Here is a 143,243-nt window from a genome sequence, read left to right on the forward strand (position 1 = left end):
GTGAGCTGAGATGGCGCCATTGCATTCCAGCCTGGGTGACACAGTGAGACTCCATCTAAAAAGAAAAAAATATTATGACTGTTGTACCACAGAACGCAACCATGAATCTGTAATAACACTAAAATTAATATTTAACACTGTTAGAGGTTCTAGATAATTTTAAAAAGTAGGGACAAGTTCAGATATTCAAAGAACTCCATGTATTAGCAAAAATAAAATAAGCAATAAAAACAGATGGGAACATTAATTTTGTTGTTATGAAGGAATCTTGGTCTTTTCTGTACTAATATTTATATTAACTTTGAGAACACAAGAACATTACAAATAGAATGCAGTAGCCAAGACATAAAGAAAAAGATTAAAACTAGAAATAGAATTATCAAAGAATATTTGCCTTGTTCACAATGGTGGATACTGTATTTAAAAAGTTTGTTAGGCTGGGTGTGGTGGCTCATGCCTGTAATCCCAGCACTTTGGGAGGCTGAGGTGGGAGGATCACCTAAAGTCAGGAGTTTGAGACCAGCCTGGCCAACATGGTGAAATCCCGTCTCTACTAAAAATACCAAAAATAAGCCGGGTGTAGTGGTGGGCACCTGTAATTGCAGCTATTCAGGAGGCTGAGACAGAAGAATCACTTGAACCCGGGAGGTAGAGGTTACAGTGTGCAGAGATCATGCCATTGCACTCCAGCGTGGGCAACAAGAGGGAAACACCATCTCAAAAAAAACAAAAAACAAAAAAACTTTGTTCAGAAGGTAAATTGCCCCCATGGTTTCCAGCTCTGACTGCACATTAGAATCAGCTGAGGGACTCTACAAAGACCGGGAAGCCTGTGCCCTACCTCTGACTAAGTCCTACTTCTGAGCGAGGCCAAACTTTGGGATTTTTTTGAAAAGCTTCCCACACGGTTCAAGTGTGCATGCAGACTGAGAAGCACTGCTTTGCTAGAGTGTCCTGGAGGGACGGGCTGATGAGTGATAGGATGCAACATTGATGTCCCTGCAGAGAGAGCCAACAGAGGAAATAGGGGAAGAGGAAGAATGCTCCTAATCAAGTTGTAGAGAATTTACCAGACACCAAAGTCTGACGTATATCAATTAAAGAATTTGGAAACTCAACGTGGAAAAAATGGCAGCCAGAAATAACATACAGATTTCCTCTGGGTGCAGTGGCTTACGCCTGTAATTCCAGCACTTTGGGAGGCCAAGGTGGGTGGATCACCTGAGGTCAGGAGTTTGAGACCAGCCTCTCTACTAAAAATAGCATCTCTACTAAAAATTAGCAAGTATGAAAATTAGACGGGTGTGGTGGCAGCTACTTGGGAGGCTGAGGCAGAATGGCGTGAACCCGGGAGGCGGAGCTTGCAGTGAGCTGAGATTGCGCCACTGCACTCCAGGCTGGGTGACAGAGTGAGACTCTGTCTCAAAAAAAAAAAAAAAAATTAGCAAATGTGGTGGCACACACCTGCAATCCCAGCTACTGGGGAGGCTGAGGCACGAGAATCGCTTGAACCTGGAAGGCAGAGGTTACAGTGAGCTGAGATTGCGCTACTGCACTCCAGCCTGGGCAATAAAGTGAGACTTTGTCTCAAAAAAAAAAAAAAAATACAGATTTCTTTTAAAATCTCATAACATTCTTCCATAATCTAAAGGCAAACAGATTTATTACAAAAAAAGGAGTTAAAGTCCATGAATTCATAAATATCTTTATTAAAGAAGAAAAGATAGTTTTATTTCTCTAAAAGAAAGGCAGGCTGTCTTAAATTAGCTTCCATCAGCATTTAAAAAAATATTTAAATATTAATAACTGCCCACTTGGAGGAGAGTGAAGGAACCTGGCTTGACATTGAATGACTCTGCAAGTAGTCATTTAATTATAGAGTAGCTCCATGTGTCTACCTTACAAAAAAGTAGAACACTTTCTAGTTTAAATATTGGCTTCCTGAACAATTATCGCATTTGCTCCTTAAAAAATTCTGGCAAGGTAGTAGGGTAGGAATTTCTTTTGGTGTTTAAGAGACAAGGACACTGAGGCTCAGAGTTGCATAAAATCATGCAAATAACAGGAAGCACATTTGAGACTTGGCTTCCAAGCTTGTGATTCCAAATCTAACTTCTCACTGCATCATCCTACTGCTCATTAAAAGTGGGAGCTTTACAAAGCCTTGATTTCAGAGCAGTACAGAACTTTACAGAAGTTCAAAGTCTGGTTTTCAAAATGAGATAATAGATTGAAGGACCACATTAGGTATATAGTAGTGGGTTGCTTAATTTTACGCATCAACTTGACTGGGCTAAAGGATGCTGAAATATCTGGTAAAACATTTCTGGGTATGTCTGTGAAAGTGTTTTGGGAAGAGATTAACATTTGAATCAGTAGACTTGGTAAAGAAAATTAAGTTCATCAATACAGTAATTTTATCATTTTATGGATAATTTTATCCCTTTAGGGCCCAAATAGGTCAAAAAAGTAGAGGAGGGTGAATTCACTCTGTTTGAGCTGGGACATCTGTCTTTCTCTGCTATCAGACATCAGTGCTGTTGGTTTTCAGGCCTTTGGGTCTGAACTGCAGCATACACCATTAGCTCTCCTGTTTCTCAGGCCTTCAGACTTGGACTTCAGACTTCCAGTGGAATTGCATCACCAGTTTTCTGGTTCTCCAGTTTACAAACAGCAAATTGTGGGACTTCTCAGCCTTCATAATCACATGAGCCAATCCTCACTACAAATCTCCTGTTATATACACATATGTTGCTGGCTCTAGTTCTCTGGAGAACCCTGAAGAGACCTGGCCATTCAAAGGCATGGGATTATTTGTAGATAACTCTAAGGCTTGCCTTTAAGAGATCAGTAAGTTCATTGGCCCTATTTTCTACACAGCTCATGATAGAAAAATCTTAAAACTTTACACAATAATTCCATTCCAGAGTCTACTTACCTTTACCAACAGGAAGTGCTTATCTAACGTGAAATTTTTCAGTACACTTTTTTTTAAACAGTCTAAATCTATTTATTTATTTGTAGATTACTCTAAGGCTTGCCTTTAAGAGATCAGTAAGTTTATTGGCCCTATTTTCTACATAGCTCATGATAGAAAAATCTTAAAACTTTACACAATAATTCCATTCCAGGGTCTACTCACCTTTACCAACAGGAAGTGCTTATCTAACCTGAAATTTTTCAGTCATATTTTTTAAAACAGTCTAAATTTATTTATTTATTTATTTATTTATTTGAGATGGAGTTTTGCTCTGGCCACCCAGGCTGGAGTGCAATGGCACAATCTTGGCTCACTGCAACCTCCGCCTCGCGGATTCAAGCAATTCTCCTGCCTCAGCCTTCCTAGTAGCTGGGACTACAGGCACCCACCACCACGCCCAGCTGATTTTTGTATTTTTGGTAGAGACAGGGTTTCACCATGTTGGCCAGGCTGGTCTTGAACTCCTGACCTCAGGTGATCCACCCGCCTCGGCCTCCCAAAGTTCTGGGATTACAGGCATGAGCCACCATGCCCGGCTTAAAACAGTCTAAATTTCAAGGAAGAAGAAACATGTTCTACTTCATAGAGCTGCATGTGATAGGGTGCTAACTGGGAAATCGGAGATGCTCTTCGTAGACTCCACTGTCAGTGTCTGTGTTCCTAGTGAATGAGGGAGCCAGTGACTAGTTTGCCCGTTTGTTAGCAGGAGTGTCTGCTACATGCTGTGGCATGAAACAAGTTATCAATTTTCTCTGGACTTTGTAGTGAGCATACTCAGGTGATGAGCACTTTTTTTTTTCTTTCTTCTTCTTCTTATTATTATACTTTAAGTTCTAGGGTACACGTGAACAACATGCAGGTTTGTTACATATGTATACATGTGCCATGTTGGTGGAGCACTTGTTTTGTTTTGATTTTTCTTCTTGGAATCCATTCTACCTTCAAGTACTCCTCTTTTCCTTAGAAAACAGACCTCATCTCAATAAAAATATAAATAAAATTAATTAATTAATTTCAATCAATCAAATTTGTTAATTAAAGAAATTTTTCCAGCTTATATTTTCAAAAGTAATGAAGTTTTGTGAACATTTTCAATAGCCCAACCTAAATTTATAATTGAAGATAAAGTAGACTGCTTCAAGAAGAAGTCTAAATGAACAGAAATCTCTCGTGCTAAAGATAAGTGTTCAATGCTTTGCATTTAATCCCCAAAATACTTTAGATCCAACTTTGCTTAGAGAACACCCAGTAAAAGATAAGCAACAGCTGTTGTGTTTGACCTACACGTGACCTCTTCCTCATTCTCATTCCATGTGGCTTAAGTCTCATTGACTCTGTCTCCCAACTCTAGGGTTTGCTTCAGCCATTTAGAGTATTCTAAGGCTGAAACAGTTGAGGACAACTGAATTAGTCAGGGTTCTTCAGAGAAACAGAGCCAATGGGATGGATGGATAGAGAGATAGATAGACAGATAGATGAAAGAGGATTTATTATGTGAATTGACTCCTGTGATTATGGAGGCTTAGGAGTCCCCTGACAGGCTACCTGCAAGGTAGAGAACCAGGGAAGCTGGTGGCATGGCTCAGTCCAAGTCCAAAGGTCTGAGAACCAAGAGAGCCATTGGTGTAACTCTGGGTCTGAGACCAAAGTCCAGAGAAACTGAGGGACTGCTGGTGCAAATCCTGGAGTCCAAAGGCCAGAGAACCTGGAGTTCTGATGTCCAAGGGCAGGAGAAGATGGTGTCGCAGTTGCAGAAGAGAGAGCAAATTCAGCTTTCCTCTGCCTTCTGGTTCTGTTTGGACCCTTAACTAATCAGATGGTGCCCACCCACATTGGGTGAGGATGGGTCTTCCTTACTCTACTGATTTAAAAGCCAATTTCTTCTGGAAATACCCTCACAGATATACCAGAAATAATGTTTTCCCAGCTATTTGGGTTTCTTAACCCAGACAAGTTGACACCTAAAATTAACTACCACAGCCACCATATGGAAAGAGCCTGCCTGAGAATAAAACCAACATAGAGGAAAGCAGAGTGGAGGAAAGAGAGGGCTACAGAGACCAGCTCCTGACGGTCTCACCTGAGCCCCTGCATCCAGCCGTGCCTGAAGGCTTTTGATTATGTGGAACAATACATCCTCTTTTTGTTTAAGCTTGTGTGAGTTAGTTTTAGTCACTTGCAACTGAAAGAGTCCTGCCCAGCACATTATAACAGTGATCTCAGTTCAGTTATTTCTATTCTGATCTCATATAAGCTAATCTTACTTTCCTATTTTGCTAGAAGACAGAAATGAAGGTCAAATGTATGTCAAACATAACAGCTGTTGCTCATCTGCTGGGTGCTCTCAAAGCAAGATTGGATCTAATTTATTTTGAGGATTAAATGTAAAGCTTTGAACCCTTATCTTTAGCAAGGGAGATTTCTGTTCACTTAGACTTCTTGAAACAGTCCACTTTATCTTTAATTATAAATTTAGGTTGGGCTATTGAAAATGTTAACAAAATTTCATTATTTTTGAAAATATAAGGCGGAAAATTTTAATTAACAAATTTAATTGATTTAAATTAATTAATTAATTAAAAATTATTTTTTAGAAGTGAGGTCTCACTTTGTTGACCAGGTTTGTCTCAAATACCCGGGCTCAATCAATCCTCCCACCTTGACCTCCCAATGTGCTGGGATTACAGGCGTGAGCCATCTAAGTTTCTAAGCCTGAAAAATTTCTAAGTTAAAAACTTGCAAGACTTGAAAAGAAGTGAGAGAAAGAATGAGGCTCATTAGAAAATGCAATTAGCAAATATTCTTGGGAGAAGACTCGCTGAATTTCCAGTCCATATTTTCTGGCTTGTTTTCCATAGGGAGGATAAGAATAATGACAGCTAAGTCCCTCCCTCCCTCCCTCCCTCCCTCCCTCCCTTCCTTCCTTCCTTCCTTCCTTCCTTTCACAGGGTCTGGCTCTGTCACCCAGACTGGAGTGCAGTGGTTTCATCATAGTTTACTGCAACCTCCACCCCCTGTGCTCAAGTGATCTTCCTGCCTCAGCCTCCTGAGTAGGTGGGATTACAGGCACTCAACACCATGCCCAGTTAACTTTTTTTTTTTTTTTTTTTGAGATGGAGTCTCGCTCTGTCGCCCAGGCTGGAGTGCAGTGGCGTGATCTCGGCTCACTGCAAGCTCCGCCTCCTGAATTCACGCCATTCTCCTGCCTCAGCCTCCCGAGTAGCTGGGACTACGGGCGCCCACCACCACACCTGGCTAATTTTTTGTATTTTTAGTAGAGACTGGGTTTCACCGTTTTAGCCAGGATGGTCTTGATCTGCTGACCTCCTGATCTGCCCACCTCCTGATCTGCCCACCTTGTCCTCCCAAAGTGCTGGGATTACAGGCGTGAGCCACCACGCCTGGCAGCCCAGTTAACTTTTTAAAGATTGTAGAGATAGAGTCTCAACATGTTGCCCAGGCTGGCCTTGAGCTCCTGCCCTCAAGCAATACTCCTGCTTCGGCATCCCAAAGTTCTAGGATTACAGGTGTGAGCCGCTCTACCCAGCCGGTTTTCTCTTGCTTTTCTTACAACTATGGGTATCAAAACCAGGGATATGAATTGTTGTTTTTAAGATTGCAGTGGTTATTTGTGGTGCTTTGAATCTAAATAAAAACTCAATTCTAACTGATGAAAAGGATAATAATATATTAACTAGACAATAATAAAATATGCAATGTAGAATACAATACAATAGATATAACAACAGCCACAGAAACTTACACATAGTGAGCACTTAAAAAATGTATATATTTATTTATTTTTGTAGAGGTGAGGTCTTGCTATGTTGCCCAGGTTGGTCTTGAACTCCCAGTCTCAAACAATACTCCTACCTTGCCTCCCAAAGTGCTCAGATTACAGGCATCAGCCAGTGCACCCAGTCTATTGAGTATTTATTATACGCTAGGTCCTGTTCTAAATACTTAACATGCATTTCTTATTTATCTTTCATAGCAACAATGTCAACCATCTTGTGTAAGAAGGCTCAGAGAGGCTGTCTCACTAGCCCCTGGCCTCCTGGTTGGTTAGTGAGAAAAAAAGAATTCAAACACAGGTTGGCCTGACTCTAGGAATCAATTACCAAACCTTATTGTCTAGATTTAATTTTTTAAAAATTTTATTTATTTATTATTTTTTGAGATGGAGTCTCGCTCTGTCACCCAGGCTGGATTCCAGTGGTGTGATCTCAGCTCACTGCAACCTCTGTCTCCTGGGTTCAAGCAATTCTCCTGCCTCAGCCTCCCAAGTAGCTGGGATTACAGGTGCCTGCCACTGAGCCTGGCTAATTTTTTTGTATTTTAGTAGAGATGGGGTTTCATCATGTTGGCCAGGCTGGTTTTGAACTCCTGACCTCAAGTGATCCACCCACCTCGGCCTCCCAAAGTGCTGGGATTACAAGCATGAGCCAGCGCGTCCGCCCCGTTTGGATTTTAAATCCCTCCTGTATTCCTAATTGTACAGAAATTTAACTGAGGATGTTTTGCTTGTCCTGTGTGGTGATTTAAAGATGTTTAAGCAACATTAAAAATCAGTGTTGGGGTAGGTAATTGCCATTGAATGCACAGTTTTAGGTTTTTGCAAAAAGTGAGAAGATCTGGCTACCCTAAGCTCTTATTTCTCCAAAATGGGAGGCACAGGCTATGTCCAGCTGACCCCTATCAAGGGGCAGATACACTTGGAGTTGGCCCAGCTCTCTGCAAACACTCTTGTGGCTTCCTGGATTTCTTGCTTCCATCCTTCCTCTCATTTGTCAGTTCTTTGTCTTTAAGGAAACAGGCCCGATTGCATCAAGCCTGCTGAAAGGCTTCAGTGGTCCTCGATTACCTGAAAGTACTTAAAACCCTGATCTACCCACTTTCTAGTCTTCGCTGCCCTTCACCTCTATCCGCCCCTTATGTCTTGTACTCTAGCCATGCTGGGCTCCACACTGTCTGCTATGCACCATGCCCCGCCATGCCTCCCTATGTTCATGTCTTTTTCATGCTGTTCTGGTGCCAACAATGTCCTCCTACTTTCTCAATTGTTAAATACCTAATCAGAATTTAAAATCCATTTCAAATGTCATCTCCTTGGGAGATAGAAAATCAGTCCCAAAATGCTGGGATTACAGGTGTGAGCCACTTCTCCCAGCCGACACAGAGCTCTTTTAAAAAGCACAGTGTAGATGCTGGATTGTCCATTCAAAAAGGCCACACCCACTGGGGCTAACTCAAAACCAATTGGCATGCCTCTCTTCACTATCTCTTAGGAAATGCTTAGGATGTGTCACAAAGATCTCAAACAATTTATATTTGCTTAATAACCACTGGCTGAATTATAAGATTAACCTGCATATATACTGCATAGCTGAGCATATTTTAAAAGTGCAGAATAATCTCTATTTGTGATTTTGGAAAAGGCTTTTAAATCATACTTGCCTTCCTTCTGGCCAGCACAGGGTGGAGCTCTTATCCAGACTAAATAAAAGCATTTTCTAAATGGAAGGGTTGGAAGCTACTTTAAACAGTTGGCACTTAGGAATTTTTATCCATTTAGTCTCTGTGTGGCACAGAAGGCTTCCAACTCTTTGCTTAAAAAAAGAAAAAGAAATAGTAGAGTCACAAATCAAAAATAAAGGAAGATGTGAGAAGCAGAGTACAAAGAAAAAGGAGATTCATGAATCATGAATGGAAACACTTGTTAATAATAAATTCCACTGATGGTGAATTTAAGCACAGCTGAGTTGTGTAGACCTCATAGTCTCATGATCTTGTTCCTAAGCAAGGTAAATGTCTCCCTGGTGTTTAGATGGTTCAGTGACCTAATCAACAGAAAGTTCAGTTTGGAATGGGTCATAGCCCCCTCGTTACCATCACTGGGTCTCTGTGGCTCTCTCTGCTGGGGCCATCTGTCCACGCCACGTTCACTGCCTGACTCTGTCACCAGGCCAGGTCCTGGCCCAGGAAAGAATATTTGCAATCCATAGTTGCTCTGCCTGTGGATGGTGGTTAGTTTGATTTGGAAAGAAGCAATAAGTCCCATCTTGGTCCTGGATCCAAATCTTGTTTTCCAATAAAGCTTTATCATTATTAAATATTAGGGATATTTGGATATCCAAAATAAATAAGTAAAATAGTATACCTAAGTAAAATGTAAATCAGAGGAGAGAAATTATTTGAAAATTGTGTAATTATTTTCAGAATTAATGTCTCGGCCAAGGTGGGCGGATAACGAGGTCAGGAGTTCGAGACCAGCAGCCTCGCCAACATAGTGAAACCTCGTCTCTACTAAAAATACAAAAAATTAGCCAGGCGTGCTGGCAGGCACCTGTAGTCCCAGCTTCTTGGGAGGCTGAGGCAGGAGAATCGCTTGAACCCAGGAGGCGGAGATTGCGGTGAGCCGAGGTCGCACCACTTTACTCCAGCCTGGGCAACAAGAGTGAAACTCCGTCTCAAAAAAAAAAAAAAAAGAAAAAAGAAAAAAAAGAATTAATGTCTCAGTGGGGCCCAGGCATCAGCATTTTTAGAAAGCTCCATGGGTGGCTGAGTGTGGTGGCTCATGCCCGTAATCCCAGCACTTTGGGAGGCCACGGCAGAGGGATCCCTTAGGCCAAAAGTTCAAGAACAGCCTGAGCAACATAGGGAGATGCCTATCTCCACAAAAAAAATTGTTTAAGTCAGGTGTGGTGATGCACTCCTGTAGACCCAGCTACTCAGGAGGCTGAAGCAGAAGGCTCGCTTGAGCCCAGGAGTTCGAGGCTGCAGTGAGCTGTGATTGTACCACTGCACTCCAGCCTGGGCAACAGAGTGAAAACCTGTCATAAAATAAAATAATAAAATAAAATACAATAAAAATCCGAGGCAGCAAGTCTGGAGTGAGGCCTGAGATTCTGCATTTCTGACAGGTTCCCAGCGCATGCCCTGTGCTGCTGGTTTTTGGACCACACTTTGAGAAGAAAGGCTTGTATTCAGTGGGTCCCAAATGTTCCACATCATAACCCTTCCCAGGAGAGCTGGTTAAGCCTCACAGATGCACAGGGCGCTCCTTGAAGGTTGCTGATTCAGGAGGTCTGGGAGTCTGCGTTAAAAGCTGCCCAGCTGATTCTCATGGCGTGCATGCCTGCTGGAGAAAGGCTGCCCTGACTTCCTCTAGGGAGTTGATTGTTTGCCTGGCTTTTGTTGTTTTACTTACTAAAGCTTCAAAATCTTATTCTCTTTCTTAATAATTCTAAATATGGGTGTATAGGCAGCATGATATTTTTTAGTATTCAATTCAGTTTTCAAAAATTTTTTGATTACCTGGTAGGTAGTACTTTCTAGTACAATGGGCAAAAAATAAAAAATGATCGAAAACAATACTTTGATTCCATTTAACTAATTGTGTTGGCATTGTTCTTGCTGATCTCTATGTTCTGGGTTCTAAAAAACTGGCTAAAAGTTATCATCAAGAAAAAACATGAGTTTTTAAAAATTAATTTATTGTTTTAAATGAAAGATATATTTTCATCATGTTAAGCTGCTGAATTTTTTTTTTTTTTTTTTTGAAATGGAGTTTCTCTCTTATTGCCCAGGCTGGAGTGCAATGGCGCGATCTCAGCTCACTGCAACCTCTAAGTTGCTGAACATTTGGCATCATTTGTTAGAGGAGTTAGCCCTTTCTGATGCATACATTCTTCTTTGCTTTGTGCCTTTAAAACTGGGGTGCCCCAGGGACTTCTCCATCTACACCTACACACAGTCCTTTGGTGATCCTATCCAAACTTAGGACTTTAAATACCACCTACTGTCTAATGATTTGGAAATACAGATCTCCAGCCCACGCCTCTTTCTTGAGCAGGCTAGTATAACCAGCTGCCTGGTTAATAACTCCACTTGGATATTCATGGATATTTTCAAACTCTTCTCATCTAAAACGAGATGTCTGATTTTTTCCTAAACCTACTCCGCCTGGTAGTTCTCCCTGTATCGGTTGGAGCAACTCCATTCTTATAGCCGCCAGCCCAAACCTCTCTCACACCCACATCTAATCCATCCAGAGTTTTTGTCGGCTCTCCCTTCCTAATATATTCAAGATCCGACCGCCTCTCACCTCTGTCAATGCTACAACCTGCCTGAAGCCACCATTCTCTCTTGCCTAAATGACTGCAGCAACTTGCTAGCTGTTGCCTGTCTTTTTTCTTCCTCTCCCCTTCCTTTTTCTTTTTATTGTAAAGTTTCTTCAAATAACCTTAGCCATTGGTAGTAACAGGAGCAACCTGTATTGCAAAACATTGTATTCAATATTCTAATTTTGCTTTTAGAGGAAAAAAATTGTTGTTTAAAGAAAGCTGGAAGGAACTAGGTGTGGTTAACTGACCTAAAATGTTATTGGAATAGTTCAGATGGATAGAAACGAGAGGAATGGCAATAAGAATGCGAGGGTTTTAAATAGCATGTGTTCTTTTTTTTTTTTTTTTTGAGATGGGGTCTCACTCTGTTGCCCAGGCTGGAGTGCAGTGGCATGATCTTGGCTCACTGCAAGCTCCACCTCCCGAGTTCACGCCATTCTCCTGCCTCAGCCTCCCGAGTAGCTGGGACTACAGGCGCCTGCCACCAAGCCTGGCTAATTTTTTGTATTTTTAGTAGAGACGGGGTTTCACCACATTAGCCAGGATGGTCTCGATCTCCTGACCTCGTGATCCGCCTGCTTCAGCCTCCCAAAGTGCTGGGATTACAGGAGTGAGCCACCACGCCTGGGCACGTGTTCTTTCTTATATAACAAGCTTTTCAAATTCACAGGTTCGAGAGTGTGGTTGCTTTGCTTGTGGAGAAAGCAGCTGTGTTCATGTTTTGTATGTACCAGTGTTTCTCCTGTATTGGTTTTTGCTGATATGGATGTGAAATGGTTTTGCTTGTTCCATCGTTTTCCTTCTGTTTGTGTGTGTGTGTGTTTTAAAAAATCGTTTTTGTTGGCCGGGCGCAGTGATTCACACCTGTAATCCCAGCACTTTGGGAGGCCGAGGCGGGCAGATCACGAGGTCAGGAGTTCGAGACCAGCCTGGCCAACATGGCGAAACTGCGTCTCTACTAAAAATACAAATTAGCAGGGCATGGTGGCGTGCGCCTGTAATCCCAGCTACCTAGGAGGCTGAGGGAGGAGAATTGCTAGAACCCAGGGGACAGAGGCTGCAGTGAGCCAAGATTGCGCCACTGCACTCCAGCCTGCCAGACAGAGCAAGACTCCATCTCAAAAAAAAAATCGTTTTTGCTTTGGAGCTCAGGTTCTAGATCCTTCTCTGAGCCTTCTAATGACATCTCTTCTGTCTCAGTTAAGATCTGATCAACAATGAATAATGTCATTTCCCTCTCAAATCTGGCTTTAACCATCTGACTACCACCTCCCTTGCTTCTCCCCTCTGGGCCCCTAAACTTCAGTTAGGGTGAATTATTCAGTGTTTCCCCTATATGCCATGCTTTCTTCCCTGTGGGACAAGATTAGTTCACGACATTTCCACCACCTTTATACCCATGTCCTCTAAATCCATAGAACCTAGTAGTAATAGTCGACGCTTGGTGAGCACTTACTCTGCGCCAGGCAGTGTGTTAAGTGTTTATGGTCATTTTATCATTTTAACCCCACACTATATAAGGTAGACCCTTTATGATCCCTATTATACTGCCAGGTATGCCCTGCCCAGATCCCCCTGGGTCCTCTTTTCCAGCTCTGCATGCTCAGACCCCTGTGGGCTTGGCTGCAAATGCTTTCTCTGGAAACTTCTGCACATTACCCCTCACTGGGGGGAGAGTGGAAAGGCTCTGGGAGTTTGTGTCCCTCTCCCCCCTTGCCAGTGACAGAAGGAACTGGTGTGGGAACACAAGCACCCAGATCGTTGGCCTCAAGGAGGGAGAGGTTGAAGTGTGAGCCATGCTCCAGGACTCTCCAAGGATCAGCCTGAGCTGGCTTCTTCCCCTTCCCTGGCTTGCTTCCCTACTCCTTCACTTTTCTTCTTGGAAGCACATTCCCCAGTAAATCACCTCCTTTCCAATCCTTGGCTCATGACCTGTGTCTGGAGGAACTCAACCTAAGACTCTTGCCTGGCTCATGCAAGGTACAGTTGCTATTCAAACCCGAGCAGTCTAAATCCTACCACAGTTTAGGGTTCAAATCCCTCTGTTATAACGCCTGTCATGTCAGTATGATGACTCTGTTTCAATTTCTTTTTCCTAGAAAATGTTAGAAATTTTACCCGGGGAATCTTGGAGCAGTATCTTTGATGTTTGCTCACAGTTCTGAGTGTGGTACTGGGAGTATTCAAAGTCCTTTCTAGCGATGGGTGAGGTTGCATTTGGAGCATCTCACAATACTCTGATAAACGTCTTGAGTGTCTTCCTCCATGCACCCACAGCCCTCTGGACATGCATCCATCTATTATGCTACTGGGATCATGATTTCAAAAATTATTTTGGATCTTCTGCTCACGGCCCTAGACTGTGGACTCCTGGGGGCCAGGATACTGGCCTATTCATGGTTGTTTCTCAGTGCAGAGCAGAGCGTCTAAATAGAGGTGTTCATCTTTTTGGATGCAATTCTGTACTACAAGAAAGTGGATTTAGAACTGTGGTTCTCAAGGCCGGGCGTGGTGGCTCACACCTGTAATCCTAGCACTTTGGGAGGTTGAGGTGGGCGAATTGCTTCAGTCCAGGAGTTCGAGACCAGCCTGGGCAACATGGCAAAAAACCCTGTCTCTACAAAAAATACAAAAATTAGCTGGGTGTAGTGGCATGTGCCCGTAGTCCCAGCTACTTGGGAGACTGAGGTGGGAGGATCACCTGAACCTGGGGTGGCTGAGGCTTCAGTGAGCCGTGATCACACCACTGCACTCCAACCTGGGTGACAGAGTGAAATCCTGTCTTAAAAAAAAAAAAAAAAAAAAAAGAACTGTGGTTCTCAAATTTCATTTGCATAAAAATTACTGTGGGGGAGGCAGTGGGCTCAAGGAATCCGCATTTTAAGAAGTATCCCAGGTGATGTTTAACCCATTATAGATACTTTGAGAAACAGTAATTTATAAGGTGCAAATACTGAATAATAATAAACAGTTATGTTACAAATACTTACATAGCGGTTACTTCATACTTGGCACTGTTGTTAGAGAACTATAAACTCATTTAATCCACATTTAATCCTCATGAGGTGAAAAGTACTATTAACCCCCATTTTTACATATTAGGAAACTGAGGGACAGAGATGCTAAGTAACTTGCTCCACAACTATAACTAGTAAGTAGAGTTGGGCCCCGGCATTCTGGCCCCAGAGGCTGTGCTCTTACCCAGCTGCCTCACACCCCCTTTCCACTGATACATGCAAGAAAATCCACATGATTCCCAGCATGATTTTTGCTGAGCCCTTCCAAGGAGGCTGAAAGGAACAGAGGATACATTACTGCATGGAACACACAGGAAATATTTTATTAGTTTCCAGATGAAGCAAGGGATAGAGTACAAATATTTCAGTAGAGCTCCACAGCTCTCCTTAGGGAGCCCACTCTCGCATCCGTGGCCCCCCAGTCCTGGCGCCGCCTGTAGTCCCCCGGCCTCAGCAGGTACTGCCGCCCCCGGTAGTTGGGCAGCTCGTAGAGGACCCAGGAGCCCTCCAGCACGTTGAAGGAGTGGATCTCACTGAGGTGGAAGCGGTCGTGAAGAGAGGAGCAGTCCTCAGTGATCTCCACCATCTGGCCCCTATAATCCTCTCGCTCATAGATCCTGAGCCTGTGGGAGCTGGCCTGGGGGTTCAGCAAACAGCAGATGAGGGAACGTCAGAAAACCTGACTTCCTGGGGGATGGACCTAAAAAATTTTTTTTCTAGGCCGGGAGCAGTGGCTCACGCCTGTAATCCCAGCACTTTGGGAGGCCGAGGCAGGTGGATCATGAGGTCAGGAGATCGAGACCATCCTGGCTAACACAGTGAAACCCTGTCTCTACTAAAAATACAAAAACAAAATTAGCCGGGGGTGGTGGTAGGCACCTGTAGTCCCAGCTACTTGGGAGGCTGAGGCAGGAGAATGGGATGAACCCAGGAGGCAGAGCTTGCAGTGAGCCAAGATCGTGCCACTGCACTCCAGCCTGGGGGACAGAGTGAGACTCCGTCTCCAAAAAAAAAAAAAAAAAAAAAAAAAAAAAAAAAAATTCCTATATCAAAAGTGACCAAGCTAAAACAAAGACACTGCCAACACCAGGGCTGCTGTGTATAGTTGGGTAGGTTGTACACTGTGAAACTCAAGAGGACACCACTCCCCATTCATTTGGTATGAATGGTGCTCCCTAGGGTTTTCTGTTACAATCTACATGAATAGACACACTTGTCCTGCTCAGGACCACTTCTAAATATTTTTTGTATTTGTTTTGTTTGTTTTGTTCTCTCCTTCATAAATTTGTGGTGGTTTGGGCTCTTGTTGGATGACACATAAAATAATGTTTTTATGTTTTTTTTTTTTTTTTTGAGATGGAGTCTCGCTCTGTCGCCCAGGCTGAAGTACAGTGGCGCGATCTCGGCTCACTGCAAGCTCCGCCTCCCGGGTTCACGCCATTCTTCTGCCTGAGCCCCCCGAGTAGCTGGGACTACAGACCCGCCACCACGCCCGGCTATTTTTTTGTATTTTTAGTAGAGACGGGGTTTCACCGTGTTAGCTAGAATGGTCTGAATCTCCTGACCTCGTGATCCACCCGCCTCGGCCTCCCAAAGTGCTGGGATTACAGGCGTGAGCCACCACGCCTGCCCTAAAAAAAGATCGTTAAGGAGGCCTGTACAGGTTCAAGAGTGTGAAACCTTTAGAAAAATGGAAACTTAGGCTGTTTGTCCTGAGCTATTCTTGTCTCTGTCGGTTTTTGTTTGTTTTGTTTTGTTTTGTTTTGAGACGGAGTCTCACTCTGTCACCCAGGCTAGAGTGCAGTGGCACAATCTTGGCTCACTGCAACCTCCACCTCCCAGGTTCAAGCAATTCTCCTGCCTCAGCCTCCCGAGTAGCTGGCACTACAGGCGCCTGCCACCACGCCTGGCTAATTATTTTTAGTAGAGACAAGGTTTCACCATGTTGGCCAGGCTGGTCTCGAACTCCTGACCTCAGGTAATCTGCCCGCCTCGGCCTTCCAAAGTGCTGGGATTACAGGTGTAAGCCACCACGCCTGGCCATGTCTCTTGTTTTGAGCACTTGTTCTTCCTTCATTTGTTTGTTCCTTCCCATTGTCTCAATGTTTTTCTTCCTCCACATTAAAATATTCTTTAGGGGCCAGGCACGATGGCTCATGTGCCATGCTGGTGTGCTGCACCCATTAACTCGTCATTTAGCATTAGGTATATCTCCTAAAGCTATCCCTCCCCCCTCCCCAGCCTGACCAATATTGTGAAACCTCGTCTCTACTAAAAATACAAAAATTAGCCAGGTGTGGTGGCGTGTGCCTGTAATCTCAGCTACTCTGGAGGCTGAGAAAGGAGAATTGCCTGAACTCGGGAGGTGGAGGTTGCAGTGAGCCGAGATCACGCCACTGTACTCCAACCTGGATGACAGAGCGAGACTCCATCTCAAAAAAAAAAAAAGAAAAGAAAAAAAATCTTTTTTGCTTGGAGCTCAGGTTCTAGATCCCCTTCTGAGCCTTCTAATGACATTTTTTCTGTCTCGGTTAAGAGCTGATCAGTAATGTCATTTCCTTCTCAAATCTGACTTTGAGACTTGCTCTCTCTCTCTCTCTCTCTCTATATATATATATACACACACACATATATACATATATATATGTATGTATCTTCTTTAGGGAAGAGTCTCATGAGCAATTCTTTTTGAGGTTTGAGTGACTGCTAGTGAAGTGGATCTTACAGTCTGTAATTAGAAGAGTTGGTACTTGAAATTAGAAATCTAAGTTTTTGGGCTCCAATGCCAGACTGGGTCCTTATCAAGCTATTAAACCCTGTGAGGGGATTTCAGACTTCACAAAAGTGGTTCATTTTCCCGGGACTCTGTCACAGTCAACTTAGGGAATCCCTAACTGTGAAATTCCAGGCTGCTGGGGCTTCATTTAGGTAACAGTGGGCCCTGCAGGAGCTATTGGAATCTCATTGTTGGTTACTGGTTTGCCCAATCAGAAGGCAGGACTTGAGAGGCCCTTGATGTTCATAATAATAGTTAATACTCGGGGTTGGGGATTGGCATGTGCCAGGCACCCTCCTTTTACCCTCATTGGAACCCTATAAAGGAACTACTCTCATCAGCCCTTTTTACAGATGACGTAAAAGAAATAGCCACCTAGCCTATGGCCACCTGACAGCAAGGAATTAATCTGTTGCTGTTTCATCACCTGTGGCATAGATGCTCTGAGCTAATGCCACGCACAACTTATTCCCAGTAGAGGTGAATTTGACTTTAGCAAAATAAAATAAAATGACCAGTTAAAAGCACTGCATCTCATACTTTTTCAGTGGAGGAAACCTTACGCATGTTAATAAAGGAAAAGAGAATATAGTTAGAGCCAGAAAAAAGAAGCCTGCCATCCCATCCCGTCGCCTGTCATGTGAATCATCCACGTGGATCACTGATGCGACTCGAGGGCACGGAAGGGACCCGGCGCGACTGCACTCACGTGGTGGATGAGGCGGCAGGAGCGGACCGAGTCGCTGAGGCCCATCCACTGCTGGTGGTCGGCATAGTCGCCGCGGCGCAGGAACTACTGGAGGCCCGAGCAGTTGGGCTGCTCATAGAGCACCCAGCAGCCGCTGTCCACGCGCACCGAGTTGCAGCGGCTCAAGTAGGGTTGCAGGTTGGGGTGGTCGCTGCTGCATTCGTAGTGGCGGCCCTGGAAGCCCCGGTCCTCGTAGAGGGTGATCTGCAAGGCAAGGCGAGGCAAGGCGAGGTCTCACAGGCCTGCCCCTGCCCCAGTCTCCGGCCCCCGCCATGCAGGGAGCTACCGGGGGGCGCGGGCTGGGCTCACCTTCCCCATGGCTGGCTGGGCGCACGGCGGGGCTGAGCGGGTGGGGCGGCGGCGCGGCTGGGCTATATAGCAGGAGGGCTGCTGTGTTGGCAAGAACCGCACAAAAGGGGCCCCCGGAGGGGAGCAAGGGCATTTTTTTTTCTCTCTCTCTCTGTTCCATATAATGACTGTAGGGGTGGGGGTGGGAGGTTTATTGTATGTTTTCTTTTAGACTCTCTAAAGCTTTCGAATTGATGATCTGGTTAAAACTGTCACTTAGTGCCATTTGGGCCTTTACATAAAGCCTATTTGGGAAATTGGAATTGAGCAAGTGCTTAAGAGTTAGTAATTGTAATTAAATGTTTTATTTACCTTTTAAAAGTTCAGTTTGAGCAACAAAGCAGAATAGCGACCAAGTCTAAGGTCGAAATAGACTACAGCATGAGGCTGTATTGTTTAGATTGGTGTGAAATGTGAAACGTGAGGATGAACTTGCCTTCTCCTCGGGGTGTTTACAGTAGGATGTGATTCTCCTTTAAGAGAACCTCTCTATGATCCTACCTGCTGATAACCAGGGTATCAGATAACTAATGCAGGAGGTTGGACGCCAGGGGTTGGGCCTGAGGAAGCCCTATTTAGGCACCTGGCCTCAGCTCTGATCCCTGGAGCCTGGGTGGAAGCAGGGAAGTCTTCAGCTTCAGCACCGTGCCTGCCTCAGCACAAGCAATGAAACTCTCAACTGTGGGAATCATGAAGTGACACTTTGGCGGTTATTACACTGGTAACTTTCTATTTAACAACTTTGCTAACTAAAGGCTAAGCTTAGTTGGTTCTAGCTGCTGACAAATGCAAGTTAACATGCAAATATAACACATTGAAGATCCTGCAATCTTGCAAAGATTCTGCCTTCTTCACCCTGGGGCAAAACCCTCGTGGCTCTCTAGTTAAGGCTCTGACTCCAGGGACTGGGGTCTTCCTTCCTTTTGCCGGGACCCGGTCCCTCCTGGTGTTCCACTCTCTTTAGAGCAGGGTTTCTCAACCGCAGCACTCTTTTGACATTTGGGGCCAAAAAAATTATCTGCTGGGTGGGGAGGCTGTCCTGTGCATTGCAGGACATTGAGCAGCATCCTGGCCTCTACCAGCTGGGTACCGGTAGCATTACTGTCCCGTCGTGACAAGCAGAACTGTCTGCAGACATTGCCAAAGGTTCCCTGGAAAGCAAATCCACTCCCCATCCCCACTAAGAACTACTGATATTAGAATAACTTTGGTGCACCCAGTCTCACTCCTTAGTTTGGATTCTTGCTACCTAAGTCTAATACTAAAAAATAGCTTTCTCTGGACAAATTTTATGTGATCCACATAAGTTTAATAAGCCTCATTTACATATTTCTCTTTTAAAAATTATAACTTTTGTGGAAAATTTAGAAACTATAAAGCAGTAGAAAGGAGAAAAGATTTTAAGCCATAGTTTTGTATAAAAAGTAGCACTGTTGATGTATATTTAAAAACTCCTAATTCTCACACCTGTGATCTAATATTTCCATCTCTAGGAATTTGTCCAATGGAAAAAATTAAAGACGCATACAAAGATTATGAACAGTGATATTTTATCAGAATGGTGTTTATGATATAGAAAATTAGATACAAATAAAATGTCCAGAATAGGGCATTGTTTAAATAAATCATGGAACACTTGTTTGATGAGATGCTATGCAGCTACCAAAAATCATGTTGTCAAAGAATTTATTTAAGGGTATGGAAAATGCTTACCATATGTCAAGTTAAAAAAAAAAAGTATATTATACTCTGAAAATTACAAAATATTGAAAGAAATTAAAGAAGACATAAATAAGTGGAAACACATCCTATGTTAATGGATTGGAAGACAATATTGTTAATACATCAGTACTACTCAAAGCAATCTGCAGATTTAGTGCAATCCCTATCAAATCTCAATGATTTCCTTATGCAGAAAGAGAAAAATCTATCCTAAAATTCATCTGGAATCTCAAGGGACCCCAAATCAACAAATTAGTCTTGCAAAAAACAAAGTTGGAAGTTCCTTAGTCCTTATTCCTAATAAGGAATGCTGACACATGGCACATATGGAAGAACCTTGAAAACATGTGAAGGGAAATAAATCAGACACAGAGGAACAAATATTGTATGATTCCGTTTATTTGAGGTACCTAGAATAGTCAGTTTCATAAAGACAGGAAGTGGAATGGCGGTTACCAGGGATTGGGGGAGGTAGGATTGGGGAGTTACTGTTTAATGAATACAGAGTTTCCCTCAAAACTAAAAGTCTTTTAGCACATGTACCACCCCCAGAATTTCTGGTAAACCAGCACCAGCCTGAAGATCACGTTCTCATCAAAGGGTGAAAAAAAAGGAAACTCGAACCAGCCTACGAAGGACCCTACCGTGAGCTGCTAACCACCGAGACTGCTGCTCGTACAGCGAAAAAAGGATGGACTCATCACAACCGAGTCAAGAAAGTGCCGCCCTCTCCAGAGTCGTGGGCCATAGTCCCAGGGGAAAACCCTACCAAACTAAGCTAAGAAAAATTTAACTTTTTCATCTATTCTATTACTCTTTCTTCTTTTCTTGCTCTATTACTGACCATCTAGTTATTAACATAACCAAGTCAATTTCACCTCAAACTATTGCATTTAATGCTTTCCTTGTTAAACCCTGTGGGGACTTGCCAAGTCAAAGACAGCTCTCTACTTCAGAAAAGTACCTCTGTCCCTCTTGACTCTCCTCAGACTGGGCATTAGTAAATTAGGACCATTTAATCTGGGGAAATTTTGATTAAAGACTCCAGTGTCAACCAGGAGTCTTGCCCCTCAATGTAGAGCTTTTATGCTGTAGTTGTCCAACATTCTGTGGACCACTAAAGAGCAAGGATGGACTACCCCAACCGGTTTTTGTAATTTCCTAAAATCATATGTTAATTTTACTAGAGGATCATAAAAGTTAAAGACTTAAAACAAACTTTGTCAATTAAGACAGGATACCAAGATGCAAATACCTGGTTGGAATGGATCAAATATTCCATCAGCACATTAAACAAAAGCAATTGTTATGCTTGTGCGCAGGGCAGGTCAGAGGCCCAGATTGTCCCCTTTCCACTAAGGTGGTCCTCCAGTCGCCCAGGCGTGGACTGCATGGTAGCTCTTTTCCAGGATTCTACAGCCTGGAGTAATAAGTCGTGCCAAGCTCTCTCTGCTATATCCCAAAGTCCGGCACCCTGCAGGTCAGCCCCCAAGGGGCATCCAGCTTCCGTCTCCCAACACTAAGTTCACTTCATGACTCTCACAACAGGGAGGAAACTTAGAGTTCCTTGGAGACCTGAAGGGATGCAGTGAGCTTAAGAATTTTCAAGAGCTTATCAATCAGTCAGCCCTCGTTCATCCCCAAGCGGATGTGTGGTGGTATTGTGGCCGAATAACTGGAGTGGCACTTGTACTTCAGTCCAATTGGCTATGCCTTTCGCCCTGGGATTTTGTCAACCAGAGGGAGGAAAAATAAGACATCGTAAAGCGAGAGAAGCCCCTTATGGGTCTTTCGACTCTCACGTCTATTTAGAAGCAATTGAAGTCCCACGGGGAATACCAGATCAATTTAAAGCTTAAAATCAAATAGCTGCAGGATTTGAGTCAATATTTTGGTGGGTGACAGTTAATAAAAATGTAGATTGGATAAACTACATCTATTACAACCAACAGCAATGAGCTTTTCATGAGTTAAAAGAAAAAACTCATGTTGGCCCCAGCCCTGGGGCTACCTGAACTGGCAAAACCCTTTACACTCTATGTGACAGAAAGAGAAAAAATGGCAGTTGGAGTTTTAACCCAGTCTGTGGGGCCCTGGCCAAGGTCAGTGGCCTATCTCTCAAAACAACTGGGCCCGGTTTCCAAAGGCTGGCCCCCATGTCTAAGGGCCCTGGCAGCAATGGCCCTGTTAGCACAAGAAGTAGATAAACTAACTCTTGGGCAAAACCTGAATATAAAGGCCCCTCCATGCTGTGGTAACTTTGATGAATACCAAAGGACATCATTGGCTAGCAAATGCTAGATTAACCAAGTACCAAAGCTTCCTATGTGAAAATCCCCACATAACCACTGAAGTTTGCAACACCCTAAACCCCGCCACCTTGCTCCTGGTATCAGAGAGCCCAGCTGAACATAACTGCTACTTGGGCACAAGACGGCTCGTGGGGATACCAGACCCCCATTTACATGCTCAATTGAATCATACGGTTACAAGCTGTCTTAGAAATAATCATTAATAAGACTGACAGAGCCTTGGCTATTGTGGCCTGGCAAGAAACTCGGATGAGAAATGCTGTCTATCAAAATAGATTGGCTCTCGACTATTTGCTAGCAGCTAAAAGAGGGGTCTGTGGGAAATTTACCTTACTAATTGCTGTCTACACACAGATGATCAAGGGAAGGTAGTTGAAGACATAGAGATATGACAAAACTGGCACATGTGCCTGTGCAAGTGTGGCATGGATTTGATCCTGGGGCCATGTTTGAAAAATGGTTCCCAGCACTAGGAGAATTTGAAACTCTTATAATAGGAGTTGTGATAGTAATAGGAACGTGCTTACTGCTCCCTTGTTTGTTACCTGTACTTCTTCAAATGATAAAAAGCTTCATCACTACCTTAGTTCACCAAAATGCTTCAGCACAAGTGTACTATATGAATCACTATTGATCTGTCTTGCAAGAAGACACGGGTAATGAAAATAAAAGTGACACTGCCACTAATGAGTGAGGTTCTCAAAGCGGGGGAATAAGGGACGAGACCACCCCTCATATTGTCCTATGCCCAATTTCTGCCCCCAAAGAAAGAATAAGTAAAAACTAAAAGGCAGAAATGAAATCCACAGGCAGACAGCCTGGCGCCACGCCCTGGGCCTGGTTAAAGATCGACCCCTGACCTAACCGGTTCTGTTATCTATAGATTCCAGACATTGTATGGAAAAACATTGTGAAAATCCCTGTCCTGTTCTGTTCCATTCTGATTACCGGTGCATGCAGCCCCCAGTCATGTACTGCCTGCTTGCTCAATCCATCACGACCCTCTCAAGCAGACCCCCTTAGAGTTTTAAGCCCTTAAATAGGACAGGAATTGCTCACTCGGGGAGCTCGGTTTTTGGAGACGTGAGTCTTGCTGAAGCTCCTGGCTGAATAAAGCCTTTCCTTCTTTAACTTGGTGTCTGAGGGGTTTTGTCTGTGGCTAGTCCTGCTCCAGTTTTATTATAATAAATATTGAGTGAGTAGTTTGTGCATAACACTTTTTTTCATGTTTAGGATTTGTTTCTTAGATAGATTCCTAGAAGTATGCTCAAAAGTTAGTTCATATTTCTCCCTCTGCTGTTCTTGTGACATTCAACTCCTCATTATCACAAAGGACTGAAGAAGTGTAAATGTTTGCCAATATTTGGTACCATCTGAATTGCCTCCCAAGACAGGATGAATTCCAGGGATTATAAAGGAGTTAAAGAGTGTCTAAAACAAAGTTTACTTTAAATTTCTTATAGTCAGCCGGGCACAGTGGCTCACATCTGTAATCCCAGCACTTTGGGAGGCCGAGGCAGGTGGGTCACTTGAGGTCAGGAGTTCGAGACCAGCCTGGTCAACATGGTGAAACCTCATCTTTAACTAAAAATACAAAAATTAGCTGGGCGTGGCAGCATATGCCTGTTATTCCAGCTACTGGGGAAGCTGAGGCAGGAGAATCTTGAACCCAGGAGACGGAGGTTGCGGTGAGCTGAGATTGCACCACTGCACTCCCTACCTGTTGTCCTCTCTATCTCATAAAAAAAAAAAAAAAAAAAAAAAATTCTGGCCAGGCGTGGTGGCTCACGCTTGTAATCCCAGCACTTTGGGGGGCCGAGGTGAGCGGATCACGAGGTCAAGAGATCAAGACAATCCTGGCTAACACAGTGAAACCCTGTCTCTACTAAAAATACAAAATAAAATTAGCCGGGCGTGGTGGTCGGTGCCTGTAGTCCCAGCTACTCGGGAGGCTGAGGCAGGAGAATGGCATGAACCCGGGAGGCGGAGCTTGCAGTGAGCAGAGATTGCGCCACTGCACTCCAGCTTGGGCGGCAGAGCAAGACTCCGTCTCAAAAACAAAAACAAAAACAAACCTTACAGTTCTCTTACTTTATAAAGAGAAATAAAAGAATATTGAATATAATTGACATCTTAAACAATTTTTTTCTCTATTTGTACCCTTTCCTCCTTGGACTTCATCCTTCTTTCTCCCTTTATTCAGTTCATTCTGATTTCCCTATAACACCAAAGCTCACACTCAAGAATCGGATAATATTTTAAGGTTCTCTTCAATCCTGGGAATTTGTGCTCTGGACACAATTGTGTTATAGGCTAAGACTGCTATTGTGTTTCTTCATTCACCCTTTCTTGTCTATTGCCCCAGTTGCAGCTAATAGATTCTATGGTTACCAGGGATACCAGCTTTAGGTTGACGCAGATGCTAAATGCCGCGGGAGTCAGAGAAAACCTGGGGTCCTGATGATGTTGTTGAGCTGCTGAATCAACCATCCCTAAACCCTATGCTCCCAAGACTTCCTGTCATGTGAGCTAGTAGATTTCCATCTTGCTTATCTATTTAATATGAAGTTGCTGCTACTTTCAGTCTAAAGCATTAAGTCAGATCCATTTCTGGCTGTGGGATTAGGATGAATTTTGATCTGGTTAAAGGCTGAGTAACTCACCAGGGAGAAGGTACACAAGAGAAATCCTGGTGAGGAAAAGATATAAGTAAGGGCAAAGAGATGTGAAAGTGTTTGGTGTGCTTGGAGGACTCAGGTGAGATGGGAAGGAAGGACAGCTGAGGTCAGGAAATAGGAGATGAGGTAGATAGGCTGGGGGTCAGGATCCCAGGAATTTGAATGTTTTCCTATGGGAGGTGAAGGAACATCAAAGGTTTTTAATCAGAGAAATGACATGATCGGATTAGCCTCTAAGCACTTACATAGTGACTCCTCCTTTCTAAAATTCTAGCAATGAGAGTACAAATAAGACAGAATAAGAGGTAGGAAAAGAACCAATGTAAGTGAATATATTGTAGGACAGCCTTATACATAGTATACTGACACACACAAACGTACATTGGATGAGGTTATATCAATATATATAACTGTGTGTGTGTGTGTGTGTGTGTGTGCCCATGTGTATTCAGAGAATGCAGCTTTGGATTATTCAATATTTTTAATTCAATTCCTGGTTGGTTGTGTGCAATGACCTCATGGTAAGAATCTATGATTTAGTGTTGTCATTACTTTCACAAAATTTCACAATAGATTTTATAAAATCTTCCTGATTTTTTTTTTTTTTTTTTGAGACGCTCGCTCTGTCGCCCAGACTGGAGTGCAGTGGTGTGATCTCAGCTCACTGCAACCTCCACCTCCTGAGCTCAAGCAGTTCTCCTGCCTCAGCCTCCTAAGTAGCTGGGATTACAGGCACCTGCCACCACGCCCAGCTAATTTTTGTATTTTTAGTAGAGACGGGGTTTTACCATGTTGCCCAGCCTGCTCTCAAACTCCTGATCTAAGGTGATCCGCCCACCTCGGCCTCCCAAAGTGCTGGGATTACAGGTGTGAGCCACCACACCTGGCCAAAATCTTCCTGATTTCATAATAGAAAACCAGCAGTTTCTGAGCTGTGATTCTGGCTTCTGATTCCACCTCTGTTTTGGTGTGACATTGGAGTTAGACCTCAGTTTACTGTACATAAAATGAGTTATCTAGGTTAGATGATCTATGGATTTAAAATATATTAACCATCTTATCTTATAACTACAATGTTCTGTAATGGCCCTTCTCTGTGCCTCTCTCTCCCCCTCCCTCCCTTTCTTTCTTTTTCTCTCCTCCCCCTTTTTTTTTTTTTTCAACTTTTATTTTAGGCTCGGGGTACATGTGCATGTTTGCTATGTAGGTAAACTTGTGTCACGGGGGTTTGTTGTACAGGTTATTTCATCACCCGGGTACTAGGCCTAGTATCCAATAGTTATTTCTTCTGATTCTCTCCCTCCTCCCACCCTCCACCCTCCAACAGGTCCAGTGTCTGTTGTTCCCTTCTTTGTGTCCACGTGTGTGTTCTCATCATTTAGCTCCCGTCTTTTCTTTTTCTTTTTTTTTTTTTAATTTTAAAATTAAGAATGTCTCTAAATAAAATTCTATACAGTTACCTAAGGAAAATTCACATATACTCTACATCAGCTAGAAATGTGTGTTGAACTGCAGATAACAGAATACCCAGCTATAGGGGCTTAAACAAAATGTGGTTTATTTGACTGCCATTACAAGAAGTCTGAAGGTAAAAGGTTGTTAGCATGGTCCAGGGGCTCAGCCACATCTAGGCCAACATTTCTGAAATTCTCCTGGCCTTTCTCTCACAGCTGTCATTTCTTGAGTATAAGAAATAAGAGGGAACTTTGGCATCAGGGTCATCTGCTCTCTTTCATTAGAAAGGCACAAGTTTTTCCAGAACCATCTCTTCTCCCTCCCTATCATCATTTCTCACTTCTGATTCGATGGCCAGAGGAAGGCCACATGGCCACCTCTGTAGTAAGGGAGACGGACAGAGATTTGTGAACTCAACTTTTGCATACAATTTTAGAGAATTCAAAAATGGACGCGTGTTATAGTACCCAGGTTCAGAATCCCTGATTGAAAAAGTGGGTCACACTATCTGAACCTACGTTTTCAGGTCCTCACTCCTCAAAGAAAAACTGAAATCTAAACAGATTTCTGATAATCTGGTTTGAAGCAGCAAGCTGTTTAAAGGCCAGAGAATCAAATGAGATAATGAATTATGAAACTTTTGCAAACTGTTAAGTTCTACTTAATATGAAGACGTCATTCTGTTGTGAGAACTTCCTTTGTTATCTATGTATTACACATCTTGGTTGCCATTTGCCTCGTGTGTGTAAATAAAATAAGATAGAAGTAGGGCAAAGTAAAGACACAAGCAAATCAGTGCCAGGAACACACAGAAAATATTTTATTAGTTTCCAAATTAAGAAACAACAAAGGAGGACATATTTCAGGAGAAATCTATGACTCTCCTCAGAGAGCCCACTCTGGCATTCGTGGCCCCCCAGTCCTGGTAGCGCCTATAGTCCCCTGGCATCAGCAGGTACTGCCGTCCTCGGTAGTTGGACAGCTCGTAGAGGACCCAGGAGCCCTCCAGCACATTGAGGGAGTGGATTTCATTGAAGCGGAAGCGGTCCTGAAGACAGGAGCAGTCCTCAGTGAACTCTATCATCTGGCCTCTGTAGTCCTCCCTCTCATAGAGTCTGATCCTGTGAGAGCCAGACTGGCGGACCCAGAAATAAAAAGAGAAGAAAAGCAAGTGTGAAATGATTCCAATGCATTGTTAGGCAGTCCAGCTTGGTGAGGACCCGCTCAAGCCATTTTGAAATACATGGTAAAATTTAATTAATTCTGAATATTTATAAACTCCTCACTACCGAGGGCAGAGATTCAGTACCTTTTCAAGATTATAAAGTGTGGTGAAGAAATTGAGAAGGAAATCTCACTCTTTAATATATTCAGCTATTTCTTAGGATGAGCTGCCTCCTAGGCTCAGTATCCTGTACCACATGCAAACCCAAACCTGTAACAGCTTATTACTATTTTATACCATTTTGAAGAAATGTTTTAATATTAAAATAAACATTAAATTATAAAGAAATATATTTAAATAATGTATAATTTTAATATACATATGATATCTAATACATAATTATATACTATATTTAAAATATATTATAAAATGTATAAAATTATATTTTATTTAAAGTTAATCATATTTTATTTTAATAATTATATTCAAATTATATTTTATAAGTATAAATTAAAATTATATTTATTTTACAAATTATATTTTATTTTAAAATAACTTTACTAAAATATAAATAAAATATATTTAAAATACATAAATATAAGGGGTGGGGCAGTGGCTCATGCCTGTAGTCCCAGCACCCTGGGAAGCCGAGGCAGGTGGATCACTTGAGGTCAGGAGTTCAAGACCAGCCTGACGAATATGGCGAAACCTTGTCTATACTAAAAATACAAAAATTAGCCAGGTGTGGTGGCGCGTGCCTGTAATCCCAGCTACTTGGGAAGAAAATTGCTAGGGCCCAGGAAGCAGAGGTTGCAGTGTACCGAGATCATGCCACTGCACTCCAGCCTGGGGGACAGAGCAAGACTTCGTCAAAAAATAAATAAATAATAAAAAATAAAATAAAGTAAAATAAAAATAAAAATACAAAAATTAGCTGGGTGTGGTGGCGTGCTCCTGTAACTCCAGCTACTCAGGAGACTGAGAGAGGAGAATCATTTGAATCCAGGAGGTGGAGGTTGCAGTGAGCCGAGATTGCACCACTGCACTCCAGCCTGGGCGTCAGAGTGAGACTCTGTCTCAAAAAACAAAAACAAAACAACAACAACAAAAATATATATATACACATATAATGTAAATGAAATATATTAAAAATATATTAAAATATATTTAAAATATGTTAAATATATTTAAAATATAATTTATATAGTTATATAAATATATTAAATACATATTTATTAAATAAATATATTATTAAATACATTATATTCATTAAATATATTTAATGTAAATATATTTAAAATATAAAAATATGTATTTTAAATATAAGTATTTAAAATATATTAAATATATCATTTAATATATTGAATTAAATGATAATTCATCATTTAAATCAATGATATAAATAAAATATGTTAAATATATAAGCCTTCTATTCAAAATATAAGTATTTTAAATATATTAAAATATAAATATTTAAAATATATTAAAATATAAAATATTAAATATTTTCATATATTAAAGAACAATTAATTCTAAGTCAATAACTTGTGAATGCAATGAAGAAAAATGGAGGAAAAAAAATCAGTAAGTCCAAGGACGAATTTTGCATAAACTTTAGTGTTCTAACACACATATGGGATAAAAGGGGCACATGTGTAAAATATGTGTGTTGCTCTCCTTTGAAGGAAAGTCTTACTTATATAGGTTGGGAAAACCCAAAATATGCAAGAGAGGAGCAAAAACGGGAAAAAGTCTCAAAAGAAATTGCCCTGTTTGCTCAGTAACTGCTGTACGCTCTAGCATTTATTCTTCTATTGGGTATTAGTGGTTTTTCTACAACTCCATTCTAAATGATTCCAGAATAGGACTTAAGTCTTATACAACCCCTAGGGCAGGAGACACATTCCTACTCAATACATATTTGTGGATTAATTGTGATTAACTGGTGTCTGGGTAATACTTTGCTTATGTGGGGAGCAAACTCTATTGACTTAATCCACTATAGTTCATCTTTTGTCCACTCTCAGTTATTGTGACTGATCACTACTTCTAATGTTTAACTTTTGCTTGAAACCATCCAGTGAGTGTCCTGAGGGCCTGGGTCCTGACTTGAGGATGTACTCACGTGGGGGATGAGGCGGCAGGAGCGGACCGAGTCGCTGAGGCCCATCCACTGCTGGTGGTCGGCATAGTCGCCGCGGCGCAGGAAGTACTGGAGGCCCGAGTAGTTGGGCTGCTCATAGAGCATCCAGCAGCCGCTGTCCACGCGCGCCGAGTTGCAGCGGCTCAAGTAGGGCTGCAGGTTGGGGTGGTCGCTGCTGCATTCGTAGTGGCGGCCCTGGAAGCCCCGGTCCTCGTAGAGGGTGATCTGCAAGGCAAGGCGAGACAAGACGAGGTCTCACAGGCCTGCTCCTGACCCAGTCTCTGGCCCCCGCGATGGAGGAAGCTCCGGGGTCCCGGGGCGCAGGCTGGGCTCACCTTCCCCATGGCTGGCTGCGCGCACGGCGGTGCTGAGCTGGTGGGGCGGCGGCGCTGAGCGGGTGGGGCGGCGGCGCGGCGGGCTATATAGCAGGAGGGCTGCTGCGTTGGCAAGAACCGCACAAAAGGGGCCCCCGGAGGGGAGCAAGGGCATTTTCGTGTTCTCTTTTTTTCTCTTTGCTGTGCTAGTCCACGGGGCTTGTTGTGGGTTTTGGTCGCATTCTCTCTGGAGTATTCGGATTGCTATCACTGGCTGATGCTATTGAGAATGTTTGTAAAAAGGCAATTTGGGACATTGTCTATTTATAATGGAAGTGGAGCTTCAGCTATTTCACATATAGTTCACGCTTTTATTCGTATAGGCTGGGGAAAAACAAAAAAAATTTAAGTCGGGGAGCAAAAAAAGCAACGACTCTTAATAAGGCAAATATAAATTAATCTGTCAGAACTACAGTATTACTTACGTGCCACAATATTGAATACTGATTGTTAATAGGAAGGAAATGGGCTTAACTGAATGTTGAAAATTTCAAGTTAGTCCTTTAAGAGAACGTCATCATGAAAGGGTGTAAGAAATTGGAACATTTTATTAAGAGAGTTCACAGAATTTCGAACTTTTATTATGGTAAAACACACAGCAAATATGAATCTTCAATATTGGGTCTGATTTTGTTGCAATTATGCCTGGAAGTAGCTAAGAATTAGATGTTTTTCTCTTAGCTAATGGTGGTGCCGTGATTCAAAAGAGAGAATAGTTCTAAGATGCTTAATCTCAGAAAGAACTAAAAAGGGAAATATCTAAGTTTGAGGAAATTAGAAAAAGTAATATGTTTGAAACACAAAAACATGATCTCTTAGCTTGTTATAAAATAAAACCAAATTCCTAAGAAATTTATTTCTGGTAGGATCTAGAATACACCTTTGCCCTCTGAACGAGCGAGAGTACACAAGGCCTTTGACTCAGACGAAATTAATTGCATTAACACAAAGGGGAGCTATGGCTGGAATGATGCAGGGAGAGGAAGGAATAAAAATCTAGAAGTTGGACTCGAGGAAGACTTCAGAAAGTACTTATTGGCCTGGAAGAGAACAGTCTGATGGACTGGAAAGAGTACTGGAGTGGAATATAACCTATGTGTCCAGCTTCTTTCATGTTCAAAGAATTGCTTACAGCCCTGTGTCAACCCATGGAAATACTTTGTCTTGTCTTTGAGTCATAAATCTTTGTAAGTGGTATTTATGAATTAAACACCAACTATGTGCAATACAAATTATTTTAATTCTTATTTTCTGGCTGCTTTTTTTTTTTTGTATTCTTTCTATGTAGAGCTCTGCGGTGGTAGGGAAATACCTTTTTGTTTTGTTTTGATTGTTTTCTTCATCCCCATTGCTACATATAGCAGGCGTATGGTAGGTGCTCAAAAATTGGTAAGGATCCTAACTCAAGGAAGTTAAGAGTCTCTAGTGGCTAATAATTGGAGGCTATTGAAATGGAAAATAAACTTGTGGCTGGGTGTGGTGGCTCACACCTGTAATCCCAGCACTTTCGGAGGCCAAGGTGGGAGGGTCACTTGAGCCCAGGAGTTCGAGACCAGCCCTGGCAACATAGTGAGACCCCTTCTCTACAAAAAAGTGAAAAAATTAGTCAGGTATGGTGGTGTGCGCCTGTAGCCCCAGCTACTCAGGAGGCTGAGATGGGAGGATCGCTTGAGCCTGTGAGGTCGAGGCTGCAGTGAGCTGGGTTTGTGCCACTGCACTCCATCCTGGACAACAGAGTGTGACCATGTCTCAAAAAATAAATAAATAAAATAAAATAAACTTGCACTATGAGCCGGTAGTCTCACTTCTAGGTGGCTATCTTTTTAAAATTATGGCATGTCAGGATTAGCGTATATGTACAATGTTACTCTTTGCAGCATTGTTGGTAAAAGCAACATTGGAAAAGCCCAGTCACTTAAGCGGACAAAGGTGAAATGGTCTAAGGGACCTCCAAACAATGGGATGCAATTCAACCATCAAACAGAATAAGATACTGACCTAGATATATGTCCATATTATAATACATTTTAAAAGCAAGTTGCAGACTAATATGTATAGCATGATTCCATTTTTGTAAAGAAAAGAAGCATGTGTTTTATGAGAGAGCTATATAAACAAGGAGAAAATCCCAGAAGGGTGCCCACCAACTATAAACAAGAGTTAGCAATGAGGGGCATCAGAAGGACTCCCCTCAACTTCTTTATAGAATTTGTACAGTAGTAAGATTATGGGAGGCCTTTTACTTTGAAGGGAAATTTTTAAGTTAAAATAAATAAATTCTCTGCTGATGAAAAGACTTGTAATTGCTTTCTTTTTTCTTTTTTTTTTATTTTTACTTTTTAGGGCTTTGCTTATGAGCAAGCAGATTTTAGTTTAATAAAAGGCTCCAGAAATTATGGCTTTCTTTAAAGCACCTTTAAATTTGAGCCCATTTTGTAGTTACAGGACTTATGTATTTGTTTATTTAAACTTTTATTTTAGATTTAGGGGCACGTATCCAGGTTTGTAATACAGGTAAATTGCATGTTGTGAAGGTTTGGTGTACAGATTATTTTATCACCCAGGTGATAAGTATAGTACCTGACAGGTAGTTTTTTGATCCTCTCCAACCTCCCACCCTGCAACCTCAAGCAGGCCCCAGCGTCTCTTGTTTTCTTCTGGTCCACATGTACTCAAAGTTTAGCTCCCACTTAGAAGCGAGAACATGAGGTATTTTGTTTTCTGTTCCTGTGTTAGTTTGCTTAGGATAATGGCCTCCAGCTCCATCTATGTTGCTGCAAAGGACAGGGTCTCATTCTTTTTTATGGCTGCATAGTATTCCATCGTATATATGTACCACTTTGTAAAATCCAGCCTACCATTGATGGGCATTTAGGTTGATTCCATGTCTTTGCTGTCATGAATAGTGCTGTGATAAACATATGTATACATGTGTCCTTATGCCAGAACGATGTTTTTTGTAGTTATTTTTTATGTTTGGGGTACACTATACCATGCAAATCTATTTAAAAGATTGATGTGTATCTCTTATTATTAATTTATTTGCAATAGCTGGTCACCATGAAACTGATGTGCAGTTTCTATAGTTGACACAGCATTTGGGCCAGGGGTAGTACCGACCGAGAGCTACACTTCTGGACAGGAGCCATTTTCAAAAGAAGATGAATAGTCTTTAGCTTTGTTCAAAGGTACGGCAATGGCTGCGATGGCCCTGGCATTAGTTATATAATACTGTGTCTGAAAGTAAACAAAACTACAATCCTTTATATAGTCTAATCAGGCTGTTGGCCAAGTTAAGTTTGCCCTCTCCACTCATCTGACTTTGCCTTTTGTCTAACCCATTTTTGGTTAGAAGGAAACTTCCCAACTATTGTTCCTCAAGGTGCTTAGTTGAATGCCTCCCTTCTCGCCAGTCAGCCTCTCCCAGGTTTCTGGCATTGCCCTGCGTTTTCTTTCTTGGGCAGGCTACACCCTGCCTCCACCCCAACGTCCGAGGCTTGTTCAAACTCACTCTACCTTGAAGCTCTTCTCCAATAGACCCCGTCCCCCACCCCATTCACTTCTTAACTTTTGACAAGGAGCATTTAAAGGTGAACTGATTTGCACAATGAAAGAATGACAGAAGTCAGCAATTGCCAGCAATGCAGACTAAATATTTATTAGGTTCCAAAATGGGAAATTGGTAGTGTTAAGCTATTTTAATACAAATCCACCACTCTCCGCAAAGAGCCTGCCTTAGCATCCATGGCTCCCCAGTCCTGGCACCGCCTGTACTCTTGGGGCCTCAGCAGGTACTGCCGCCCCCGGTAGTTGGGCAGCTCGTAGAGGACCCAGCAGCCCTCCAGCACGTGGAGGGAACGGATCTCGCTGAGGTGGAAGCGGTCCTGGATGCTGGGGCAGTCTTCACTCAGCTCCATCATGAGGCCTTTGTGGTCTTCCCTCTCGTACAGCCGCAGCCTGTGGGAGACTGTCTACTCGGTCCACAGAAAGAAGGATGGAAAAAAGCAAATGAGTCTCTTCCAGAATTTGTCCAACCAAAGAACAGATGAACTTGGTAGGTTGGGGCATGGAATTGTCATTGTAAAATTTAGATAGTGTAAAATGTAGATTACTGTGGTTGCTGCGCATGGATCTGTCTTCCACTAGCACCTAAATACTGGCACGCTCATTTTCTATTTGACCTGAAATTCATTCTTATTTAGGAGATGGAATTTTTAAGAGGTTCAAACTCTGAGTTAGAATCCATCAAGAACTGAGATATCTTGATTCCTAATTACCTGTGTTAATTCAAACTACATTTGGGGGGAAAAATAGAAATAATTTATTTTCACTAGTATTCTTTTAGTAAGGGTATTATCTCCCAAATTTACAAACATATAAATTTACCACTAAAGTAAGATTTAAAAAATCTTGTACTTCAGTGTAAAGTTAAATAGTCATTTGGAATGAGAATTTAACTGATTTTCCAAATTAAGAAAAATTACCTTTTCCAAAGTTGGACACAACCTTTGAATAGCCTATATTAACAATACAGCTTTGAAGGTTTACTAGTCCATGGTGGAATCTATCTAATTCATTCATTAGAAATTCTTTTACTATAGACAAAATAATTTGTTAAAAATACCATCTTTTTATGCCCAACCAGCTTCCCATTTGCAAGTTTTGTTTTATATCCCATTATGATATTACATTTGTTACAGACCTCTTTTAATTGACTTATTGGTAGCAAAAATTTCAAGTAAAACGGATTCTTCCTCTAAGTGGGTTCTTCCTTACATTCTCTGCTGTTTTTGTGCATGTTATCTATCTGGCTTATGCAGGTCTCTGATGTCCATCTAACCCTTAGGTGTTTTTAAATGCAAATCTCCCTCCCTGTAACCCACATTGACAATACAGTGGGGACTCTGGCGGCATGATGGAAATCTAGAAAACTCACTTGGGGGATGAGACAACAGGAGCGGATGGAGTCGCTGAGGCCCATCCATTGCTGGTAGTCGGGGTACTCCCCTCGCCGCAGCAAGTATTGTTGACCTTGGTAGTTGGGACGCTCATAGAGCATCCAGCAGCCGCTCTCCACCCGGATGGAGTTGCAGCGGCTGAAATACGTCTGCAGGTTGGGGCAGTCAGTGGTGGTTTCGTAGCTGCGGCCCTGGAAGGCCCTGTCCTCATAGAAGGTGATCTGCAAAGGAAGAATCGTTCCGAATTACATTATTTGCTCCTAACAGGCATTATATAAAGGCAACTTTTTTTCATTTTATTTAATTTGTGTTCTGCTCACCTTCCCCATGGCTGGTTGACACAGATGATGCGAGTTCAGTGTGATGGGGCCTGCGGCTGCACAGCCAGTCTATATAGCAGGATGGCTGCTGCGTTGGCAAGAACAACACAAAAGGGGCCCTCAGCGGTAAGGGGATTTTATGCATCTCTTTAACATCCTGCATTCACTGGAAATGATTGTAGATTGTGTCCTTGTTCTCTGGTATATTCTAACGCTGTCCTGTACATACTGCTCTGTGTTGCTTTTATTTGGATTGTTAGTGTTTTCTAAATTTATCTGTGCATCAGTCTGAACTTTTGACCTGAAATTCGTGGTTCTCTCTATATGATTGAATTATTCCCTGTGAATTTTCTGGGAAAGATCTATGCCATTATAGAATTGCTCCAGGATTCCAGAGAGGTTGCTGAGGTAGAATGCCACAAGCACTGACTCATTTCCCTGGATGGCAGAGACTGCTCTACCTTACATTTTTGTCTTTACACAATTTTCCAGTCCAGGGCCGGACACAAATCTAGATTCTTATCTTGGCTAGTTTTGACTTCGTTAACCCAATGCTTTAAGACAGCTTTTAACTATGCCTTTCGTGGGCACGTCGTCTAACTAGAGATCAGTCCCTGGTAGTGAACTTACGATAACAAGCAAGGGAAAGGTTTCTATGGTCACTGGGCCCAAGACTGAGAAGTACCGTATACTACTTTATAGATTGCTTTCCCTTTTTCAAGCGTGAGGGAGCCCATAAAGCTTCACGGGCAAGAGTGTGAGCTTTGGACTCAGGCCGCCTGCACTCAGAAGGCCCACTGATTAGCTCCATGGCAAATTATATAACCACTCAGAGCAGGAGTTATCTCATGGACTATAGTCTGATTAATGAGAAAAAAAGTGAGAAAAAAGAGCAGGCTCTGACATTCAGATGCTGGCCTGGCACTCGCAGTGAGGACATGTTACTCCCCTATTAGACATAAACAGTCTCACAGAATAACAACTTCAGACAAGGCTACTCCGAGACCAGGATGAAATGAGATAAAATAAATCCACTTCTTAACTTTGCCTAAGCGCAGACGAAAACAAAGTCAATGCTCCACTCTCAAAATCCCAAGCCCTCACTCTCTCAGCCAAAATGATTAACTGCCACTTCTTTATGGATTACAGGTTTATCCGTGTTCTAGTCTCCCCTCCCTACGGGTAAGATTTCTTGAGATAACTAATCACAAAATTAACCCTGCTTTCTGCTAACATCTAATCTGGAGTGAACTCCAACTTTTTTAGCTCCTTCCCCAAATCGCACAACTGAAGTGCAAATCCTATAACAGTTTCTTTCTGAGCTCTCTTACTGAGACACTCCAAGCTTCCCCAAGGAGCATGTCCTCCCTTGCTGCAACAAGTAATAAGCTCAACTTGTTTAAAGACAGGTGTGTCCCTGGTGGTCTTTAGCTAAAGGACATTGACATGAATAAGTGGGATTATGTGTATCAGGCATTTGGCACATACTTGGCACAAATGAACACTGAATAAATGTTGTTATTAGTAATAGAGTGACATTGTTAAGGCTGACTTCACCCTGTTTATCCCTCTCAAAGATATTTAATCCTCTCAAAGATTCCTGAAAAAATGTATCCTCTATGAAGTCATTTGTGATTAAAGAAAAATTAGGCTTGAAGGGACTTTTGAAACCATCGGGTGGTTTTCAAACTCCAGCGTGCCTAAGAATCACCTTGCTTATTAAAAACGCAAATTACCATCTTGATCTTTTGGCCAAATCCTGCATCATTAGATCAGGAGAAGACCTCAGAACCTACATTTTTATTTTTTATTTTATTTTATTTTTTGAGATGGAGTCTTGCTCTGTTACCCAGGCTGGAGTGCAGTGGTGCGATCTCAGCTCACTGCAACCTCTGCTTCCCGGGTTCAAGTGATTCTTCTGCCTCAGCTTCCTGAGTAGCTGAGATTATAGGCACGGGTCACCACGCCCGGCTAATTTTTGTATTTTTATTGGAGACAGGGTTTTGCTATGTTGGCCATGATGGTCTCGAATTTCTGACCTCAGGTGATCCACTCACCTCGGTCTCCCAAAGTGCTGGGATTACAGGCATGAGCCACCATGCCCAGCCCAGAACCTATATTTTTAATGAGCACCAAATGGTTCTTGGGCCAAAACACTGCTGTGGTTTATCCCTTCATGTTTTGACAAGGAAATCATGTATTTTAGCCATCCCTAGGCAATGCCTTATTAGGAATTGTACTAACATTCTCTTAATTCTATTTATTTATTTTTTGAGACAGAGTTCTGCTCTGTTGTCCAGGCTAGAGTGCAGGGACACAATCTCAGCTCACTGCAGTTTCTGCCTCCCACGCTCAAGCTCAAGCTCCCACCTCAGTCTCTTGAGTAGCTGGGACTACAGGTGCATGCCACCATGCCCAGCTAATTTTTTTGTATTTTCTTTATGTAGAGACAGGGTCTCACTATGTTGCCCAGTCTGGTCTTGATCTCCTCAAGCAATCCATTTTCCTCTGCCTCTCAAAGTGCTGGGATTACAGGCGTGAGTCACTGTGCCCCGCCTAACATTCTCGTTAGACTTAAAGGCAGATGTGCTCTCTGTTTTGTAGCACTCTTTTTTTTTTTTTTTTTTTTTTGAGACGGTGTCTCGCTCTGTCGCCCAGGCTGGAGTGCCGTGGCGTGATCTCAGCTCACTGCAACCTCCGCCTCCTGGGTTCAAGCAATTCTCCTGCCTCAGCCTCCTGAGTAGCTGGGACTACAGGCACCCATGACCACGCCTGGTTAATTTTTTTTTTTGTATTTTTAGTAGGGACAGGGTTTCACCGTGTTAGCCAGGATGGTCTCGATCTCCTGACCTCGTGATCTGCCCACCTCGGCCTGCCAAAGTGCTAGGATTACAGGCGTGAGTCACCGCGCCTGGCCAGCACTCTTTCTTGTTCTATAAAGTTTCATATGTACACAGTGAGAGAATCAGAGCAGAGATACCAGCACTTAAATTAGAGCACTGGTAAGAAGACAGGAAAAGCAATAAAGGGGCCAGAAAGTGCATATTACAGAACATCGCTCTTGTTCCATAATGGCATAGTCTTGTATTTCTCTAACCTTTTTTCAAATCTTTCTCCTTCTCTCCTCTGCCCCAACCACCTCCCACCCCCAAACCCCTGCCATTGTAGCTGCCTTGCATAGGGTCTTATCATATCTCAGCTGGACTTTCAACAGCCTCCTGACTCTGCCCAGTGTTGTCTTCCTCCAAACTGCACTCGGACAGATGCTGGGGTGATGAGAATCAAAACACATCAAGTCATGCTGTTCATTTGCTTGAAAAATTTCACGGACTCCCATTGTCTCCAGGATCCAATATTGATCCCTTAGCGCGGCATCCTAGACCTGGCCTCTGCTGTCTGTCCCCACGCTTTCTGATCGATCACGCCGAACCGCTTGTCATTTCCCAAATGCACAATGTTATTTCATGTTGTTCTTGTTTTTCAACATATTGATCCTTCTCAATGAGACACCAGTTTATTTTTCAACCAGAAAAATTTTACCCTTTCTTCAAGTCTCAGCTCAAGCGTCAGTTTGTCTGTAAAAGATTTTCCTGAACCTTTCCTAATCTTCTGGGCTGAATTAACTACTGCCTCCGTGGCTCCTCATGTTCATACCACTATAATGGTAACTATCACTTATCTAATTATTTTGTTTAGACAACAGTCCCTCAAAATAGATGGGAGAGCCCCATAAAGGCAGAGTCTATTCCATCTTTATTTTTGTGTTCTCACTAATTGGCTTAGAGGACTGGCACAGAAAGGTTACTCAATAAATGCCCGGGAGGGGGGATGTGTGAATGTTATTCCTTGTCTGAAATTTATTATTATAATGGTCTATGGAGCCTGTTTCAAATGTTCAATATACACAGGCATAACACACTCACATCGAAGTTCAGGATGTGCAACTTTCGATGTGTAGGATGACACAGGCACCCTGCACTTGATCGATTTAATGGGGCTTTTTTTTTTTTTTTTTTGAGGCGGAGTCTCGCTGTGTCACCCAGGCTGGAGTGCAGTGGCGCGATCTCGGTTCACTGCAAGCTCCGCCTCCCGGGTTCACACCATTCTCCTGCCTCAGCCTCTCCGAGTAGCTGGGACTACAGGCGCCCGCCACCACGCCCGGCTAATTTTTTGTATTTTTAGTAGAGACGGGGTTTCACCGTGGTCTCGATCTCCTGACCTTGTGATACGCCCACCTCGGCCTCCCAAAGTGCTGGGATTACAAGAGTGAGCCACTGTGCCCGGCCTTCTTTTTTTTTTTTTGAGATGAAATCTTGCTCTTGTCACCCAGGTTGGAGTGCAGTGGCGCGATCTTGGCTCACTGCAACCTCTGCCTCCTGGGTTCAAGTGATTATCCTGCCTCTCAGCCTCCCGAGTAGCTGGGATTACAGGCGCCTGCCACCACACCCAGCTAATTTTTGTACCTTTAGTAGAGTCAGGGTTTCACCATGTTGGCCAGGCTGGTCTTGAACTCCTGACCTCAGGTGATCTGCCCACCTCGGCCTCCCAAAGTGCTGGAATTACAGGTGTGAGCCACCACACCCAGCCATAATGGGCCTTTATAACAATAGAGATAATAAGCAAAAGGGAAAAACCAGGAATGCTGTGTTGTGCCCTAAGTCCTTCCACTCCTTAGTAATTCTAATTTTTATTTCTTCTGAGATGAGAAATTAATGTTACAACAGCGGTAGCCAATTCTAGAGTTTTGCTGGTGTCTGAGGTCCAGCCAGCAGTTGATTTTACCACCCACCTTCCTGCTTCTTAGCAATTAATATACGGTGGTATCCTATGCAGTCATGCATCTCTTTTTTATATGATTGCAATTTTAATTTTAAAAAATGGGAAAAAATAGTACCCTTGCAAATAAAAAGGCAGTTCTACAAATTAATATAAAATTCACTGGGGAATTCTAAAGTGAAGGCCAAGAGTTCCCTCGAGGACATGGGAAAGGCATCATGCTGGGGTTTTTGTGTGGTGCTTTGCCAGTCAGCACCCCCTCAGCAAGCCCTTCCTGAAGGGCTTATTGCCCTGGTTTTGAGAAGTCTATCTAAATAAATTACAGCAAACTCTGCCCTCACCCCAGGGAACTGGTCCCTTCATGCTTCTAGAAGAACTGAGATTAGCTTGTCCAATCTACTCTCTAGTCATCTTCCTACTTGCAGGCTGCTAGGGGCCACAAGTAGAAGGGGAGGAACAAGCAAGGGCAGAGACAGGAAGCTGGTTTTCCTTGAGGCCTCATGTGGTCACCTTACAACAAACACTGCAAGGCTTTATGAGCTAAATGTCAACTCACACACAGATCAGGTGCCTGCCCTGAGCTTCTCTGAGCCTTTCTGCCCTGCTCCATCACTCGTCAGTGAGTCTGAGGTTGAATGCAAACACTCATGGAGCAGAGATCAGCTAGAAGCAACGTGAAAACCACGAGGGTTTAAAGTATGGTGTATGCTGGCACCAGCTTAAGGTGGCATTCCCCACCCACGCTTCCCCCTTCACTTCAGAAGGCTGCACCTCCTGTATTGCAGGGATTAGGACTCTTGTAACTCAATCAATAAAGCCTCTGCTCTATGGCCACTGGGGCCATTGTCTTCTGACGTAGCCTGGCCAGGAACCCCATTGTCTGCAGAAGGGAGTTCACTCCTCCGCTGCTTTCATACCAGTGTATCCAATTTCCTTGACAAACTCCACTTTATCAGTTATTCTGCCATTTGGAAAGTTTTACACACTTGGAAGATGTTGCCAATGACATCTTCTGGTGAGTAGCCCAGATGCCATAGGTGAGCGGGAATCTTGTAGGTTTCCTTGACATGGGCATTCACACAGTGCTGGATCATCTCCTTCATGAGCAGGGGCTGGGGCTCGTCACAGACCCTGAACACACTTCTCGCTGTAACTGAAGCCCGATCCTGGGAAGATGGACTGCAAGTTGTTCAGGGCCTGTCTCATGTCTCCCTGGGCCATGAAGATGATGGCTTCTAGGCCAAAGTCAGTGTACAGAACTGTACCCTTCTCTCTAGCATTCATCAGCCTCACACTGGTCTGGGCATCGGTCAGCTTTGTGTAGCGGAGGACTATGCACTGGGATCCAGTGGCCTCTGAACAGAGACAGGAAGGCAGTGAGGTTTCCCTCAGAGGCTGGCATCACCCTATTAGTGCTTTGATTACGAGGATGCAGCTGCATAATCCACGCAGCCCAGCCATGCTGGTGGTGCGACTCCTCTTTCGCAGCAGGTGCTTAAGAGAAATGCAGTAAAAACAAGGCTAAATGTCAAAGTATTAACCAAAGTATAAAGTACTGCTTTATAAATTGCTTTTCCTTTTCCAAGCATGAGGGAGGCTATAAAGCTTCACGGGCAAGAGTGTGAGCTTTGGACTCAGGCCGCCTACACTCAGAAGGCCCACTGATTAGCTCCATGGCAAATTACATAACCACTCAGAGCATGAGTTATCTCTATGGACTATAGTCTGATTAATGAGAAAAAAAGTGAGAAAAAAGAGCAGGCTCTGACATTCAGATGCTGGCCTGGCACTCACAGTGAGGACATGATACTCCGCTATTAGACATAAACAGTCTCACAGAATAACAACTTCAGACAAGGCTACTCCGAGACCAGGATGAAATGAGATAAAATAAGGCCACTTCTTAACTTTGTCTAAGCGCAGACAAAAACAAAGTCAATGCTCCACTCTCAAAATTCCAAGCCCTCTCTCTCTCAGTCAAAATGATTAACTGCTACTTCTTTATGGATTACAGGTTTATCCGTGTTCTAGTCTCCCCTCCCCATGGGTAAGATTTCTTGAGATAACTAATCACAAAATTAACCCTGCTTTCTGCTAACATCTAATCTAGAGTGAACTCCAGCTTTTTAAGATCCTTCCCCAAATCACCCAGCTGAAGTGCAAATCAGACAGAGGCCTCAGCCAGCACTGCCCCAGCATGGCCTTGGCTGGCCAGGGCTTTCAGATGGAGAAATGATCCTCCAAGGCAGACATCCATGTGCCACAAGCCCTCAGATGAGTCAATTCAGGCCCAGGAAGACTCTGGAATCACAATGTGTGCTGGGCGTTGGGCCCTTCTGGGCAGATGACAATTCGGTCTGGCTGGGGGTAGGAGCAGGACACTCACAGTTTCTTTAAAGCTCCACTGGAGATGCTGACCTGCAGCTGGAGCTAAGAACCACCAGTCAGACAAATGTAGAATTCTAAAACTCTCCTTTATCTTCTCCTTAGACTACTACAACAGCTTCTTCATGATGTCCAAACCCCAATTTGGCCTCTCTCTGATCCTTCATCTATGCTGCTGTCACATGGGCCTTCCGGTGATCTTATCTGAAGCATTAAAAGCAAGAACACAGTGAGTCGTTTTAGAGCAGATTTCAATGGTTCCCCTGAAGGCTTGCTGGACTCCATCAGTTATGCTGTCTGCTTCATCCAGGAAGATGATCTTATGTTGACCTTTGGGAAGGATGACTTTTTGTCAAGCAAACATTTTGATTTTATTCCTCGCAACGTCAATGCCCATTTGAAGCACTGAGTTCCAGCATGGCATCCTTCAGTGCTGGGCCCAGGATGCTTATAACTTTGTCAGTTCCCAGGGGGCCAGCAAAGATGATGTGAGGCATATTCCCTTCTCTTGCAAAGATCTCCAGCCTGCCCACAGTGTATTCATTCCTGCCATTTTCATTCAGCTTTACTGGCCTATATTTTTCAACCCCACTCTCACATCCAGATGTGCCCATTCCTTATGACCTGGGCCCTCACCATGCAGCTTGCAGTCGTTGGCCCTGCCAGGGGCCTTGCTGAGGGCAGAGGCAGGGTCTTGGGCTGCAAGCTCGCCTGCACCACCGCTACTCACTTGCACCTCCATTCTCTAGCTCTTTTTATTTTTTTGAGATAAGGTCTCGCTCTGTTGCCCAGGCTGGAGCACAGTGGCGTGATCTTGGATCACTGCAGCCTCTATCTCTCTGGCTCAGGGGATTCTCCCACTTCAGCTTCCCGAGAATTTGGGACCACAGGTGCCTGCTACCATGCCTGGCTAATTTTGTTTATTTTTTGTAGAGATGAGGTCTCACTATGTTGCCCAGGCTGGTCTCGAGCTCCTGGGCTCAAGCAATCCTCCCGCCTCGGGCTCCCAAATTGCTGGGATTACAGGAGTAAGCCACTACGCCCGGCCCATGCCTACATTCTCTAGCCTCCTCTTCCCCCATGCATCTCTTATCAATGGGATACATTTTGAGAAATTTCATTGTTGTGTGAACATCATAGAGTGTACTAACACAAACCTAGATGGATCAGCCTACCACACTAGTATTTGTGTATCTAAACAAATCTAAACATAGAAAAGGTACAGTAGAAATGGGAGACCAGCTCTATCGGGGACAGCCTAACTCAGTGGCGCTAGAGGAATTAAAGACACACACACAGAAATATAGAGGTGTAAAGTGGGAAATCAGGGGCTTCACAGCCTTCAGAGCTGAGAGCCCCAAACAGAGATTACCCATGTATTTATTAACAGCAAGCCAGTCATTAGCATTGTTTCTACAGATACTCGATTAACTAAAAGTATCCCTTATGGGAAACGAAGGGATGGGCCGAAATAAAGGGGTGGGTCTGGCTAGTTATCTGCAGCAGGAACATGCCCTTAAGGCACAGATCGCTCATGCTATTGTTCATGGTTTAAGAACGCTTTTAAGCGGTTTTCCCGCTGGGTGGGCCAGGTGTTCCTTGTCCTCATTCCAGTAAACCCACAACCTTCCAGCGTGGGCGTTATGGGCCTCATGAACATGTCACAGTGCTGCAGAGATTTTGTTTATGGCTAGTTTTGGGGCCAGTTTATGGCCAGATTTGGGGGAGCCTGTTCCCAACAAGAAATATGGTATAAATGATAAAAAACTGTACACCTGGCCAGGCACAGTGGCTCACGCCTGTAATCTCAGCACTTTGGGAGGCCAAGGCGGGCGGATCACGAGGTCAGGAGATAGAGACCATTCTGGCTAACACGGTGAAACCCCGTCTCTACTAAAAATACAAAAAAAATTAGCTGGGCGTGGTGGTGGGTGCCTGTAGTCCCAGCTACTCGGGAGGCTGAGGCAAGAGAATGGCATGAACCCAGGAGGCAGAGCTTGCGGTTAGCCAAAATCACACCACTGCACTCCAGCCTGGGTGACAGAGTGATACTCTGTCTCAAAAAAAAAAGATTGTACACCTGTATAGGACACTTACCATGAATGGAGCTTGCAGGACTGGAAGTTGCTCTGGGTGAGTCAGTGAGGAGGGTGAATGAATGTGAAGGCCTAGGACATTACTGTACACCACTGTAGACTTTATACACACTGTGCACTTAGGGTACACAACATTTTTTTAAAATGCTTTTCTTTCTTCAATAATTAACATTAACATACTGTAACTTTGTAACTTGATAAACTTTTTAACATTTTAAGCCTTTTTGACACTTTTGTGGTAATATTTAGCTTAAAACACAAACATTGTATAGCTGTACAAAAATATTTTCTTTTTATCCTTACTATATAAACTTTTTTCTTTTTTCTTTTTTTAATAGAGATGGCGTTTTGCTATGTTGCCCAGGGTGGTCTCAAACTCCTTGTATGATTCTCCCCAGGGTCTGAAAGCTTAAGGGGATGAGTAACCCCTTCCTTCTCAGGCCCAGTCCCAAGGCGCAAGGCCACTTGTGTCAGCAGTGTGCGCCAGCAAGATAGCAGAAGCAGGAAGAGAGCCGGCTGGAAGACACGTACCCCTGAAGATCGAGAAAGAGGCCATCCGGGTACAACGTAGCACTTACGTCAGACTAGGACACTTCCTGTTTACAGGAGACTATAAAACTTTTGCCCCATCCTCACTTGGTGCTGACGCCATTTTAAGCCTCGGCCTTTCTGCACCCAGGCGCACCCAGGCGCTCCTTAAAACAGCTTATTGCTCCACACCTCCTCGTGTTGTCTGTGGACGCGCTCTTGGGGTTGGAACCGATACAAGAACCTTACACTGCTGGGCTCAAGGGATCTGCCTGCCTCGGCCTCCCAACGTGTTGGGATTACCGGCGTGAGCCACCACGCCTGGCCTATTCTTTTACTTTTTAAAATTTTGTGAAAAACTAAGACACAAACACACACATTAGTTTAGGCCTACACGGGGTCAGGATCATCAATATCACTGTCTACCACTTCCACATGTTGTACCACTGGAAGATCTTCACGGGCAAAAACACACATGGAACTGTCACCTATGATAATGATGCTTTCTTCTGTAGTACCTCCTGAAGGCTCTGCCTGAAGCTGTTTACAGTTAACTTTTTTTTTTTTTTTAAAGTATAAGTAGAAGGAGAATACTCTAAAGTGATGATAAAAAGTATAGTATAGCAAGCTGGGCACGGTGGCTCACACCTATAATCCCAGCACTTTGGGAGGCCGAGGCAGGCGGACCACCTGAGTACTGACTTTCTCTTTATGTTGGATTTAGGAGGAGGACAGGACATCTTTTTCTTTGCCTGTATCCCAGGGATAGGAGCAAAAAATTTCTAAGAATAATGACTTGATCAAAGAGATTCGGGGACTCTAATCCCTTTCAGTTCAGATGTTTTAGAATAATTTTCATGCCTAAAGACGGTGATTTACTTTTATTTTTATTTTTAGAGATAGAGTCTCTCTCTGTTGCCCAGGCTGGAGTGCAGTGACGTGATCTCACCTCACTGCAACCTCTGCCTCCCAGGTTCAAGCGATTCTCGTGCTTCAGCTTCTGTAGTAGCTGGGATTACAGGCATGTGTCACCACGTGCAGCTAATTTTTGTATTTAAATTTAGTAGAGACGGGGTTTCGGCATGTTGGTCAGGCTGGTCTCAAACTCCTGGCCTCAAGTGATCCGCCTGTCTTGGCCTTCCAAAATGTTGGGATTACAGGCGTGAGCCACTGCACCCAGCCAAAATATGTGATTTTATGTCTTCTAGGAAAATAGTGTAAAATTCAGCATGTCAAGAAGCTTTTGGTTTTCTGAATTATGTTTGACATATTATTGTTGACAAACAGAGGACTCTGATTAATAGCTCCAGGAAGCCATCACTATTGTTGCGAGTTTAAAGGTTAAAGACCCAAGATTTAGGAAGAGTTAACACTAAATAATCCTAGATTCTGACTGTTTTTCAGGAAATAAATCTTTATATGTATTTGTGTTCTCTCTCTATATATACACACATACAGTAGGCTAATATACATATACATACAGTAGGCTAAACTTAGGCTACACATTTTTTAAAAATGCTTTCTTTCTTCAATAATAAACTAACATTAGCATACTGTAACTTTGTAACATAAACTTTTTAACATTTTAAACCTTTTTGACACTTTTGTAGTAATATTTAGCACACACACACACACACAGTAGGCTAAACTTGCATCCAAGTTTGCCTAGAACAGTCCTGGTTCATGTCTCTTGTCCCAGTGTAATTATTAATAGTATATACTTTCACTCTCAAAAATGACCCAGTGTAGGCCAGGCGCGGTGGCTCACTCCTCTAATCCCAGCACTTTGGGAGGCCGAGGTGGGTGGATCACCTGAGGTCAGGAGTTTGAGACCAGCCTGGCCAACATGGTGAAACTCTGTCTCTACTAAAAATACAAACATTAGCCGGGCGTGGTGGCACACGCCTGTAGTTCTGGCTACTTGGGAGGCTGAAGCAGGAGAACTGCTTGAACTGGGAGGCAGAGGTTGCAGTGAGCTGAGATTGCACCACTGAACTCCTGCCTGGGTGACAGAGTGAGACTCCATCTCAAAAAAAAAAAAAAAAAAACCCAAAATCAAAACAAATGACCGAGTTTATGACTGGGTGTGGTGGCTCACACCTGTAATTCTGGCACTTTGGGAGGCCCAGACAAGAGGATCGCTTGAGCTCAGGAGTTTGAGACCAGCCTGGGCAACATGGCAAGACCCTGTCTCTACTAGAAATAAAAAAAATTAGCTGAGCATGGTGGTGTGCGCCTGTAATCCCAGCTATTTGGGAGGCTGAGGTGGGAGGATCGCTTGAGCCCTGGAGACGCAGGTTTACAGGGCTGGGATTACAGGCGTGAGCCACCACGCCCGGCCACTTAGTATTATTATGTGTAATCATAATATTTTACTCTCTACTGAAATGACATGAGGCTGAGCTTCTCGTGCGCATGTGGTTTTTGTAAATGTCCTGAAATTATTCCACAAAGCACATATAGCGAAAACACAGTGAATTCTATTTGGACTGGAAATCTCATAGTGGAATGAGATATTGGCAGTGGAAGTGAGAGGAAAGGGATGGTGACTGTTAGGAGGACAGGAGTGCAATAGGTAAGAGTGGACCAGTTCATTTATTTGTTTGTTTATGGAGCTGAGGTAGGAGTCCAGAGGCTGAGAACAACTTTCCTCATCAGCTAAGGCCTGGACTATTAGGGAAGACAATAGGGATAACCTGGAGGGATAACTTGGAGCTGTTTCAAAAAGTACCAATTCACCACCGTAGCTGCAAATCTACCCTTGTGAGACTAACTACAAATGGCCTGAGTCCAAGTGAACTGAGCTTTTATTTGAGCCTACATGTTTTAGTCATTACAAGAGTGCTGGAAATAATATCTCTGCATTATTCCCCTTATAAAAGATTGCTTCCCATCATGAAAACATGTTATTATGTTTGGCTGAGTGCCATTATCACTTATAAATGCTTAATAGATTGAAAGAAAGACAGGGCTCTACTAGTGCCAGAAACACAAGCTAAATATTTTATTAGATTTTAAAGGAGAAAAGTGGAGAATGTAAATACTTCAGTACAAATCCATGACTCGTCTAAGAGAGCCAACTTTGGCATTTGGAGCCCCCCAATCAAGAAACCTCCTGTACTCCCCCGGCCTCAGCAGATACTGCCTCCCCCTGTAGTTGGGCATCTCATAGAGGATCCAGCTGCCCTCCAGCACATTGAGGGAGTGAATTTCAGTGAGGTGGAAGCGGTCCTGAACAGAGAGACAGTCATCTGTGAGCTCTGACATTTGTCCCCTCAATTCATCTCTGTCGTAGATCTTCATTCTGTAAGCGCCAGCGTGCTGGAGTGGCAGACAGAAAAAGCAAGAGTAAACAAATAAAAACAGATGGAAATTAAAGCTCCAGTCCCTACACCTCCCTGGCCACACCTGCCCAGAAGTTCTCCCAGGCCAAGTTTGCTTCTAGAACAACCCTGTTGCAAAGTTAAGGAGCTGTCGCACTCCCCAGTCACTCACCGCTGAGTCTAATGATTCATGGGCAGAGCTAGGGCTTTGGGAATTAAGATTTGCTTACAATAAAATATCACATCACTTTAGTGCCTGTTATTTGCGAAAGCCTTTCTCAAAGGAGAAAACTGAGAGTCATTGGAAAGCTAAATGTCATATTATGTATCTACAGTGAAAGGAAAAGAAATCTTGGGACCTCAAAATCACTAAGCTAAAGGGAAAAGTCAAGCCAGGAACTGCTTAGGGCAAACCTGCCTCCCATTCTATTCAAAGTCATCCCTCTGAGGCTCACCTGAGACAAATGCATCTCTGATTGCTTCCTCTCCCCTATTGTTTATGTAAAGATGCAGAGTCATCGAGCCAGACTAAATTGTGTATTCAGTGGAAAGCTGATCAAGGGCTCAAAGAACCTTTTGTCTCTTATCTACTGTTTTTTTTTTTGAGACAGAGTTTCGCTGTTGTTGTCCAGGCTGTAGTACAATGGCGCAATCTCAGCTCACTGCAACCTCCACCTTCTGGATTCAAGTGATTCTCCTGCCTGAGCCTCCCGGGTAGCGGGATTACAGGCGCCCACCACCACGATTAGCTAATATTTTGTATTTTTAGTAGAGACGGGCTTTGACTATGTTGGCCAGGCTGGTCTTAAACTCCGTCAGGAGTTCAGGCGATCCACCCACCTCAGCCTCCCAAAGTGCTGGGATCACAGGGGTGAGCCACGCGCCCAGCTCTGTTTCTTATCCATGTCTAACCAGGAAGCCCCTACTTCCTGTCTTACCAGACTGAACCAATTTACAACTTATACATATTGATTGATGTCTCATGTCTCCCTAAAATGTATAAAAGCAAACTATGCCCCTGACCACTTTGGGCACATGTCTCAGGACTTTCTGAGGCTGTGTCATGGGTGCGTCCTCAACCTTGGCAAAATAAACCTTCTTTCTGGTTTTTTTTTTTTTTTTTGAGATGGAGTTTCACTCTTGTTGCCCAGGCTGGAGTGCAATGGCGTGATCTCGGCTCACCACAACCTCTGCCACCCAAGTTCAAGCAATTCTCCTGCCTCAGCCTCCCAAGTAGCTGGGATTACAGGCACGCGCCACCACGCCCAGCTAATTTTGTATTTTTAGTAGAGGTTTCTCCATGTTGGTCAGGCTGGTCTCAAACTCCGGACCTCAGGGGATCTGCCTGCTTTGGCCTCCCAAAAGTGCTGGGATTACAGGCATGAGCCACTGTGCCCAGCCTTGGCAAAATAAACTTTCTAAATTGACTGAGACCTGTCTCAGATATTTGGGGTTCACTATTATACGCGCGTGCACACACACACACACACACATATATATGTATTTGTTTCTTGAGACAGGGTCTCCCTCTGTCACCTAGGCTGGAGTGCAATGGCATGATCATGGGTCACAGCCCCCTCAACCTTCTGGGCTCAAGTGACCCTCCCACCTCAGCCTCCTGAGTAGCTGGGACTACAGGCATGCACCACCACATCTGGCTAATTTTCAGTTCAAATTTCTTTTTTTTTTTTTTTTTGAGACGGAATCTTACTCTGTCGCCCAGACTGGAGTGCAGTGGCGTGATCTCAGCTCATTGCAACCTACCCTTCCCGGGTTCAAGCGATTCTCCTGCCTCAGCCTCCCAAGTAGCTGAGACTACAGGTGTGTGCCACCAAGCCCAGCTAATTTTTGTATTTTTAGTAGAGAGGGGGTTTCACCATATTGGCCAGGGTGGTCTTGAACTCCTGACCTCCTGACCTCGGCCTCCCAAAGTGCTGGGATTACAGGCGTGAGCTACCGCACCCAGCCTTCAGTTCAAATTTCAACCTATCTGACCTTTAAGCTTCCTTTATAGCCTCCTGCTCTCAACTTATTTATTTCCCTCAGCGGCAAGTATCACCTTCATTAACTTCTGTTTTTATGACACTGTATCCCATGCCTCCCACAACCACAATTCTAAGAATTCTGCAGTCACTGCCCAGAAAATATGGAATCTCAAACTTTAGTTTCAGATTTGGCCTTTTCTCTAATTTATACCTCTAAGTGAGCTAATAGGTACTGACCATTAAATTAGAATAGAAATCAGAAGACAGGATCCTATCTTCTCAGGAGGAATAATCAAATAGAAAAGTAAGACAAAGCAAGCAAAAGTTTTTTGTTGTTGTTGTTGTTATTGTTGTTGTCGTTTTGAGATGGCATCTCACTCTGTCGCCAGGCTGGAGTGCAGTGGCACGATCTCGGCTCACTGCAACCTCCATCTCCCGGCTTCAAGCAAGCAATTCTCCTGCCCCAGCGGCCAGAGTAGCTGGGATTTAAGAATAATGTGATTAAGTAGGCCGGATGTGGTGGTTCACACCTGTAATCCCAGCACTTTGGGAGGCCGAGGCGGGCGGATCACTTGAGGCCAGGAGTTCGAGATCAGCCTGGGCAACATGGTGCAACCTCGTCTCTACTACGAATACAAAAATTGGCCGGGCATGGTGGTGCATGCCTGTGATCCCAGCTACTCAGGAGGCTGAGGCAGGAGAATTGCTTGAACCTGGGAGGCGGAAGTTGCAGTGAGCCGAGATCATGCCACTGCACTCCACCCTGGGGGACAGAGCGAGACTCCGCCTCAAAAAAAAAAAAAAGAATATCATGAAATAGCTTTTATTTCCAAAAAGATGGAAGGCAAAGACAGAGCCACACTCACCGGGGGGATGAGGCAGCAGGAGCGGATGGAGTCACTGAGGCCCATCCATTGCTGGTAGTCGGGGTACTCCCCACGCCGCAGGAAGTACTGGTGGCCCTGGTAGTTGGGGCGCTCATAGATCATCCAGCAGCCGCTCTCCACCCGGATGGAGTTGCAGCGGCTGAAATAGGGTTGTAGGTTGGGGCAGTCAGTGGTGCATTCGTAGCTGCGGCCCTGGAAGGCCCTGTCCTCGTAGAAGGTGATCTGAAAAATGGAAGATGTGGGAGCATAGAGTGATTGGCCCCCACTGAGGCCACTGCATTAGGGCCAAGGCTGAGCATCCGGTACCCAGGACTTACCTTTCCCATTTTGAAGGAAGTGAGCAGATGTTTTCTGGTTGCTGTGTGGGACTGCGGGAACGTCACTGTATATATAGCAGCCCTGACTGCTGCCTCCACAGGAAATCACACAAAAGGGCCCATTTTGGTGAGTAAGGGGATTTGCAAGCTCGCTGCTCTCCGTGCCCCGGTCACTGGGGTTGGCTGAACGATTTACTCTCATTCTTTCTGGTAGGTTCGGGTTGTTCTAATTCACTAAAGCTGTTGTTGCCATCGAAATGAATAGAGTACACTTTTAGTTGAGCAAAAGGACGGGAGAAATTCTGTCTCTGTGCTTTTATTTTATAGTTTACTCTGCTTAATTGACTTCTCAAAAGTCATTAAACTAAGTAATGAATTCTGCTCAGGGGCTGGTGGTGTTTTTGTGTGTGTGTGTGTGTGTGTTTTAGTTTTAAAAGCCAGAATTTAAATAATAAGGAATCTTAAAGAAGAGGGAATCAAGTGAAGTAATCTGTGAAAATGTGTTAAAACCCATAAAGCTTAGTTCAAATTCAAAATTCTGTGATCAGCCAGGCGAGGTGGTGCAGGCCTATAATCCCAGGACTTCGGGAGGCTGAGGCAGGTGGATTGCTTGAGCTCAGGGGTTAGAGACCAGCCTAGGTAACGTGGTGAGACCCCGTCTCTACAACAAATACAAAAATTAGCCCGGCATGGTGGCACATACCTGTAGTCCCAGCTATTTGGGAGGCTGAGGTGAGAGGATCGCTTAAGCTCGGGAGGTCGAGGTTGCAGTGAGCCATGATTGCACCACTGCACTCCAGCCTGGGCAACAGAGCAAGACCCTGTCTCAAAAAAAAAAAAAAAATTCTGTGATCATCATTGTTGGTGTTTGGGGGCTTGTCTTGAATAAAACTGATACTTGCCTGGAATTTTGTAGGCTTCTGGGGGCTGGGTATTATTTCTTGTTCATGTCTATCCCTGAGCCCTAGAGCAGAGGGTTGGCACATTGCAGGTCCTCAATAATTGGCTCTGACCTGAGCAAAAACAGATAGTTGTGGCTTTCTTCCCCCTTTCAGATCTTCCTAAGGGCCTAAATCCCTCCTTCTGCTGGTGGCTGTCCAGAGTCCTGCCTGCTGTTTGGTGTTCCTGCTCTGCCTCAAATGTTACCACTAAGTGGCTGATTGGTCTTCTCAAGGCATGGGACCAAAAGGGCTCAGAGTTGGTCCCTATTGCTGGCAGATTGGACATTCTACAGTGGAAATAGCTGGATTAGCCTTAATAAGTAGAAGTTAATGCATAGCCTTCATCCATACCACTATGAACGCTCTCTTAGTGAGCTCACTGCCAGCAGTAGGGTGGCTGATGGCAGACGCTGACTGGTATCAAATGACCAAATCATTTTTTATACTTGGTTGTTTAGTGCCTCTTCAATGGTGGATGCCCTACACTGGGCCTTCACATGGGATACAACTATCTTCGCCCTTTGTGCCCAATCCCATATCTCCCTGCACATTCCTCTACCCCAGACCTTCTTGTCCCTAATCTTCCAATCTTTCTCCTTCCAGGCCCTGGACCAGCCAGCCAAGCCACACATTACTGCTCAATAATTCCATATATGCTTGACCTTGGGCTACTTTTCTTTCTGTACCGAGTGAGCAGCCAGGTGCACTACCTCAAGGTTGCCTTTTGGGAGGATTTCCCTCACTGCTGTCTTTAGGGTGACTCCTGAGTGAGCTATTCTGCAGCAGCATTCTATTTTGGGCTTGTACCCAAATGCCATGCCAATTTATTAGTGTATCAAGCTCAGCCTTCCCCCTCTCTATCAGCTGGTCAGAAGGGACCCCTGCAGGCAGTTGTAAGTGTGAGCTGAGAGAGAGCTATTGCAATAATGGTGACCTCATCCGATCCCACAGGGAAGGCTAGGGCTAGAGTCGTCAGGAACTTAGGCAAGTGGACTGGGAATCTGTGCCTCTGCATTGCCCCATAATTTGATGTGGGCTGCTGCCATGGAGAAGTGTAACTTTGGGCAAGGCAGCTTCCTCCAGCAGAGGAAAATTCTTGGAGACAAACTCAGCTTTAAGCTGTCAGCATCTGGGAGAAGGAGTGCTTCAGTCCAGAGTGGAAGTCCAGGCAGCACCAGAGTGTCCACTACAAGAAGAAAATAAAGCTGAGATAACTGCAGTTAACATTTTGGTGTTTCATCATCCCAGCTTTTTTATATGTCAAACCTATGTGTGGTTGTACAGTGTTATTTATACTGTGTAGCATTCTCTTGTTTTCTTCTAAGTCATCTTTCAAATAAAGTGATTAGTAATACTGATTAAGGTGATCACATTTAGCCTTTTAATAATTTTTTTTTGTGTGTGTGAAGAGAAACTGAATGAAAAATCGTTCTAGACTCTCTATTGGTTAGCTATACCCATGCTTGAGGTCTAGGCAGTATTCAGGAGAATATCATTCAACCAGTGGACTCACTAAAACAATGTAAACAGTCTTTATGTGCTGAAAGTTCTAACTCTTAAAGAGACTAAATTAACAACCCTGTTTTATGTAAGACCTAACATATTCAGTGTGATGCATAGGTGGGTGTTTGAGGATCATGATGAACTATCATGTAGTGAGCATTGATCTGATTTAAAATTACCCAGATTTTTATCTGCAGGATGGTGTTTAAGTGATTGAGGACCCTAGAGTAACATCCTTTAAGTCATACAAATTCAACCAGTCTCTGGTTCTGATACGTAGAAAAATCAGTAATCCTATGAAAGAAAGATAAACTAAGTATTAGGAACACAAAATCAAAATCTCATTGATTCTAATAGAAGAAATTTAAGGATTAAACATATTTCAGCATCAGTTGTGACTCTTCTTGAAGGGCTCACTTTGACATTTGTCTTCCCCTAGTGGTGAAATTCCTGTTTTCTTTGGAGCCTCAGTAGGAATTTTCTCCCCTACAGTTGGGCATCTCACAGAAGATTCAGGGTCTTTTATAAGTCTAGGGATTGGGAGAAGATATCCTTGAAAGGAACTAATCATGTATGTGGGAATAGTCTTCAGGGAGCCCCAACATGAGGCCTCCTTACCTGGTACTGGGAGCTGGTCACTTTTGAAAAATAAAAGAGAAGAAAGAAGATGAAAAATAAAAGCGAAGAAAGAAGAAGAAATTAGTGCATGATCTTGTTATTATGGCTTTATAAGATCTTATATAATGTATAAAAGCCTAACTGAAGATAAAATTTGTTCAGTGCTTAGATCACACAAATCGCAGAGTCTGCCTTTGACTTGGCACGTTAATAAGCATTATAATTCAGGCACATTAATGAGCATTATAATTCAAAGAGCAGAATTACCTGTAATTAACCTGGGTTTTCACCATAGTTTGTACAAGGAGATAGCTACTTTCTCCCTACTTCTCACGAGACTGGTGGCTTCCTCTTCTGGCAGGGGGCAGGGCCCCTAATAGCCTATGGGCCCCAAAGATCCCATCTGTCCCAAAGTTTCTAGGTGCAGGGAAGCTGGTGTTCCCAGAGACCTGTAAATAGCTGATACTGTCAATCCAGGCAGCTTGTGTATTTCTCCCACTGACTTATGCTACACTGCAAAAAGGGAAATCTATAGTGGGTAGGGGTCCCTCTATTGGAACAGAACCTACACAGTATCCAGTAGATACCCAGGCTCTAGCATGACTCTCCATAGCCAGATAAACAGTATGGAGTGCTTATAGGCTGGCTCAGGCCCATTCCTTAACCTATCCCATGTAACACTGAAGAATTTTTTCCAACCTCTTGCACAACTAGTGACAGCCCTAAACAAGCTTTGAGGCAAATTGTTATATTGAGACTATTGGGGAATCAAATTAAATACTTAGAAATAAAATGTTGGTTCAAGAGGTTGGTGAAAGAACTTCATCTGCTGTTTCCAAAGTCATGGGAATGTCTGGGCCTTGAATTCAAGTCCTCTCAGTTGCATAGTCAGCTTCTGCTATTGGAGTATCAGGCACCTAGGCTGGTTAGAGTTGTAGGAGGGGAGAGTGATAGTTTCAGGGCCTGCACCATTGCTTGGTGGAGAAACCAACACTTGAAAACAATACCACCTATGACAACCTATCCTGCTTGTCCCATGGTCTGGATTTCACACTGCTTCCTCTAAAAAAATTTTGTTTTTCATCACAATACTAACAACCACTGGGAAATTGTTGACTAGGCACTATTTGTGGAGAATACACTCAGGGGAGCAATAGCTACACACATCTACTAACTTTTACAGTTTCTGTAACTGCTTGTGAAAAGTCATTTAACTTCCCTAAGCCTCAGTTTCCCCATTTATTAAATAGGAATAACAATGAAAATCAGATGAGACAATGGATTTGAAAGCATATGACAAATTGTAAAATATTGCCAATGATTTAGAAAATCGTGTCATATATATTGTTAAAGAAAAAATTATCACACTTGTTAAAGTGGTAAGGAAGACTGTTCAGAGAGGGCCATGGAGATAGGAATAGGGATCATTGCAATGGGGTTTTGCAGTGGGGAAGAGAGACTGTACTCAACTCTGACTCCAAAAAGTACGAATGGGGATTTACAACCTAGGAGTGGGGTCAGGGGCAGTGGATGGAAAATTACTAAGAGGAAACACCAAGGATAAGAGGTTTCTGGCTAAACTGACTTGGTAGAGTTATTGCTGAAGGATGACCAAGGTGTTCAGATACCAAGGGTGGGAGATATTCACTAAAGTGACTCAGGAGGATTCTCGATCAAACTGGATTCTATAAGGACAAAAAGGGAAGCCCGAGGTTGGACCTAGTAAAACAAAAGACTCAGAGAAGACTGACTATAATTTTGGTAAAAGTGGAGAGTGTATTAGTTTGTTCTCACACTGCTATACAGAATTACCTGAGACTGGGTAATTTATGAAGAAAAGAGGTTTAATTGACTCACACTTCCACAGACTGTACAGGAAGCATGGCTAGTAGGTCTCAGGAAACTTACAACCATGGCGGAAGGCAAAGGGGAAGCAAGCACATCTTACCATGGAGGAGCAAGAGAGAGAGTGAAGGGGGAAGTGCCATACACTTTCAAATAACCAGATCTCACTCATTATCACAAGAACAGTAAGGGGTAAGTTCAACCCCATGATTCCATCACTTCCTACCAGGCCCTTCCCCTGACACATGGGGATTACAATTTGAGATGAGATTTGGATGGGGACACACAGCCAAACCATATCAGTCTTTGTCAATATTTTAATAAATGCTAAAGATGATAAGATTAATAGCCTTGGTACACCCATTAATAATATGTTTCTAGAATTGAAAGCAAAAATCATATGATCATCTCAATAAAGGCAGAAAAAGCTTTTGACAAAATCCAACATCCCTTCATGATAAAAACTCTCAACAGACTGGGCATCAAAGGAACATATGTCAAAATAATAAGAGCTATCTATGACAAACCCATAGTCAATATCATACTGAATGGGCAAAAGCTGGAACTATTCCCCTTGAGAACTGAAACAAGACAAGGATGCTCTCTCTTGCCACTCCTATTCAACATAGTACTGGAAGTCCTAGCCAAAGCAATCAGGCAAGATAAAGAAATAAAAGGCATCTGTATTAGTCTGTTCTCATGCTGCTAATAAAGACATACCTGAGCCTGAGCAATTTATAAAGGAAAGAGGGTTAATTGACTCACAGTTTCATATGGCTGGGGAGGCTTCACAATGATGGCTGAAGGCAAATAAGGAGCAAAGTCACATCTTACAGGGCGGCAAGAAAGAGAGAGCTTGTGCAGGGGAACTCCCATTTATAAAACCATCAGATCTCATGAGACTTATTCACTACTATGAGAGCAGTATGGCACAAACTGGCCCCATGATTCAATTATCTCTACCTGGCCCCACCCTTGACACATGGGGATTATTACAACTCAAGGTGAGATTTGAGTGGGGATGCAGCCAAACGATATTAGCATCCAAATAGGAAAAGAAGTCAAACTATTTCTCTTCACTGATGATACAATTCTATACTTACAAAACCCTGAAGACTCCTCCAAAGGATACTAGAATTGACGCATGATTTCAGCAGGGTTTCAGGATAGAAAATCAATATACAAAAAACAGTAGCATTTCTGTACACCAATAACGTCCAGGCTGAGAGTAAAATCAAGAACATGACCCCATTTACAATAGCCACAAAGAAAATGAAATACCTATGAATACAGCTAACCAAGGAGGTAAAATATCTTTATAAGGGAAACTACAAAACACTACTGAAAGAAATCAGTATGGAAAAATATTCTATGATCATGGATTAGAAGAAACAATATTGTTAAAATGGCCATACTGCCCAAAACAATTTACAGATTCAACGCTATTCCTATCAAGCTACCAATGTCATTCTTTACAGAGTTAGAAAAAAAGTATTCTAAAATTCATATGGAACCAAAAAAAAAAAAAAAAAAAAAAGCCCAAATAGCCAAAGCAATCCTAAGCAAAAAGAACAAAGCCAGAGGCATCACACTACTCAATTTCAAACCATATATACTATTAGGCTACTGTAACCAAAATATCATGGTACAGGTAGGAAAACAGACACATAGACCAGTGGAACAGTACAAAAAACTCAGAAATAAAGCTGCACACCTACAATCATCTGATCTCCAACAAGACTGACAAAAACAAGCAATGGGAAAAGCACTCCCTAGTCAACAAATGGTTCTGGGATAACTGGCTAGCCATATGCAGAAGATTGAAACTGGACCCTTACCTTTTACCATATAAAAAAGTAATTCAAGAAGGATTAAAGATTTAAATGTAAGACCCCAAAATATAAAATTCTAGAAGAAAATCTAGGAAATACCTTTTTCAACATTGGCTTTGGCAAAGAATTTTGGCTAAGTCCCCAAAAGCAATTGCAACAAAAACAAATATTGACAAGTGGGACCTAATTTAACTAAAGAGCTTCTGCACAGCAAAAGCAGCTATTAACAAAGTAAATAGAAAACCTACAGAATGGGAGAAATTATTTGCAAATTATGCATCTGACAAATGTCTAATATCCGCAATCTATAAGGAACTTAAACAGTTCAACAAGCAGAAAAAAAAATAATCCCATTAAAAAATGGGCAAAGGACATGAACAGACATTTCTCAAAAGAAGACATACAAGTGGCCAACAAATGCTCATTACTACTCTTCAGAAAAATGCAAATCAAAACCACAGTGAGATACCATCTCACACTAGTCAGAATGGCTCTTATCAAAAAGCCAAGAAACAACAGATGCTGGTAAGGCTGTGGAGAAAAGGGAACACTTATACACTGTTGGTGGGATGTAAACTAGCTCAGCCACTGTGGAAAGCAGTTTAGACACTTCTCAAGGAACCTAAAACAGAGCTACCATTCAACCCAGCAATCCCATTACTGGGTATGTTCCCAAAGGAAAATAGACCATCATACCAAAAAGACACACTTGCACACTCATATGTTCATCACCTTGCTATTCATGATAGCAAAGACATGGAATCAACCTAGGTGCCCATAAATGGTGTATTGGATAAAATATGTGGTACATATACACTATGCAATACTACACAGCCATAAAAAGAATAAAATTCTTTCCATTGCAGCAACATGGATGGGACTGGAGGCCATAATCTCAAGGGAACAGAAAACCATATCCCACATGCTCTTACTTATAAGTGGGAGCTAAACCTTGAGCACACATGGACATAAACATGGGAACAATAGACACTGTGGACTACTAGAGGGGGTAGGGAGGAAGGGGTGCGTGGACTGAAAAACCACCTGTTGGGTATTATGCTCACTACCTGGGTGCAATATACCTATGTAACAAAGCTGTACATATACCCCCTGTATCTAAAATAAAAGTTGAAATTTTAAAAAAATCTTTAAAATATATGTTTCTGTGCATTTTTTTTTTTTTTTAAGTAGAGACAGTGTCTCTCTATGTTGGGCTGGGATCAAACTCCTGGCCTTAAGTGACTTACCTGCCTCGGCCTCCCAAAGTGCTAGTATTATAGGCGTGAGCCACTAGGGCTGGCCTGTTTCTGGGCTCTGTCATACTGCCTACACTTTTGTTTATGGTATAGAGACTAAATGTGATCAATGGATAATTTCATTTTTTTTTCTTTTGAGAGAGGGTCTCACTCTGTTGTCCATGCTGGAGTGCAGTGGCACAATCAAAGCTCAGCCTTGACCTCCTGAGCTCAAACGGTCCTTCCATCTAGCCTCCCGAGTACCTGGGAATACAGGCATGCACCACCACCACACCCAGCTAATTTTTATTTTTATTTTTTGTTGAGATGGGGTTTTACCATTTGCCTAGGCTGATCTCAAACTCCTGGGTCTCGCCCTCCTTGGCCTCCCAAAGTGTCGAGATTACAGCTGTGAGTCACAACTCCTGGCCGGATAATTTCGTATATTGGAACACTTTTGTTTAATTTAGCAAAGAACTGCTGTTTGGTAATTTTGATATCACAGTCAATGATGACTATGAGGAAGTGTAACCTAAGTGGGGGCTGTGCAGTCTGAGCAGATGGAGTTGTTGATGTGCTGGTGGTTGATGTATCCGCTCCAGCAGAGCATCCAGCCCTTGCTGTCCACCTGTATACACCAGGTTGCCGCAGCTGAAGCAGGACTGCAGATCACAGTGGTCACTGTTGCACTCACAGTGGTCATTTGCAATGGAATATGCCAATAGCAGGGAAATCCTCCCCAGAATATGTTGCCATGAGTTCATGACAAGCCCCTGTTCTAAACTCATCTCACTGTGGCCAGAGGACTGAGGATGCAAAAGCCAGGGTTGTTCATCAGCTGTAACAGAGACTTGGGAGAGAGAGAGAGAGAGACAGAGAGAGGGAGAGCTTGTGCATATTTTAACTTTTATCCTTCATTGTGTTATAGCTGTGTATCCTTTCTATAATAGCGCTTTGGAGGTCTTTGAAGCATTGGAAAAGGAAGGTCAATATATAAAGAAGAAGTTAGAAAAAAATGTCCTCATCCTCACTGTTTTATTGAACTCTTATGGTTAAGTACAGAAGCAGTGAGAGTAGATAAAATTCACTCTGAAAACTGTGGGTATATAGATTTAAATTTTGGCAGCCAAGAAGGGCAAACCAGGGAGAATGTTTTTCTTATTTTGCCTTCTAGATTCAGAGTGTCCATGAAAATTTGGGCCTACGGATGGGAGTTGTTCCCTAAGCCTAGAACACCTTCCCTTCCCCTAAAGCTTGCCAGATCCTGCCCAATATTCAAGGCTGTCCAGGGTCCTCTTCTTAGGAAATCGCTTCTCAGATCCAGCCCTTACTCCTCTCTCCCTTCTCTGAACATCAACATCACCTCATTATTGCTCAGCTTCTTTTAAATATTGTCTTCCTCATGCAGTTTCTCCTTTTCCAGGTTTATTCTCTTCAAAGTTTTTTAAGCTCAAGGATAAGGATCATGCCACACTTCTCTATTCCCGATAATGACTTATTAATTAATTGGACAGATAAATAGAGCCCTGGTGATTCCTATTCTATTCTGGAAAACAATTACTCTCTCATATGAGGTCACCCCATGTCAAGTTCAAAGACACAGAAGCCACATGTGTTCAGATATAGGCTTTCTCCTGCTCACTCCTCTACCACATCCACTGCTTCTGATACCCTCCCTTCAGTTCTTTCCAGTCTCTGGTGACCTGGGAAGCCTGAAGGTAAATAAAAATGACACAGAAGCCTGGCTAGCTGGTGTAGATAGATCATGGGGCGACATCCCTGGGAGGTGGAAGGAGGTACCTTGGATGGGTAAGCACACAACCAGGGCCGTCAGAGTAAGGCCTCAGAACTTACCTCGCATGGCTAATGTAGAGGGACAGGAGAGGTGGGCTGACCAAGAGTGTGAAAATGAAAAAGAAAAGGTGATAAGCAGCATTTTTGTGAAGGGAAATAATGAAAGAGATTCCCAGCCACTTCCTTGTATTTTGGAAGATGCATGGGTCCATGGAATGAGACATTGGGTCTTGAATGCAGCAAAACGTGCTTTGTTGGCTGATAATATCTCTTTGTGTCATCAGAATGGGGAGTGAAGACAATGCCGGAGCCTTTTATCCGAGGATTTGAATACTGAGTTTAACTCTAAAGTTATACACAAGCTTTTTTCCTTTAAAAATAAGTGCAAAACTTTTCCTTAAAAAATACAGGCCTTATTTAAATCAGAAAAATTCACCCATTTAAGGTCCTCTAGAATGGTTAATACAAGCTTGTATATCAAAATATTTGAATGGATCTAACAAAACCCTGACTTTTTCCAAAAACAGTCATTCATTTAGAAGCCATTAAAGTTAATTGAGGTCTTTTAGAGGCCTCAGTGGGAAAGTTCATTACCCTCTCTCCCCTCCCCACACACAAATATTATAGCTTATAATCTGATTTTTCCTGTAGCTTTTGCAGACTTCTTTTCCTGGCTCTCTGGTAACCAGCTACATGTCTTCCACATGAAGCCTCCTGAGTTCATCAGTACATCATTGCATCATTGACATGACCCTGCTGAACTATGCCACGTCTGCCTTTGCTTAAGTGGGTAGGACTGAACCTGTAGCAAACTTTGGAGCACTCATTTGGGTCACAATGATAAAAATAATAATACTTAATAATAGCCTACAGTGTCATGAGTGTCTAGTATGTTCCAGACGTCGTACCAGGAATCTTATACAAGCTGCAACATGTAGCCAACTCAGTCCAATTAACACCAGGACTACCCCTAATATTTGAAAGATATTATGCCTAGAGCATAAATAGAGCCCCTCCCTACTCCATGAAGTACCCTCCTTTCTCCCCACTCTCTCACATGTCCAAGTTCTATCCATATCCCCCCTCCTCAAACAGCAGCCTGTGGCTATCAGCGTGCCCAGGAGGATAGGTCTGGGGAAGACTCCCTCTTAAGTCTTGGAAGTGATCCTGGGTCTAAGTGGAGGGAATTTTGAAGATCCAGGTATAAAGAGTGTGGTCTAGAAGGAGAGGTGTGGGGATGTCCCATGGCCCCACAAATTCCTGCCGCACTGGGAAGAGTTCAGCTACAGGAAACCAGAGGGAAGTTCTCTGAAGCACCCAGTCCAGTCTGGGGGTCCTGGTCCAGCAACGCTAATCACAGTACTGATCACTAGGGAGAAACGAATCCGAAAGGTACACATAGCTAGTGAGTGAAAGAACTGGGAATAGAACTCAAGTCCGTCTACCTCAAGGCCTAAGCTAATTGTCTCTTCATACACTGATGGTTTGTTTTAGATGTTATCTCTTCAGGTGTGCATATCTTATATCTTCTCTAAATTATACACTTGTCATAGTAGTTCCTTTGTCATGCTTTTTTTTTTGAATTTCCACAAAGTCTGCACCCAAATAACCTGTTCAATCCCTATAAATTCTGTGCATCTTGGGCTTTAACAGGAATTCCAATATATTCTAGTGGATTGGCCAATTTATTAATTGGTAGAAGGCTGATTTCTTTTCTCTTCCTTTTCTTTTGTTTTTTGTTTTGTTTTATTTTGTTTTTTGAGACAGGGTCTTGCTCTGTCATTCAGGCTAGAGTATAGTGGCATGACCACAGCTCACTGCAACCTCTACTTCCTGGGCTCAAGCGGTCCTCCCACCACAGCCTCCTGTGTAGCTGGGACTACAGGTGTGTGCCACCACACTTGACTAATTTTTTGTATTTTTTGTTAGAGACAGGGTTTCGCCATGTTCCCCAGGCTGGTCTCAAATTCCTGGGCTCAAGCAATCTACCAGCCTCAGGCTCCCAAAGTGTTAGGATTACAGGCATCAGCCACTGCATCTGGCCCTGAGTTAATTTTTATGTATGGTGTGAGATTGGGGTCCAGCTTCATTTTGCATGTGGATATCCAGTGGTCCCAGCACTGTTTATTAAAAAGATTATTTATTCCCCATTGAATGGTCTTAGCATCTTTGTCAAAGATCAGTTGATAAATCTCCACCCAGGGGTATGTAAAATAAAAAAATCAGTTGAACATAGACATATAGGTTTACTTCTAAATTCGCAATTCTATTCTGTCTATATGTCTATCCTTATGCTAGCACCTCACTATTGTGATTACCATTGTTTTGTGGTAAATTTTGAAATTCGGAAGTGTGAATGTTCCTGCTTTTTGTTCTTTCTCAAGGCTGTTTTGGCTATTCTGGGTCCCTTGCAACTCCTTATGGATTTTAAAATCAGCTTATCAATTTTTACAAAAAAGTCAACTGGGACAGAGCATTATTTTTGCTTATATAAATTTGGGGAAAAAACTAACATTCCGGAATTGCAGCTCAATATTTTTTATTTGAGATATAATTTACATACCATACAAATCACCAATTAAAAGTGTACAATTTAGTGGCTATTTGTGTATTTACAGAGTTGTTCAACCAATGCCAGAATCAATTTCAGAACATTATCATCACCCCCCAAAAAAAATCCTTTACCCGTTAGCAGTCATTCCCTATTTCTCCCCAGTTACCGCTCCCTTTTTCCACCCTAGCGCTAGGCAACCACTAATCTTCATTGTCTATTTGCTTATTTTGGAAATTTCATAAAAATGGAATTATAAAACATGCAATCTCCAATGGGTTTTTTTCAGATAGCATGTTTCAAAAGTTCACCATATTGTAACATGAGTTGATACTTAATCCCTTTTTTTTTTTTTTGAAACAGAGTCTCACACTGTTTCCTAGGCTGGAGTGCAGTGGCACGATCTTGGCTCACTGCCACCTCCACCTCCCAGGTTCAAGCAACTCTCCTGCCTCAGCTTCCCGAGTAGCTGGGATTACAGGCGCCCGCCACTACGCCCAGCTAATTTTTTGTATTTTTAGTAGAGACGGGGTTTCACCATGTTGGCCATGGCTGGTCTTGAACTCCTGACCTCATGATTCCCCCTCCTCAGCCTCTCAAAGTGTTGGGATTACAGGCGTGAGCCACCGCACCGACAGATACTTAATTCTCCCTTTTTTTTTTTTTTTTTTTTTTGAGATGGAGTCTTGCTCTGTCGCCCAGGCTGGAGTGCAGTGGTGCAATCTTGGCTCACTGCAAGCTCCGCCTCCCGGGTTCAAGCAACTCTCCTGCCTCAGCCTCCTGAGTAGCTGGGACTACAGGCGCCCACCACCACGCTCGGCTAATTTTTTTGTATTTTTAGTAGAGACAGGGTTTCACCGTCTTACCCAGGATGGTCTCGATCTTCTGACCTCGCGATCCGCCTGCCTTGGTCTCCCAAAGTGCTGGGATTACAGGCACAAGCCACTGCGCCCAGCTATGTTTAACCTTCTGAGGAACTGCCAGACTATTTTCCAAAGCAGCACATCATTTTACTTTGTTTTTTGTTACATTTTTTCCCACCAACAATGTATGGGACTTTCAATTTTCTCACATCCTCACCAACACATTATTAGCTTTCTTTTTGATTATGGCCATCCTAGTAAATGTGAAGTAGTATCTCATCTTGCTTTTTGTTTCATAAAGAACTCCACTAATGTAAAATTCATATACAAAGAACGTGCAGCTCTATTATAGTGGAAAAAAATCACAGAGATATGTAGGATAGCAAATATTAATCACTCACTCTGCATATAGTTGAGTCCTTTATTTTTATTTTTATTTTTATTATTTTTTTAAAGAGACACGGTCTCACGTTGTCGCCCAGGCTGGTAGTGTTGATCTCCTGGGCTAAAGCAATCCATCCACCGTGGCCTCCCAAAATGCTGGGATTATAGGCGTGAGCCACTGTGCCCAGCCAGAGTCTTCAGTAGTTTAGTCTTGATAAAAATTCATATTGGAGTCCAACACGAAGGTGACCACATTGTGATACTGAATTTTAGAAGACACGGTGGATATATTAAATTCTTACATTTGTATAATAATTTAAAGGTAACAAAATTTGCTCACAATCTTTTCCCATCATTTCATTATGATTATCCTGGGATTTAGTGAAGCAAGAATTTATTATTACTTACAGTTTTCAGTAAGGTAATTTAGGCACAGAGATGGTACAAAGTGACGTGCTCAAAGAGATAAGCTAGGAAGTGGGGTAACCAACCATTTGGGTTCACCTGACACTGGGGGGCTTTCTGGGATAGAAGACTTTAAGTGCTAAAATTGGGAGAGTCCCTGGAAAATTGGGCTGGGTTGGTTACTCTACTAGTAAGTAGCAGAGGTAGGCTGTTTAACTCTTGGTTTAACACTTTTGCTACCAGATTGCCTAGTGAAGCAGGCTTGCCCTTCTCTATGTGGAAGTTCTCTTTAGAGCTCCTCTCTTCAGCTGGGCGCAGTGGCTCACGCCTGTAATCCCAGCACTTTGGGAACCGAGGCGGGCGGATCACCTGAGGTCGGGAGTTTGAGACCAGCCTGACCAACATGGTGAAACCCCGTCTCTACTAAAACTACAAACTTAGCCGGGTGTGGTGGTGCATGCCTGTAATCCCAGTTACTTGGGAGGAAGAGGCAGGAGGATTGATTGAACCTGGGAGGTGGAGGTTGCAGTGAGCCGAGATAGCGCCATTGCACTCTGGCCTGGTGACAGAGCAAGACTCCATAACAAAACAAATTATAAAATAAATAAATAAAGATAAAGAAGAGCCACTTAGTGCAGGGAACACAACTTGTATATTTATTATGTTTCTATGGGGATCACAACAAGGCAGGCACAGCTTAGTACAAATCGGTGACCCGTCTCAAAGAGCCGACTTTGGCATCTGCACCCCCCCAGTCGTGGTACCTTCTGTAGTCCCCAGGCCTCAGCAGATACTGCCGCCCCCGGTAGTTGGGCATTTCATAGAGGACCCAGCAGCCCTCCAGTACGTGGAGGGAATAGATCTCAGGGAGACGGAACAGTTCTGGAACACAGGCGCAGTCATCAGTGAGCTCAGACATAAGGCCTCGGTAGTCATCTCTCTCGTACAGCCTTAACTTGTGCGAGCTGGTCTGTCATGGCAATAAACAAAAGAACAAAAATAAACAGCATGCATCCTTGGGTGTCAACGAAAGTGACACAATCAGTCTGCATCTTCATGAAGCATGGCTTTTATTTTATTTTTGAGATAAAGGTCTTGCTGTGTTGCCCAGGCTGGAGTACAGTGGCAGGATCACTGCTCACTGCAACTTTCACCTCCTGGGCTTAAGTAATCCTCCCACCTCAGCCCCCCAAGTAGCTGGGATCACAGGTGTGCACCACGACACCCGGCTAATTTATTTTTAAAAATTTTTTTGTAGAGAGGGAGTCTCACTATATTGCCCAGGCTGGTCTTGAATCCCTGGGCTCAAGTGATTCTCTCACCTTGGCCTCCCAAAATGTTGGGATTACAGGTGTGAGCTACTGCACCTGGTTAGAAACATGGTTTTTTAAACCAGTTGATAAAGTGTTTCTCCCCTGAACCCACTTTCAATGTTGTTATTCTAACAAATTAGGAAAAATATTAAAACGAATCTGACCTGATCAATGAACTGGAGATGTTGTGGAAGAAACAAACATTAAAATACAGGGAATAAAAGTGTGTTCTTTGTAAGCAATCATCAATACAATTGTAGTCAGTGAGTCTGTAGTGAGGATTTCAACTCTCATTTCCATTTTGACTCCATATAATTGAGTCTTATCAAGCTTGTTTTTGAGTCACTTTTTGCACTTATAATTTACAGTGATTTATATTTACAGAGAGTCCACATGTATTTTCAAGTGACATTTTGCCAAGTCACTTGTGCCATTTGGGTTTCTTGCCCCAGAGAAATGCCTATTTTATTTATACCTCTTTGCGCATCTGCAAATTTTTCTGGCCTAAATTTGTTTTTTTATTTTTTTATTTTTTTTTAGACGAAGTCTCGCTCTGTCACCAGGCTGGAGTGCAGTGGCATGATCTCGGCTCACTGCAACCTCCGACTCCTGGGTTCAAGCAATTCTCCTGTCTTAGCCTCCTGCTTAGCTAGGACTACAGGCATGCACCACCATGCCTGGCTAATGTTTTGTATTTTGGTAGAGACAGGGTTTCACCATGTTGGCCAAGCTGGTCTTGAACTCCTGACCTCAAGTGATCTGCCCAGCTCAGCCTCCCAAAGTGCTAGGATTACGGGCGTGAGCCACTGAGCCTGGCCGTGATTTCAATTCTTGAATCTCCTTGTCACACTACATAATTTGGTGCCAACAGAAAGTGTAAACACATGCTGCACGTGATTTAAAAAGATTAAGCAGCATTTTGGTGAGGACCATGTTCTATGAAATCCTAATCATTTGTGTGTCTCTGATATTTGTAAGAAACTAGTTGATAATGACTCCTGGAAATTATAAATCCACACAAGTTGAAACATATTTTCCTAGGTTCTAGTAAGTCCTAGAATGTAGTGAAAAAAATTTCCAATGCAGTCAGAATACATTATACCTATATTGTTATCTCATAGTCTGTTAACTTTTCATCATTAAAAAATAATTATCATGGCCGGGCGCAGTGGCTCATGCCTAAAATCCTAGCACTTTGGGAGGCCGAGGTGGGTGGATCACCTGAGGTCGGGAGTTCGAGACCAGCCTGACCAACATGGAGAAACTCTGTCTCTACTAAAAATACAAAATTAGCTGGGCATGGTGGCACATGCCTGTAATCCCAGCTACAAGGGAGGCTGAGGCGGGAGAATCGCTTGAACCTGGGAGGCAGGGGTTGTGGTGAGCTGAGATTGTGCCATTGCACTCCAGCCTAGGCAACAAGAGCGAAAGCGAAGTTCTGTCTCAAAAAAAAAATTATCTAGATAAACTAGATAGACTTTTCTTTTTTTTCTTTCTTTCTTTTTTTTTTTTTTTTTTACTACTGAATAAGGTGACTTTTATGTAGAAATTAGGGATCACCTAGATGTTACCAAGTTTAATTTAAAGGCTATGTTGTGATTTCCCATGCCCTAAAATGATGTCCTTAAGTAAGAAAAATAGAGATTATTGTTACTTTTTTTTTAATATATATGTTTGAGGGTCAGGCCTTGCTATTCTTACTGTGAACACTCATCCTGTGTTGGAACAAACTGACTTTTATAAACAGGAATTGATGGCCATGGATCATTGATGCTTTCACATCAGTCAAGTTGAAGCAAGACTCACATGAGGAATTATACGGCAGGATTGGACCGAGTCGCTGAGGCCCATCCAGTGCTGATAGTCGGGGTACTTGCCTCGGCGCAGGAAGTACTGGTGGCCCTGGTAATTGGGACGCTCATAGAGCATCCAGCACCCGCTGTCTACTCGGATGGAGTTGCAGCGGCTGAAGTAGACCCGCAGGTTGGGGCAGTCACTGATGCAATTGTAGCAGCGACCCTGAAAGTCTCGGTCCTCGTAGAAGGTGATCTGAGGTTGAAATAAGGTGACAGTAGACAGTCAGCTGGAAGGAACATCCCCACACACCACAGACCCCCAATAGACATGGCACAGCACCTCCACAGGCTCACCTTCCCCATGGTTGTTGACAGAGGGTGATTAGCATCTAGTATGATAGGGACAAAGGGGCAACTGGTATATATAGCAGGGAAGCTGCTGTGTTGGCAAAAACAACACAAAAGGGACCTGGGGGTGGTGCGTAGGGGGATTTCTGTATTCTCTTTTTTTTTTCATTTGAGATCATGGGGCAGTGGGCTCTGTCTCTTTCTGGCATTTTCGAGTTGTCCTCACTAGCTCCAGTGAAAGGTATTAAAGTCAGCAGAGCCATTATGACCTTGGAGACAAAGGGCACACTTCTCATCCTATGCAGCTCACTAAAAATGCATTACATGCCCAGCATTCTGCAATGTTTGCCTATGGAAACTGCTGAGATGGAGGTTGGTGGTTCCATCTGAGGTCACTTATGAGAACACATGCGTTCCAGAAGGACTTGAAGTGTGAAGAGGCAACAAAAAATCCCAGACAGAAAATCCTCTAATTGAAAGACAATTATATTTCTTAAGTGACTTCATCAGTATGATAGGGTTTTGATAAAAATATTTTGCCTATATTTATGTAGGGAAAACATAAGATTAGAAGTGTGTACTATACCAACATATCAATCATGGTAATCAATGAATGGCAAGATTATAGATCTTAGCTTTATGTTGTTATATTTTGTTTTTTGCTGCTGTTTTCTTAATTTTCTATTATATCTGCCATCTTCAGCCAGACAGAAAAAAAAATTCGATTATAAATATAACAATTTCATGAGATGAAAAAATAATAAAATCAATCTTTAAATGTATGACTTTGAGGTGCTGGTGAAAAGCAGTAAATACTGGAAGCAGGTATATTTTGCCTGGAGATTAAACACTTCTTGAGCTAAAAATAAAAAGATACCCTGAGAGTCTGTGAGAGGCTCAAAGAGCAGAAAAATACACAGGATCCTTTCACTCCCCTCCCCCTGCCACCCTCCTTCTAGCATTGCTTTTATTTTTTAAAATTAGCGTGATGATTTGCCTGTGTTTTTCCTTTCAATAGTATCACTGTTTCATTGAACCCAAGTGACTGCCTAACAGCCTTCTCCATTGCTGCCAACTTAATGATTTAGAAGCACTCCTCAGATGTGCAAGTGTGGAGGAAGACTCCAAACCCCAGACTGTCTTTTGTCATTCCACATGTATGTAGGAAGATGAAATCAAACACCTTTGTGCTTTAGACCCACCGAGGGATTCTAAAAGAGTATTTGACGACAGCTAGCAACACATTCACAATGTCATTTGTGAAAATCCTCAGGCAGCATGTAAGGCAAATGCGCAGGTGGTAAAAGGAGAGACAGCAGTAGCTACCGAGAAAAAAATGTTTCCTCATAACTAGCAGAGATAGGCAAAAGAAAACTAGGTGAAGTCCTATGAAGCTAAACACCTAGCAGTGCATGCAGGGACCGCAAGTTGCTGATTCCCTCCTTTGCCTCCCCCTAATTAGCTGCAGGCCTACTGGTAAATCTTACAACCATAATCAAACCCAGTGTGGAAAACGCTGCATTGGTCTCCCAGCCCCACATGAGAATACACCACCATTTTCAGAAAAAGTCTACAATCTCCATCTGTGTTTTTGTACATGCTGATGAAAACTGTTCTGTAGACAGATGGCACACCAAAACCTTAAGAAATGTATTATGTGTACTGACATTCATGTGATCAAGTTGTTATTACATACATTGATAGGCTAAGCCATGTGCCTAATCAGCATTTTGGAAAGGTACTAAAAGACCAGAACATCTTCCCTCCTAGTAGTCATTATAGTGTACTGAGAGAAAGCCTGTATTCATTTTTTTAATGCTTTATTGAAATGATTTAAACATTTTTTTCATATGAGAACACAGTAAAGGCAATCAATGACAGATTAATTTTATTTTGGATTAACTCTTTGGAAATCTGCCTCCCACTCCATCACTGTGCAATATTCAATGCTACACATTTGTAAAATGTGCTACAAAGCCAGCTTGCTCTAACACAGAAATACTATATACTTTCTGAATTCTCCAGCAGTCTTCCAGTCACAATGAAGTAGCATAAGGTCACAGTTTTTTTTTTTAAGAAAATGTAGCCATGCAATATGCTTCTAAAAGAAGAAAGCTCAACATCAAAAATAACACTTCAGTGCAGTTGTACCAAAAACAGTTGTAAAGAAAAATGTACTGGCAAGAGCTGTGGTTTTAAGATGATGCTTCTCGTCTGCTCCCAGAGAATCTATTATGAAGTTCCATGGTACAATTCCAATTTTCTAAGTGACCTGCAGAATAAAAGATGATTTTGGTATCAAGCACATCAATTTAACATGGACACAGACATTACTTTAAGTCTATAGGAAGTTAAGGTCAAATATCAGATACTAACTTACTGACAAAGATAGATTAGATTAATGTAATTACAAAGGAATTTTCATGGAATTATTCTGATATATTTGGAAATTGAGTTATATTTCCCAACTAAATGCAATATGTGATCCCATACTGGACCTTATACAGAAGGAAAAAAATGCTTAAAAAGAACATTATTGGGTCAATTGACAAAATTGGTGTATAGAGAGTACATTAAATAAAAGTACCAATAATAGATATTCTGAAGTTGCTAACTATTCTATGGTTATTTAAGAGAATTACTTTGTTCTTAAGAAATACACACAGAGGTACATAGAGTAAAGTGGTAGAGTATATATACATAACTTCTAATGGCTCAGAAAAAAATTATATATCTTTATCTATATACAGAGAGACAAAGACAGAATATAATAAAGCTAACAGAACAAAACATTAACCATTCGTGACTGTATAAAAGGAATACGTGGGTTCTTTGTATATTATTCTTGCAAATTTTCTCTAAGTTTGAAATTATTTTTACATTAAAAAGTTATATTTCTCTTAACCAATCCTACCCAAAGCAAATCAGTTTTTGGCCTTTTAGCAGTTATGTATTATGCTTGTAGGATATTATTTTGAATTTCTGATGTATTGCTTTGGATTTAAATTTAAATTGTCCTCTCTCTATGTCTCATTTCCTTTCATGATAGCATGAATTTCTCATGAGTGGTGATAAAGAGAGCGATTATATTATTGCTTGCCACTGTCCTGACACTTTTTTTTTTTTGAGACGGTGTCTCACTCTGTCACCCAGGCTGGAGTGCATGCAGTGGCGGGATCTCGGCTCACTGCAAGCTCCGCCTCCTGGGTTCACGCCATTCTCCTGCCTCAGCCTCCAAGTAGCTGGGACTACAGGCACCACCACGCCCAACTAATTTTTTCTATTTTTTAGTAGAGACGGGGTTTCACCATGTTAGCCAGGATGGTCTTGATCTCCTGACCTCGTGATCCGCCCGCCTCGGCTTCCCAAAGTGCTGGGATTACAGGCGTGAGCCACCATGCCTGGCCTGTCCTGACACTTTTCTAAGCCTTTACACACATAACTTATTTAATGTTTATAACAACCCTATGAGGTAGGTACTATTATGACTTTTTAAAGAGATGAAAAACTAAAGCACAGAGAGATTAGGTAACTCACTCAAGTTATTAAGTGGGTAGCCTGGATTCAAGAAGTATGCTGTATTCTAGCTCTTTAGTATGGTCGTGTTCATTCCAAATTTACTTCCCAGTAATGTGCCCACTACTGACGCTTTCCTAGGACAATGCAATTAAAAAAAAAAATCTTTAAAACTGTTTCCTAGCCGGGCGCGGTGGCTCATGCCTGTAATTCCAGCACTTTGGGAGGCTGAGGTGGGTGGATCACGAGGTCAGGAGTTCGAGACCAGGCTGACCAACATGGTGAAACCTCGTCTTTACTAAAAATACAAAAATTAGCCAGGTGTGGTGGTGCACACCCGTAATCCCAGCTACTCAGGAGACTGAGACAGGAGAATCGCTTAAACCCTGGAAGCGGAGGTTGCAGTGAGCCGAGATAACACCACTGCACTCCAGCCTGGGCAACAAAGCAAGACTCTGTCTCAAAAAAAACAAAAAACAAACAAACAAAAAACTGTTTCCCAGAACACTGAGGGTTTTGTTTGTTTGTTTGTTTTGAGACAGAGTCTCGCTCTGTTGCCCAGGCTGGAGTGCGCTGGTGCAATCTCGGCTTAGTACAACCTCTGCCTCCTGGGTTCAAGCAATTCTCATGCCTCAGTCTCCCTAGTAGCTGGGATTATAGGCGTGCACCACCACACCCAGCTAATTTTTGTATTTTTAGTAGAGATGGGGTTTGCCATGTTGTTCAGGCTGGTCTTGAATGCCTGACCTCAAGTAATCTGCCCTCCTTGGCCTCCCAAAGTGCGGGAATTATAGGCATGAGCCATCGTGCCTGGCTGTGATTTTTTTTTTTTTAATAATTTCCTCTTTTCTCTTACTCTGTGAAGAAATTCAGTGGCTGGAAATAAATAAAAAATTCTGAATAAGGCATTGTTTTATCTTGAGGTTAAAAAAATTGTTCTTCAGCTAAAAGACAGATAATATCTACAAGCCAAAAAGGAAAAACAGTAAGCTCAAATATTTAAAATGAAAATCTTCTTCAAATACCAAGCTGTGAAAGCATGTTTTTCATCCATTTAATAAAATACTTATTCCTTTAATATAGAAAGAATTCTAACAAACCAGTGAGACATACATACATGTATGTTTATATGTATATGTGTAGCAAATATTTAAATACCATAAGAAATATTAACAGTGGTTATTTCTGAAAAGTGGGACAGGGGTGTGAAGAGGAGGGAGTTCTTTTGCTTTTCATTTTATATTTTTTGCCTGGCTTGAAAATTTTACTTATAAGTGTGTACACTATTAAAATTTTTAAAACTAGTTTAAAAGATACATTACCCAAGAGTCGGGCCGGGTGCGGTGGCTCAAGCCTGTAATCCCAGCACTTTGGGAGGCCAAGGCGGGCGGATCGCGAGGTCAGGAGATCGAGACCACGGTGAAACCCCGTCTCTACTAAAAATACAAAAAATTAGCCGGGCGTGGTGGCGGGCGCCTGTAGTCCCACCTACTCGGGAGGCTGAGGCAGGAGAATGGCGTGAACCCGGGAGGTGGAGCTTGCAGTGAGCCAAGATTGCGCCACTGCACTCCAGCCTGGGCGACAGAGCAAGATTCCGTCTCAAAAAAAAAAAAAAAGAGTTGGAAAAAATGCCTAAAGTGCACAAGTAATAAAGTGTGAAAGAAAAAACACAAACGAGTTTTCTGTCGCTTGATTGTTAAGAAAGGGCTTTTCTGGAAGGGATTCATCTCAGGACCTGGGGCCCTACTAAAACATGGGCATTTGTTCTTTTGACACTCCTGGGCTCGCAAGCATCAATCAGCCTATAGAAAGGTCTGGTCCCCAGAACTGAGCCTTTGATCACTATAGACAGGGCACAGAGATTTGAGAACCGTCACCTAAGGACTATTCGCTTACTACCTACTGCCAATTCACTAAATAAAAATTGTTACTGAATCTCTGCTGCCTGCGAAGTACTTTTTTTACATGTGAGAAATACTAAGGAAATAAAAGATATGCTTCCATCAAGAATCGAAAAATCTTTATTGGTTGTGGAAGAAAATATATACAGAACAAAATTATATTTAAAAATAAGATACCAATGAGTAATCTTTAGAGGTAGGTTTTCCTTACATAGGGTCCATTGATGAGGCTTGTGGGGGGTGTCTATAAACCCCTGTTTCAGAGATCTTTTTGTGTGTGTGTGATTAAGTTTAAAGTCTAGATTGTGTGTGTGTGTGTGTGTGATTTTTGGAGTTGTTACTGTTTTTTCATTGTTGTTTTGTTTTGCTCTCTAAAACTTGCTGCTTCCAAACACGTATAAAAAATGACCTCATTTTTCAAATTCTTCAAAAAATTCTTCAGAAACAAAGATATGGTTCTAGAAAGTCTAATACCTTCGGCCGGGCACAGTGGCTCACGCCTGTAATCCCAGCACTTTGGGGGGCGAGGCAGGAGTTTGAGACCAGCCTGGACAACATGGTGAAACCCCACCTCTACTGAAAATACAAAAATTAGCCGGGTGTGGTGGTGCATACCTGTAATCCCAGCTACTCGGGAGGCTGAGGCAGGAGAATCGCTTGAACTCGGGAAGTGGAGGTTGCAGTAAGCTGAGATTGTGCCATTGCACTCGACTGTGGGTGACAGAGTGAGACTCTTTCTCAAAAAAAAAAAAAAAGGAAAAGAAAAAAAGAAAAGAAAATCTAATACCTTCAAATCTTATTATAGCAAATACGTTTGAAGGAAAATTGAATATGGTGATAATTTCCCCAAATAGTGCAGTTGTTCTGTTATCAGAATAACATTTATTAAAACCCTGATATGACCAAAGAATTCAATCAGTTCCTAAAGCAGTTGCTATGATAAGGTTACATTTCTAATTAATCAGATATAAGGGACAGAGAAGACAGTTTGCCTCTGAAATCTGAATAAATCCTAAGCCTCATGTAGTCCAGTCTATTCAGAGATTCAATTTAAAAATGCATGGTACAACAGCCAAACTAAATAAAAATAAATTTAAATTGTCACTTGTTTCCTGATGCAAACCCAATCATAAGTCAGTATATCAGTTCTCAAAGTTCCCTTCCCCGTTTTCTACCTTACAGCCTTCCAGCATATCTAACATCTCTCATTCAACAAAACTCTAAAATATCCCAGAATCCCAGACACCCACCCTGTACCACTTTTCTGATTCTCTCCCCGCTCAGCTTTTATTCTGTTGATCAGAGAAGTCTCTCTGACTTCTTAAATTTTCTCTTCACTTTGCACATTACAGCTGAGAGCCCAGAGCTGGAAGAACAAAGAGCCCTCCTCCCTTTCTCCTTTCTTTCCAACCCTGTCCATCTCCGACCATTCTCTGAATTCCGCCACAAATAAATCAGGAATCAGATGGACAGGGGAGGAGCAGGGGAGACTTTAAGCAGGAAAAAAGAAAATTATTATTACTGAGAGAGGGATCAAGGATAGAAACATTTGGGATACAGAAATTAATACAAACTTTCTCCTCAACATGCTTATTTGCATCAACAGAGTAACAGCCAATTAACTTGTGGATAGTATTTTTCAAATGCTGAAAAGATAATAATAGCTAGTATTTATTTGGGGTTTACTCCATGCTAAGCACTGTTCTAACCTTTTAATATGAGTAATCTCAGTTAATCACCCCAACAAGCTTAAGAGGTAGATATCGTTATTCTTCCATTTTGCAGAGGAGGAAACTAAGGCACAGAGAGTTTAAGTATCTTGCCTGATGTCCCATAGCTGGTAAGCAGTCGGCTCTAGATTCAAACCCAGAGCACCTGACTCCAAAGGCTAGACTTTTAACCACGGTATCAGGAAAGTACTCCCAAAATAGCTGGTATCAGTTTGGTCCAATTTACAATTTCACACCTACTTTGTGCTTTGGCTGTGTGTCTGAAAACCTTTGTGATGATTTCCATTGTGTGGCATTTGCTTCCTTTGCAGAGATGCTGGTGGCATTTTTATTTGTTGTTACCTTTCTTGACTTGACACCTACAGACAGATGCAGTAACCATATCTGTATATAAAACTTTTTAAAAAATGTGTCCATCCACAGTTTCATTTAATTTCATTTCACTAATTAATTATTTTTGAGACAGGGTCTCACTTTGTCACTCAGGCTCTAGTGCAGTGGTTCCATCACGGCTCATTGCAGCCTCCACTTCCTGGGCTCTAACAATCCTCCCAACTCAGCCTCCTGAGTAGGTGGGACTAGAGGAGGGTGCCACCATGGCCAGCTATTTTATTTATTTATTTATTTATTTTTGAGATGGAGTTTCACTCTTGTTGCCCAGGCTGGAGTGCAGTGGCGCAATCTCAGCTCACTGCAACCTCTGCCTCCCAGGTTCAAGCGATTATCTCGCCTCAGCCTCCTGAGTAGCTGGGATTACAGGCGCCTACCACCACACCCAGCTAATTTTTGTATTTTTAGTAGAGATAGGGTTTCACCGTGTTGGCCAGGCTGGTCTCAAACTCCTGAACTCAGGTGATCTGCCCGCCTCGGCCTCCCAAAGTGCTGGGATTACAGGCATGAGCCACTGTGCCCGGCTTATTTTTGTAGGGATGAAGTTTCACTAAGTTTCCCAGGCTGGTCTCAAACTTCTGGGCACACAAGAGATCCTTCCAGCCCAGCCTCCCAAAGTGCTGGGATTACCAGTGTGAGCCACCCCATCCAGCCCACTCACAGTTTTAGATCCTTTGCTTTTGGAGTGCTTTGCTCCCATCACCAAAGCATCTGAGAAACAAGACTTCCTTGATTTCAGTAATGGAGGGAAATCAAGCCCTAAGAGCCCCTGGTTCTTTTAAATTCAACCAGACACAGAAATCTAATTCCCATTACAATTTTGACCTTACCTGGTGAGCCTACTTCCTAATTTCCTAGTTTGACTTACATTCCTCTAAGCAGGTGAAAGTAACCAGGCTTACTCTGTTTGCGGGCGTATGCTGCTGCTTTGGGTGCTGTTAACATGGCAAAGGGGTGCAAGGAGAGGCGGAGAGATGAAACTCGGGGAACCTGAAAGGAAAACAGTCCTACTTTTAAAATCTGTCCATCATCTGCAGCATGAACACCTGCTAGTCACAGCATTTGGCCTATTTAATCAACTCAGAATCCTTGAGTCCAATTGTTGAGTACTGTCCAACGGACACACTGTCCACAGTCCGTTGATGGGGCACGTGAAGCATATGAACGTGAACTTGCACACATGGCCTTTTGTTCCTGTACTTGGTTCCCATTTCCTAGAATGCCCTGTCATGCACAGACACTCTTCACATAGTTCCCTTTATAGCCATTTCCTCCTTTTCTGCCTAGAGGCACCTACCTCTCTTTTATCATGTAGCTCAAATATGACCCCTTCCGAGAAATGTATCCTGATGTCCTCCCACACCCACTCTCCCTTGCTGGCACAGTTCCCCCTGCCTACCCAATGCAGAATTGTTGGTTCACTCATCTGGCCCAAAGTCTTTAACAGGCACTTTACAGAGGAAGAAATATATGAATAGTTGTCCATTGGTAATCAGGGGGAATGCAAATTTAAACCACAGTGAAATACCATAATACACTTAACAGACTGACAAAACTGAAAAAGCCAGTATAGATAACCTGCATTGCTGGTAGAAAAAGAATTGGTACAACCATTTTGGAAAGCAATTTAGCTTTATGTAGAGAGTTGAAGATGCTTATACCCATGGCTTAGCAATTTCATTCCTAGGCATATACCATACAGAAACTCTTTTGCCACGCAATGCTTCTTGCTTTTGCAAGAGATAACTTGGCCAGGCGCAGTGGGTCATGCCTGCAATCCCAGCTCTTTGGGAGGCTGAGGCGGGTGAATCATCTGAGGTCAGGAGTTCAAGACCAGCCTGGCCAACATGGCAAAACCCCGACTCTACTAAAAATACAAAAAAATTAAGCGAGTGTGGTAGTGGATGCCTGTAATCCCAGCTACTCGGGAGGCTGAGGCAGGGGAATTGCTTGAACCCAGGAGGCAGAGGTTGCAGTGAGCCGAGATTGCGTCACTGCACTCCAGCCTGGGCAACAAGAGTTAAAACCTCATCTCAAAAAAAAAACAAAAAAAACAAAAAAACTCAAGTGCCTGAAATGGAAAAATAGATGACAACATTGTGGTATATTCCTAGAGTGGAATACTGTATGTAGTGAAAAGAAACTGTAGCTATGTTAGCTATGTGCAGCAGTATTAATAAGTTTCTGAAACATAATGTTGAATGAAAAAAGAAAGACATTAAATGACACATTTGCTAATATCCTATTTATAAAAACTCAAGGCTGGGTGTGGAGGCTCAAGCGTGCAATCTCAGCACTTTGGGAGGCCAAGGCGGGCAGATCACAAGGTCAGGAGATCGAAACTATCCTGGATAACACTGTGAAAACCCATGTCTACTAAAAATACAAAAAAATTAGCCAGGCATGGTGGTGGGCACCTGTAGTACCAGCTACTTGGGAGGCTGAGGCAGGAGAATGGTGTGAACCCGGGAGGCGGAGCTTGCCGTGAGCCGAGATCGTGCCACTGCACTCCAGCCTGGGCGAGAGAGCGAGACTCCATCTCAAAAAAACAAAAACAAAAACAAAACACCAAAACTCAAAAAATGTGCAAAATTAAACAATATATAGATTAGAGATGCATATGTGGTAAAACTATAAAGAAGTAAAAGATAGTAATCAACACATAATTCAAACTAGTGGTAACCTAGGGCGAAAGGAAGGGTATGAGACAGGAGAGGGTATGCAGAGAGCTTTAAAGCTGTTGATACTGTTCCATTTTACACACTTGGATTTGTTTGTTTGCTTGGTCTTTGTCTTTTAAATATATATTGGTAAGTGTTCATTTGGACACAATTAATATTGAAAGTGTGTTTTCAATCCCTCATTTACTATTATTATTATTAATTTTTGAGACAGGGCCTCACCCTGTCACCCAGGCTGGAGTGCAGTGGCGAGATCTTGGCTCCCAGCAGCCTCCACCTCCCAGGCTCAAATGATCCTCCCATCTTGACCTCCCAAGAAGCAGGGACTGTAGACACACAACACCATGCCTGGCGAATTTTTGTATTTTTTGGTATAGACAGGTTTTTGCCACGTTGCCTAGGTTGGTCTCGAACTCCTGGGCTCAAGTGATTCTCCTGCCTCAGCCTCTTAAAGGGCTGGGATTACAGATACTGCGCCTGGCCAATTCCTCATGATTAAGATCTGTCGATATTGAACTTTTGTTTAAAACATAGGTCCCTCCCCTTATCATGAAAACATTTTAAAATTTCTGCACAATTCAGTCTGAGTCAGCATCCTCCAAAAAGAGAAGATGCTTGGCAAATAACTGGAGTAAGTGTGAGAGGGTGGAAGCCAGGCCTATCACGAAGGGACCAGGTTGCTATCAGGAGGAAGGAGGGTGGTCATCCCGAGTGGGGGCGAACTTGGAAATAACAGCACTAATATGGAAGGTCCCCTGGTGCCACCATCGTGTGCTCGATACGTGCAGTCTCACTGAGTCCTCAGAGTGATCAGGTGTGTTTGGGTAAGTGTAATCATGCCTGTTTAGACATGCCTATTTACATATGGGGAAATTGGGAATCAGAGAGAAATAACTTATCCGAAGACACACAGCTAGCAAGTGACAAAGCTGGGACTGGACATCAGTCTGTTTGCCTGTGACATGCCCTGGACTTGGATGTCAGTTAGGATGGACTCGAATGATAGCCAGTCAGACGCCGGGGTCCGGCTGCATGAAGAAAGAAGGAAAGCAGAGGTTCTAGTGCTGTCTGACCACCTGCCTTTGTCTCTTTCCTCTTTCTGATGTGCTCATTTCCACTCTCTCTGTCTCCCTCTTTCTCCATCAAATGGAGCTGAAGAATATTTTTATTTTTGTTCGATTTGTTGAAGGAAGATTTATGTTCTCTTTTCTTCAGGTTAAAATCGAATAAACATGGTCGGGCGCAGTGGCTCAGCCTGTAATCCCAGCTCTTTTGGAGGCCGAGGGGGGTGGGTGGATCAGTTGAGGTCAGGAGTTCAAAACCAGCCCTGCCAACGTGGCAAAACCTCGTCTCTATTAAAAATTCAAAAAAAGTAGCCGTGCGCAGTGGCGCGCACCTGTAATTCCAGCTACTCGGGAGGCTGAGGCGAGAGAATCACTTGAACCCGGGGGGGGGGGGGGGGCGGAGGTTGCAGTGAGCCAAGATCACACCACTGCACTCCAGCCTGCGTGACAGAGTGAGACTCTGTCTTAAAAAAAAAAAAAATGAGTAAGACATTTTATATTTATCCGGGGCTAGTTGTCAATAACTCTCACTTGCGTAAGGTCTTTAGTTGAATTTTTTCTATGAGTCCAGAATCCTCAGCAGAAAAAAGCTCCCTATCAGCAAAAAGCAGTTCCCTCTCAGGAGGTAGAACCCGAGGCTAACAGAGTAGGTGAGCAATCCCGCGCCTATGACTCCTTTCTACCATCAGGTGGCAGCACATAAGCCCGGAGAAAGCCATCCAGCCTAGCACAGCACCCATATTGTGTCATGCGGCCAATTCCAGTTGCAGGAAATTCTGCATAATCTGATTAGTATTCAACAGAGTTTTAAGCTTTTGCTTGGGAAGGATTTTAGCTGTTGCTTAGGAGACATTTTATCGGAAGGAATCATTCAGATATATGTAGCAATTAAAGAAGAATCTCTTGCAGTATCGTTTTTCTTTAAAAAAAACTCTAGTTAAAACCATTTTTTGAAATTATGTTAAATTCCAAAAGACTCTTTTAAAATAGCTTTACCGTTCAGTCTTTGAAATGCTACATTGCTATCGAGAGGTCCTGCTAATTCCTAATTCAAAATGTGGCAAAAGTCCCTGTGTGCAGCTGATGTGTAGCTCCAAGAGTAAGGCCTGAACTGGCGTTCTGGAGGCGGGGAGCTTGTGAGGCTCACGGGGCAGATCCTCAGGCTCTTAGGCTCTTGTATTGGTAATTCAAATTACGCCCTCTGTGATCACTGGTTGTCCAAAAGAGGCAAAGTTTACATTGTGTTAATAATACACGTGGATGCTTGATTAGCTATTTAATTTTTGAATATTTAGTGCAGTGGTTCTCAATCTCATGTGATTTTGCCTCCCTGGGGACATTTGGCAAAGTCTAGAGACTTTTTTTTTTTTTTTTTTTGAGATGGAGTCTCCCTCTGTTGCCCAAGCTGGAGTGCAGTGGCACTATCTCCACTCACTGCCACCTCTGCCTCCTGGGTTCAAGCAATTCTCCTGCCTCAGCCTCCTGAGTAGCTGGGATTACAGGAGCCCACCACCACACCCGGCTAATTTTTGTATTTTTAGTAGAGATGGGGTTTCACCATGTTGGCCAGGCTGGTCTCGAACTCCTGCCCTCAAGTGATCCGCCCGCCTCGGCCTCCCAAAGTGCTGGGATTACTGGTGTGAGCCACGGCACCCGGCCGACATTTTTGTCACAACTGGCGAGAAGCTCCTTGCATCTAATGGGCAGAGGCCAAGGATGCTGTGACACATCCCACAATGCACAGGACAGCCCCAGAACTCCATTCCCTGAGTAGCAGAACTTTAATTAAAGCTATTATTTGGAGGTTACCGTAGGCCAAACACTAAGGGCTTCATTGATTCTAACTTACTTCATTCCCACGACAACCCCATCTTTGCATCCCTGTTTTTACAAATGAAATTGAGAATTATAGAGGTTAGAACGTTTGCCCAGGATTATTCTGCTTGTAACTGTGGAGCTGGGATTCAAACCCAGGAGGCCAGGCTTTGGAATCCTAGTGCTTAACATTACACAACCTGCCTCTCAGATAATATATCTCTATATAAACTATATATACATATGTATACATATGTGTATATATACACATCTGTGTATACATATATTATCTATATACGTATATGTATACATATGTATATAGTATATATATGTGTATTATATCTGTATATATGTATATATGTATACATATACATTTCTGTATATCTGTATACATATGTATACAGATATGTATACAGATCTGTATACATATATAGTAGTATAGTAATCAATGGCTCGATTTTATATATATACACACATATATTATATATAGTGTGTGCATATATATGTGTATATGTAATATACATTATATTGTATATTATAATATATATAATCGAGCCATCATTCACATCACATAGCAATAAACAAAATACAACCGGCCAGACGTGGTGGCTCACGCCTGTAATCCCATCACTTTGGGAGGCTGAGGTGGGTGGATCACCTGAGATCAGGAGTTCGAGAAAAGCCTGACCAACATGGCGAAACCCCATCTCTACTAAAAATACAAAATTAGCCAGGCGTGGTAACGCATGCCTGTAATTCCAGCTACTCAGGAGGCTGAGGCAGGAGAATCACTTGAACCCGGGAGGCGTAGGTTGCAATGAGCCGAGATTGCACCACTGCACTCCAGCCTGGGCAATAATAGGGAAATTCCGTCTCAAGAAAAAAACAAACAAACAAACAAAAACTAAAACACAAAACAAATACAAGCCTTTAAAGAAAAGTCAGCCTCTGTGATAATATTATCTCTTTCTGTTTAGAGCTGGTTATCGTCACTGATTGTGAGAATGGGGACTATGTGTCACTGAACAGAGAAGGTGCTGAACAAAGGCTCTTTAATGAATAAATGAGTGATCAGATGGATAGAGATTGGTTGGTCCACTTCTACATGGCCTGTCTTCCCCTTCTAGCACCTTTATTTATTTATTTATTTATTTTTTATTTTTTTTGAGACAGAGTTTTGCTCTGTTGCTCAGGCTGGAGTGCAGTGGCACAATCTGGGCTCACTGCAACCTCTGCCTCCCAGGATATCCTGCCTCAGCCTCCCAAGTAGCTGAGATTACAGGCATGCACCACCATGCCCCGCTAATTTTTTGTGTTTTTAGTAGAGATAAGATTTCACCATGTTGGCCAGGCTGGTCTCAAACTCCCGACCTCAGGTGATCCACCCACCTCTGCCTCCTAAAGTGCTGGTATTACAGGCATGAGCTACGGCGCCCGGCCTTCTAGCAACTTTAAATTAACCTGATTTATCTGAGCTACTCAGACACCCATGTTTGCAAACCTTCTTGACTGATAACCCAGCCAAACCTGGAGGGGTCCACAGTGCCATCCTCTCTAGGATGTGTTTTTCCATATTAGTCTTTTAGCCATGTGAGTTGGGACCAACTAGTCAGATGTGCTGATGCCTTTCTAGACCTCTCCCAGGTACCAGAAGATGACAGGGAGAAAACAGTGGCTGAAACAGAAGGGTTTGGGGCTCATGCTTGTATGTATATGTGCTGAGGGGTAGGGGAAAAGGAGAGAGGGCAGCCTAGAAGGCAGAAAGCTGCAGAAAAAGACAAGCAGGAATAAAGCAGTATGATTTGCTTGGCTATCCAAGGAACACAGAGAGCTGAGCTTTCTTTGAAAACCAAGAACAGCTTGATCTCTGAGGAGTGTCAGGCCTGGGGTGGCTTATATCTCAAACAAGGTAAGCTCCAATATAGGATATAAGATCTATAAGAAAAGTAATCTTGGCTGGGTGTGGTGATGCGTGCCTGTAATACCAGCATTAGGGGAGGCCAAGGTGGGAGGATTGCTCGAGCCCAGGAGTTCAAGACCAGCCTGTGGAACATAGGGAGACCCCCATCCCTAAAATTTTTTTTTTTAATTGTTTTTTGAGATGGAGTTTCTGCTCTTGTTGCCCAGGCTGGAGTGCAGTGGCATGATCTCAGCTCACTGCAACCTCCGTCTTCCGGGTTCAAGAGATTCTCCTGCCTCAGCCTCCCCAGTAGTTGGGATTACAGGCGACCGCCAACACACCTGGCAAATTTTTTGTATTTTTAGTAGAGTTGGGGTTTCACCATGTTGGCCAGGCTAGTCTCAAACTCCTGACCTCAGGTGATCCACCCACCTTGGCCTCCCAAAGTGCTGGGATTACAGGCATGAACCACTGCAAACGGCCTACAAAAAAGTTTTTAAAAAGTTATCTTGTCTGACTTGCTCACCATTGTATCCCCTGCACCTACAATTATACTGAATGAACAGATGAATGAATGAATGAGTGAGTGAATGAATGAAGTGAGTTGAAACTAGAGGGATCAGAGAGAAAGTTCTAATTTTCACAATGATCAAGGGCATTCGAGTCTCAGGACTACAGTCAGGTTACATATGGATTAAAGTGATAGGAAAGTTGGTTTCAATGTAAACACTTGACTTCTAAGGTGGACCTGGTGGGCTCTTGAACTCTACATGATCCCACTGCTTGCACAATGACCTGCAGTAAAAGAACAAGGGAGGCAGGCATTCCTGTGGCCACAGCCCTGCCCCTGCCCTGCCCTCCCTTCTGAATCCAGGTGGGGGCAGGGAAAGCCACAGTGTGAGCAGAAGACCTGGGCTTGAGGGCGTTGGTGCCCCCCTTCCCCCCTCCCACTGCATGGCCCTCGCCACCTCACCTTCCCTTTCCTCTTCCCTCTTCTGGAGGTATCCAAAGGCGAAGGGATCAGTAGTTCACCTCTAAATGGCAGTTCATATTTAAATGTTTACTTAATGTTCATACATTTACAAGTGGCAAAAATGGAAGTGGTCTTAAAAATTATTCAGAACACCCTTTTTTTTTTTAAGATCAGTCATATGGAGGCCCGAAAGGGGAAAGGGACGCATCTAGGGTTTCATAGTAGTGGAGTCAGAACTCAAACCCAGGTCTCTGAACTCCCAGGTCATTGCTGCTTCTACTGTTAATGATTTCAAAGTAGTTTCATGGGAGGAGCTGAGAGTGGAGTTCACACCTATAGTCCAGCTACTTAGGAGGCTGAGGCCAGGATTTCGAGGATTACTGGGTCCCAGCAATTTGAGACCAGTAGTGAGACCCGTCTTTAAAAAAAGTAGTAGTGTTGTGGGAAAGGAAGATGTATCAGCAGTAAACTAGGGAATTTGTCATGAGAATGAGCCTTGTGGATCTTGTCCTAGTTCTAGAAGATATAGTACATCATAGAAGGGAACTGTGTGGACCTACCAGATCTACATTACAAAAAGTGTAAGTGAAAAATTACATTTATTAGAAACAGAGCAGAGGTTGGCATGGTGGCTCATACCTGTACTCCAGTACTTTAGGAGGCCAAGGCAAGCAGATCACTTGAGGCCAAGAGTTTGAGACCAGCCTGGTCAACATGGCAAAACCCCATCTCTACCAAAAAATACAAAAATTAGCCGGGTGTGGTGGTGCATGCCTGTAGTCCCAGCTACTCAGGAGGCTGACGCACGAGAATTCCTTGAACCCAGGAGGCAGAGGTGCAGTGAGCCGAGATCGCACCACTATATTCCAGCCAGAGTGACAGAGTGAGACTCTGTCTCAAAAAAAAAAAAAAACAAAACCACAACAGAGTAAAGTTTGGCCCCCAAGCCTGGTACTCATTGCTGCCCCTTCTCAGCCGTACACAAGATACATTTGTTATTACTGCATGGTCTTTTACATATGAAAGGCATTTCACACACATGTTATTCAAGTAAGAAATGGTTGTATCTGGTTTTGTACATTTTGATGTAAAACTGTTATTTCATAATTGATGTCTGAAAATACAACATTATACATTTATACACTAAATAAATTCTCTCTAAAAATCCCTTCTATTGACAATCCCAGGTCACCCTTACCTTGATGGTACCAGAATCGGCAGAAGAATCAGCCCCATAAATTTTAAAGACTTCCTCAATCGGGATACTGTTCTGTTAAACAACAACAGCAGTAACAAAGTATGATCATACCATGGCTTTTCTCTTATTATAAAACAAAGCTAATATAGCTCCAGTATGTCTAAAACTGTGCTTGGGTATCATAAGTACTAAATACAGTAAATAACTTCTGATCAATGGATAAATCAGTTTTCCAGATACCAATTAGTTATGTCTCTCATTCTTTTCTTTTTTTTTGCCTCTTAAATAAATGTTTTCACATACAGTGTAGAAGTTAGTCTTTTTATTACTTTAAAAAATGAAACATTTACTATTAGTAACTCCTAAACATTTAGAAAATTGGTTGAATAATAATGTAAATATTCATTACTGTAAAAATGCTCAGAGTAGATATGAAATATTCATATAGGCAGATAGTATTCTTTTCCTTACCATTAAGATTCCAGCATAAGATGATAAAATCATAGCTTCTCGTTCTCTACGATTTGGATATATGGGTCTGCCATGGAATGGTATTTTCCTAATGGGGAATAGGAAATACACGTGGAAGATTTATTCTTGTTCTTTCTGATGCCTGCTAAGGTTGTGATGATAATCGATAAGTAATCTGCAATGGCTGTGTGCTATCTGCTTATTTATATTAATAAAATTGATGTGATTGTTCCTCCATCGGTGAAATCCACACTTTGAATTTTTAATCTGCCAATAATGGTGATGAATTTGGCCTCATCTATCCATGTTTTCACAGCAATCAAAGATTGGCAGACTGGCCACTGTGGTGGATGTTTATGGTTTTGCAAACCATTATCCTTTCCCCTTCTTGTGACAATTTGCTTTGGGGGAACTACCTAACCCCACTGTAAGCCTATATGCTTCTAGGGAAGCTGACTACACCCCTAGATTCCAAAGATGAAAAACACACTGTGGACTGAGCTGTCAGTGTATTCCACCTCCCCTGCGCTGCCACTGTCCAACCCTAGACAAGCCAGGTAACAGCCACTGAGACACAATTGTGTGATTAAAAAAAAATATATCCACCCTTCCCCGATAATGAAATGGGCTGAAACTAGGAATGGTGTTCACCCTGAGGAAATGGAGTCAGGAGGTAGATCCAGATGACATTGTTTGAGTTTTGAATTAAACCATGCCTAACACAGTCCTACCCATGGACTTTTCAGATACAAGGGCAATAAAATCTACTCCCCAGCTTTTTTTGCTTAAGGCTGTTCAAATTGGATTTTCAAATTGGTCATTACAGCTAAACCCTAACTGTTACAACTCTCTAGGATCAGGTGTGTAGTCCAGAGCCATTGAGTAGAAAAAAAATAACAGGCCTCCAGAATAAGCTATTTGATCCTGTCCTCATTAGTTCTGTGTTCTTACCAATTGAGTGAGTCTGCCTGAACACTCCCTATACATGACAGAAAATGCTGGTAATCCCAGAAAGAAAATTATTCTGCGCTTCAAACAGCTCAGCTCAGATAGATGTCTGCCTAAATGCTTAAGAATTTGTTTGGTAGTCCTTAGGAAAAGGTTACAGTCTTTACCCATAGAACTGACTGTTTTAAATCATGACATGTACATAGTAAAGCAGTCATGTTTCTAAGACAGAGCATTCTTTATTTTTGAGATGGAGTCTCACTCTGTTGCCCAGGCTGGAGTGAAGTGGCACAATCTTGGCTCACTGCAACCTCTGCCTCCTGGGTTCAAGTGATTCTCCTCTCCTGCCTCAGCCTCCTGAGTACAGGTGTGCGCCACCATGCTAGGCGAATTTTTGTATTTTTAATAGAGGCGAGGTTTTACCATATTGTCCAGGTTGGTCTTGAACTCCTGGCTTCAAGTAATGAGTCTGCCTCAGCCTCCCAGAGTGCTGGGATTACAGGCCTGAGCCACCGCGCCCGGCCCCTTAAGACACAACATTCTGTGCAAGAAAGTCTTTCATCTCACAGAAGTCAATTAGTATAGAGATGCAAAACATGGAAACACGTAACTTCTTCAAGTTGGCAACTGTTCAGGTTCCTCAGGTGTCTCGTTGAAGAGGGATATTCACCCAGTAGTGTTTTCAAATCAAAGTGCCTCATGATGGAAGATGTTAGGGCTGGAACTTCCTCTATCGTTAATCATAGGCACAAATTAAAGAGGAAAGCAACAAACCTACTTCAACTTACAGTTCCTCCCACTCCAGCCAAGTTAAGTCTTCTGAGGGATCCAGCCATTGCAAAGCAACACTGATGGCCAAGTCATAGTGTGCCTGGGAGCAGGAAGCACAGAGAGCAAAGAAACAGGCTTAGACATTGGCTGAAGTACTCCCTGGACCCAGTGACAATGGGACTGCTAAGCCTATTCTAGTCTGTCATGTCCAAAATGGGAAGGATCATTAGCTTTAATAACCTGATGCTCGGCCAGATTTTTTTTTTTTTTTCTCAGACCTCGCCTCACAGGGATGAATCAGCCAGAAATATTTTGGGATCTTGAGACATTAAATTTATTTCCCACTAGAGCAGTTTTCTGATTTCTGTGATTTGGAAAAGAAAGGAGAGATCAGTGAAGAATAATAAACTTGGAATCAGAAAATCTGGGCTCAAATCTAGGTATGGCCAACAACTCACGGAATATCCTTAGGTGAGTAACTGACGCTTTCTGGGCCTCAGTTTCCCTAAATTTTAACATAGTAAAAGGTAAGGGTAGGGGAACAGGGCTGCAGGGAACAATTTCTGATTCTGTGAGTAGAATGTCAGAAATGTGCTTCCAGGGGTACAGGGGCAGTGTGGTGGGAATTTGGAGGGATGGGCCGTTTTATGTCTACCTGGGGAGATAGCTAGAATCCCAAGAAGCTTCAGAGAGGGAAGCTTCATTGGAGCCGGGGCTTGTGGGATGAGAATGTCTACAGATGGGGAAGGAAATCACAGGTAGAGGAACTAGCATGAGGCAAGGACGGAGCGGGCGGGGAGGGGGGTAGACCTGAGTAAGTGACTTGCTGAGAGTTTCACACGCACGTATAGTAAAAAGCTGAGAACCAATGCGGAGGCTTATTTTTATCATGGTGACCACCTTTTCCTAGTAATTCCTAAGAGTTCTTGTTCAGTAAGCATATTTACCATTTGCCTATCAAAATATTCCTTCTCTCCTTTCAGTCCCCACACACAGAAAAGGGAAGATTGGTTTTGTTTTTAATTTTTGTAGAGGCGTTCTGAAGTTTTAACATTTTTAAACGGTGGAGTTATTTCTTCCAGGGACTGAACCAAACTGAACAGTGAACCTAAATGAATAAATAAACAGGAAGAATGGGACCATGACCAAATGTTGCAACCGGATCCAAAGTTTGATGCCTTGGCATCACTTGTTTGGTCATTTGAAATGCAAATTCCTAGGCCGCGGGGGCACCCCCCCAACCCCCGCCCCCCTTCACCTCCTGAATCAAAACAGCCTTGTAATACGACCTCATTAAAGTTTGAGAAGCACTGCTCTAATCTACTTAATTTCTCTGTTTAATATGTGTACACAGAGAATAAGGCTTAACTATTTCCTTAGCTCCAGGGTAGTTTTGAAAGCCAGTGAGCCTGGCTCTACTTAGTCGGAGAAGAAGAGGAGAGGGGAGTGGAGGGAGAGAGTCTTTTTTATTAGTGTAAGGATAGTAAATGGGCAGTGAAAAAACTGAGGGTTTGCTAATTTCTTTTGAGTTAGATCTTTATATGGTTTCTTCCTTAATTTCTGTGATGTGAACTTTCAGATCCTGAGTCTGGGCTTCGAAATAAATAACACCAAGGATTTTTAGGGTTACTTAATTTATTTGGTTTTCTCTCACTAATGCAAATGGTAAAGAAATTATTTTGAGAACTACATGATAGCTAATTTTGTCAAACTCTTAACTCCACAGATGTAACATTTTGCCTGGCATTAATTTTGCTTTTTAATCTTCTTTCCTAATAGCAAATAACTCTCATGATTTTTATTTTCTCATTCTCTTTGCCTTCTGGTTAGTGGGTTGAAATGACCATATGAACAATCTCAGGGTGAGGGGAAGATGAGGAAGAGGACATTTGGGGGATGGGTGTCAATATTAGCCTTGTTTATTGTATAAATAAGATCCTTTTTCTGTCTCTTTAATACACATATAACACAAATATGACTCGCATCAGCGTGCCTTTCTTTACCATATCATCTAGAAAGGTGAGTTGTCGTCTTCCTTTTGGGTCAAATTCATTTTCCCGAAGTCTGATGCCAATATAATCTCCCCTTAAAAGCAAGAGAGCAGCATTGAACCATTGGAGTGACACGGGCTCAGTCTGCAGAAAAAGGCTTTTTTTTCCCCATCCCTCCCTCCCCCACCAAAATACAAGAGAATTTGCTGATGCTCTGGTAGCTGAGTTAATATTCGGTTTTGGTTTACATGATAATTCTACAATGCTGCAGTTTAAAATGTCTAACCATAATTAACTGAAATAACATTTATCTAAAAATTAAACTCAATTGGAACAGAATTTACAGGAAAGCAAGGAATATGCTAAATACCCACACACAGAAATGGTTTTACAAGACCAAAAGGATTGAGACACACTGTTTAAAATAATCATTTGCTTCCCGTGTTAAATTCAAGCAGCATGTCCAAAGTTGATACATTCCAGATATATAAAATTCTGTAGGTAAGTATTCTTTTGCCGTAAGGCTTTTTCTCTTTAGAATGCAAATACCCTTAGGAGGAGGAATGCATAAAAACTTATTAGTGATGCCACTTTAGTTTATCCTTAGTGGATCCCTTCCTAACAGTGACTTTTAATAAAAGAAGGTAAAATAAGCACCATGAGGAGAGAAGAGAGAAAGGTGCTACCCTGGGAATGTGACAGAGAAAAAATAGGTGCAGGAAAAGAAGGACTATGGCATCTCCCAGGTTGATTTCGGCACATCTCAATTTTACATAAGGTGGAGAATAAGTTTATTTCTGGCTTCTAAAAGCTTTTCTTCTGAGTCATTAAGCTTAACTAGATTGATAAAAATTCTTAAATTTCTGCCGAAATTTCAGGATACTTTAAAGTAGCCTAAATGTATTCTTTGGATATAAACTTGTATTTATATCACTTTTGAAATTCCAATTATTTGGATGAGATATGTGGAAGAGTTGGCATTCCTGATCATGGTTTGTTCTTTACTATTCTATTGGCCTCTAACATATAACACAAATATGACTCGCATCAGCATGTCTTTCTTTACCATATCATCTAGAAAGGTAAGTTCCCTTCTTCCTTTTGGGTCAAATTCATTTTCCTGAAGTCTGATGCCAATATAATCTCTGCTTAAAAGCAAGAGATGAATATGAATTCACACATATGTGCATACACATATATGTGTACACGTGTACTATATATGAATTCACATATATGTGTATACATGTATATATGTACATATATGTATATTCATAGTTTCTTCTAGTATTTCTTAAGGGCTTGTTAAAATAAAATTATCTTAGAAGGCTGAGAAAAGATATTTGATGGGGATGGTGATAAGCTCTTTGATGAAAAGGCTATTACTGTTGTGTCTATAACACATATGACATAGAACATAATCTTTCTTTTTTCTTTTTATATGGTTTGTGATCTTTCACCAACATTTGTTAAGTACAAGTCAAAGAAACACTGCCATGGGAGGAAAACATTTCTTTCACAGGAAACTTGATGTTTTCTGTGTTCGTTTTTAAAATGTTCAGATGTAAAGAAAAAGGAGATGAATTTCTTAGTTGATAAGGCTGACAATAAAAGAGGCAGAGCAGAGGCTGCAATTTAGATTCTGGGCCCTTTCAGGAATCTCTCTTATACCTTTTACCAGCAGGGCCAGCCCCTTTCAACGGTGTATCTTGCCTACACAGGCTGACTGGGACATAGGCTCAGCTCTCAGGCTCTAGAATGTGGATGCCTCGGATGTGCAGGCTGCCAGCAGAAACATCCTCCCAAGTGTTTCAGCATCCTGCCTCACACCACATGTGAGCCCTCCCTGGCAGGAAACCGAGAGAGGCCAGATCATCCTCTGGTTTTCTCCTACCATGCAGAAATAGATTCTTAGATTTTTACCCGCTGCCAATACCCAAGCCATCTATGACATGAAATCCACCGAATGCCAAGTGTCATAAATGAAAGTTATTCTCAGTCATACTTACAAGAGCTTTTTCATTTCCTTCTTTATGAGCCTTCTTTCCATGTTAAAGGCTTAGCCAGCTGAGCAGGTATCCGCAGCTAACACTACACTTAGACCCAGCTTCTCTGAGTCTAGAGGCTACAGCAGCAAATCAGAGAGAATATGAGTTAGGGATGCTATCACTCCAAATACCAGTCATGGAGTCCTAGGCTCTGGAAGGGATCTGAGGGAGCACCTCATTCAGGCCTCTTACTCGGCAGGTTCAGGGTCAAAAAGCCACCTGGAGGCTCATGCACTGTACTTTTGTGTTTATTTGACACCTTTTATTCCTTCCAAATTTTTCCAACACTTATTTACTTAATTTACTCTTCCTTGCAATAATCTAGCAAGTAAAACCAAAATGGTTTGTGTAATAGCTGATGAGACTATTCGGGCAGAACCATCCAAACTAGATGGATGTGATCCATCTAGATCTGAATGTGTTTGGGTTTTTCTGTGAGCATTCAACTCCCACTGAGTTCACCCTGGCTCAGTGGCTCATAATGGAGTTTTCCATAGAATCCATCTACACTCTCCTATTGCCAGGAGATCCTTGAAAGAAAATACGGTTATGGGAAATATGTCTTCAATTCCCACCCCCACATTGAACCAGAGATTGAAGATCAGGTGATGGGGTCAAAAGGAGTCTGAAGTCACCAAAAAGGAGTCTATAGAAAATCATCACTATTGAATGGGGTACTCAGGGAGAGGTATAAATAGGATATCAACTCTATTTGTGATGTTTTATTTATTTTTAAATTTATTTTATTGTTGGGCCTCTATGATCAAATAGTTGTTCAAACTTTATCCTGGATGTTTCTGGTGTTTTTTTTTTAATGAGATTATCATTTAAATCAGTGGACTTTGAAAGCAGATTGCCCTCTATCTGAGTGAGCCTTTTCCAATCAGTCGAAAGCCTTGATAGAACAAAAGACTGACCTCCCCCATGCAAGAAGGAATCTGCCAGCAGGCAGCCTTTGGATTCAAACTGCAACTCTTCCCTGAGTCTGCGGGCAGCTGGCCTCCTCTATCAGATTTTGGACTGGCCAAGACTCCACAATCATGTGAGCCAATTCTGTAAAATCAAAATATTTGAGTGAAAGAGATGGTTAAGCCTATACTGCACCGTGTGTGTGTGTGTGTGTGTGTGTGTGTGTATCCACACACATCCTGTCAGTTCAATTTCTCTGAGGAACCCTAATACTCAAATATAACAAAATGTTAATAGTTGTTGACTCTGGAATTCTAAGTCCATGGATGTTCATTATACTACCCTTTGTACTTTTAAAATTGTACGTATATTTAAATCACTACTCTAAAGATGATTGGAAAACAAACTTTAGAAACGGTTTTTTGAAAATGGTACCATATAAATACTAAGCTTCACTTGATTCAGCTCTACCAACAGTAAGCAGAGAGCCAACAGGATGGCGCTGATCTAAATGAATGCTTCCCTAGGCCACCTTCATTATTTTGGATTTTTTTTTTTTTTTGAGACGGAGTCTCGGTCTGTCACCAGGCTGGAGTGCAGTGGCACAATTTCGGTTCACTGCAACCTCTGCCTCCTGGGTTCAAGTGATTCTCCTGCCTCAGCCTCCCAAGTAGCTGGGACTACAGGTGCACGCCACCAAGCCCAGCTAATTGTTTTGTACTTTTAGTAGAGACCGGGTGGTGTCATCATATTGGCCAGGATGGTCTCCATCTCCTGACCTTGTAATCACCTGCCTCAGCCTCCCAAAGTGCTGGGATTACAGGCGTGAGCCACCGTGCCCAGCCATTTTGGATCATTCTTGCTGCTGCTACATCTGCTTTAGTTTTTGGGGAGTGGATGGGATGTGGATAAGATGAAAGTGGGGAAGAAAGTAAGAGCATTTCACAGGAAATTGATTAAGTATCAAGACAATAATATTGCTCCCTACAGAGTCAATGGGGAGAGGATGCAGCAAGCCATAGAGGTGGCCCTATTGCCTAGAGAAGAGAGAGCACTGGACCCAGGAAACCCACACTCATTGATGTGGCTGTGCGTCTTCTGCTTCCCAGCCTCAGGTGTTATCCAAAAAAGATGGGCCTGGTTAACATTGCCAAGAGCACTTGTTACCCTAACATTCTGTAACTCTATAAAGTCTGGCATGCATTAAAATTCTTCTGATTCAATAATTTGGAAAAACATTTGTTGCTAGACTATTTGGCCTATCTCAATTCCTTGGCAGGGAGTAAGGCACACTTAGCATGTGCTTTAATCCATTCTTGTCTTGTAATTCTGAGAAAGCCCTTTGAGTTTCAGATTTACAAGTTATAATATTTGCATTGCTTCGTTGTTATGACAGCTTCGTCTTAGATCATCCCTCATCCTCCCCATCCCCTGCCCCCACCACCGCCATTCAATATGGTATAATATGCAAAGGTTTCAGTCTTTGAAATATGAGTATGTCCCACTCCCAAACCACTAAACTGTAGGTCAGAAGACCCTGTGAGGCCACCAACTAGCTGTGCACCTTGAACAAATTAATTTGCCTATGTTTTTTCATTTCTTCCTCTGTAAAACAAGCGTTGAATGATTGGAGAGGTCCCTTACAGCTGTGGAAGTCAGTGATTTATATGCATTTAGTAGCTACGCCTAGTCTAAAGAAGGCCATTTGCATGGATTCTAATTCAGCTAGATTTGAATTCTGCCAGTTATCCCTCTTCTCTGTCTATAGAGCTCTAAAGAAAACAAGACCGCTGTGTGTTTTGTGTGTGGCTGAAAGCACACACAAAAGAGGTACTGGAAAGATGTCAGCTGTCTCAGGCTTTAGCTGTTTCATAGAAACAATTCCCTAGAAGTCAGAGCCCCCAAATTCTATAGGAATATCATTTCCTGGAGAATATCTGCACATTCCATGCAGGTTCCCTGCTGCACACCTGCAATCGTGGTACAGGTCTCTTGGGCTGTTCTATTAAGTGCCTGCTCTTAACAAATTCCCCTTTGAGAATCGCTCACCAACCGGAGACTGGTTCCAGTGCTTTTGTTCTTTCTCTGCTTCTGGAGGCATGCTGAAGCATCCGCGCATCTCAGACTGGTGCTCACAGACATCAGGAACACATGCTTTTTCCTGGTTGCTAGGAAACAGTGAATGAATTAAAATCATTTGTTTTAAAAATACACTCCCCTACGCCCACCCCCATTAAGGGTTGAGGGAGGGTGGAAAGTCATATATTTGGGACAGGATTGTGATCCTGGCCTGAAGTTCACATGTCTTTTTACCTGAGTAGGCTTATGTTTCCCATCTAAATGATTAATTGAAAAACCAAGAGGATGGGAGGAGTTTACCTTCCTCAGAGTTTTTTATAGCATTTGGCTGCAGACATAGGAATCAATTGACTAAGCAAGGATTGCTGGGGAAGCTAGTGAAACTCTGGCTCCTACATACTTAGGGTGCCCCAAAGTACCCAATGACCCAAAGATCATTCTACTCGATGAATGTCAACACAAAACAGTGGCAATCCTGAAGAAACATCACCTGGGTTCAAGCTATCACCATCTTTCTAATTATAGATGAGATCCCTTTCATGTGCGTCTGTGTGAAGAGACCACCAAACAGGCTTTGTGTGAGCAACATGGCTGTTTATTTCAACTGGGTGCAGGCGGGCTGAGTCCGAAAAGAGAGTCAGCAAAGGGTGGTGGATTATCATTAGTTCTTATAGGTTTTGGGATAGGCGGTGAAGTTAAGAGCAATGTTTTGCGGGCAGGGGGTGGATCTCACAAAGTACATTCTCAAGGGTGGGGAGAATTACAAACAACCTTCTTAAAGGTGGGGTAGATTACAAAGTACCTGCTTAAGCGGGGGGAGATTACAAAGTACATTGATCATTAGGGTGGGGAAGAAACAAATCACAGTGGTGGAATGTCATCACTTAAGACTATTTTTACTTCTTTTGTGGATCTTCAGTTACTTTAGGCCATCTGGATGTATATGTGCAAGTCACAGGGGATGTGATGGCTTGGCTTGGACTCAGAGGCCTGACAATCCCTGCCCACACGCCTGCCTCCTAGTCTTAAACACTTGCTCCCTTGCTTAAAGCTTGTTAATGGTTTCTGTCTGTGTCTCCTCTATACCACTAGACTAGGGGCAGAGTTTGTTCTTCTGGCCCATCTACAGCTGGGTGTCTGTTATTGACACCTCTTAATCTTTATTTCCACTCCTTTCCACTGGCCAAGTAAGTCACTTGATTACCTGAGGTCATATTATGAAAGACACTAACAAAACGCTAGATATAGAATTTTCTAAACTAGTTGTTCACTCCATATTGAGTTTATATTGTACCTAGACACTTCCGGGTTTGGTGAGCCTGAAGTTTATACATTATGGGGACCGTCTTTAATAAAAAGAATGCAGAATTGTAAATATGAAACTAATACAAAATTGTATGTTTATTTAGAACTATTAATTACAAGTTACAAATTTTAAAGAGCTGAAAAATACCACAAACAAAAAATCAGTATTAATATTTTCATGATTACTAACTGCCTAACATACACTAAAATTCCTTTTTTTCTTACATACTCTTTGATTATCTGTTAATAGGACCAAGGTTTCATAGTATTTTCTATAGAGAGAATTAAAAAATAATTCAGTCTCTCCTCTACTGTGACTGTTTACTTTTATTTATTTATTTATTTATTTATTCATTTTTTTGAGATGGAGTTTTGCTCTTGTTGCCCAGGCTGGAGTGCAATGGTGTGATCTTGGCTCACCACAACCTCCGCCTCCCGGATTCAAGCGATTCTCCTGCCTCAGCCTCTGGAGTAGCTGGGATTACAGGCATGCGCCACCACACCCGGCTAATTTTCTATTTTTAGTAGAGACAGGGTTTCTCCATGTTGATGAGGCTGGTCTTGAACTCCCGACCTCAGGTGATCTGCCCGCCTCGGCCTCCCAAAGTGCTGGGATTACAGGCGTGAGCCACTGCACCCAGACAATTTTTTATTTTTTAATTAATTTTTTTTTTGTAGCAATGAGGTCTCACTATGTTGCCCTGGCTGGTCTCAAACTCCTGGGCTCAAATGATCCATCTGCCTTGGCCTCCCAAAGTGCTGGGATGACAGGCATAAGCCACCACGCCCAGCCATTTTCAATTTATTCTAATATTTTGTTTATAATTAAAACTAAACTGTAGGCTGGGTGTGGTAGCTCATGCCTGTCATCCCAGCACTTTAGGAAGCTGAGGTGGGTAGATTGCTTGAGCCTAAGAGTTCAAGATCAGACTGAGCAACATGGCAAAATCCTGTCTCTACAAAAAATGATAAAAACTAGCTGGGCATTGTGGTGTGTCCCTACAGTCCAAGCTACTCAGCAGGCTGAGGTGGGGGGATTGCTTGAACCCAGGAGGCTGAGGCTGTAGTAAGCTGTGATTACACCCGTCCACTCCAGCCTGGGTGAAAGAGTGAGACCCTGTCTCAAAAACAAACAAACAAACAAACCAAAAAAACAGAAAATAAACTGAGTTATTTTTCTTTTTGACTGCCTATTGTTGATACCTCATTATAAGGTGTTCCACAATTTCTTGATCAAGAGAGCTTTTCACCCAAAGGCAACCTTGGAGAACTTCAACCTTGACCTTGCTAGGCTTGTTCATCCCTGTTAACTCCCTTACGCCTGCCCCCAGCTGAGGCTGCTGCAGCTGGTCCAACTCAGCCAAGTGTTCATCGATCCCAATAGTCACCTTCCCAGCTTCAGTCCTTGAAGGCAAATAGAAGGTCCACGTGTGCAGTTGTCTATCAGGGGCTGGTCATTGCTAAGACTCACATTGATGGAGGTAGTGATGGCAGTGTGCCTATCCCGATGCCATGCCAGTGAGTCAGGAGTTGGGCAGGACTGGTTTTACAAGGTACAGATCACAAAGACCCGGCTGATAAAATGATATGTAGTAAAGAAGCCAGTCAAAACCCGCCAAAACCAGATGGCGATGAAAATGACCTCTAGTTGTCCTCACTGCTCATTATATGCTCATTATAATATATTAACATGCTAAAAGATACTCCCGCCAGCACCGTGAAAGTTTACAAATGTCATGGCAACGCCTGGAAGTTACCCTATATGGTCTGAAAGCAGGAGGAATTCCCTCAGTTCCAGGAATTGCCCACCCCTTTCCCAAAAAACTAATGAATAATCCATCCCTTGTTTAGCATATGATTTTTAAAAAACATAAAAATAAACATAAAAAAACCACAAAAACATAAAACATAAAAAAAAAAACCATAAAAATAGCCAACCAGCAGCTCTGCCTATGGAGTAGCCACCCTTTTATTCCTTTACTTTCACTTTACTCTGTTGGCTTGCTCTTGAATTCCTTAATGTGCGAAGGCAAATATCACAGGGCCTTTGGTGTTCAGCCTGTGACATCCTTTCTGACAACAAATGAAGGGACAATGGAGACCTCCCCCTGAAATCCAGACTAAAACCAATTGGCACCATTCAGACCTGATGGGTGGGTGAGTCTCCCTTTGTCCAATTTCAACTTGCTACTTTTTTTTCCCCTTTGATTTTGGCTCCTCTGTCCTTTCCTATGTTCGTTATTTTAGACAGGTGGGGAAGTGGCTGTGAGACCTCTGGCTTGGTAGCCTGATTGCAGTCTTCTGTTGTGTGGGTGCCCCAGACATGCAGCATGCCTGGCAAGTCATGTCCTTTGTAACCCACCTTGTCATCCCTTCTCTTGAACCCAAAAGTCAAAGAGATCAGATAATGCAATGCAAAACAGAGCAAAGCCTTAGATTTTGAGAGGAATCTATCTACTTAGAATTCCTGGGGTTCCGGCCCAGCGCGATGGCTCACGCCTGTAATCCCAGCACTTTGGCAGGCGGATCACGAGGTCAGGAGATCGTGACCATCCTGGCGAACACGGTGAAACCCCGTCTCTACTAAAAATACAAAAAATTAGCCAGGCGTGGTGGCGGGTGCCTGTAGTCCCAGCTACTCAGGAGGCTGGGGCAGGAGAATGGCGTGAACCCGGGAGGCGGAGCTTGCAGTGAGCCGAGATTCCACCAAAATTGTGCCACTGCACTCCAGCCTGGGCGACAGAGCAAGACTCTGTCTCAAGAAAAAAAAAAAAAAAAAAAAATTTCCTGGGGTTCCATGAGGAAAACAGAATTTTTTCCCAAAACGGAGTCTGTGGCATGCTTTCAAATATAAACAGACTGCTTTAAGGAGTCAAAGTTGACTTATAGAGCCAATAAAAGCCCCTTGGGAAAACTGGCCTCACACCTTGTCTATGCAGTCCCTGTACAGGGTTCTTGACTTGTGGTAAGTAAAAATGTCACTTTCTGACAGGCCCAGGAGCCCCAAGTTACCTTGGGACCTTGAGAGGAGAGGAATTCACCCAACTCATAAAGGCATTTGTTGGCACAGATAAATCTGTGGCTGGGCTCGAGACCTTAAAAAACCTAATCTGAGATTATTTATGTAACAAAGTTCCATCAAAGCCTATTTAAAAAGAGCCTATATGGCAAATAATTATTCTTGCTGCCCTTTATGCAAAAATCAGGCAAAATATAATAAGACTAAAACTTATTTTGCAAACAAATTGGTCCTACCACGATTTATCTTTTATAAAAATGAGAGACTTCAGAGAGAAAAAATTATACTACAAAAAACTATAGTACACGTGTTGTTAGATTCTAGTCTTGACCATTGTTTTTTGGGTTTTTATTATTGTTCAAAATTTGGACTGACTCCTAAATTCTTTCTGGGTTACAAGTCCCCAAACTGTTTTCAAATTTTTCTTCCCATTTTTCTGATTAAATTCAAAATCACTACTACCTTCTTCCTGAGGCCCTGCAAGCTAAAGCTTATTCCTTGTGATATAGATGAGAAAAATGTGTGAGGTTGCCGCTGCCTTCCTGCTCTATAACTAAAGATGCTTTGAGTCTAACCCCTGGATAGACTGTGCCCAAAATTAACCTTTGTTTTTCTTCTGTTCTCATAAAAATGCCTCTTACTAAAAATCTGTTTGTTTTTATTTGATTTTTAGAAATAATTATTATTTGTTATATTCAACAGGAGTTCATCCTGTTAAAGTTTATGTCTCCCAAGTTATAACAGTTCCAGACAAAAATAGCTGGCCCGAGGGTTCCAGCCTGTGCCACTGCAGAAAATATTGAGTTCCTATATATCATTAGATCGGATGGTGAGAGCTTTCTATGCCTCCAGAAGGAGGGCAGGTAGGGACGATGGCCCCTGTTCAGCATGAAGCAGTTATGGAAGATGAGACCTTTATCTTCCTGCAACCCTTTAAGATTAAAAAGGAGTATAAGATCTCTGGATGGGGGAGGAGATAGGAGTTTGGCAGGACTGGTTTTGCAAAGCACAGGTCACAAAGACTCCACTTATGAAATGAGATGTGGTAAAGAAGCTGGTTAAAACCTGCCAAAACTGTACAAAAATTATTAGCCGAGTGTGGTGGCCTGTAGTCCCACCTACTTGGGAGGCTGAGGCAGGAGAATTGCTTGAACCCGGGAGGCAGAGGTTGCAGAGAGCCGACATCATGCCACTGCACTCCAGCCTGGATAACAGAACAAGACTCCATCTCAAAAAAAAAAAAAAAAACAACCAAAACTGCAAAAATGATCTCTGGTCATCCTCACTTCTCCTTATACACTAATTATAATACATTAGCATGCTAAAAGACACTCCCACCAGTGCCATGACAGTTAACAAATGCCATGGCAACATCTGGAAGTCATCCTATATGGTCTGAACGTGGGAGGAGCCCTCAGTTCCAGAAATTGCCCACCCCATTCCTGGAAAACTCATGAATAATCCATCCCTTGTTTAGCATATGATCAACAAATAACTATAAAAATAGCCATCAGGGCTGCTCTGCCTATGGAGTAGCCACCCCTTTATTACTTTGCTGTCTTCATAAACTTGCTTTTGTTTTACTCTTCGCTCACTCTTGAATTCCTTCCTATGCAAAACCAAGGACCTACGTGGCCTCACAGGCTGAACCAGGACCACCATCAGGACATGGAGAATGGCCCTCAGGCTGGGGCCACGCTGCTTTCTCTTCGCATTCCCCATGGAGGACACGTCAAGGGTTGGAAGAGCCCAGGAAAACGAGGGCCCTCCAGCTAGGCTGCTTTAGCTTTGGGGGAAATTCACCTCTTCTTATACCTTTTATTCTCAAGACATTAAAATCAAAACAAATAACACAACAGCAAAGAACACTTTTATGCCATAGTTAGGAAATTCTCAGTTCTCATAGCGTATCCTTGAGGCAGATATAAAAATAATATCCGTGTTTTATACAGATGGGACAGAGGAGGAATACCTAGCCAGAGAAAGACCATTTCTGCAATTCTGACTTCCCAAGTACTGCATCTTCATCAGACTTCAATGTCCCTTTCAAAGTCTTTTAAATTCTTACAATATTATATCTACATATAATATATTACCTTGATATTGTGGAAATGTCACAGAACATTGCCACTTCCACAGAATATTGATAGGAATTTTTCATCTTCACCAAAATTTATATTTAAATTACTGAAAAGTAGCAGTAGTACATGGTAAGTTAATAGAATGATAACTATGTGATTTTGGGTAAGTTACTTCTGCACTTTATTTCTCTCTTCTGTAAAGTGTTGTTAATGAAAATCTACCTTATGGGTTCTCCTAAATATTAGAAATATCATATATATAATGTTGGCTTGGAACATTATAATAAGTCTTTTGCAAATGGTAGTTATTACTATTATAAAGTAGTGTTTGCCTCTTTCTTCATTGTATTTATCCAGCCCTTTTAAAGTGTTCTACTAGTGAATTTCTTTTGAATCTCCTATTTTGATAGTAAGCTCCTGAAGTATAAACATCATATTTTCTTTTTTTAATTATTTTAATATTTTTTTTCTAGAGACAAGGTCCCACTATGTTGTCCAGGCTGGCCTCAAACTTCTGGGCTCAAGTGATGCAACCACCTTGGCCTCCCAAAGTACTGGGATTACAGGTGTGAGCCACTGTGCCTGGCTCAAATTTTCTATTTCTTTGTGACCCCCAAATAAGAAGTATTAAAATGTTTTATACATATCATGCATTCGCTAAACATGATCTGACATGGAAAATTTTTTTATGTCCTGAATGTAATAAGAACTCTGAACACATTGCATACTGTAAAGGAGAAAAAGAAATACTATATTTTCCTCATCCATAGCAAGGCTGATGGCTGAGACCTCTCTAACAATGACATATTAACAACAAAAAAAGCAAACAAATTTATTTAATATAAGTTTTATGTGACATGGGAGTTTTGATAAATGACCCAAAGAAATGGAAAAAATCTGTGTATTTTTATGGATAGTTGTGCGGAAGTATGATTTGAGGCCAAAAGGGTATGATCTAATGGTAAAAAACTGGGGGGACTTTAGGAAAGCCTGTTTGTTCTGATTCTTCTCGGCTTCTTTGTGCCTTTATGTCTTTCCTCCAGGGAGAAGGTCATTGAGTGACCTTCCTAGGTTTCATGACCTGCTTCAGGGGAGAAGGGTAGGAGAAGGCCAGAGAGAACTTCCTGCTTCTGCTGTTTTCTCAGATTCCATAGTTCCATATTTTGGGTGAGCATGTCATGTCCTGAGCATCAACAGACAACATTTCTGCCTTCTCATTTGTAGAAACTTTCTCGTCCTTATTGGTTGAATAATTGGAGTCTGCAAGAGTTTATCACAATGGGGTTTAGAATTCTCTACCCCAAATTACGGTACCTTGACATATTGAATATTTTAAGACAAAGGAATTTGAGAAAATAGCGGAAGCTGGAAGGTCACTCTCATCTTCCCGCCATCTGTCCTCCCCTGAAGCAGGTCATAAAACCTAGGAAAGATTTTTCTGACTTACTTCTGAAGCAGGTCAAAAGGCCCTCGAGTGAGAGGTGCCCTCTCTATACACGGAGGAAAGGAACATCCTTTTCTCTGAAGACAATGGGTCACAGAAAAGAATCTGAACAAACAGGCCTTGCTAAATTCCCCCGTTTTTTGCCATTAGGTTGTACCCCCTTTGCCCAATTATATTTCTCCATGACTGTCTATTCATCAAACATACCATAAAAATATACAAATTTAACTCTTTTTTGGGGTCTTCATTTCCTTATTAAGACTCCCATGTCACGTAAAACTTGTATTAAATACATTTGAATGCTTTTCTCTTGTTAATCTGCTTTTTGTTAGAGGGGCCTCAGCCATGAACCTATGTTGGGCAAAAGAAAAAAAAAAAGATAGCTCTTCTCTTCTGTAACTGGATGGTAGTATCTTTAGCATTTGTATTTGTTGTAGGGGGATGAAACTTTATGCACATATAGTGTACAGTAAACCGGCATATATAAATATAGCATTTTTGCATGAAAAAAAGATGTGATTTAGTAAATTTCTCTGTGAACACCAGAGACCAGACATTCTAGGGTAATGAGGTTATGGCTGTGCTCAAGCTAGGATTTAAGTATGTCTGGGCACCTTTGGGGAAGTCTGCAGGACCAGGGGTTGTGAGATTATCAGAATTCTATTTGCATCCGTGGTTGTCAACATTGGCTGTACTTTAGAATCACTGGAGAAACGTTAAAAACTCCCTGGAACAATTAACTCAGAATATCTGGAAGCAGGACCCAGGCAGCCATAGCCTTTAAATTTCTCCAGGTGCTCTAATACGCAGATAAGGTTGATAACCACGGACACATGTGAAAAGCTGAAGGCATCCCAGGTGGTGCTCCATTATTGCAGTTGCACTGACCTCTAGCTTGGGGAAAAGTTTTCTTCACTTTTTGTTTTTCTTTGAGTCAGGGTCTTGCTCTGTAGCTCAGACTGGAGTGCAGTGGTGCAATCATGGCTCACTGTAGCCTTGACCTCTGGCTCAAGGGATCCTCCCACCTCAGCCTCCTAAGTAGCTGGAACTACAGGTGTGCACCACCATGCCCGGCTAATTTTTATTTTTTTGTAAAGACAGGGTCTTGCTATGCTGGTCTTGAACTTCTGGTCTCAAGCAATCCTCCCACCTGGGCCTCCCAAAGTGTGAGCCACAGCACCAGCCCTTTCCTTCCTTCCTCCCTTCCTTCCTTCCCTCCCTTCCTCCTTCCTTTCTTTTGAAATGGAGTCTTGCCCTGTTGCCCAGCCTGGAGTACAATGGCGTGATCTTGGCTCACTGCAACCTCTGCCTCCTGGGTTCTCCTGCCTCAGCCTCCTGAGTAGCTGGGATTACAGGTACGTGCCACCATGCCTGGCTAATTTTTTGTATTTTTAGTAGAGATGGCTGTGGGGAAAAGAAAGAGAGATCAGATTGTTACTGTGTCTGTGTAGAAAGAAGTAGACATAGGAGACTCCATTTTGTTCTGTACTAAGAAAAATTCTTCTGCCTTGAGATGCTGTTAATCTGTAACCTTACCCCCAACTCCATGCTCTCTGAAACATGTGCTGGGTCAACTCAGGGTTAAATGGATTAAGGGCGGTGCAAGATGTGCTTTGTTAAACAGACGCTTGAAGGCAGCATGCTCATTAAGAGTCATCACCACTCCCTAATCTCAAGTACCCAGGGACACAAACACTGCGGAAAACCTCAGGGACCTCTGCCTAGGAAAGCCAGGTATTATCCAAGGTTTTGTTATGCCCAGACCATTAGTTCCCCAAAAAAGACCACCAGAGTCCAGAGTCAAAGCCAAGCGGCAAGGATCTTTACTACAAGTTCGAACTTGGTCCCTCCATTCCACAGCATACAAGAGGGCCCTGAACAATGCGAGTGTTTGCTTTTTATAGCCTGAAAGTTACAGCGGAACAAAGGAATTCTTTTGGTTCCCGCTCTTTCAGTAAAACTTTGAATGGCTGTCTCCTTATTGGAGACTTTCCTGGTGGTGTTTGTACTGGGCTCAGGAAGTTTGAGAGATATATGGTGATATGTGGTGGGATGTGTTTGTACTGGGCTTGTTTGTTTTGAGCCTGGGGCTGAGGAATGTGCTCGGCTCTTTTCATTCCCCCCCTTTCTTTTCAGGTATTTTTAGAGCCAATCTTGGGTCTTATAAGTCTGATTCTGTTTCAGCGTTTCTAGGTTGGTATTGGGCTCTGAGGACCATGAGTTGTACAGTGTCAAACCTTTCTCTAACGAACCGCAAAATTCTGTTAACAACACAAGGTCCTATGGTAAGCAGAAATAGTAGACTCAGCAGGGGTCCAAGGAAGGGGGCTAACAGAGAAAACATAGATGAGTTCCACCATTGGTCTGCAGCTGAAGCAAACTGCCGTGTTCTTACTTCTGTGCTTAACTTGCGTAACTGTTGGACCCGGTCTTCCACAAGCCCTGATTCATTTATGTAGAAACAACAGTCTTCCTTTAGAAACATACACGTACCCCCTTTTTCAGCAGTGAGTAGGTCTAAGGCCCTCCGGTTCTGCAAGGTTACCTGTGCTAGGGACGTGAGCTGCCGCTGGAGGGAGGGAAGGGACTCAGCTGACTCCTCCATAGCAACGGCAAATTGTTGGTACAGCTTGTTACTTTCTATGAGGGTGTGACCTAGGGCTCCCCCAGCCAGTCCAGCCGCCATGAAGGATGCGGTGAGGGAGATTCCTGCAATGAGGGGGAGAAATATGGCTCATGCAGGTCTCGGTCTAGGGTCTGGGTGAATAACAGCACTAGTCCAGTTACTGGTATACCCTAGGAACTCGCCGGCAGTAAGTAGAGTTAACCGGGGAACTAATGTGACAGGAAGACACAGTAGGTTGGTAACAGAGGGGCTTGATAGGTTTTTAGATAATGTTCCATTACACCAGAAGAATATGCCTGACGGAGCCCTTAAGGTGATATTAGGGGGCGTTGCAGTGATGCTGCAGAGGCTGGAATTAGTTCCTGAGAAACAGTAGGAAAACTTTTCTTGACTGGGGTTTAGGTATAGTGGCACGTTAGGGATAGGGGCATATGAGAGGTTTCGGTGGTTGTTAGCTTGGGCAGAGGTGGAGGATCCCCATGGCAGGGGGACAGCGGTTAGCGGTGGACGCCCTAGAGTGGCACACAGAAAGCAGCCAGACAGGCTGTGAAGTCCTGTAAGGTTGGCAAGTTCTAATCCTTCTTGTAATAATTTTAGCCAGGAAAAAGGACGTAAATCTTGTGTCAGGCGGTTTTCTTGTCGCTGGATATTTCCATGGACCAGGGGCCGTACCTGCACTAGACCCCGCCACAGATAGAGGTGACTGCTAGGCCATGTGGAGTCGGAGGAGTAGTATACAGCCCCGTGGTGAGGCGTGGTCCAGCGGGAGTTCCAGGGGTCTCTAACTATCCATGTATATGAAAGGTCTCTATCTCGTCTGCGATGGAAGGGCCATCTGGGATCTATCTGTTCTTTTCCACCCCACCATTGGTATTTATGGATGTTACAATAGTTATAAGGGCAGCCGGCACTTTGGTGCCACCAATAGTGCTTACAATTGTATTCAGTCTGATCATACTCGAAGCATATTATTGGTGCCACTGGTTTGGCTACTGGGAAATCGGTAAAATTTAGTAAAATTGGGCTATTGCACCCTGAGGAGGGGCAATCTGCACTGGCCACTAGTTTCCCGGGCTTATGAGGTTGCCCAGGGTGGGTTTGGTTTTCATAAAGCCAGAATCTCCAGACAAAGGGATTAGGAGCTGGCTTTATGTTTTCCCCAGCGGCCACTAGGGCGACCAATGTTAGAGTTAGACTACCTAACTGCATGTTTGCAGTGAGCTATGCTGCCGGCGCAGGGTGAGTTTTAAGGGGTTGTTCTTAGCTCTGTCCACAGTCCACGTGTCCGGTGCTTCAGCCGCCGCCGTGATTGGCCCCAGAAGGTCGGAAGTTGGGTCCACTGGCTTGACGTGGGTGTAGTGGATCCACGACGCAATGCCTTCTACCTTCAGGGCGGTGGGTGTGGTCAGGAGTACTTGGAGTGGTCCTTTCCACCTGGGCTCTAGGGTCTCTTGTCGGTGTCGCTTAACCAGGACCCAGTCTCCCGGCTGGTACGGATGGGGTGTCAGTGGGGGACTGGTCTCATATAGCTCTTTCAGCTTGGGCCAGATTTCTTGGTGAATTTTCTGTAAGGCTTGTAAGGAAAATAAGAATTCAGAGACATTTTCTGTTTCAGACTTAAGCAGGTCATCTTTTAAGCTAGGAACCAGGGGTGGAGGTCTGCCATACATGATTTCGTAAGGGGTAAGGCCCAGTTTGTAAGGGGTATTACGGGCCCGGAACAGAGCATAGGGGAGAAGGACTACCCAATTAGCGCCAGTCTCTATAGTCAATTTAGTTAAGGTCTCTTTTAAGGTCCGATTCATCCTTTCTACCTGTCCTGAACTCTGGGGCCTGTAAGCGCAATGTAGTTTCCAATTTGCCCCAAGGATGGAAGCCAAGTCCTGACTTACCTTAGCGACGAAAGCGGGCCCATTATCTGACCCTATCTGGATGGGGAAGCCATACCTGGGAAGGATATCTTCCAGAATTTTCTTTGCTACGACCTGAGCAGTTTCTCTTTTGGTTGGGAATACTTCAGTCCACCCTGAAAAAGTATCTACAAAGACAAGTAAGTACCAGTACCCGTACTTTCCTGGCTTTATTTCAGTAAAATCTACTTCCCAGTAGATACCGGGCCTGGTTCCCCTGAGCCTTGTTCCTGTTGCAGCTTGAGATTGGGGGTATGCGTTGTTAAGCTGGCAGACTTTGCAACTTGTCACGATACTGCTGGCCGTCTCAGCTATATGTCTGATTTTGAGCTTGGAGCGTCTGATCAGGTCTATCATCCGCCGGGCCCCCAGGTGGGTGGTTCGGTGGATGTGTTCTAACACCTGTTGTCCTAATTTTTCTGGTAGGATGGTTTGGTCATTAGTATCAGTCCACCACCCATTCTGGATTTGTTTCAGGGGAAGTTTGTCAATCCACTGGAGATCTTGTTCTGAATATTCAGGGAAATATGGCAAGTCCCGGGGGCCCGGGTCAGGGAGCTGGAGTGCAAGGAGTTGGCTGGGAGCCTTCGCCACATTCCTTGCAGTTTGGTCTGCCAGAAAGTTGCCTTGAGCAGTTGGAGTAGTTAGTTTCTGATGCCCTGGGCAATGTACAATGGCTAATTTTTCTGGCCTCCATAGGGCTGTTAGCAGGGCTAGGATCTCTTGCTTGTTTTTTATCTCTTTTCCTTCAGCTGTCAGTAACCCTCGCTCCCTGTAAATGGCCCCATGTATATGCGCCGTTGCAAAAGCATATCGGCTGTCTGTATATACTGTCAGCTTTTTCCCCGCCCCTAAGGTAAGAGCTTGGGTGAGCGCTATCAGTTCGGCCTTCTGGGCCGATGTCCCCGGGGGCAGGGGTTCCGCCCAGATTACCTCAGTCTCTGAAGTTACTGCCACTCCAGCGTACCTCTGGCCTTGATGCATGAAGCTGCTCCCATCAGTGAACCAGACGAGGTCGGCGTCAGGAAGTGGGCGGTCCTGCAGGTCTTCTCGAACTCCGTGCACCTGAGCTAGTATCTTGGTGCAGTCATGGAGTGGGGCATCCAGGTCCGGGTTGGGCAGCAGCGAGGCAGGGTTTAAGGTCGTTGGGGGCAGGAAAATTATCCTGAGAGGATTTAGTAGTAGTCCTTTGTAGTGGGTGAGCCGGGCGTTACTCATCCATCGATTAGGTGGCTGTTTGAGTACACCTTCGATGGCATGTGGAGTAACGGCCCGCAATTCTTGCCCCATGACAAGTTTATGAGCATCTTGCACCATCAGAGCCGTGGCCACAATCATTCGGAGACAAGGGGGCCACCCGGCAGCTACTGGGTCTAACTTCTTTGACAGGTAGGCAACTGGCCTCCGCCAGGGGCCTAAGTTCTGAGTTATTACCGCCTTGGCGACACCCTTATTCCCATCCACGTATAAGTGGAAGGGCTTGGTAACATCAGGTAGTCCTAGTGCAGGCGCGGAGAGTAGGGCGGTTTTAATCTGTTGGAAGGCCAACTCGGCTTTGTCTGTGCAATTAAATGGCTGTTGCCCCCGTGTTGCCTGATACAAGGGTTTAGCCAGTTCTGCGAACCCAGGTATCCATAGTCTGCAAAATCCCGCCGACCCCAGGAATTCTCTCACCTGTCGGGTGGATTGTGGCCTGGGGATCTGCAGAACAGTTTGTTTCCGGGCATCTGTTAGCCAGCGCTGCCCTCCCTTAAGCAGGTACCCTAGATATGTTACCTCTGGCTGTAGATGCTCTTTCTGTACCACTGCTGCCAGGACCTTGGTCAATTTTTTTAGTGGCCTTAAATTGCTTTTCCTCTGGAGTATCTCTGTTATTGTAAACCCGCTGGGCTATCTGAAGGAGGTCCTGAATCCGCTTTCCCTCCAAGTCTTCTAATTTCTGGAGTTTTCTCTTAATATCTGGGGCTGCCTGATTTACGAAAGACATTACAATAGCTGCCTGACTTCCTGGAGCCTCTGGATCTATGGGGGTGTACTGTCTAAAAGCTTCCACTAATCTTTCTAAGCAGGTAGCTGGGCTCTCTGTCTTTCCCTGCAGAATAGAATATACTTTAGCCAAATTAGTGGGCTTGCAAGCAGCTGCCCGGAGACCTGCCATTAGAGTCTGGCGATAAAGGTGTAGCTGTCCCCTACCTTCTGCCGTGTTGTAGTCCCACGCCGGCCTGGTCAGAGGAAAGGTTGCGTTTATGAGGTCGGGGTTGGCAGTCAGTTGACCGTCGTCCCCCGGGACCAGCTTTCTAGCTTCTACCTGTATTCTCTCTCGCTCTTCCGTGGTGAACAAAATTCGGAGGAGCTGCTGACAATCATCCCAAGTGGGCTGGTGGGTGAACATGACACTATCTAGTAAAGCCAGTAAATCTTTGGGGTTGTCTGAAAACCGAGCACTCTGAGTTTTCCAGTTATACAGATCACTGTTGGAGAATGGCCAGTACTGGAGCCTGGGGATTCCTGTGTCATCTGGGGGTCCTATTTCCCGAAGGGGTAAAGCCACCGTGAAGTCAGGCGGCTGAGGGGGGCTAGTCCGTGAAGTGCGCCCTCGCATCCTCCCCGCCGGCCCTTCAAAGTTACTTTCCCTTTCAGCGGGCCCGTGTGTGCCGGCCGCCTCCCGTCCGCCTGCTCCCTCCCGCAGCTCAGCCAGGGGGGCTGGGGCCTGGGGCCCGGAGGGGTACGGAGGGGGTTCTGTGAACAGTGGGTCCCCGCTGTCAGGTAGAACAGGATGGGGGGGGCAGTTGGTTGCTTGGATTTTAGTGGTCGAGCAACCAGTGCCTTACAGGGTTCAGAGGCCAATTGGAAAGGGGACAGCCAAGGAGGCGAGTTCTCAACAAGGTCCTGCCATATGAGGATATATGGGATTTGATCTAAGTGGCCCGCACGCCCAGGTAGGAAAATCTTGGACTTTACCCTAGTGATGACAGCAAGTCGGAAGGTCCCTTCGGGCGGCCACCCCACATCAAAGGCAGGCCATTCGGAGCGACACAGAGTAATTAGCTTTCCTTTCCTGATTTCTATACCAAGATCATGGCCCCTTGCTCTAACTTCTTTGAAATTACTCGTAAGGAGAGATAGAGGAGTGCTCTGGGTATTACCCATCCTGTAATAATTTGTAGTCTCTTCCTGTAAAGGAATGTGGGTTTGAATCCCTGTAAAGGAAATCTGATCTGACTTATTAATGATATCTAATCGCAGGCGCACTTTGGCAGCCCTGGTCAGAGGCAGCTGCTGCCCGCCAAACCGGGGCAGTTCAGATCGCAAGCGCGCACCGGAAGCCCGGGTCAGAGTTAGCTGCCTGGATCGCGGTCGCGCTGGGGCAGCCCAGATTAGAGACAGCTGCTGCCCGCCAAACTGGGGCAGTTCAGATCGCAAGCGTGCACCGGAAGCCCGGGTCAGAGTTAGCTGCCTGGATCGCGGTCGCGCTGGGGCAGCCCAGATCAGAGACGGCTGCTGCCCGCCAAACCAGGGCAGCTCAGATCAGAGACAGCTGCTGCCCGCCAAACCGGGGCAGCTCAGATCAGAGACAGATGCTGCCCACCAAACCGGGGCAGCTCAGATCAGAGACAGATGCTGCCCGCCCAACCGGGCAGCTCAGATACGGCTGCTGCCCGCCAAACTGGGGCAGCTCAGATCAGAGACAGCTGCTGCCCACCAAACCGGGGCAGCTCAGATCAGAGACAGCTGCTGCCCACCCAACCGGGCAGCTCAGATAGACAGCTGCTGCCCGCCAAACCGGGGCAGTTCAGATCGCAAGCGCGCACTGGAATCCCGAGTCAGAGTTAGCTGCCTGGATCACGGTTGTGCTGGGCAGCTCAGATCAGAGACAGCTGCTGCCCACCAAACCGGGGCAGCTCAGATCAGAGACAGCTGCTGCCCGCCCAACCGGGCAGCTCAGATACGGCTGCTGCCCGCCAAACCGGGGCAGCTCAGATCAGAGACAGCTGCTGCCCACCAAACCGGGGCAGTTCAGATCGCAAGCGCGCACCGGAAGCCCGGGTCAGAGTTAGCTGCCTGGATCGCGGTCGCGCTGGGGCAGCCCAGATTAGAGACAGCTGCTGCCCGCCAAACCAGGGCAGTTCAGATCAGAGACAGATGCTGCCCGCTCAACCGGGCAGCTCAGATACGGCTGCTGCCCGCCAAACCGGGGCAGCTCAGATCAGAGACAGCTGCTGCCCGCCAAACCGGGGCAGCTCAGATCACAATATAGATCAGATGAGAGCCAGGGGATGTCTCCCACCGGTCTCCGCTGGCCATCCTATAGCGCGTCCGCCAGGACTGTGCCAGCTCCAGTTTCAGACCTCGCGAGTCACAGATTCGGATTCAGAACAGACACAGACAGACAAACGGAGACGAGCCAGCTCACCTATCAGTAGATCGATCCTAGCAGATCCGTTGACCAGGGGTCTGGTGGGCTTGGGGAATCCCGGACGAGCCCCCAGATGTTATGCCCAGACCGTTAGTTCCCCAAAGAAGACCACCAGAGTCCAGAGTCAAAGCCAAGCGGCAAGGATCTTTACTACAAGTTCGAACTTGGTCCCTCCATTCCACAGCATACAAGAGGGCCCTGAAAAATGCGAGTGTTTGCTTTTTATAGCCTGAAAGTTACAGGGGAACAAAGGAATTCTTTTGGTTCCCGCTCTTTCAGTAAAACTTTGAACGGCTGTCTCCTTATCGGAGACTTTCCTGGTGGTGTTTGTACTGGGCTCAGGAAGTTTGAGAGATATATGGCGATATGTGGTGGGATGTGTTTGTACTGGGCTTGTTTGTTTTGAGCTCAGGGCTGAGGAATGTGCCCGGCTCTTTTCAGTTTCTCCCCATGTGATAGTCTGAAATATGGCCTCGTGGGAAGGGAAAGACCTGACCGTCCCCCAGCCCGACACCACCCGTAAAGGGTCTGTGCTGAGGAGGATTAGTATAAGAGGAAGGAACGCCTCTTTGCAGTTGAGACAAGAGGAAGGCATCTGTCTCCTGCCCGTCCCTGGGCAATAGAATGTCTCGGTATAAAACCCGATTATATGTTCCATCTACTGAGATAGGGGAAAACCACCTTAGGGCTGGAGGTGGGACAGGCGGGCAGCAACGCTACTCTTTAAGGCATTGAGATGTTTATGTGTATGCATATCTAAAGCACAGCACTTAACTCTTTACCTTGTTCATGATGTAGAGACCTTTGTTCACGTGTTTATCTGCTGACCTTCTCTCCACTATTATCCTATGACCCTGCCACATCCCCCTCTCTGAGAAACACCCAAGAATGATCAATAAATACTAAGGGAACTCAGAGGCCGGCGGGATCCTCCATATCCTGAACGCTGGTCCCCTGGGCCCCCTTATTTCTTTCTCTATACGTTGTCTCTGTGTCTTTTTCTTTTCCAAGTCTCTCATTCCACCTAACGAGAAACACCCACAGGTGTGGGGGGGCAACCCACCCCTTCAGACGGCGTTTTGCCGTGTTGGCCAGGCTGGTCTTGAATTCCTGACCTCAGTGATTCACCCACGTTGGCCTCCCAAAGTGCTGGGATTACAGGCTTGAGCCACTGAGCCCAGCCCTTTCCTCACTTTCTAAAAAAGACATGAGGAAGAGGTGGACCACTTTTTTCCTCTGGCCATTGTCACACTAAATATGATGCCCAGCACTGTGATAGCCAACTTATTATCAATCTGAAGATGAAGCTACTATATAGATGAGAGCAGAGTCCAAGGAATTCCAGATTTGTGTTTTTTTTTTTTTTAGATGGAGTCTCGCTCTTGTCACCCAGGCTGGAGTGCAGTGGCACGATCTCGGCTCACTGCAACCTCTGCCTCCTGGGTTCAAGCAATTCTCCTGTCTCAGCTTCCCGAGTAGCTGGGATTATAGATGCCCACCACCACACCCGGCTAATTTTTGTACTTTTAGTAGAGACGGGGTTTTGCCATGTTGGCCAGCGGTCTCCAACTCCTGACCTCAGGTGATCCTCCCGCCTCAGCCTCCCAAAGTGCTGGGATCACAGGCATGAGCCACCATGCCCAGCTCAGATATGTGTTTTTATAAATTTGATTACTTTAAAATATATATATATATTTATTTTTAAAGCCAGTTGTAGCTGCAGATGGATGGTAACTTTAGCCAAAGACACCCTAAGTGATACACTCTTCTAAATCCAACCTCAAAACTCATCCCAGGATTCTTGGTAGAAGGAACTGCAATAGAAGAGTGAATAAAAACAAAAAGTAATCACCAAGGGACTCTGGGTGGACAATTTGTCCACAGAGTCTTGCTCTGTCGCCCAGGCTGGAGTGCAGTGGGGAGATCTCGGCTCACTGCAAGCTCCACCTCCCGGGTTCATGCTATTCTCCTGCCTCAGCCTCCTGAGTAGCTGGGACTACAGGCACCCGCCACCACACCCGGCTATTTTTTTGTATTTTTAGTAGAGACGGGGTTTCACCGTGTTAGCCAGGATGGTCTCGATCTCCCGACCTCGTGATCCACCCGCCTTGGCCTCCCAAAGTGCTGGGATTACAGGCGTGAGCCACTGTGCCCGGCCTCTGGGTGGACAATTTGGCAGCAGTAGTGGTACCACAGTTTCTGCCATGATGGTAGACAATGCCACCAGCTGTGGAGGCAGAAGAGAAAGGCAGACATCAGCAGCTTGGCACCTGGCATCACCAATAGGTTTTATAACAAGCAGACCCTGAGAGGTGCCAGTAGGAGCTCTCTTTGTGATCTTCTCTTGGTGGATGTCAGTGCCGTCTTCCCTGACTCACCATTTGTGGCTCAGGCTGCAACAAAACACATTATTGTAAGACGCTTGGCAACATGTAACTAGCCATTTGCTAGCCGTGGGGTATCAAAGCAATGTGCTAAACATTTCTAAGGTAATCTACACATTGTGTGTAATATTAATAACAGGTTTGTGAAGGATGCAGATCAACTTAGACAATGGGTAGGAAAGGTAGCCCCGTGCTTGCAACAAAATCTTTATTCAATAACTTTAATTCAGGCAGTTCAGCTAATATTAATGTGTGAAAAGGTGTTTCCTGCAGGAAAGAGCTTCCAGAACAAAGAATATGTACTGAAGATAAAGATAAAATCTTTAATTTCCTAGAGTGCTCTGATGCAAAGCTTCCAGTATTTGCACTAAGAAGACTCTGCCTCCCTCACTCACAGAGGGTCCTGGTGAGCCATTGGGAAACAGACTGCCATTGAAATATCTTAATTAGGGGTGACTTTCCCCCTCAATGCTTATCCTAAGTTCTTGAAAGCAGGATTGTCCTTTTTAAAAAATTAATTATTATTTATTTATTTATGTATTTTTAGACTGAGTCTCCCTCCGTCGCCCAGGCTGGAGTGTGGTTGTGCAATCTCAGCTTATAGCAACTTCCATCTCCTGGATTTAAGTGATTCTCATGCCTCAGCCTCTCAAGTAGCTGGGATTACAGGTGTATGCCACCACATCCAGCTAATTTTTGTATTTTTAGTAGAGACAGGGTTTTGCCATGTTGGCCAGGCTGGTCTTAAACTCCTGACCTCAAGCGATCCACTTGCCTTGGCCTCCCAAAGTGCTGGGATTATAGGCATGAGGCTCCGTGCCTGGCCTGTCCTTTTATTTTTAAAGTAAAACTTGTTCTTAGACAAAAAAAAAAATGGTAACTTTTGAAGCATGACCTTTTATTCTCTCCAATTGGGTTAGCAAATAATTTTCTTAGTTGTTTTGTTACTATTATCGTTGTTTTTAAGGAAGATATTTCCAAGGGTAGCACTTCAGGATGATTTGTCTCCTTGAGTTTGTTGAGAAATAAAAGGTCTGGGTAAGGCCAATCATGTCATGTTTCCAAAACATCTCTTGGAAAAAAATTAAGGTGGCCATATTAACTGTCTTTTCTTCACTGTGTTTTTCTTGAAGGCAGAGTCTTTGTCCTATTGGTTTTTGTCCTTTATGAGGGCAGTGAATAGAAGAGATTCTCCTAGCTTCCTGCCAGCAACGCCTCTCACATTGAGGCTGAGCAGCATTTCTATCTTTATAGAATTGCAGTATAATAAGAAAAATGAAAATAAAAAGTCAAAATTTGTTTGTAAAAACTGTCATATGTTTTAAATGGTGAATTAAATATAAAAATATTTGAATTATAATGTAATATAAATGTGCTGTTTAGAAAATAATAGGAAGAAAAGGATATGAATCCATCGTGATCTAGAAATAAGATATATGTTTAAAGTTGACCCATGAAGATTTTTGTGTTTGTTTTCTTCAACTCCAAGTGTAGATACAATTAGAGTGATGTCAAGAGTGGGGTGAATATGAGGTGGAGACATAATAGACCCCCTGGCCTGTCACTTCATCCTCATCCACACTCTAAGATAAGTCTACTTATTAGGTCCAGATGTGGTGGCTCATGCCTGTAATCCCAGCACTTTGGGAAGCCAAGTGGGTGAATTGCTTGAGCCCAGGAGTTCCAGACCAGCCTGGGCAACTTGGCCACACCCCGTCTCTACAGAATTAAAAAAAAAAAAAAAAAAAGCTGGCTATAGTGTCACGTGCCTGTAGTCCAAGCTACTTGGGAAGCTGAGGCAGGAGGATCACCTAAGTCCAGGGAGGTCGAGGCTGCAGTGAACCATGGTCATGCCACTGCATTCCAGTCTGGGCAACAGAGTGAGACTGCTTCAAAAAAAAAAAAAGTCTACTTATTAGATACACAAGCTGTTAAAGATATCTTAAGATAGAAACTGTATGTTACAGAACTTGTATGTTTAAAATATTACCTATTAGGCCAGGCGTGGTGGCTCATGCCTGTAATCCCAGCACTTTAGAAGAACAAGGCAGGCAGATCACTTGAGATCAGGAGTTCGAGACCAGCCTGGCCAACATGGAGAAACCCCATATCTACTAAGAACACAAAAATTACCCAGGCGTGGTGGTACATGCCTGTAATCCCAGCTACTCGGGTGGCTGAGGCATGAGAATCACCTGAACCTGGGGAGGCTGCAGTGAGCCCAGATCGTGCCAATGCACTCCAGCCTGGGTGAAAGAGAAAGACTCTGTCAAAAAAAAAAAAAAAAAAGAAAGAACAGAAAAGAAAAAAAGGAAAGTTAACTTGTAAAATTAGACTGATTTTATTACTTCTAACTTAAAACTGTGGCTTTTCTCTGTACCAGCTGGTTTGGATGCAGGCGGGATCGCTGTGTGGGTAGATGGTCAAGGGATTTGAGTTGGAAACATGGAATCATAGGCTGTAAGAACTAGAAGGGTAATATTGAGTAAAATTTTCTGCCTCAGAGGACAAGAAATATCCCTAAGGCCACAGATAAGCTGAGGCCAGAAGCCAGGCCTCATAATTGAGAGCCCAAGTGACCTTGTTGTTACAAACACACTTTAGAAGGTTTCAAACATGAAACAGAAGCTTCAGGTTGTTCAAAACAGCACTCCTTTATCCATCTCCCTCTTTGTTGAAATAAATTATAGTTAGCTTTGCCATTTGTCCTAGGATATTTGATACTGTGATAAGCCATGCCTTGTTGATCCTAAAGTGAAGAAGTGAATTGCCTGTGTTAATCACGTGAAACCTTGTTTCATTCCATTCCTTAAATTCTCAAAAGCAAACTTGCCTCAAAAAACTGTGTAAACTATACTCAACTAAAGACTCGTCTCACTAACACAGTAGAATGAAAGAAGGCAGTCGCAGAACACACATGATCTGATTCATGTATATAAAGTACAAAAAATGGTAAAACGACTCTAGGCTTTTGGAAGTCAGGGGAACGGTTACTAAATCTTTGTTGCCAGGATGTGGAAGGGGCACATCTGGGGACTTCCTGGGTTCTCTAACATTCTGGGTCTTGATCTGGGGCTAACAAGGGAATGTTCAGCTTGTAAAAATTCACCAAGCTGTATACTCATGACATGTGCTCTTTTCTATATATTTATTGTATTTCAATTAAAAATTCTACAAATGGACAGAAGAATTAGTAATTGTCATGGGTCCATCTTAATGTGCCTGGGATGAGCAAAATTTAGAAACAGAATTATTTATAATCTGTTCTTTTAGATTAGATCCCATCTCTAGAGCCACATCTAGAAGCATGAAGTTGAATTTTACTGAGCTTTTCTGCAAGAATAAAATGGTTCTTTTAAAATTTGGTGCCAGCTCAGAAAAAGTTATCTTTGTATTGCTGTTAGAGAGAGGTAGTTGTTTGTTTGTTTATTTGTTTTTTTAAGATGGAGTCTCACCCTGTCACCCAGGCTGGAGTGCAATGGTGCGATCTCAGCTCACTGCAACCTCCGCCTCCCAGGTTCAAACGATTCTCCTGCCTCAGCCTCCTAGGTAGCTGGGATTACAGGTGTGCACCACCATGTCTGGCTAATTTTTATATTTTTAGTAGAGACAGGGTTTCACCATGTTGGCCAGGCTGGTCTCGAACTTCTGATCTTGTGATCCACCCACCTCGGCCTCCCAAAGTGCTGGGATTACAGGCGTGAGCCACTGTGCCTGGCCGAGAGGTAGTTTTAATTGCCCTTGCTGCCTCCAAAATCCTGTGGTTTGTGAGATATGAACATTCATTTCATCAGTTATTCCATGATAATCTGCAAAAAAGGGTTCATACCAGAAGAGATGAAGACAGCAAGGCTGGATTCTCAGAAACGGTGAGTAAAAATAACTTGCAGAATCTCTGTGGTGAAATTCCTTTGTGTCCACTCTACTCTGGGCATAATATACCTAATTGGTATATTCTTTTTTTTTTTTTTTTTTTGAGACAGAGTTTTGCTCTTGTCATCCAGGCTGGAGTGCAATGGCGTGATCTCAGCTCACTGCAACCTCTGCCTCCCAGGTTCAAGCAATTCTCTGCCTCAGCCTCCCGAGTAGCTGGGATGACAGGCGCATGCCACCATGCCCAGCTAATTTTTTTATTTTTAGTAGAGATGGGGTTTCACCATGTTGGTCATGCTGGTCCCAAACTCCTCATCTCAAGTGATCCACCAGCCTCGGCCTCCCAAAGTGTTGGAATTACAGGCATGAGCCACCATGCCAGTCCCCAATTGCTATATTCTTGATGACAAGTATCAGAAAATTATTTGATTTAAGCTCTTTGATTAAAGCTCATTTAATTTAAGCTCATTTTCTTCTTTCAAAAATTGATTATCATTCAAAGTCATCTTCTTGGGAAACATTACTGTTTTGGGGTTGTAATATAAAATAATTACAATTCTTCTTGGTTGGTTGTCACTCCTATTTCATGTGTTCATCCATACGGCCATTTATTCATTTTTACAGACATCTTTCTATACATATTCATGAAGCTTGGAAGGACACATCCCCTGCTGACTTACCTGGCTCATAAATTTGGAAGTACCTTCAGTTTACTCCTCTGTGACAGGATCAGGCCCTATGGGGGAGGTAGGCCTGTGGTATATAGCAATGCAGTGACTTGAGGGGTGAGACAGCCCCAATAAGGGCATTAGCAGGTATTAATAAGGGAGCTTCGCTAGATCCAAGCCATTCCTTCAATATCAGCTTCATCAGTAATTAAATTGACATTTTCTTTGCCTGGTTTCTGTGTCTAGCTCTCAGTGGCTCCAAATTTGAGCAAAAAGAAAAAGTAGATTTTATCTATTAGCCCCCTACAATCCCAAATTTATATGGATGGTGGAGAGTAGGGCTTATGGAATCCTGTCTTGGCTACAAATGGCTTTGCGACCCGAGTTGTTTAACCTTTTTGTGCCTCAATTTCCCATTTGCAAAAGGAGAATCTTAATAGTATCAGCCTCATGAAACTGTTACAAAAACTACATGGGTTTATTCATGTGTACAACTTAAAACAGTATCTAGGTTTGCAGTGGCAGGGTCTGGAAAAGGGGTGGCAGGTGCCACATCCAGCCATGAAGGTGGCAAATGGAAGCCCCTGAAACAGCTCAAGAAGCAGGCCAAGGAGATGGACGAGGAAGATGGGGCTCTCTAGCAGACACACAAGGAGGGCAGCAGAAACTGGAGATGCTGAAAGCGAGGCCGTGGCGAAGGGCCTCTGGACGCAGTGGAGTTAGGAATCCTGACACAAAGCAAGCTGCTCCTTGTGCCTGACGCAAGGGTGGCCCTTGATCCATTCCTAAACACTTGGATTCCCTGCCATAGCACATTTTGCCACCTATAGCTGGAATGAGGTGTTGTCTTGAAGCTTGTTGTACATTTAGAAATAATCTTTCATAAAAATTACAAAAATAAAAAATACTGTGCCTCATTGGATCTTTGTTTTTCCTCAGCCTTAGCTGTGAATTTAAAGTCAACCCAGCCCAGCATCCTGCCAGAGCTTGCTCTTTGGTCTTAGTCTGACTGAATTCTGTATCATCTGGAAATAAACTAGCTCATTTGAAAGACCAAAAAAAGGTCGGGCGCGGTGGCTCACGCCTGTAATCCCAGCACTTTGGGAGGCCGAGGTGGGCGGATCACAAGGTCAGGAGATGAGACCATCCTGGCTAACACGGTGAAACCCCGTCTCTACTAAAAATACAAAAAATTAGCCGGGTGTAGCGGCGGGCGCCTGTAGTCCCAGCTACTCGGGAGGCTGAGGCAGAAGAATGGCGTGAACCTGGGAGGCGGAGCTTGCAGTGAGCCGAGATGGCACCACTGCACTCCAGCCTGGGCGACAGAGCCAAACTCCATCTCAAAACAAACAAACAAGCAAACAAAAAAATACATGGCACATCAAAAGTACTCATTAAATGACTTTTTTTTGAGACACAGCAAGACTCTGTCACCCAGGTTGAAGTGCAGTGGTGCAATCTCAGCTCACTGCACCTTCGACTTCCTTGGCTCAAGCGATCCTCTCACCTCAGCCCTCCTGAGTAGCTGGGATTATAGGCAAGTCCCACCACGCCCGGCTAATTTTATTTATTTTTTGTAGAGGCAAGGTCTCACTATGTTGGCCAGGCTGGTCTTGAACTCCTGGACTCAAGCAATCCTCTTGCCTCAGCCTCCCAAAGTGCTGGGATTACAGGCATTAACCACCACACCCGGCCAATGGATGTTATTCATAATATTTTAACCAAAATAATACTATGCTGTTCTGTAGCCCCTTCTCCACCTTTTCTTCAGTCAACCACACATCATGAGTATCTTTCCATGTCTGCAAATACACTCCTATCCCATTACAATTAAAGCCTGACAAGCGTTTCACTGTGTAAAGGTTCCACAACGAATCTGCCGATCCCTTATTGCCCCCTCTTTAAACAGATATCTTGGAATTCAGGGAAAGAAGGTGGAATATGTACAAGCTTGTTAACTTCTTCCAAGTATTGATAAAAAAAAAAAAAACCTAAAAAATAAATAAAAATAGGGTAGGTTTTATGAGCCTTGAAACCAGGAAATAGTGCCAGCCCCGTTTCATAAACTCAGAACAATATTTCCCAGTACAGCTTGACTCAAATGAGAGAAAGTGCCATAATTCCCTTTAACACACTGTTCTCGGTACTTGATAAAAAATAACATAGAAGTTTTTCCATGCTACCTAAGAGGGATCTATATGGTGCTGTTCCTTATTCTCGTCATAACTTAAAGGGAAACTTTCACAATGTCCAGAGCCCTTTATGTCCTGCAAATGAAAGAGAAGGATGTCCTCAAATTTCTTGCAGCAGGAACCCACTAAGGTGGCACCAACCTTGACTTCCAAATGGAACAGTACATTACAAAAGGAAAAGTGACCATCATCAATCTGAAGAGGACCCGGGAGAAGTTTCTGCTGGCAGCTCGTGCCATTGAAAACCCCTCTGAGGTCAATGTCATGTCCTCTAGGAACACTGGCCAGGGGGCTGTGCTGAAGGTTGCTGCTGTCATGGGAGCCACTCTTATTGCTGGTAGCTTCACTCCTAGAACCTTCACTCACCAGATCCGGTCAGCCTTTTGGGAGTGTCTGCTGGTGGTTACTGACTCCAGGGCTGACCACCAGCCTCTCGCAAAGGCATCTTGTGTTAACCTGCCCACCATTGCCTTGTGTCCTCTGCACTGTGTGGACATGGCCATCCCATACAACAACAAGAGAGCTTGCTAGTGGGTCCAAAGTGGTGGACGCTGGCCTGGGAATTTCTTTGCACACGTAGCACTTTCTCCCATGAACACCCACAGGAGGTCATGCCTGATCTCTGTTTCTAGAGATCCTGGAGAGATTGAAAAAGAAGAGCAGGCCACAGCTGGAAAAGCTGAGACCCAGGAGGAATTTCAGGGTGAATGGACTGCTCCAACTCCTGAGTTTGCTGCTACTGAGACTGAGGTTGCAGACTGGCCTGAAGTTGCGCAGGTGCCCTCTGGGCCTATTCAGCAGGTCCCCACTGAAGACTGGAGCACTCAGCCTGCCACTGAAACTGGTCTGCAGCTCCCGTGCTCAGGCCAGTGAATGGGTAGGAACAACCACTGAGTGATCTTAAACTGTTCTTCCACAGGCTCTTAAGCAACATGGAAATAAGGCTGATGGAAAATAAACATCAATTTCTTAAAAAAAAAAAGTCGAAGAAAGGCTCTAAAAGGATCTGAGCAGTGAAATAAATTAGGTTGACCTCAGTGCTCTCATAACTTTTTATAACATCCTCCATCTTGGTAAACTCAACCATCTTATTTTTAAAAAATATTTACATTATGGAAATAAGGTTTTTACAGTGCTCCCCCAAATAAAATTACAATATAACATAGAATATGTTGTTATCAAACAATACATCTCACCTCTCTTTCACTGCTGCCATGCTCTCTTTACTCTGTACTTTTACTTGAGAATCACAATCTTTTTTTTTTTTTCGAGATAGAGTCTCGCTCTGTCGCCAGGCTGGAGTGCAGTCGCGCGATCTTGGCTCACTGCAACCTCCACCTCCCGGGTTCACGCCGTTGTCCTGCCTCAGCCTCCCAAGTAGCTGGGACTACAGGTGCCCACCACCATGCCAGGCTAATTTTTGTATTTTTGGTAGAGACGCGGTTTCACCATGTTGGCCAGGATGGTCTCTATCTCTTGACCTCGTGATCCACCCGTCTCTGCTTCCCAAAGTGCTGGGATTACAGGCGTGAGCCACTGCGCCCAGCACAATCTTATTAATAGTTGTGTACGGAGCCGTGCAAGCAGAGCACACACCTCCTTCACCAACTCCATGGAACATTTCATGAAATTAATCTCAGAATCATGGTGTCAGAAAGAAGAGTCTTATTTTGTCACTTCAGTTAGATCATTAGTCACTAGGCACTTCCCTCTCCCCTTCCTGCTCAGGATCTAGTTTAACTGTTAGCTGTAAGTAGACTAGATAGAAGGTTTCAGAAACATACTAAGACTTCTGAGTTAGGCTTCATATTTAAGTGTTACCTCTGCCACAGCAGGCTGGGGACAGAGTTTATAATAGAGTTTCAATAATAATGATGAGCAATATTAATTTTCTGGTTCTTTTTATTAATATGAAATTCTTTATTTGGATCAACAGATAAATGATTATCAACAAAACAGTTTTCATTATGAGTGTAATTTTCCTTCAACGAGCACGCTATAGACCTTTGGAACTATTCTAATGTAGAAAATGTATAGGTGTGATATAGAGAATACATTATCTATGTTGGCATTGAAAAAGGTGGTCTGTTACTTATTCTCATTATGTTTTCCATATGTTCTTTTGCAAGCATAAACATAAAATGTATGTAATTTCAAAATCATTTAAATATGCAATTTTTATTTCTCCATGCAACCTCCAATTTCAGGTGTTGTTTTTCAATTTATTTACTTATTTATTTAGAGACAGAGTCTCACTCTGTCGCCCAGGCTGGAGAGCAATGGTGCGACCTCGGCTCACTGCAACTTCCGCCTCCTGGGTTCAAGCAATTCTCCTGCCTCAGCCTCCCAAGTAGCTGGGATTATAGGCACCCACCACCATGCCCAGCTAATTTTTTGTATTTTTAGTAGAGACAATAGAATCTCATCTTTACCACTTTCCATCTGTGGCAGATTATATTTTCTGAGATGACACAACAGTTCTCCTCAGGCTCTTCTTAAAAAGGGACATTGGCACTACTCTCATCAAGGTTGGGCAGGGGGTTGGTCCCCTCTCCTTGAATCTGGACAAGCCAGTAATTATAGTAGAAGTGAAAGTGTGTGACTTTCCAGGCTAGGTCTTAAAAGGCAATATATAAAATATTACTCAACAATAAAAGGAACAAACTATTGATACATGTATAGTTGGATGGATCTCAATGTGTTTAGTGAAAAAAGCTAATCTCAAAAGATCGCATACTGTATGATTTCATTATGTAACATTCTGGAAATGACAAAATGAGAGAGATGGTTGCCAGGGGACAGGTATGAGGGTGGGAAGGAGCGAATGTGACTACAAAGAGACAGCATTGTGGGCTCCACACATGCACATACAAATGAGTGCGTGTAAAAACTGGCAAAACAGAATAAGTTCTGTAGCCTAGTTAACAGTTTTGTGCAAATGTCCATTTCCTGGTCCTGATACTGTTCTACAGTCATAGAAGATCTCACCATTGGAGGAAGCTGAATAAAACATTCATTAGACTCTCTTACTCTATTTGCAGCTTCCTGTTAGTTTGTAATTAATTCAAAATAAAAAAGTTTTTTTCTTTTTTAACAAAAGGCAATACCACTTTCACCTGAAATGCTTGCTTTTGAAGCCCAGCTTCGATGCTATGGGGAAGTCCAGGTCACATGGAGAGGCCATGTGCAGGACTCTGGATGACAGCGCTATCTGGAGTCCCAGCCAATAGACACATGTGGGAGGAAACATTCAGATGATGCCAGCCACAGCCACCATCTACCACAACTCCGTGGAAGCCCCCAAGTGAGCCTCACTAAGCGAGAATCGCCTAGGTGAGCCCAGTCAGCTTCTAGAACCATAAGAAGTAACTTAAGCCACTAAGTTTTGAGATAATTTATTATGCTACCAAAGATGACCAGAATACCATCAATGTGACCTGGGCCAGTCTGTGCCTCAGTTTCTTTTTTTGTGAAACAGAGTACCTACACCACAAGGTTATTGCAAGCATAGAACAAGTAATCAAGTAAAAAATCTAGGACAGTGCTTATATGAGTTAAACAAATGTTAGCTACAATTATCATTACTGTGCATCCAAACTATAATAAAAGGGCAAAAAAGAGGCCGGGTGCAGTGGCTCACGCCTGTAATCCCAGCACTTTGGGAGGCCGAGGCGGTCGGATCACGAGGTCAGGAGATCGAGACCATCCCGGCTAACATGGTGAAACCCCGTCTCTACTAAAAATACAAAATTTAGCCGGGTGTGGTTGCGGGCGCCTGTAGTCCCAGCTACTTGGGAGGCTGAGGCAGGCGAATGGCATGAACCCAGGAGGCAGAGCTTGCAGTGAGATCTCGCCACTGCACTCTAGCCTGGGCGACAGAGCGAGACTCCGTGTCAAAAAAAAAAAAAAAAAAAAAGAGAAAAAAGATATGAACTAGCCCACATAGATGGGATCGATTCCAAAACGACACTGAATGACTTTTTGCCTCTTATCCCCAGAGACGGAGACTAAGCCACTGGAACTTGGCAATAGAATGGCTTCTCTCTTGGGCACGTCCTGAGATTACTTCTATTCTCTGATTTGCCTGTGGGGTAAACATACATTCTAAATAGAAGTAAGTGATGGTTCTGTTAAGTTGTCCCCCACTGAAACTTTGACTCCAGAGAAAGTAACTTTTTTCTTCTATATGGATAAAAGCCTTCAGACCCAAAGGTATTTGTGGGTGCTAATCTGCCCCCATGGGTCAAAAAACATTCTTTCATGGAAAATATCTATTGTGTGAACAACACTTGAGCTATTTTGGAAGTACATTATTATAATACACAGCTTTATAAAAGGCCTTGCTGCTTTGTTTTTTTCCAATTTGAGCACAAAGTATGCTAAATCAAAGTATCTTTAAGGACCCCCTTTCACTACATCATTTATTGAAAAAAATTATGTGAAGCAGGTTATAAAAAGCAATAATTACCCTATACTCTATAATAATAATACCCTATAATTCCCAACGGCCGGGTGTGGTGGCTCACACCTGTAATCCTAGCACTTTGGGAGGCTGAGGCAGGTGGATCACCTGAGGTCGGAGTTCGAGACCAGCCTGACCAATATAGGGAAACCCCATCTCTACTAAAAATACAAAATTAGCTGGGCATGGTGGTGCATGCCTGTAATCCCAGCTACTCCGGAGGCTGAGGCTGGAGAATCACTTGAACCTGGGAGCCGGAGGTTGTGGTTAGCTGAGATTGCGCCATTGCACTCCAGCTTGGGAAACAAGAGGGAGACTCCATCTCAAAAAAAAAAAAAAAAAAAGAGAAAGAAAAAAGAAAGAAAGAAATTCCCACCATACTCTTGCCTCCTGAAAGCATGGTTACTGTCAATGTCCTAATGGATAAGGGCAGCAGACAATTTGGAAGAAAGATTAGGCAGAAGGGGAGGCAGAATTGATTAGGAGTGTGGGGTTGTGAGACCACCTTCAGGGAGTCTGAATTTTCCTCAAGGGTTAGTGCCTGGCCTGAAACCAAGGGGGGCGGTCAGAAACCAAGTCAGCCCAAAGATGCTGACTGCAGCTGTCTGGCAGGGCAGCAATGCATAGTTGCAACAGAAATCCTTAGGTAGCATCCAGGTACCTAGAACTTCAGACTTTGGAAGATACCAAATCATTAAACCTTAGGTTCCAGTCCTTGCCCTGATCTGCTTGTTTTTTGAGGTTACCTTAGAATCTGGATTCACTATAGCTGACTCAGCCTAGTTCATCTTGTCAGTAATACTTAATCCCTGGACAGAAATAAATGAGAGAGGCCGGGCACGGTAGCTCACGCCTGTAATCTCAGCACTTTGGGAGGCCGAGGCAGGCAGATCACTTGAGGTCAGGAGTTCGAGACCAGCCTGACCAACATGGTGAAACTCCGTGTCTGCTAACAATACAAATTAATAAATAAATAAACAAAATGAATGAGAGAGAGAACTGATGTGTTGAATGGGAGGGGAATTAGAGAGGGATGCTGGGGAAATAAGAGGTCTAGACACACACACACACACACACACACACACACACACACACACACACAGAGAGAGAGATGATCAAACAGTTTCTTCGTTATCAATTTGAACTCTGTTTATTTATCACAAAAAAATTAAACAATAACCAGGAAGGCTCACCACAACTTCCTGCTGCAGCTGTGACAATGTTGTTGTAGTATATTTCATGATGTGTCTGTGATTAATGGCCTTTTTCATTAAGGTTTTCCCATTCAAAGTGACTTGGAATGCAAATGTGCATTTCAGCCAGGAGATTGTGGGGAAAATATTGTAGAAATGCCTGAGAAGTAGGGCAAATGTTCTGGCAGCTACGGAACCAAGAACTCCTGACTTAACAAATAACTGTGTTTTACAAAGAGCCACAGGTGACCTTGCCACTCTCCTGACCCCCCTACTGAAAGTTTGTTTTCTTTCTGTCCCAGCTAAGTTAGTCTCTTTTTACTCTCTTTGTAGTCTCTTTCAGAGTTAACTACTTCCATTATAAGTGATGAAATGTATAAGGCTCCACTTCAGATGCTGGCCTTGCTACGAGCATGGTCTTTCCCTTTACTGCAATTCAGAGTTAACACTTTTGATTCTTGGGGGTTTTTAAATTATATATATCTGTTTTTAGAGATGAGGTCTCACTGTGTTGCCCAGGTTGGTCTCAAACTCCTAAGCTGAAGCAATCCTCCTGCCTCAGCCTTCCAAAGTGCCAGGATTACAGGCATGAGCCAGCAGGTCCAGCCTGATTCTTGCTTTTTATATTCCAGTCTCAGAAGTAGTTTCCAATGTAGAAGTTATCTGATGACAGTCTTATTCTTTCTAGTAGTGGCTTATAATCAGGCTTAGCTTCTCCAGGAACATTACAAGATGGACTTAGTTTAAATATGTTTTAAACTAAAAGGCATTCTCTCAAATGAGTTTAAATGCATTTAATTTTTAGACAACCTACCTGACATATTTTTCTTAAAGACAATGTCTCCACTCCAAATAAATTATGGTCAAAATAAATGAAGAGCTCAAGATGATATCAATCCCATTTGTGTGAAGTCCTGGTGTTAGGTGGATGACAAGCAGAAGCCAGTTATGACAACAGGTGAGAGATCCAAAGTAATTGCCAAATTTGTTAACATTTTTCCATTTCTAAACCATCCTTAAAAGCAATCACTGGGCACGGTGGCTCACACCTATAATCCCAGCAGACAGGCCAAGGCAGACAGATCGCTTAAGCTCAGGAATTCGAGACCAGTCTGGGCAACACAGCAAAACCTCATCTCCACAAAAAACACAAAAATTAATCGGGCTTGGTGGCATGTGCCTGTAGTTCCAGGTACTTGGGAGGCTGAGGAAAGAGGATCACTTGAGCCCGGAAGGTAGAGGTTGCAGTGAGCTGAGATTGTGCCACTGCACTCCAGCCTGGGTGGCAGAGGGAGACCCTGTCTCAAAAAAAATACATAAGTAGACTAAACAAAATAACAATTGAGTCAAAAGGTTTTGAAAAGTATAAAAAAAAAAGAAAGAAAGAAAATTATATATGGGGTCACACTGTTACCAGTGGCAAATCCGAACGTGTTTGCAGCAACCTCAATTCTGGCCTTCTCAGAAGAAAGAATTTGATCAAGGAGGCCGAGGCAAGAGTTAGAGCAGGAGTGAAAGTTTATTAAAAAGCTTTAGAGCAGGAATGAAAGGAAGTAAAGTACACTTGGAAGAGGGCTAAGTGGGCAACTTGAGAGATCAACTGCACTGTTTGACTTTTGACTTGGGGTTTTATATGTTGTAATGCTTCTGGGGTCTTGCATCCCTTCTCCCCGGATTCTTCCCTTGGGTGTGCTGTCCGCATGCACGGTGGCCTGCTGGCTCTTGGGAGGGGAGCATGTGTAGTGTGTTTACTGGACTTGTACGCATGCTCACTTGAGGCATTCTTCCCTTACCAGCTGAATCTTCCTAGGTGGTTATATACCAGTTAAATTCCGCCATTTTGCCTCTTAGTGTGCAAGCTTGAGCCCACTCACTCAATTCCTGAGATCTTATTGGGAAGCTCCTTATCATCAGTTTCAGGTTTTTTTCTATCTATTGGGAGACTGCCTTTCCCTGGAGCTGGCTGCAACCAATTATTATTATTATTATTATTATTATTATTATTATTATTATTTTGAGACGGGGTCCCGCTCTGTCTCCCAGGTTGGAGTGTACTGGCGCAATCTAGGCTCACTGCAACTTCCGCCTCCTGGTTTCAAGTGATTCTCTTACCTCAGCCTTCAGAATAGCTGGGATTACAGGTGTACGCCACCACAGCTGGTTAATTTTTTTGTATTTTTAGTAGAGACAGGGTTTCACCTCGTAGGCTTTTCATGCGCGTCCATGTGAAGAGACCACCAAAAAGGTTTTGTGTGAGCAACATGACTGTTTATTTCACCTGGGTGCAGGAGGGCTGAGTCCAAAAAGAGAGTCAGCGAAGGGAAGAGAGATAAGGGTGGGGCCGTTTTATAGGATTTGGGTAGATAAAGGAAAACTACAGTCAAAGGGGGTTGTTCTCTGGTGGGCAGAGTGGGGGTCACAAGGTGCTCAGTAGGGGAGCTTTTGAGCCAGGATGAGCCAGGAGAAGGAATTTCACAAGACAATGTCATCAGTTAAGGCAGGAACAGGCCATTTTCACTTCTTTTATGGTGGAATGCCATCAGTTAAGGCAGGAACTGGCCATCTGGATATGTACGTGGAGGTCACAGGGGATATGATGGCTTAGCTTGGGCTCAGAGGCCTGACATTCCTGTCTTCTTATATTAATAAGAAAAATAAAACGAAAGAGTGGTAAAGTGTTGGGACGGTGAAAATTTTTGGGGGTGGTATGGAGAGATAATGGATGATGTTTCTCAGGGCTGCTTCGAGCGGGATTAGGGGCGGCGTGGGAACCTAGAGTGGGACAGATTAAGCTGAAGGAAGATTTTGTGGTAAGGGGTGATATCGCGGGACTGTTAGAAGCAACATTTGTCATTTAGAATTATTGGTGATGGCCTGGATACGGTTTTGTATGAATTGAAAAACTAAATGGAATAAGAAGGAGAAAAACAGGTATAAAAGGTCTAAGAATTGGGAGGACCCGGGACATCTGATTAGAGAGTGCCTAAGGAGGTTCAGCATAGTCCTGCCAGCAAAGATTATTTATTTACTTCAAGAGTTTAGAGTGGCGGTTTGGGGATAGCACCAGGAGATATCAGCTGTGATGGCTCGGAGAAACAGTGTAAACTGGCAGTGTAAACAAGAGCAGGGCATGTATGAGTAGTTGAGAACGGTGAAGAGGAGTATGACTAGACAGAAGATAGTAGGGATGACAAGTTTTTTGGGGCACAGTCTAAGTTGGTCTGGTGTCTGGAATGAGACTGGGGCCTAATAAAAAGGAGCATCTATACAGGAGCTTAAATGGGCTGTACCTTGTAGCATTCCGAGGACAGGCCTGAATTCTGAGAAGCGAAAGTGGTAAAAGTATTGTCCAGTCCTTTTTAAGTTGGTGGCTGAGCTTGATGAGGTGTGTTTTTAATAGATCATTAGTCTGTCACTGAATACTAAGAGCCTGAAAAAATGCTTGGCTGATTTGACCAATAAAGGCTGGTCCATTATCAGACTGTATAGAGGTGGGAAGGCTAAACTGAGGAATTATGTCTGACAGAAGTGAAGAAATGAGTGTGGTGGCCTTCTCAGACCCTGTAGGAAAGGCCTCTACTTATCTAGTGAAAGTGTCTACCTAGACTAAGAGGTATTTAGTTATCTGACTCGGGGCATGTTGAGTAAAGCTAATTTGCCAGTCCTGGGTGGGGGCAAATCCTCGAGCTTGAAGTGTAGGGAAGGGAGGGGGCCTGAATAATCCCTGAGGAGTAGTAGAATAGCAGATGGAACACTGAGAAGTTATTTCCTTGAGGATAGATTTCCACGATGGAAAGGAAATGAGAGGTTCTGAGAGGTGGGCTAGTGGCTTGTACTATAGCATAGCATGCCTTTGCTGGTGTGTGGCGATTAGGTCTGGTGGAACCGCCACCAATAAATCAAGCGTGATCAAGGTGAGGAACAGGAAAGAAGGAAATATGGGGAAATGGGGTGAATGTCAGATAGATCAGAGAAAGACAGTCATGGGGGTCAGGTGTGGTATCAGGAATAATGTGGGAGGCTGGATTGAAGTTGGGCCAGGAACGATGGTAATTGTGGGAGACTCAACGAAGAGTGAGTACAGCTGAAGGAGCCGGGGAGCAGAAAGTATATGCGTCAGGTGTGAGGAAGAAAATAGATTTTGGAAATTAGGAGAGCTGTAGAGAGTGAGTTGAGCATAGTTTGTGATTTTAAGGGCCTCTAAAAGTATTACGGCAGCAGCAGCCACTGCACGGAGACATAATGGCCAGCTTAAAACAGTAAGGTCAAGTTGTTTGGACAAAAAGGCTACAGGACGCGATCCTGGTCCTTGCGTAAGAATTCTGATTGCACAGGCCTGCACTTCAGGTGTGTGTAATGAAAAGGGTTGGGATGAGTCAGGGAGAGCTAGAGTGGGGGCAGTCTCTAAAGCTGTCTTCAAGGAATGGAAAGAGGAGTGGGGAAAGGATTTAGGATCTATGGGGTCAGCTAGGTTTCCTTTTGTGAGTTTATATAATGATCTTGTTAGGATGGCAAAACCAGGGATCCAAAGGCGAAAGTATCTAACCACGCCCAGGGAGGAAAGGAGTTGTTGTTTTGTAGAAGGGGTTGGGGTTTGAGAGATTAGTCGGACATGTTCGGCAGGGAGACCTCGTGTGTTTTTATGAAGAATTATGCCAAGGTAGGTAACGAATGGAGAAGAAATTTGAGCTTTGGAGGGGGAACCCGATATCCTTTGGAGGATAAATGCTGAAGGAGCAGGAGGGTGTGTTGTTGAGAAGATTCAAAGGAGGGGCTACAAAGAAGAAGGTCATCAATACATTGAATAAGGTGAGAAGCGGAGGAGTGGAAAGAAAGTAAATCATGAGAAAGAGTTTGGCTGAAGTAATGAGGGCTGTCCCTGAAACCTTGTGGCAGCACAGCCCAGGTAAGCTGCTGGGACTGATGTGTGTCAGGGTCAGTCCAGGTGAAAGCAAAGAGAGGCTGGGATGAGAGGTGCAGGGAAATAGTGAAAAAAGCATCTTTAAGATCAAGAACGGAACAGTTAGTTGTGGAGGAAGGTATTGAGGACAAAAGAGTGTACGGATTGGGCACTACAGGGTGGATAAGCAAAACAATTTGGTTGATAAGGCACAGATCCTGAACTAACTTGTAAGGCTTGTCTGGTTTTAGGACAGGTAAAATGGGGGAATTGTAAGGAGAGTTTATAGGTTTTAGAAGCCCATGCTGTAGCAGGTGAGTGATAACAGGCTTTAATCCTTTTAAATTGTGCTGTGGGATGGGATATTGGCATTGAGTGGGGTAAGGGTGGTTAGGTTTTAATGGGATGGTAATGGGCATGTGACTGGTTGCCAGGGAAGGAGTAGAGATGTCCCATACTTGTGGGTTAAGGTAGGGGGGTACGAGAGGAAGACGCAAAGGAGGCATTGGGTTGGGGAGAAGGGCAGCAATGAGATGCGGCTGTAGTCCAGGAATAGTCAGGGAAGCAGATAATTTGGTTAAAATATCTCAGCCTAATAAGAGAACTAGGCAGGTGGGGATAACTAAAAAGGAGTGCTTAAAAGAGTATTGTCTAAGTCAGCACTAGAGTTGGGGAGTTTTAAGAGGTTTAGAAGCCTGGCCATCAATACGCACAGCAGTTATGGAAGCAAGGGAAACAGGCCCTTGAAAATAAGGTAACTGTGGAGTGAGTAGCCTCCGTATTGATTAAGAAGGGGATGGACTTACCCTCCACTGTGAGAGTTACCTAGAGCATCTGTGATAGTCCTGTAGGCTTCTGAGGCGATTGGGCAGTGTCAGTCTTCAGCTGCTAAGCTGCGAAGATCTGGGAAGGAGTCAGTCAGAGAGCCTTGGGCCAGAGTTCTAGGGGCTCTGGAAGTGGCTGCCAGATGAGTTGAACAGTCCAATTTTCAGTGGGGTCCTGCACAGATGGGACATGGCTTAGGAGGAATCCCGGGCTGTGGGCATTCCTTGGCCCAGGGGCCAGATTTCCGGCACTTGTAGCAAGCTCCTGGGGGAGGAGGTTCTGGAGGAACCCCTGGCAGCTGTGGTTCAGGCGTCTGGAGTTCTTGTGTGCTGGAGATGTGGCTGGGGTTTGTCTCACAGTGGAGGCAAACAATTGCAACTCAGAAACATGTTGCTACTTGGCTGACTCTACTGTATTATTGTACACCTTGAAGTTGAGGTTAATTAAGTCCTATTGTGGGGTTTGAGGGCCGGAATTTAATTTTTGGAGTTTTATTTAATGTTGGGAGCAGATTGGGTAATAAAATGTATATTGAGAATAAGACGGCCTTTTGACCTTTTAGGGTCTGGGGCTGTAAAGCGTCTCAGGGTTGCTGCCAAATGAGCCATGAACTGGGCTGGGTTTTTCATATTTGATGAAAGGGCCTAAACGCTCACTGATTTGGGAGAGGTCTGATAAAGAAAAAGAAGCATTAACCTTGACTAGGCCTTTAGCTTCAGCTACCTTTTTAAGAGGAAATTGCTGGGCAGGTGGGGGACGGCTACTCACTGAATGAAACTGTAAACTGGACTGGGTGTGAGGAGGGGAGGTGATAAAAATATTACAGGGTGGATGAGCGGAGGCTGAGGAAGAATTGGGACCTAGCTTGGCCTGGCGAAGAGCAGCCTGGGGAGGAGGCAGAGAGGACAGATGGGTCTGTAGAAAAGGAAGATTAGAAAGACTCAGCGACGCTTGGGGTTGGGACTGAGGGGACAGGTAGGAGGGAAAGAAGGAAGATTTGGGACGAGTTGCATTGGGCACAGAGACTAGGGAGGGACCGATGTGTAAAAGAATGCCTGGACATCAGGCACCTCAGACCACTTACCTATTTTTTGACAAAAATTATTTAGGTCTTGTAGGATGGAGAAATAGAAAGTGCCATTTTCTGGCCATTTAGAAGCACTGTCCAGTTTGTATTGGGGTCAAGCGGCATTGTAGAAGAAAATAAGGCATTTAGGTTTTAGGTCAGGTGAGAGTTGAAGAGGTTTTATGTTCTTAAGAACACAGGCTAAGGGAGAAGGAGGAGGAATGGAGGGTGGAAATTTGCCTATAGTGAAGGAGGCAAGTTTAAAGAAAAGGGAGAGTAGAGACATGGAGGGAAGCGGTTCAGGGGTTCTTACCCTCCAGAAAAGCAGGAAAGGGGTTGAGGTGTGGAAATAAGGGATCAGGGCACAGAGATATAAGAGGTTGAGGTGTGGAAATAAGGGATTGGGGTGCAGAGATACAAGGTTGGGTACTTGCCCCTCCCCCAGAAAAGCAGGACTTGCTGCTAAGGGTGAAGGAGAAGGGGTTGGGGGTTTCTTGCCCCCCAGAAATGTGGAGAAGGGGTACAGACACAGAGAGAAGGGGTTGGGGTACTCACCCCTCCCCTAGAAAAGCGGGACTTGACGCTAGGGGTGAAGGACCAAGGCAGGCATCCCTGCGTGGTCTGACACCTCTGAAACATGGGTGAATAATCAGAGAGGAGTCCCTGCAATGATTAAACACCAAGGGAAGGCTGCCTTCCCAGTCCGTGACCGGCGCTGGAGTTTTTGGGTCCACGGATAAAATGTGTCTCCTTTGTCTCTACCAGAAAATGAAAGGAATTGAAATTAAGAGAAGGGAGAGATTGAAGAGTGGAAAGGAGAAAGTGGTTGAGGGATAATGAGAGAGGTTGGAGAAGAGAGTAAGAAGAGGCCGCTTACCCGATTTAAAATTGGTGAGATGTTCCTTGGGCTGGTGGGTCTGAGGACCTGAGGTCGTAGGTGGATCTTTTTCATGGAGCAAAGAGCAGGAGGACAAGGTATTGATCTCTGAAGGGAGGTCCCCCGATCCGAGTCACGGCACCAAATTTCACTTGTGTTGGTGTGAAGAGACCACCAAACAGGCTTTGTGTGAGCAACATGGCTGTTTATTTCACCTGGGTGCAGGCGGGCTGAGTCCAAAAAGAGAGTCAGCGAAGGGAGATAAGGGTGGTGCCGTTTTATAGGATTTGGGTAGATAAAGGAAAATTACAGTCAAAGGGGGTTGTTCTCTGGCAGGCAGAGTGGGGGTCACAACATGCTCAGTAGGGGAGCTTTTGAGCCAGGATGAGCCAGGAGAAGGAATTTCACAAGACAATGTCATCAGTTAAGGCAGGAACAGGCCATTTTCACTTCTTTTGTGGTGGAATGTCATCCATTAAGGCAGGAACCGGCCATCTGGATGTGTACGTGCAGGTCACAGGGGATATGATGGCTTAGCTTGGGCTCAGAGGCCTGACAAGGCTGGTCTCAAACTCCTGACCTCAGGTGATCTTCCCGCCTTGGCCTCCCAAAGTGCTGGAATTACAGCCATGAGCCACCACACCTGGCCATGACCAATTATTATTTTAGAGAGACAGTTAACAACCGCCTGACCATCACCTGATGGTTGCCTGACATTCCTGGTGGGGGTGGGTGGAGCCCTCTTCTTCCCTGCTCATGCCTAACTTGCTACCTACTGTAGTAACACCAGTCTCATGGTAGTCCAATAGAGCAACCATGCCATCTAGGTTCAGGTTTTCACTAATAAAAACTGGTATTGTTTTTGAAATTAGCAAGGGTGTGCTTGATTTGTTCTGCAGCCTCTGTCGTAACAGGTTTTAGTCTTTCCTGGTCTCTGTTCTTCAAGTTTGCCTTTGATTGATTGCATGTAATCTTGGATGTACTTCTTTATGCTTCCTTTGTAAAGCTGCTTTCTTTCAAGGGATGGTTCTTGACAATCTTAACACCAGTGATTACATTGCTTTCTGTACATTTGCCCTTTGGGCCTTCAGCGGAGGCATTTCCACAAATGAGGGAGTCATCAATGCTACTCTCTGTCCTAGTGACCATCTTCTCCTCCACCTCCAGGCACAGCCATCTCCTGGATCTTGTAAATGTTGCAGAACATCTCATCGTGGCTGATGAGGTCCTGGTGAATAATCATAATTGCGGCTGAAGGGAGAGGCAGCGGGGCTAGCTTAGCAGGAGCCCTGAGCTTGAGCAGTGCAGTGCTGGGGGAGGGGGGAGCCAGTGGAAAAGCCCTAATAGGAGTTCTGAAAGGCATAACAATGACAGAGAACCCAGTTACCCATTTGAGAGAGTTTGTGGGTTCAGGAGTAGGAGAATGGAAATTGGGAATAACAGCTTGGAATAGTGGACCTCAGAGAAAGTTTCCTGCAAAAATTGCTGAAGCCAGCAAGGGATAAGAAGTAAATAATACATCTTATATACTATCTTAAATTGTACCTGTTAGAGATTACTCGCAATTAATTATCATCATCCTGTTTTTAAAATGGCTGACTAAACCAATGAAAACTTTTTGTAAATTTATTACATATGGCAACTTTTCCCTAACCTCCTTTCATGGTTCTCAAATTTTGGCATTCATAGAAATCACCTGGAGAGCTTGTAAAATTGGAAATTCCTGGAGTCCTGCCTTCAGAGTCTGATGCAGTAGATGGAGCCCAAGAATCTGCATTTGAATATTCATTTGGGTGTTTCCAAATTAATTATCCATTGTGTGTTTTACCTATCACTGGTGAGTCTCATATAGGTGACCCTTGGTTCACATTTTGAGAAACATTTTGTCTAGATGCACTGAGAAAATGATAGTTTGACCTCTGTTCTGCTACTTACTGGCTGACCCTGAGCAAGTCACTTTTATTCTCTGGGCCTCAGTTTCCTCTTGTGTAAAATGCAGTGGTAGATGATGGTAAGAATGAAATGAAAATACCTATAAAGGACCATATACATAAATGTAAATTCCCTCAACTGTTATTCTAGTTAAATACTGAAGACTTACTAGATTGCTTCCCCAATAAATTGTGTTCTAACACCAAACTGAATTATCCAAACTTTTGAAATGCAGTCTATTTGTATCCTTGCGTCTTGAACCTGGTATAAGGTTGAACTTATTTACCAAATACCATGTGTCCAGAAAGCAATTTACTTTCTTTTTTTTTTTGAGATGGAGTCTCGCTCTGTTGCCTAGGCTGGAGTGCAGTGGCGCCATCTCGGCTTACTGCAAGCTCCACCTCCCGGGTTCATGCCATTCTCCTGCCTCAGCCTCCTGAGTAGCTGGGACTACATGCAACCGCCACCACACCTGGCTAATTTTTTGTATTTTTAGTAGAGACAGGGTTTCACCGTGTTAGCCAGGATGGTCTCCATCTCCTGACCTCGTGATCTGCCTGCCTCGGCCTCCCAAAGTGCTGGGATTATAGGCGTGAGCCACTGCGCCAGCCGCAATTTACTTTCTAATGCTACAGACTGTCAGCGTAAATGTTAAGGTCATTAATTTTGCATAGAACTTAGTCTGTACACTGCTTTCCCATAACTCTAGTTTACATGGGATAATTCCCCTTATAAATCCTATACACTGTGACATAGGCCTAAGGTTTGTCATGCTCTTACAATCTCGGCTCTGCAGGAATTCATTCTTCTTTTTTCTTTTTTCTTTTTTTTTTTTTTTGAGACAGGGTCTCACTCTGTCACCCAGGCTGGAGTGTAGTGGTGCGATCTCAGCTCACTGCAACCTCCGCCTCCCAGGCTTAAGTGATTCTCCCGTCTCAGCCTCCCAAGTAGCCGGCATTACAGGTGTGAACGGCCATCACCTGGCTAATTTTTGTATTTTTAATAGAGATGGTTTCATCATGTTGGCCAAGCTGTCTTTTTTTTTCCCCTTTGTATTGCTTTCCTAGTCTACTCAATCCCCATTAATTTAATAATTTTAATAATTTTAATTTAATAATTTTACATAATGTTTATTCACAAAAGATTAAGAAAACAGTGTTTAAGGAATTGATGATTTCATAAGATTTATATAGATTAGATTAAGAAAACAATGTTTAAGACATTGTCCATTGCGACTAATACTTCAAAAGTGCCTACTTTTGAGTGTTTTGTTTGCTTTTTTTTTTTTTTGGAGAGGGCATCTCAGTATGTTGCCCAGGTTGGACTCAAATTCCTGGGCTCAAGTGATACTTCCACCTCAGCCTCCAGAGTAGCTGGAACTCTAGGCATGCGCCACTGCACATACCTTTGCCTACCCACTTTGTATCTGAATAAACAACAAATCTGAATCTTCCATGAGCAATTCACATAATTATTGAAATAATAAATAGATTTACATTTGTTTTCAAAAAGTTGCCTGTGTAATTTGTACACATGGTCCTCAAATGCCAATGTAGAACGATGCATAGGTTCCCGTCTCTTTTTGGTAGTATATAAATGGTGTAGTATTAAGTTTCAAGTCTAACTTACCACACTGTGCCCATTGTGTGTGCCCATTGGCCAGGCCAGTCCCTGGCACACAGTGCACCCTCAAAAAAATATTTGTTGAATGAATGCATAGGTTTTGAATTTCAGTGGGAGTTGAATTTCTCTTAGAAGCTTATTCAGTTGTTTACGTGATACTCTATATTTTGTTACCTGTTGATTATTTTACTACCTTTGTTCAAAATGATTCCTGATCAGATGGCAAAGAAAATCAGTTCAGAAGACCAGGTGCGGTGGCTGATGCCTATAATCCCAGCCCTTTCGGTGGACAATGTGGGCAGATCATTTGAGGTCAGGAGCTTGAGACCAGCTTGTTCACCAACATGGTGAAACCCAATCTCTACTAAGTACAAAAAGTAGCCAGGTGTATGGCCGGGCACAGTGGCTCACACCTGTAATCCTAGCACTTTGGGAGGCCAAGGTGGGTGGATCACCTGAGGTCAGGAGTTCAAGACCAGCCTGGCCAACATGGTGAAACCCCATCTCAACTAAAAATACAAAAAAAAAAAAAAATTAGCTGGATGTGGTGGTGGGCACCTTGAATCCCAGCTACTTCGGGAGGTTGAGGCAGGAGAATCACTTGAACCTGGGAGGCGGAGGTTGCAGTGAGCCAAGATGGTGCCACTGCACTCCAGCCTGGATGACAAGAGTGAAACTCTGTCTAAACAAGAAAAAAAAAAAAAAATTAGCCGGGTGTGGTGGCACATGCTTGAAATCCCAGCTACTCGGGAGGCTGAGGCAGGAGGGTTGTTTTAACCCAGGAGGCGGAGGTTGCAGTGAGCCGAGATTGCGCCACTACACTCCAACCTGGGCGACAGAGCGAGACTCCGTCTCAAAAAAAAAAAAAAAAAAAAAAAAAAAAAAAAAAGAGAAAAAGCTGGCTGGGTGAGGTGGCTCACGCCTGTAATCCCAGCATCTTGGAAGGCCAAGGTGGGTGGATCACAAGGTCAGGAGTTCGAGACCAGCCTGACCAACATGGTGAAACCTTGTCTCTATTAAAAATACAAAAATTAGCTGGGCGTGGTGGTGAGGGTCTGTAATCCCAGCTACTCAGGAGGTGGAGGCAGGAGAATCACTTGAACCTGGGAGGCGGAGGTTGCAGTCAGCCGAGATCACACCTCTGCACTCCAGCCTGGGTGACAACAGCAAAACTCCATCTCAAAAAAAAAAAAAAAAAGAACAACAGCAACAACAAAGAAAATCAGTTCAGAAGATGGGAATGTGATAAACCTCATTTCTTTAAAAATCTTCAGATGCTTTTTAGAGTATGATTCTCCAGAGTTGCTGGTGATAATTTTTCAGTTTGCCTTCATCTTCAGCCTTCTTCTAATATTTGAGCTGGACGTTTACTCTTTCCTACATGAATTGGCTTTCCCTCTGACTTCGTTTGACACTGTTCTCCTCTGGTTGTCTTTCAGGTTGTTCTTTCTGTATCCTTCACTGATTCTTTTTATTTAAGTGTAGCCAATCATTGACCATCTGTTGTTCTCGTTTTGCTATTCCTGTCAGAGAGTGTCTATTTTCAAGATTTCAATAGCTGTCTATATATCTGCTCCTGGCTTCAATCCTTCATCTTCAAATACTGCTTGAAATCCTCCAATTTGGGGGTTCTGCCTATTTCACACTCATTGGGTTCATAACTGAGCTCATTGCTTTGGAAGTAGCAATCTTCTTGGAACTTCTGTACTTTTGACAGTGGTCCCTTGATTCATTCATCCAGACTCAAAAAGAGTGATCTTTAAAATGCACTTCCTTCATTTTATTTTGGAGATTATCAGTGAAATCTCTGACCACTGAATGGATAATGTGGACACTAATATACTGTCATTCCAGAGAAGCCATGTGCCTAAAATTCTCCCCTGTGTCAGAGGGAGTTTGTGAGGCAGTCACATCAGGCCTGATACTTTTCCAGTAACTGCCAGAGGAAATGGCATATGCGAGCAATGTGGCAGTCATACTGTGTCCGGAATTGGTGGGTTCTTGGTCTCGCTGACTTCAACAATGAAGCCGCGGACCCTTGCAGTGAGTGCTACAGTTGAAGATGTTGTATCTGGAGTTTGTTCCTTCAGATGTTCAGATGTGTCTGGAGTTTCTTCCTTCTGGTGGGTTTGTGGTCTCGTTGACTTCAGGAGTGAACCTGCAGACCTTCACAGTGAGTGTTACAACTCTTAAAAGCAGCGCATCTGGAGTTGTTCGTTTCTTCCAGTGGGTTCATGGTCTCGCTGGCTTCAGGAGTGAAGCTGCAAGCCTTTGCAGTGAGTGTTACAGCTCATAAACGTGGCGCAGACCCAAAGAGTGAGCAGCAGCAAAATTTATTGTGAAGAGTTAAAGACAAAGCTTCCATGACAGGGGAGGGGACTGGAGTGGATTGCTGCTGCTGGCCCGGGCAGTCTGCTTTTATTCCCTTATCTGGCCCCACCCACATCCTGCTGATTGGTCCATTTTACAGAGAGCTGATTGGTCCATTTTGACAGGGTGCTGATTGGTGTGTTTACAATCCCTGAGCTAGACACAGAGTGCTGACTGGTGCATTTACAATCCTCTAGCTAGACATAAAAGTTCTCCAAGTCCCCACTAGATTAATTAGACACAGAGCACTGATTGGTACATTTAAAAACCTTTAGCTAGACACAGAGTGCTGATTGGTGCATTTACAATCCTCCAGCTAGACATAAAACTTCTTCAAGACCCCACCAACTCAGGAGCCCAGCTGGCTTTGCCTAGTGGATCCAGCCAGCGGTGCAGGGGTGGAGCTGCCGCAAGTCCCACGCCGCATGCCTGCACTCCTCAGCCCTTGGGCAGTCAATGGGACGGCAGGGCGCGGTGCCCCTCAGGGAGGCTCTGCCCGCATGGGAGCTCACGTGGTGTCGGGGGGAGCTCAGGCATGGTGGGCTGCAGGTCCCGAGCCCTGCCCCACCGGGAGGCAGCTGAGGCCCGGCGAGAATTTGAGCAAGGTGCGGGCGGGCCAGCAGTGCTGGGGCACCCAGCAGCTGCTGGCCTGGGTGCTAAGCCCCTCACTGCCCTCGGCCGGTGGCTCTGGCCGGCTGCTCCAAGTGTAGGGCCCACGGAGCCTGCGCCCACCTGGAACTCGCGCTGGCCCGTGAGCACCACACGCAGCCCCGATTCCCGCCAGTGCCTCTCCCTCCACACCTCTCCGCAAGCAGAGGGAGCTGGCTCTGGCCTTGGCCAGCCCAGAGAGGGGGTCCCACAGTGCAGCAGCGGGCTGAAGGGCTCCTCAAGGGCGGCCAGTGGATGCTGAGGCCGAAGAGGCACTGAGAGCAAGCGAGGGCTGCCAGCACGCTGTCACCTTTCAATACCACTGAACTACGTGAGGTAATCACAACTGTGGAAAAGGGCAAGAATTAAAGTACTAATTGTACAAATCAAGATGTTGCTTATCTTGCCATAGCTTTAGGATATTTGAAGAATGTGTTCATAGAAAATGAGACCCAAGTTAACTCCAAATAAGTTCTGAAAAGCATTCCCATTATAATAGTAAAGAATCATACTGAAACACTGTCACAAAACCAATGACTCAAAACCCAAGCTGTCTGACGCTCAGCAATGGTACAATCGCAGTAGCCTGACCTATAAAAGTACCCTCACCTAGAGGTTGTGGGTCCTATGGGACACTGATTTACCAAGATAGTGTCAGGATTAGCAGACATACTCCAATCTACTTGTTGGATGAATTAAGTTCAAAAATCAAAGAAAGGAAAAAAAACCCTTCTGTAAGGAAGTAGATGCAGATGGAAAGGCCAGATTAAAAACATTGGCTGAGCTCCAAGTTGTAAGTTTTCATGGAATAGAACAAGAGCGTGGTAATTAATTTGCAGTAAAAAATAAGTCACCAACAAGCAGGGTATTTCAAACAATAAAAATACAAACATGATCAAAAGAAAAGTAAACTTGCTGAGTAATTCTAACAAAGGGAGTAACTGCAGCCAGGAAATATGGAACATTTTAAATAGGTAAGAATAGCTCTAGAATATTAGAATAATATTTCAGGGTCAAAGTTAAGTTGTTAGCTTTTTGTTTTTTGTTTTTTGTTTTTTTTTGAGATGGAGTCTTGCTATGTCACCCAGGCTGGAGTGAAGTGGCGTGATCTGGGCTCACTGCAACCTCAGCCTCCCACGTTCAAGCGATTCTTCTGCCTCAGCTTCCCAAGTAGCTGGGACTACAGGTGCCCGCCACCATGCCCAGCTAATTTTTGTATATTTAGTAGGGACGAGGTTTCACCATATTGGCCAGGCTGGTTTTGAATTCCTGACCTTGTGATTCGCCCACCTTAGCCTCCCAGACTGCTGGGATTATAGGCATGAGCCACCGCGCCCAGCAAGTTGTTAGTTTTTAATCACGTATTTTAAACATTTTGGAGTTTACTCAAAAAATTCAGAGTTAAACCCTGTAGGAAATGACTGAAAAGCTTCTGAAGTGGAAAAAAAAAGAGAAAATTTTGAAATTGGTAAAAATTTAGTGACTAGAACATAGGAAAATGTGATTCAGTTAGACTGTCTTGAACGTTAGTCTCTGAGCATATAAATAATGTGCAAAGCATTATTTTCCAAATAAAGCAAGACCAACTAGGAAAAGGATAATTCTCATGTAGAAATCAAATGAAAGCTTTAAAACCAAATACTCCTAACAAGAAAGTGTCATGAAGTCATCCAGGTAAAGGAATGTAGGTCCAAAAAGCCCACTAAAGACCCTCAAATGTCTTTACTCATAATACTTAGTATATAGTCCAGTTAAAATTCCAGGGCAGAGCGCCTTCCTGGAGAGAGGCTTCATAAGCTTATATTTGGAAAGGTTAAAGATGATTTGAAATTGTGTCATCTATCAAAGGCAAACCAAGAGGCTTTGTCAAGAGGGTGAGCCTACACTGCAGAGAAAGTTTTTGAATTTGTTCCAGAAGAATGTTGTCCTATGCAATTAGTCCAAGGGATTAAGAACAGGTTTCCTAATATACCTTTAAAAACTTTTTATTATTAAAAAAAGGATGCAGGCTGGGCGCGGTGGCTCACGCCTGTAATCCCAGCACTTTGGGAGGCTGAGGTGGGTGGATCACGAGGTCAGGAGATCGAGACCATCCTGGCTAACATGGTGAAACCCTGTCTCTAGTAAAAATACAAAAAATTAGCTGGCGAGGTGGCGGGCGCCTGTCGTCCCAGCTACTCGGGAGGCTGAGGCAGGAGA

The 143,243-nt window shown here is 43.5% G+C and overlaps 5 protein-coding genes, 1 long non-coding RNA gene and 2 pseudogenes across 19 annotated transcripts; 1 reads left to right on the forward strand and 7 right to left on the reverse strand.

Annotated features, from left to right (window-relative positions):
• Positions 1-14,421: 14,421 nt before the first annotated feature.
• Positions 14,422-19,170, reverse strand: LOC100610468 (gamma-crystallin D-like; annotated as a pseudogene).
• Positions 19,171-24,340: 5,170 nt separating this feature from the next.
• Positions 24,341-62,052, forward strand: LOC134808003 (uncharacterized). The gene is made up of 2 exons (XR_010149858.1): positions 24,341-24,553; positions 61,839-62,052. It is a non-coding gene; the product is annotated as an uncharacterized LOC134808003 (long non-coding RNA).
• Positions 26,959-29,814, reverse strand: CRYGD (crystallin gamma D). The gene is given in 3 exon segments (NM_001135665.1): positions 26,959-27,297; positions 29,453-29,695; positions 29,806-29,814. Coding segments are annotated over 3 exon segments (525 nt in total). The 3' UTR covers positions 26,959-27,024.
• On the reverse strand, positions 33,477-45,190 carry CRYGC (crystallin gamma C). Of its 2 annotated transcripts, none has more exons than NM_001135661.1 (3): positions 35,123-35,169; positions 34,781-35,023; positions 33,477-33,815 (listed from the first exon to the last, which is right to left on the reverse strand). In NM_001135661.1, exons 1-3 carry the CDS (start codon positions 35,129-35,131, stop codon positions 33,543-33,545), a joined length of 525 nt encoding a protein of 174 aa, NP_001129133.1. In that variant the 5' UTR covers positions 35,132-35,169; the 3' UTR covers positions 33,477-33,542. The 2 variants fall into 2 exon arrangements, with proteins under 2 accessions (NP_001129133.1, XP_063646342.1); XM_063790272.1 differs by lacking the exon at positions 35,123-35,169 and adding an exon at positions 44,381-45,190 and having other exon boundaries at positions 33,492-33,815.
• Positions 40,707-42,810, reverse strand: LOC100613871 (replication factor C subunit 2-like; annotated as a pseudogene).
• CRYGB (crystallin gamma B) lies at positions 47,888-62,023 on the reverse strand. Of its 2 annotated transcripts, XM_054678735.1 has the most exons (7): positions 61,248-62,023; positions 54,482-54,501; positions 54,043-54,157; positions 52,123-53,546; positions 51,420-51,659; positions 51,082-51,324; positions 47,888-48,228 (listed from the first exon to the last, which is right to left on the reverse strand). In XM_054678735.1, the coding sequence occupies exons 5-7, from the start codon at positions 51,426-51,428 to the stop codon at positions 47,953-47,955; spliced, it is 528 nt and encodes a 175-aa protein (XP_054534710.1). In that variant the 5' UTR covers positions 51,429-51,659; positions 52,123-53,546; positions 54,043-54,157; positions 54,482-54,501; positions 61,248-62,023; the 3' UTR covers positions 47,888-47,952.
• Positions 62,053-66,087: 4,035 nt separating the features above from the next.
• On the reverse strand, positions 66,088-68,862 carry CRYGA (crystallin gamma A). The gene is made up of 3 exons (NM_001100602.1): positions 68,854-68,862; positions 68,510-68,752; positions 66,088-66,360 (listed from the first exon to the last, which is right to left on the reverse strand). The coding sequence occupies exons 1-3, from the start codon at positions 68,860-68,862 to the stop codon at positions 66,088-66,090; spliced, it is 525 nt and encodes a 174-aa protein (NP_001094072.1).
• Positions 68,863-70,650: 1,788 nt separating this feature from the next.
• On the reverse strand, positions 70,651-95,516 carry C13H2orf80 (chromosome 13 C2orf80 homolog). Of its 12 annotated transcripts, none has more exons than XM_054679262.1 (12): positions 95,464-95,516; positions 95,204-95,318; positions 93,159-93,294; positions 92,203-92,318; positions 90,209-90,290; positions 88,223-88,305; positions 86,487-86,574; positions 86,016-86,087; positions 77,287-77,374; positions 76,235-76,353; positions 74,880-74,997; positions 70,651-71,119 (listed from the first exon to the last, which is right to left on the reverse strand). In XM_054679262.1, exons 4-12 carry the CDS (start codon positions 92,241-92,243, stop codon positions 71,043-71,045), a joined length of 768 nt encoding a protein of 255 aa, XP_054535237.1. In that variant the 5' UTR covers positions 92,244-92,318; positions 93,159-93,294; positions 95,204-95,318; positions 95,464-95,516; the 3' UTR covers positions 70,651-71,042. The 12 variants fall into 12 exon arrangements, with proteins under 12 accessions (XP_054535237.1, XP_054535236.1, XP_054535235.1 ...); XM_054679261.1 differs by having other exon boundaries at positions 95,200-95,318; XM_054679260.1 differs by lacking the exon at positions 93,159-93,294.
• Between the last annotated feature and the right edge of the window lie 47,727 nt (positions 95,517-143,243).

This window comes from Pan troglodytes, chromosome 13 (assembly GCF_028858775.2).
Source record: "Pan troglodytes isolate AG18354 chromosome 13, NHGRI_mPanTro3-v2.0_pri, whole genome shotgun sequence".
NCBI lineage: Eukaryota > Metazoa > Chordata > Mammalia > Primates > Hominidae > Pan > Pan troglodytes.

Excerpts from the sequence above, each read along its gene's own strand:
- CRYGC (NM_001135661.1), bottom strand. Across the intron at positions 33,816-34,780 it reads CCTGTTGTCTCATCCCCCAA|ACAGTCTCCCACAGGCTGCG; the intron begins GTGAGTTTTCTA and ends TGGACCGAGTAG.
- CRYGB (XM_054678735.1), bottom strand. Across the intron at positions 48,229-51,081 it reads CCTGCTGCCTCATCCCCCCG|CACGCTGGCGCTTACAGAAT; the intron begins GTGAGTGTGGCT and ends CTGCCACTCCAG.
- CRYGA (NM_001100602.1), bottom strand. Across the intron at positions 66,361-68,509 it reads CCTGCCGTATAATTCCTCAT|ACCAGCTCGCACAAGTTAAG; the intron begins GTGAGTCTTGCT and ends TTGCCATGACAG.
- C13H2orf80 (XM_054679260.1), bottom strand. The coding sequence starts at position 92,243 with ATGGAAAGAAGGCTCATAAAGAAGGAAATGAAAAAGCTCTT. Across the intron at positions 90,291-92,202 it reads AAGGAAATGAAAAAGCTCTT|GGGAGATTATATTGGCATCA; the intron begins GTAAGTATGACT and ends CTTGCTTTTAAG. Across the intron at positions 86,575-88,222 it reads TGGCTGGAGTGGGAGGAACT|GAAAATACCATTCCATGGCA; the intron begins GTAAGTTGAAGT and ends ATTCCCCATTAG.